The 144,179-nt window shown below is 34.0% G+C and overlaps 1 protein-coding gene across 6 annotated transcripts; it reads left to right on the top strand.

Annotated features, from left to right (window-relative positions):
- The first annotated feature begins 40,768 nt into the window (after positions 1-40,768).
- On the top strand, positions 40,769-133,034 carry LOC106715522 (F-actin-monooxygenase Mical). Of its 6 annotated transcripts, XM_045682255.1 has the most exons (17): positions 75,952-76,054; positions 76,570-76,771; positions 103,303-103,503; positions 109,855-109,994; positions 123,218-123,350; positions 123,557-125,212; positions 126,631-126,951; positions 127,288-127,623; positions 127,884-128,036; positions 129,131-129,187; positions 129,522-129,988; positions 130,413-130,551; positions 130,691-130,798; positions 131,014-131,291; positions 131,420-131,486; positions 131,792-131,919; positions 132,662-132,741. In XM_045682255.1, exons 2-16 carry the CDS (start codon positions 76,670-76,672, stop codon positions 131,879-131,881), a joined length of 4,248 nt encoding a protein of 1,415 aa, XP_045538211.1. In that variant the 5' UTR covers positions 75,952-76,054; positions 76,570-76,669; the 3' UTR covers positions 131,882-131,919; positions 132,662-132,741. The 6 variants fall into 6 exon arrangements, with proteins under 6 accessions (XP_045538209.1, XP_045538211.1, XP_045538213.1 ...); XM_045682253.1 differs by lacking the exons at positions 75,952-76,054; positions 131,420-131,486 and adding an exon at positions 40,769-40,787 and having other exon boundaries at positions 132,662-133,034; XM_045682257.1 differs by lacking the exon at positions 131,420-131,486 and having other exon boundaries at positions 123,557-125,026; positions 132,662-133,034.
- The last annotated feature ends 11,145 nt before the right edge of the window (positions 133,035-144,179 follow it).

Here is a 144,179-nt window from a genome sequence, read left to right as displayed (position 1 = left end):
ATAGAATTTTCATAATAAATAGTATTTTTTACTTCCTTTTAATATTAATAAAATATCAGTCGTATTATCTTCAACAGGCGCCTTATTTGGTCCTAACTTCATATAATTATTCTAGTTTTCTATAAGTTCGTTTCAGACTAAGCTGACAGTTATATAATGATATTGTTCATAATTTAAGTGTCTTAAACCATAGCTCGGGATCCTTCTTTACCTTTTTTTTTGGAGAACTTAATTCTTGCTCAAATTATAAATCAAACCTAAAACTGAAATACGCAAGATTATATTTGAAGGTGAAAATTAATTTAGGCACTGTAGCATTAAATTGCAGTTGAAATTCCTACAGGCGCTTTGGTTTCATAATTTTTTTTATTTATTTTTTATTTTAATTAGGTAAGAAACATTGGTTTATTAACTTTTAAATATACCTCATAATTTAATATACATATGAAGCAGTACATCACTTCACAATAAATGGTTATAGTCGAAGATTAATTGTAACATATTAGGAAATTCCGACTTGTCTGAGGAATTGGCAAAGCTATACTCGTAGAAGTCATATATCACAGAAGTTGAACTCCAGAGTCATAGTTTATCTAGGGTTGTCCCAAACAGAGAGGTGATACGATTATATACAACTAGATGTAAGTTTTGATTGGTGAAAGGATTAATTTATTCGTTACTGTTGCCTTATAAATTGTATTCTTTTAAATATAATATACATGCAAATTTATAAGTTATTTATATAACTACAATTGGATATAAATTCTAAAGATTTTAATATTTGGTAATCGAAATCTTTCCAAGCTATGCCTAAGTTAAAAATTTAAAAGACCATTTTGTGACAACCCTGAGCAGTGACGTCGTATTGCATACCACTGGGGTGAAGTTCATAGTTCACCACCCTGCCATGAGCGACTTTAAAGGATAAATCTTAGCTTATTAGCACCACACAAGTTATTGTCGACTTCTGATGATAATTTATTGATATGCAAGAAACAAATAGTTTTTTTAAATTTAATTTAAATTTGCTTTGCATTTTCTGTGCTATAAAAAAAATCAAGTCTTTTCAAACCACAATTTAAATAAGCTGGAAGTTTGTACTATGAATACAAAGAGATAGTCCACAACCTTAACAGTTAGGATGGCGCTCAAAATTTTTATTTTGTTATTGGTTAATTTATTTCATAATAATCAAACTTATTAATATTATAAATGCGAATGTTTAGATGGATTGATGTTTGTTTGAAGGTATCTCCGGAACGGCTCAATGGATCTGGATGAAAGGCACAGATGTATAACATAGTCCCGAACAACATGAGCTATTTATTAAGTTTTTTTTAATGCCGCGCGGAAAGAGTCGCCAGCGACAGCTAGTACATTTTAAATTGCATAAGACTACCAACCTTCACATATCGCAGCTTTGAAATAGTGCAACAATTTTAATTATATTCTAAAGATAACCTTCTCGACTAACTAATGCAAAATTCCTAATCTACATGCAAGTTGAACGGTCAATCAAAATGGCGGAATGCTACCAACGTCTAAAGATAGATGTGTCACCGTCAAAATTGTAAACTTTGTTGGTTTATAATCTCACTATTCTGATTGCAAATTAATAATATAACTAATTAAGTCCAACTTTGTGTTAATACTCTCATATTTAGAAATGCATTTAATTATTAGAATAGTTTTTAGTTAGAGAGAAAATTTTTAAGTAAACTTCCATTTTCAAAATATTGAAAAAAAAATATTTTTATTTATATATCAAACTAGCTTTTACCCGCGACTCCGTCCGCGCGGAATAAAAAAAAATACACACAAGATAAAAAAGTTCCTATGTCCGTCTCCTAGTTCTAAGCTACCTAATTTTCAGCTAAATCAGTTCGACCGATCTTGAGTTATAAATAGTGTAACTAACACGACTTTCTTTTATATATATATAGATTATCTCAATACGTTCGGTTCGCTGTTTTTCATCATTAATATAGCTAGTGAGATTATAAATTGGCGGTATTTACAAATTGTCTATAACAGATCGACTTTATTAATAACAAGTTCTATCTCGTCAAATCGCGTCCACTTTTTAGATCAATCGGCCGCGTATGTTGTAAGTCAGACATGAGATAAGATAAGGTATTGAATTCGCTACACGGTTTTATAAAAATAAGTTAACTATATTGCAGAGAAGCTATGCTTTAAGATTTCTCATTTAGTTCATTATTAAAGAAGGTACTTATTAAAGCTTTAGTCTTCATTCACACGAGCGCTTTTTTATCGCATTAAAAAGCGTTCAAATATAACAAATGCATTTCAATGTATCTGTTAAAATGGCAGCATGTTTAAAACGCGACGGTTTTTTAATCGCGCAATCGCGTATTTTGATCGCTGGACGAATGGAACAAGAGTGATTTAAAAGTGTTTCATGTTCGAGAGCCGCAAACACCGAGTTTTAACACAGCGTTTAAAACACCTGTACGAATGAGGACTTTAGCAGATAGGAAATTCCAAGATTATTAGAAGAAAACACAATTTTCAATGAATTTAGTTATAAGGTTGTTAAAGGTTGAACAACCGCCCAGGGCGCTGGACAGAAAGGGGTCGCAGAGGTATGCGAATTACACAGTCACACATAACCCTGGTAACCCCAAAAGAAAACCCGAAAGCATGGTAAAAAAGTGGGCTCCTTAGAAATCCGAACAGGACGCTATTAGAGAAAAAATTGTTTGTGATAAATATACAGAAAATATTGATAATTTTAAGCAGAGAAATATGTTTGATACGAATACTTAAACTATACATTTCATTGTATTAGACCTTACAAAGACACTGAAAGTCCAATAATATAATTACAAAGCTATTAATCTTGAATTCTTGTAGCGACAGTTTGAGATATTAATTGTAGAAAGTCAATTACCACTTTCCATTCCGCTAAAATATTGGTAACTAATTCTGAACAGAAATTTCCAACCCTATTGTCTTAAACCACTTTCAAAATTTTACTAATTTCATTGGACCCCCTTTTACATTTCTTATTTAACATGTGAACTCTCGATTTTATTTCTGGCCATGGTTCACCCCCATCTGGTATTTCGTGGTCCTCCGCCACTTTGGAAATCACTGTTCTAGACCATTAGGTCTATTTATCCCGAATTAAACGAACTTACATTCCGGTAATCAAGGACGACAAAGAGGTTACGTAATGTGGAACCCGTTTGCATTTCGTCGCGCTCTTCCCGACTGACTTCAGAGGTATTCCTGGCTGATGATGTCTGATTTTACTTATGAGAACATGGGATGAGATAAGAGCGGATTATCTTCTTTTTAACAAAGATGGTAAGCTATAAGATTGAATATTTTAGGCTACAAAGGAAGATAAAACTGAATAAAATATGGATGGATTGTCTGTAAGACATGCGTAAGAAGTAAGTGAATTAAGATAGCATAGCTGATAGAGATGTAAAGTTTAGATGTAAGATTAAGTAAGCACTGTATTGACACTCTATTGAATACTAATTTGAGTTTATTACAACAAAATAGCTCATCTCTAAGTTCTTATCATTCGTAATTTAGTTGCGTTGACATACGCTAACTCTTATGCCTTGTGTGGTACAAGTAACACCATAAATCAGTCGGATAGTCGACGAAATGTCCTTAATACGACACTCTAAGATAGAATTATGGTCATTACGCGACTATGCGAAGCTATCGTGATAAAACAAATGTAACAAACTGTGCTCTAGGATTTATTACTCGACAAATTAGTACGAAGTAAGCTCACCTATCGCTTCATACTAGTCCATTCAGTACGATATTTATAGACATTGCTCGTAGACGCTTTAATGTATAGAGAATTGATTAAGTTGGAAATGTAGTATTAAATTTATTACAATCAGCGGTCGCCCGCAATTTTGTCAGCGTAGAATTAAAAGTAGCTCTTAACATGCTCACGTGCATCAGCTACCCTTCCCCTCAAAGCCCCGTCAAAATCGGACTTACAGACTGACAAAAATTTTAAAAATTGGTTTTTCGTTTACAGCAACGCAAATACACAAAGTGCACAAAATATCAATATATTTTTCGATATTATATACCGACACTCTAATTTTAATCTATATATATAAAAGAAAGTCGTGTTAGTTACACTATTTATAACTCAAGATCGGTCGAACTGATTTAGCTGAAAATTGTTGGGCAGGTAGCTTAGAACCAGGAAACGGACATAGGATAATTTTTACCCCGTTTTCTATTTTTTTATTCCGCGCGGACGGAGTCGCAGGTAAAAGCTAGTCTATCTATATATATAAAAGAAAGTCGTGTTAGTTACACTATTTATAACTCAAGAACGGCTGAATCGATTTGACTGAAAATTGATGGGCAGGTAGCTTAGAACCAGGAAACGGACATAGGATAATTTTTACCACGTTTTCTATTTTTTATTCCGCGCGGACGGAGTCGCGGGTAAAAGCTAGTATTATATATAGATGTCATTACGAATAATAATTGTACGAAGTAGTATTTTCAAACATTTGATTATTTGGTATTTATTTACATTATTATCGTTGTCTTTGAATTTAAATCAAGTTTACAAAAAGCAGCGCGAACGTGATTAACAAACAAAATATGGTCACATTAAATGTGTCGAAGTTATCGTCTAGTATTGAGTCGTGGTATACAGTTTGATCATGTCCTAGATATATATGTTCCATTAAAATTATCACGGTTCAGTTGTAAGATTTCTCAGATTTCTACGTATCGTTATGATATAGTAAGCCGCGAGCTGCGAGCCGAGAGTCTAGGGCTTTCTTACAGACCACTCGTCACAGTTTCTCTCGGTGTCATTTTCATCTAGGAAGCAGATATGCGGCATTGTTAGTATGCAGATCACATATCTAGCTCTAATAACCAACTTTCTCTTAGTTATTTAACGTAACATTTCAACTGAATTATATTAAAGCTGAAAAACATACCATTATTTGTGAACTAAACATCTGTTGATATGACTCAGGGTGCTTTGATCACTGACGATTAAATAAAAAAAAACATAGTTAACAGTTTCAGATCAAGATAGTACTACTCATTACAGTATTCAAGTACTCGTAGATGTAATATTAATAAGTATGTAATCTTATTTCATTTGTCTGTTGACATCCGCAAAATTAAAAAGACTGGAGATAAAATGGTTTGTAATATCATTTATAGATAAACTAGCTGTCGACAGCAACTCCGTCCGCGCGGAATTAAGAAAAAACTTAATAAGTAGCCTATGTACTCTTCCTGATTATGTTTTACATCTATTCCAAATTTCATCAAGATCCGTTAAGCCGTTCCAGAGATTCAAACAAACATCCATCCATCTGAACATTCGCATTTATTTCAAGATTTGAATCTATATGTATAAAAGAAAGTCGTGTTAGTTACACTATTTATAACTCAAGAACGGCTAAATCGATTTGACTGAAAATTGGTGGACAGGTAGCTTAGAACCAGGAAACGGACATAGGATAATTTTCACCCCGTTTTCTATTTTTTATTCCGAGCGAACGGAGTCGCGGTTAAAAGCTAGTACATAATAAATCAAATCGCAATCAAGTTATGAAATAATTGTATCCAATTTTAGATAGATATAATTTAATTCTGAAGTGCGTTTGGCAATTTGTTCATCTCACATGTCACGAAAATTGATTCCTATAATAATTTGTAACAATGAATATTATTTATTAAATATTGCTACATTTAATTTAATAAAATTTACTAATAAACAATTACAATAAAAAAAACATAAATAAATTGATTAGATTAAAAATTTAATTCAGTAAATTAGAAATACAAAGTTAACGTAAAGTTTGAATTGTGAAATGAACTATACAAGTAATATTTTGAGAGAAACGGTATTACTTTTAGCTTAAATGTTTTTCAGTAGTGATTACTTTTTTTTATAAGAGAAGGGAGCAAACGTGCAGCGGGAACACCCAGGAGTTCATCAACGTCCATGGACATCTACAATACCAGAGGAATCGCATCGAATCATCGAATTTTATGTAACTTTCAGACTTTTTTTAAACAAGAAAAGATGCTTTAGTAACTTTAAAAAAGATTAAACCTTTTCTGTTTGTTAAAATCAAATTAATTAAAAAAAGGATGAATACAAAATGGGTGGTTGTTTTTTCGAAACCTAATGTCCGTATCGAAGCATTTATTCGTTAACTTTTACTTCTTGCGAAGGATGTAACTTATTTGCATATTTATTATTCTGGCTACCGTTTTCAACACTTTAATTTCATTTTAAAAGATTTAAATCGATGTTTCCAAGTTGGGTTATCAAAGGCTAATATTAAATATAAAATAAACTGCAATGTTAAGATAATAATTTTAAAGAAAATAAATATTAGTGATGTTAAATAACAAAAAATATTTACTTCTATGGTATATTTTTAATTGATTATTTTCGCGCATATAGAAGTACATAGATGTTAAAATTTCTGTAAGCTTTTAAAAGCAACATGTCTTATGTTTTTAGACGAATAATTTTTACATGTTTTATAGCGAAGCTAATTTGCAAATCTATATACAAGTATATTAATTAAATTCATTAATTAATGTCAACTTTATTTCATTTGTTGTCGGAATGCGGAACACAAGCAAGTCATAAAACATAATAATAGCTCGCGTTTCACGCAGCAAACAGTAAATACCCACACAACTCGTTACATTCTTTTATAATGGAACTTGTGATATTACTCTTTGTTACTTAGAAACCTATTGTTTTATGGTGATTGTAATTTTATACCAACGTTGTTAGTCATAAAACATACTAAATCGATGGTTCCTACGAATACGGGCCAATGTGCAAATTGACAACTTTTCAGGAGAGGCTCTCAAAGTTTCAACCATGTATTAAAATAGGATGCATAGATGATAGGAAGCTCTTTTACTTCAGCAATTTTGTTAACAAATCACTGAATGTCTTTTTTCTTTGTCGGTAAAGATCTATGGGTGAGAGTCACTATTTGTTTGTTTGTGCCACATCTTCAAATATCGCTTTCCTTGAATAAATCAGTTGTACTGTTAGAGACAAAAATCAACACTGTGCCGGTGTATCGGCGCAGCACTAGACATGTCAAATATCTAACAGACTGTTGAGGGTAGTCTCACAAAAGGTTTTATAAGGAAGCGTGCGCTGCTGCTCGAGGCAGTCTCTTTCCATCCGTCATTGCGGAACGTCTGACATTTTTGTTTACTTACGTTCGGTTAAAGTTTATACTACAGCGAGGATTATTATGAAGTAGAGTTAAATTCACTGTTTCGCTGTTAGTTTAATCCTTTTAAAATACTTTTGCATCAAATATCTAACATCAGAAGTGGGATAGGATCCGCGTGATTCTATCCACTTTGCTCACTCTGTGGTTGTGTTTGTATTTTCGTGAAAATAAAGGCTAAGAGAAAAATGTCAGAACGTTACCGTGATAATCGTTGTAGTCGCAGTAAGTTGAGTCGACATCAGAATCATACCAGTGTTCGCGAATCAAGGGTGCGCGGAATGCCAGACTCATTATCGATAAAAAAAAATCAAAGATAGCCTATGGGGCATATGTTTAGCCTCCGGGCGTATGTTTTGCCTATGGGGCGTATGATTGGTAATAATAATAAAACTTTTATTTCAGACACATGATCGATAAAAGAAAATCAAAGATTGCCTATGGGGCGTATGATTGGCACATGATCGATAAAAGAAAATCAAAGATTGCCTATGGGGCGTATGTCTAGCCTCCGGGCGTATATGTTGCCTCCGGGCGTATGTTTAGCCTCCGGGCGTATATGTTGCCTCCGGGCGTATGTTTAGCCTCCGGGCGTATATGTTGCCTCCGGGCGTATGTTTAGCCTCCGGGCGTATATGTTGCCTCCGGGCGTATGTTTAGCCTCCGGGCGTATATGTTGCCTCCGGGCGTATGTTTAGCCTCCGGGCGTATATGTTGCCTCCGGGCGTATGTTTAGCCTCCGGGCGTGTATGTTGCCTCCGGGCGTATGTTTAGCCTCCGGGCGTATGTTTTGCCTACGGGACGTATGTTTTATAACAATTATTATTAGTTTTATTTCAGATACATGGTTGATACAAAATGTGCTATAAGTTGTGCCTACGGGGCTATATGTTTGCCTACGGGGCTGTGTTTTGCCTACGGGGCTATATGTTTTGCCTACGGGGCTGATTTGCTTTTAGGTCCTTTTTCTTGGAGGTGTTCTGGCTCTTCATGGCGCTTGGGACAGCGTGTAAAACGATGCAGCAAGGATCAATACTCCTTCGAGGACGAAGGAAATGCAGGATGGCCGAACTGTTAGAGACAAAAATCAACACTGTGCCGGTGTATCGGCGCAGCACTAGACATGTCAAATATCTAACAGACTGTTGAGGGTAGTCTCACAAAAGGTTTTATAAGGAAGCGTGCGCTGCTGCTCGAGGCAGTCTCTTTCCATCCGTCATTGCGGAACGTCTGACATTTTTGTTTACTTACGTTCGGTTAAAGTTTATACTACAGCGAGGATTATTATGAAGTAGAGTTAAATTCACTGTTTCGCTGTTAGTTTAATTCTTTTAAAATACTTTTGCATCAAATATCTTACAGTACTAAACATAATATATTGGTATGAACGAATTGATATCCACATCGATAATAACCGTTCAGTACAGCACTAGTTGTGACTAATAAAAATAATATTCCAGTATTGCAAAATATATAAAATAAATAAGCGATCGCTGAATCACTGCGTGGGAGAGCCTCGCCTCATCTCTATGACATTTTAAATAAGTGGACATACGGATACCTTATATGGTTTAATTGAAGGAGTTACGCATTTATTTTATCAGCTACCGTTCCGCCATCTTTACTTAAAACCGGACATCATGTCGAAGCAGGACTCTAGTATTTGTTATTAAAACCCTCTGTTTCCATTGAAGAAAAATCTGTATTAAAATATGTTATTAACTACATCTTTCTTATACTATATAGCTGTCGCCTGCGACTCCATCTGCGTGGCATTTAAAAAAAGCTAGTAAGTAGACATAGCCATCCCAGACTATGTTCTATATAAACTACATATCGAGGTTTTAAGCGACATTTTTTGCGATAATGACTTTCTGATGCATATTGGTAAAGATTTCACATGCCTACGTTTAATAATATTTATATAACCATGTATTGTTAAAAATTCGCGCCGTGCGCTAAAATGTATTTGAAAAAGTTATTTGTAATAAGGTCCTAAGGTGCGCCAACTAACGTAAGTGGGATAAGGCTAGGGATGTAGTAATACATTCCTAACTTATATAGAAACGGCTAAATAATACATTCCATTTTTATTTACTAAACAATTCCTGACAAACCACATGAAAATAAGTATTCCGAAACGGTTTGCAAAATTATCGAAGTTTCTAGACGTTACGTAATCAGTTATTATGTTCAGTAGCATGTAATTATTTTAAAGAATACGGTCTTTACGGTATCTTATTCATATTATTCACAGTAATGGTCGTTCAATAGACTGTAATTATTTCAATTTATGTAACAGTTTTTGTTATGTTATAATTGATTTTATTTTTGCGAGAATAAGAAGTAACTATAAACTTTTTATTTAGATATAACTAGCTATCGCTCGCGACTCCCATCAGCGCGGAGTTAAAAAAACATAATAAGTAGCCTATGTATTTTTCCAGACTATGTTCTACATCTGTGCCAAATTTCATTTAGATCCGTTGAGCCTTTCCGGAGATACTTTCAAACAAACATCCATCCATCCATCTAAACATTTGCATTTATAATACATATTATTAAGATTACGTTCAATTAAACTTACACAATGTAATAAAAAAAAATTAAAGGTTAAAAGCTTCGTTAGCGCAGAATTAAGAAAGTTGCCTGTAATTTGCCCGAGTGCATCAGCTATTTTCCCTTCAAAGTCCCGACAAAATTTGTCCAGCCGTTGTAGAGATTACCCGGAACAAACTTGGCCTTGAAGACAGACATACATACAAACAAAAAAAAAGTTTTTTCGTTATCAATAACGTAAATATATAACGTTTACAAAATATGATTTTTTTCTCGACATTACACACAGACACTTCAACTTCACTTCACTTCACTTCAATATTATTAATATATATAGATTAAAATAAGTAAATATTCAGAATTATAACAAAGGAAAATAATTAAAACAAACAAAAAAAAATGGAAAAAATCATATCAATCATAAAATAATTAAATGTTGATTTTATAATAAAAAAATATTAAAGTCATTCATATTACATACTTATATAAACAGTACTAGTTAAATAAATAACACTAAAACCATAAACATATTAAACAAATGGTCGATATCAAATGAAAACATATGTATGAAATTATAATTATTTTTAATTCCATCAATTGCAAAACATTTTTCTTTTAAATCCTCCTGTAAATTAAATGATAAACTAGCAGTTGCCAGCGACTTCTTCTGTGTCATAATAAATATAGTCTACAATACCCGGGATAATGTAGCTTCTCTACGGTGACAGATTTTTTCAAAACGTTTCAGTAGTTTTGCGAAACAATTCAATGCAAACATACAAATCTTCCCTCTTTATAATATTAGTATAGAATTATAGATCAAGTATTTACTTTATTATGTACTAGCTGTCACCCAAGACTCCGTCCGCGCGGATTTAAAAAATACTTATTAAGTAGCCTATGCATTCCTCCAGACTATGTTCTACGTCTATGTCAAATTTCATCAAGATCTATTGAGTCGTTCCGGAGATACCTTCTAACAAACATCCATCCCTCTATACATCTAAACCAGGGATTCCCAAAGTGGTTGATATTGAACTTAAAGTATTGCTAATTCTCACTCTGTCTTCTTCTATTGACCTAAGTCAGAATGAAAAAAAAAATTGATCTTAAAATTAGGTATTTTGACCATGGGGGTCTGAGGTAACAGTGATCTAAACTTTCGTATTTATAATATTAGTAATATCGTGTTATATTCGTTAGCAAATCTTGTAGTGAGATAGTAAAATATTATTAACGATGATTACCATCTGACATTGTGAAATTGTATAATTAAAATGCTAGTGCAATAATTAAGATTTTAACCTGAAAATAAATTCTCTCCAATCTTAATTAAAAGTTTGCGCTACAAACCAAAGTAGCTATTTCCTTTTAACTATTGACAGATAAAGATTCCTATTAAAATTATCTAGGCTTAATTTAACTGCTCAAATAACAAGGTTTAAGTACTTATATAACTTTTCACATCCTGTCACGATCGTATCAAATGAGCCTCCGTGTTATTGACGTGTGACTACGTATAGACCGACAACGCCATCTGAACCGGTGGGCATAAGTGAAACTAAACTATGATAGCTCACTAGCGTCCTCCTGTCAACGTCAAGAAGTCCTTTTAAGAAGCTGTCAATTCATGTTTTTCTTTTATAATATTTTTAATATGCATGTTTAAACAATGGTAGATCCCGCAACAACAATATTTGTTGGGTGCACGAATTGGCCGGGTCGACCTGTGCAATACCACGACCACACAGAAGACAGGCGTGAAGTGAAAGCAATTCCGCGCTTCGTCTGATGAGTGTGGTACAGGCCTAAGACGCATAGGAAGGAGAAATATCCTCTTTCTGTGCGTCCCCTTCTCCGTTAATTAAAGGTATGCAACGCATCTGCATTTGCGGATGTCTATGGGCAACGGTCGCCTCGCTATTGCGGCGAATCCAGGTGGTCGTTTGCTGGTTTGCCACCTTATAATATAAAAAAAATGTAGGTTTTATATATAATCTGACAGAACTAACCGCTATAACAGCGCCTTTCTCACCTGGCCAGATGTTCAACACGGAACTAAATCATTCAGTTTCTACATCGTTCAGTTTACTTTAAGTATTAATCCATTTTTACCTGTGTCATATTAAAATTACATTAACTTTACCGAACTATGATGTCATAATAATAACATAGGGGTAGTTTTATTGCCACCGCAGAAATTTATTAGTTAAAGTAAATTGTACCAACTTAGCCAAGCACTATACGTTGTATGGATTATATTAAATGGCTTAAACACAAAAAGTATAATATGAGCATCGGTGGCTCATTGGTTAAGCATTTGACTTGCAATCTGCAAGTCCTGGGTTCGAATTCCCGCCATGTACCAGTGTTTTTCGATTTACATATGTACATTTATCCGACGTTCTTACGGTGAACTTCGTGATGCAACCTGCACATATCTGAGAAGAAATTCAATGATATGTGTGAAGTTAACCCGCACTTGGCCAGCATGGTTGACTATGGCCTAGTCACCCCTAACTAGGCGTAGGCTCCGAGCACCTCAGAGGGGACGTATAGTGAGAATAATATGAATAAATTTAAGCAAATTACACAAGTTGAGGATTTTCCGAAATCAGAATTGAGTAAAAATTATACGCTTTCACTGTTTGTTAATGTTTGATTAATGTTTTGTAATTATAAAAAAGCGTGAAGTAAGTAGGCTTCTGAGAATGTAACGAATTCGGCCCACTGAGGCTTCTCGAGAAAAGTAAACCGAAAAATCTGATCGTTTACTATTTTAAGTAAACGTACATTTCCACTGCATAAATATCTGTAAAAACACTCTGTAAAAAATAGTGACAATAGTAAATCAATGTTTTGTACACCTTCATCATCATAATCAGCTCACTGAGGGGTTCGAAGTCTACCCTAAGTAAGGGGTGATTATGCCATAGTCAACCACGCTGGCCAAGTGCGGGTTGGTTGACTTCACACATATCTTTGGATTTCTTCACAGATATGTGCAGGTTTCATCACGACGATTTCGTTCAACGTAAGAACGTCGGATAAATGTATACATATGAAATACGAAAATCGAAAAACACAAGTCAAGTACTTAACCCCTGAGCCACCGACGCTCTTGTACTATCTATTTTATAGGCTCTTGTACTACTTGTACACTTTGCAATAGCGAAAACCAACGTTAATAATTTCATATGTTACTTAACCGCATTACAAGACGAGTGTTGAGAAAATAAAATAAATGTTCATTAGAATATACCTAAGTTAGAGTTGCAGCTTAAGTTATTCAAGTTATTAGAATTGCAGTAGCATGCGGGCAAATGCGGGGCGCGACCAAATCGTAAATTATTATTACCCACTCGTCTCTTTATGTGTTCACACGCTAAATGACAAGTTAGTGGCGCTTGAATGAAATATAATAGTAGGAAAATTGTATTAAAACAGTGTAAATGGTCAACAGACCTTTTAGGGAAAATGAATAGACTGTTTCCCTAATTTAAAAAAAAGCAAAACTGCATTCAACTGGGTTAACGTTGAAGAAAAATATGAACAAAACATACATCTCCGTTAGGAAACTAGAAGGGTGACAACATGTTTCAGCAGTGAAAACCAAAAATAATACATGTAAAGAAACCTATGATATTTGCTATAAAATTCTTTGCACGTAATTACAGACTATTAATAACAAATAACATTCAAGGAATTTTAAAAGTGTTACAGCATACAAACAAATCAATAATATTATTAATGTTATAAATGCGAATGTTTGGATGTATGGAGGATGTATGGAGGCATGTTTGTTAAAAGGTATCCCCAGAACGATTGTATGGAATTAGATGAAATTTGGAATATATGTATAAGACAGCCTGGAAGAACACATATTTACTCGATAACCCAGCAACGGTTTCTAAAATTTGTCACAGATATAGAACATAGCCTAGAGTCTAGAGTAAAACATGAAATAATTTTCATCCCCTTTTTTTAAATCTGAACAGATGAAGTGGCGGGCGAAAACTAGTTTATTAATAAAGTTAAGGTCAGCATGCTGTTTGCGTTTAGTTATTTCAAGTACCATAGTTGTATTAAAATAAACGTTTAGGTTTTACTTATAGCGACCGCTCCTCTGAGCTGGCATGTAAGGTGTGCCGAAATGCCACAAGTTAACATGCGAAAATTAAAGAGTTTTAAACGACGAAAAGCAATTCTAAATTCGAATAATCACGACCGTTTTAGTAAACGAAAACTTAACGATAAACTTTATATTTATATTTTTACGTGCACAAAACGAAGAAATTTCTAAAATTTGAATTTGACAGACGATTCCCAATTACATCCGCCATATCGTATAAATGAAAAAATTAAAGAAAGCGCCATCTAGTGGAAATTATTTTTTCAAATAATTTTATCATGGAAATTGGATCAAAATCTCATCAGTGCCTTAAATTAGATTACTACAGTGCAACAGTTTTTGGTTACCACATTTGTTAAATCTCGTTGTATCAGTAGGTACCTACTGTACTCCCACAGAAGTGGTGGTCAGCATTCCGTCATATACCGTTCGTGGCCCAGTTATAACTGTTTGTCAGGACCACGACATTTATAATGCAACGGTTCACAGGAACAAAATGCTCTTAATGGCTTTTGTTTCATTTTAATTACTGTGAAAATTAAAAATATTATGTTTATTATAAATAATTTTTACGGCAAGTAATTCTTTCTTATTTCTGAAATATAAAATTAAACTGTTTTTGAGAATGTTATGTAACGTAGTCCATGAAAAGAGATTACAATTAACTGTACATCACAACTTCGCTTCAAAGTAAATATATTCGATAATAATTATACCTAAATACTTGTTGTTAGGTCTTAGCAACTGTCATCTAGATTCTGGATATTCAACTAAATACTGTATTAACCTAATGTACTAGGAATGCAGGCGTTACATAAGCTGGATGACCTTGCCGGTCAGTGGGCGGGATTGGTGCCAATAGCCAACAGTCTGTCGTTTATTTTATGCACTTATTTGACACACCGATCACTTACCGCGGCCTTTATTACGTCATCAAATCTATAGACTACTAGCTGTCGCCCGCGACACCGTCCGCGCGCAGTTAAAAAAAAATGAAAAATAGATGTTGGCCGATTCTCAGACCTACTGAATATGCTCACAAAATTTCATGAGAATCGGTCAAGCCGTTTCGGAGGAGTACGGGAACGAAAACTGTGACACGAGAATTTTATATATTAGATTAGGGTGAATGCACCATTTCTTGGCCATTAAATAGGATCGTATGTCTTATTACTTTTTTTGATGATTGTAATAACTATGATTGAAGAAGTTTTTTGAATTGTCCGAATAATCGTGGGTTTCTGAGACTATAAACTCCTTTTTTTATATATCATAAGGCGGCAAACGAGCAAACGACCACCTGGATTCGCCGCAATAGCGAGGCGACCGTTGCCCATAGACATCCGCAAATGCAGATGCGTTGCCTACCTTTAATAAACGGAAAAGGAGACGCACAGAAAGAGGATATTTCTCCTTCCTATGCGTCCCCTCTTCCGCCAAATCCACTTCCCCTTCCCATCCTTTCCTAAAAAGAAAAGGGTGGGAAGGGAAAGAGGACTAAAATTAGGCCTCCGGTGCCACACTCATCAGACGAAACGCGGAATTGCTTCCACTTGACGCCTGTCTTCTGTGTGGTCGTGGTATTTCACCGGTCGACCCGGCCATTTCGTGCACCCAACAAATATTGTTGTTGCGGGATCTACCACTGTCAAATAATACATAACGTTATCCCTGTCGTTATCTTTGTTGTTAACACATATTTTGATTTCAGAAACCCACCGTGAGATGGTAATGTTTTTTCGCTGGTATGTATATGTTTGTATGTATAAAGATTTCCTTATTTATGTGAACACTCGTAAGCCTAAATGGCTTCAATAATTTTGATGTATGAACTGTCATTCGAATAATATAGCCGCAATGTTAATTATCTAGGTGTTAAAAAACAAAATAATTGACTTTTCACTTAAACGTCATTTAAAAATATACTGCAAGTAATTTATTGCAATTTGTTGAGAAGGAGTTTTGTTACTGGTGACCTTAGCTCTCGCTGTCTTCGTAACTTAAATTCACAGATGTAAAATATAATTTATAGATAAAATTCATAATGTTATTGAATGCGATCGACCTTGTATGGTTATTAGAAGTGAAACAGTTGCTTGCGAACAATTTCGCAAATCTATGCAAATTCTGGTGAATAGCATAATGCACAATAAACAAGACGTTTCACAATTACTGGGCTATATTACAATAAACAATATTTAAACATCTCTATGGCTAAAAGTTTCTATTATTAACTAAAGTTGAAAAATCTAAACACTCGCATTTATTAATAAGACATTAAGATTAGGCGTTGTATGTATTTCGTGTGAGGTAATAAATGTTTTTTTTTCTTAATTTTCTTTCAAAATACAGTACCTAAAACAGAAACTTTTTTCAGTCTATTTTTCAAAATGGTAAACGGCCTCCTTAGATCGGGGAATTACCAGCTTATGTACTGAAGACCATTTCTTTTTCTATGCGTTCAGATATCTTCTCCGCATTTTACCTTTCTTTAATAAATCTAAATCTATTTAAGCAAAAATAAAATGGTGTAGTAGAAATATGAATAGAAATGATTAACGAAAATAGTCATTACTTTTTTTTATTCGTTTATATTTTCATTTTTTTTGTTCCATTCATAAGTTTGTATTGTAATCTAACACTATAAAAATAGTAAATAATACATTAAAAATATTTAAGAAACATTTCTTTCTATGAATTGAACGTATTTTGAGAGTGGGAGATGTGAGCGCAGTGACGAAGCCGTGCCTCGCCGCCCGCCGCCCGCGTCAGTCCGTCGCGAGCCGCCGCGTCGTAAACACGCTGGGTATATTATCTGTGCTCGGCATTGCACCGCATCATAGAACTATCTTGTGAAAACAACACGCCCGTATATAAAAAAAAACGTTTTGTGCGTTAAAGTGAACTGAGAACTCGTGCGTTAATGACAGTGTTAGAAAAAATATATCCCTCCACATAATCGCTTCTAAACATCTAAGTCGCGTGAGTATTCTAAAGTTATTTAACTGTACTTTCCTTCCATGGTTTGTCGTTTCTTCTTAGATGTGCGTATTCGCGGAAAAAAAACTCGTCGTCTCGATTGATTGGACACAGCGAACTGTTTTGTATAATGATAGAACTGCGCCTCGTTTCGATTTGTATTTCTAATATTTCTGAAGTGATTTAGAGCATATTTCATCAGGTCGGAACCATCTAGTTTTACATCTTTTCATATTTCATAGAAGTGATTATTCACGTTTTATTTTCACGAAGGCAGTGGTTAAAGATTGATTACGGCATCGCAGAAAGTTGTTTTCTTTTCGGGCAATTTGGAAGATTATCGCGCAAAACGTTTACCTGCGTTTGGGATGAGCCGACGTGGCGAGCTGTTTTTTTTTTCCAACCAAATTCATTCAAATACAATATAGGTATGGCGCACTCAGTCTTTAAATGGTTTAAGAAGACCCTTACCGTAGATTTTGTACACTAATCTACACTATTACCTTAGTGATAATTTAACGACTAGACTGTTAAGTGGCAGTATGACAAATAAAAACCAGTCTTGTTGGGATAAAAAACTAATTTCTAATGTAATAACAACAATAATTAATATTTGGTGACCTTGAAAATTTAGAATGATTTTTGGCTTCGGAGAGAGTAATTTTATTTACGATTAAATTAAAAAATAAAACTAGGTACTTGTAAGAAGTTTTTCTCCACTCACACTTCGCGTAAGAATTCGTTAATATCAGTAAGTAAAGACAATTAACATTATTACATCCATTAACAGTTTCTCACGAAGATAATGCATTGAACAATGAAATCAAGCAACTTCGTTGGAATAAAAACGAAAAAGTTGCACGTAATTCTACTGTATTCGTGTTACCTCATCTTTTGTAATAGTAGAAACATGAAACATAAATACATACATGATATCTTCAAACTTCATCAGTAAACTTCTTTCTGTGTTTAGGTATTGGAAGGATTGATGGTTAGTTTACAGTTTTCACTCCCGAACTATTTATACAACATAATATTGGCTGCTCTCTCATTCTTTTTGAAAAACTAAGAAAACAATGTGTTTGTTTTTTTAACAAAAAGCTACACACATACATACGTTCATAGGGTGATTTTTTTTCGAAATTTTGACACGGCGTCTATTTGTAAATCGTTAAATTTAAAATGGTCGGTTCGAAGTTATTCTATTATGCTAATAATTTATTGTTTAATAATAATTTGATAACAAACAATTATTTATTAGGAATATTATCGCGGTATCACTAATGGTACAAGAAATTGGGTAAGATGATAAACTTATATATGTTCTAATTCCCATCAATTTTGTTTTATTATTACTTAAAACTATTGCATACAAACCCGTAAAGATTTTATCATTGTGTGTTACTAGCTTAAGAATTTTCGATTCTATGAAATAATGTCGATCAGAGGTTTTTGTATTTCTAAAAAAAAAGATCGGTTTTAAATCTTAAAAAAGACGGCCTATAGACATTATCATTGTTGTATTAAAAAAATAAATTTTTTTGTACCTGGCAACATTGTTTTTTTCTCTCGAAATCTCCAATTAGTACGCAGTCTGCGTGTCAAACATGATCAAAGCGAGGAGTTTTCTTTTATGGCGGATCGGAAGGTGTCGCGTAATTTTTTTTGCGTAATTCGCGAATCAATTCTAACTCCGCCTTGACATACCGTTAGTTCACGTTTTGCAACTTTATCACCTTGCTAATTTACGTCCACGTTAGTTTCAAATAACAAAAGGCTAATAGCGTGGATTTCCACTGTTAAAATGCACATCACTAGTTTAAACTTAGTAAAGAGAAACATTATATTTTTTATATTTATATCATACTAATATTATAAATGTGAATGTTTAGATGGATGGAAGATTGTTTGAAGGTATCTCCGGAACGGCCCAACGGATCTTTATGAAATTTGACACAGATGTAAAACGTAGTCTGGGAGAATACATAGGATACTTATTAAGTTTTTTTTTAATTCCGCGCGGACGGAGTAGCTGGCAACAGCAAGTAAAAATATAATTTTCATAATTTTGAAACATCTCTATTGAAAATACCCAACGATTTTTTTTTATTTTTAGACTAAAATTTTATACTTTTTTTTTTATAAGATAATGGGGCAATCGAATAGCGAGATGCGTTGCCAATCTTTAAGAAAATTATAAGCTCGCTTCTTTCCTTGTGGTGTTTCTATTTCTTATATAAATAATTTTAAGTACAGTTATATGATTAAAATATTGTTGCACTTGGCCGATCGGTAGCCTATTAAATAACAACCAAGGGCAGAGCTATTTACCTTGCTATTAAGGTAACGACACAGAGCAAACAAATACAGTAGTACCATTAATTTTTTTTTCAATATATGTTAGAAATTATAAGAATAACACATCTTTGAGATTATTTCTTTGATAATAAATATTTACAAATTTAAGACTATAAACGAGTTTACTGGTTATATTATATTATATACTAGCTGTCGCCCGCGACTCCGTCCGCGCGCAGTTAAAAAAAATTTAATTGGGGTATGAAAAATAGATAAAAATAAATGTAACTTATATGACACGTTCGTAGATTTACCATAGCAGCGCCATCTATTGATTACTTACTCAACCCAGTCGAAAGGTATCGACATCTGTTAGAATCATTTGGAGTTAACAGATAATTGTGACTGCCAAATAATAACAGACAAATAATTAGCAATAAATTAAAATTGCGACTATAATTTGAGATTTAAACTATCCTATCTCTCAAGTTGGATCGAACTGCACATGGTGTGCGAATTTTATTATAATCGGTTAAGTGGTTTAGGAGTCCATTGAGGACAAACATTGTGACACGAGATTTATATATATTAAGATTATTTATTTAGCTATGTAGATACATCTTACATAAATTTTAAATTTTTTAAGTTAATTAATTAATTGTTGATTACATTTCTGAGATTTTTTTGGAATGATACTACTGTTAAACTTAGGCTGTGTTCCAAGTAATTGTTACAGACTTACTCGAAGGCTGTTTGTTAAGTAAATAGAAGGGACAGAGTGTATGGTCAGCATTATAATTCTATGTAATCAGATTATGACTGCACGTAACTTTTACATAAATACATGTTTTGCACATGTATTATTTCTTAGTACTTTTTAATATTACCTTTTTTAATTTGACCGCTGTATATGTTTCTAATGTCTTCTTTCGGAGGTATGTTAACATAGTATAAATGCTATGTTTTTTACATTTTACATATAAAATAATGACGATTCTGTCTTTTTCTTCTTACGAAAAATCATTAGTGTTGTTTTAGACCAATTTGAATCCTCGTAACCTTTCCATCCTTTTCTTGTAAGAAGTGGAAGTGTACTTTTCGATAGGGGAAATATTTTTTACTACATCCCCATCCGTCAGTAACCTTCTCACTTGTTGCTCATGTGTATAGACAGTGGTGATTTCGCTATTTTACCGAAATTGTGATATTTTGACTGTGTAGACTCGAATTTAGTATCACCAAGCCAGGTGTAATTCACGCTCGGTTGCTCTGGAACAGAACCTTTCTTGTTTCTGTTGTAACACGACTCTTCGTAATGTTTGGTGAACACGCCAGATGGCGCCCGAGTTGACCCTCTTTGTTTAACAAGGACATTATTAAGTTTATTTTGTTTTCACTTACAAACTACAGAAGTATTAATTTACAATATCGTATTAGAATAAATCGTACTTATTTATACTTTATTTATTTAATAGCTGTCGCCAGCAAATCCATCCGCGTGGAATAAAAAAAAAAATAAAAAAAATATATTAGCCTCTGTGGTCTTCCAGACTATATTTATGTTCTTCATCAAGATCTGTAGAGCCGTTCTGGAGATACCTTCTAACAAATATCCATCCATCTAAACATTCACATCTATCTATATATATAAAAGAAAGTCGTGTTAGTTACACTATTTATAACTCAAAAACGGCTGAATCGATTTGACTGAAAATTGGTGGGCAGATAGCTTAGACCCAGGAAACGGACATAGGATAATTTTTACCCCGTTTTCTTTTTTTTCTTTTTTTATTCCGCGCGGACGGAGTCACGGGTAAAAGCTAGTTTATAATATTAGTAAGATTTATTTATGTATATTGATGTATGGTACGGAATCTTATCTATTATGCAATTTTGTAAGGCCGTATTTATTATTTTGTTTCTATTCCTCGGTTTGATAAGAGGTGTCCGCTAATTTTATTATAGTATTTTATGGAATTGTTTTCTTTTCAATCATAACATTCAACTGTGTATTACAAGGGCGTCCATTTTTTCCATACCAAAGTTATTTATTTCTTTTGTCGTTTGTTTTTTGCGATCAGTATCTCAGTGCCGATGCCGGCTTGCGGCCGACCTTGCCTCGAACTTGGGACTTGAAAGGCGTTCGTAATCTGTTGGTCATTTATATGACAAGATCGTTGTAATTATATGACCGGTTTTGTTACCCAGGGGACAGACAATACAGTTGCTTTTGGTCTACAGATCACTGATTTTGTTTATCCAATAGTCAGAGGTATAACGATAGGAGTAGGCCTAAGAAGATATGGATTGCGTGAACTGGTGACATGAGAATGGAGTGACGAATGAAATGAATGACAGATTGATCTGATGAATGAGAACTTTTTTCGCCGACACTATATTTTGTGGGGTAAGGACTGAGAGATCATCACTATATATTATTAATTTATTTAATAGATTGTAATTCTCTATTGGTTATGAAAATGTTTGAAAATGGTACGGTAATTTTTTTAACTATATACAATTTATCACAAACATACAAAAGTACAAATATTTCTTGCATTTTTTAATTGAAATTCTGATCTTGTCGAACAATATTCTACAATCATGCACACAAAAAAATCCGGTCAAGTTCCAAATATAGATTCAAATGTATTTTAGACCTTACTGATCTGATTTCACTTGAAGTTTATGTTTAATTTTATTTAGCGACGTTGTATAGCCAAATCGCAAATCGTAACTTATCGCCATATTGTCTCAGATTTACATAAATTACCGCCAGAAACAATCTTTATTCTGTAAAAGCAATATATTGCCGCTTTCTCTGCCAAATGTCTCGTTTACATACAATTAAATTGTAATTCTTATACTCTTGGGTTCAGAGATTGAAGTAAAAAAATATGTTTAAGGAAAATACGAAACTGATCATCCCTTTAATAATGCATGGATATAAAAGTCTACGGTGAAGAAAAACATCTTGATGCTACCTGCACATATCTGAGAAGAAATTTAATGATATGTGTGAAGTCCACCAACCCGAACTGGGCCAGCGTGGTAGACTATGGCCTATTCACCCTTAATTTGGCATAGGTTCCGAGCCCCTCAGTGGGACGTATAGCTGATTATGAAAAGTCTAAATCTAATCTATGCCTACATCAAAATACTTAAAATAAAATTTAAATCAACATTGAGAAACGATCTTAAAGTTTAGTAAACAAACAGATTTACTTTTTACTTATAATTTACATACAGAGAACATCCCTACACTTATCGATAAATAACTGATGTTATCGACATCGATAGTTATGTTTCTCTCAATTCGGAGGCATGTTTACTGGCGTTGTCTGGTAATCTTTTTGTCGTCGGTAATACGGTTTTTGTTTTGTGTTTATTCAAATTGTCCGACTGTTTATTTATACTGTGGTTTCCGAAGGCGAATATCGGTCAATGTTTATGTTAGCTGCAAGAATTTCATTTTAATTTTCATTCGAACATACTTCCGCATTGATTTGTTTTTAGTATTATTAAGATAATGCTCTCTTTGTTCAATTGGGATAGACAGGGATAAATTATACTCACTCTTTCGTCTTTATAAGACGTACATACAACGTACTTTCATCATTCATTCATTCATCTCCTTGACCTTGTCCCACCTACGTAGATTCGGTGCACCAGGTTACCGTCCTCCAAATGAATCTGTCTGCCGTCATCTCCATTGTCACCCCCTTCTTGATCTCATCTTTCACGCAATCCATCCATCTTCCTAGGCCTACCTCTACAGGTGTACTCTTCCACAATCATACTTTTCTTTGCCACATGTGATTCTTCCCTCCTCATAACATGCCCATACAACGTACTCTCATCTTACTAAGAATGAGTGTGAAAGTTTAGATGGATGGATGAATGGATGTTTTTTTGAAGATATCTCCGGAACTGCTCAACGGATCCTGATAAAATTTGGCACAGATGTAGAACATAGTCTGGAAGAACATGTTGGCTACCAATTAAGTTTTTTTGTAATGCCGCGCGGATAGAACCGCGGGTGACAGCTAGTTAATACGAATATTATAAAAGCGAAAGTTTGGATGGATGTTTGTTTATTACATACTAGCGACCCGCCCCGGCTTCGCACGGGTGCAATGCAAAATATACCTACTATAGAATGTCCTTATACACAACGTTCACAGCGTTCACATTAGAAACCTTTAAATTTATCAGTGTTTCTCTACTATATTATGCATTTATTATACATACAAACCTTCCTTAAGAATCACTCTATCTATTAAAAAAAACCGCGTCAAAATCCGTTGCGTAGTTTTAAAGATCTAAGCATACATACGGACATACAGCGAAAGCGACTTTGTTTTATACTATGTATTGATATCCAAAACGGCTTAACAGATCTCAGTAAAAATTTACACAGATGTAGAACTGGAAGAACGTATAAGTTTTATTTTTAATTTCATGCAGACGAAGCCGCGGACAAAAGCTAGTATTTAAATGAACTTTGTTTAGATCGTCGGTCTATCTTGTTGAAGGTTATCTTATAAGTTAAAATGCAATTTAAGAATAAAAATTATGTTACCTACAGAATTATTGTTATTTTTTTAATATTTCTGACTCATGTTGTCACAGGAGTCGAGTTTACGGACATAATAATTAAATCTCTGACATCGATCCCCGATCCGACACGGCCTTTAAAACAGTTAAGTCAGACCTGGCCGATTAACATTACCCAAATTCGGCGGAACGGATACGCAATTCTGATATTTACCGACATAGTCTTTAGAGCGGAAATGCTATAAAGTGCTACGATAATTGAAAATTGTGCAAGGAGGTTTATTATGAACGGGAATAATAAATAAGTTTTCCGAGAATAAAATCGATATGTCTCGAATGATGTAAGAGCCGTGGGCGCCGAGTTGACAACGCGATGGAACAAAGAATCGGATTTAAAATATCGATAACCTTTATCGATAAATATATTCGAGTCAGAAATCGAATAGCACACATTTCGCTTTCGTCATGCATTCTGTTTAGGTATTGATAAATTTATTCAATTTACGAAACAAGTGACGCCTTGAAAGGTGGACTTTCTTAATAAACTGTTATTAATATGTTGGGATGACATTGTACATTTGTTGCGCGTTCGGACGGTGACAACTGGCAACCTGCAACTGGTAACCTATCAAGTGTTGCCACACTGCGCTGATCAACTATCTCTCGCCGCATTCTAAATATCACTTGTTATAAAACGCCTTTCGCTTAATTTTTCATTATAAGTACCAACCACTAATTTTATATAAGTTGATATTGCATATAGTTTTTATTATTCGGACTGTCATATAAGTGCAGTTGGGATGTATTAGTTTTTTTAATTAACTTGCTCCTTGAATGTGATTTTCTTTAGTACGCATTTTGTGACATCTGTTAATGTAAATTCTGAATATAGATGAAAGATTTAAAGACCAGTGGAGAGTTACGTTTACGAAGCAAGCTACTGTTTCTAGATAAAATTTCAAACAGAAATGTCATCTTAAATGGTAACCATTAGTATTGTACCGTCCTGAAATATAATACTTTCTCCTCAGACAATCGTACTTATGATTTCTAATAACAGATATTATAATTTTCTGATGATAAACTGTGATATCTATTGCTAAAACAATAGGCACTACTTTCGTTTGCTGTCATTGACAACAGGGTAGAATTATTATTGGCCCCGATTTGTTTATGATTTATGAACGGTAGATGGCGCTACTGGGTTATTATTATTGAATTGCAATGATATCTGTGAACCAATTAATAATATTCGCTTTATGGCTTCTAACTGAATTAACCATCATCAGCTCATATACATACCCACTAAAGGGCTCGGAGCTAGAGAGCGGAGATGACTAGGCCATAGTCAACCACGCTGATACAATGCGGGTTGGTTGACTTAACACATATCTTTGAATTTCTTTGGCGTTATGTCTGCACAACCTGCGTTGCATCAGGATTTTTCATATGAATTCTAAAATAGAAAAACACATTGGTACGTTGCTGGGATCGAATTAGGATCTGCAAATTAAAAGTTAATCGCTTACTTAATAACATTAAGTTTGATCAAGCATCAAGTCAGGAAGCGAGATAAAGACTTAAGTATGAACCGAAGCTTACAGGATGACGGTCGATGTGATAATTTTGAGGGATCGCTCTGTCATATTTACCGTTACCTTAGCCACATTTCCTCTGGTAGACATATCTGATTCTAAATTGATTTATATTGAAATTATCAACGCAGGATATTATAATTTCACACGGACTTTAATGCTGCAGAAATGTGTTTAAAAATTAAAAACCTACAGCTTTGCTTGTATCAAATTCATACGTTATATTACTTAATAGAATACTTAAGTAGTAGTATAACGTTTACTAAAGTTAAAAATTAACTCCAAGGAAAGACTTGAGTAAATACAAGTATAATAGTGATCTAGTAAATTATGCGTTTTGATAATCTAATATATAAAATTCTCGTGTCACAGTTTTCGTTCCCGTGCTCCTCCGAAACGGCTTGACCGATTCTCATGAAATTTTGTGAGCATATTCAGTAGGTCTGAGAATCGGCCAACATCTATTTTTCATAACCCCCCCCCCATTTTTTTTTAACTGCGCGCGGACGGAGTCGCGGGTGACAGCTAGTGCAACTATAAAATTAATCGCCGAATAACACATGACCTTCAATTTACCAATCATCAAATTATCTAAACCAAAACAATAACAATTGGTCATAACAAACAGTTGTAAAACCTAATCAAGCAGTAAATGTGAACGAAAGTGTAGAGATTTTGTAACAATGCAGCTATGAAGTTACGTAGTCATACAGTAATGTTACAAATGAAACTCTGTAACATGTGGGAAACGTGTTACAATAATTTTGTGGGGTTTTGATGGTTCTTAAATCAAATAATACACAATCGATCGTAAGCTCAATGTTGTGGAAATGTCATATAGTTAAAATGGCAAATTGCGTCATGATGACGTCATAGTACACTAAACAAATTTCATGACAAACTAGCTGTCTACGACTCCATCGTGTAATAAGTAGCCTATGTGTATCTCCCAGACTATGTTCTACATCTGTGCCAAATTTTTTGTGAAATCCATGCAGCCGTTCTGGAGATATATTCTAACAAAAATCCATCCATCTAAACATTCGCATTTATATTAGTGAAATCTCACACGAGACGCTTTAAGGTTCATTTAGACATAAGCCAGAATCATATGGACAGTTCTGTCCGGCGATGACGTCAGTAGCAGTATAGCGCTCTCATGTATTCCTTATGTTAGGCTTTTTACATGTCCCAAACGAGAGTGTACCTATTAATACTGTGACAAAATTCTAAATAATACAGGATGTCCGACCTTTCTACCCAAATGTCCGGCCAAACTAGCTGGTCTGTCCGGCTAGTAGGTTTGGTGGCTTGGCAACCCTAAATGTATTAAATGCGATAATGATTTAAGCCTTTTTAATTAAATTATTGTATTATTGCTATATAATTAATGGCTTATATTTAATTTAATTCACATAGCAAATGTATATAAAGCTGACATGGGCTCTGTTATTATGTACATGCAGTAATTAGATTATCTCAGACCGGTATCGATTGGCCTTCGATGTAATAACGTAATGACTTTGGTGGTATTTAACTGACATATTAACTTCTAAATACATAACAACTACGTGTATCATAGGTATATATCCATATTAATAATCTATATTCATGTATGTATTTTGTTTATATATTAGAAATTTATGTTCGTTATTTTTGGTTGTATTATACTAACTGACGTCCGCGACTCTGTCCGCGCGTATTTAAACAATAATTTAATAAGTAGACTGTTCTTTCAGACTCTTAGATACCTTCTAAAATACAATCCATCCGTCCATACATCTATAATCTAGCATTTATAATATCTTACTAATATTATAAATGCGAATGCTTAGATGGATGGATGGACGTTTGTTTAAAGGTATCTCCGAAATGGCTGAACGTATCTTGATGAAATTTGGCACAGATAGAAAACAAAGTCTGGAAGAACACATAGGTTACTTATAATCTTTTTTTTTTAATCTCGCGCGGACGAAGTCGCGGGCGACACTAAAAATCAGCTAGTTAGGATTGTACCTATTCAAATTAAATTTTATCCATAATTTAAAAAGATTAATTTAAACATTAAACATGTCCAACTATTGAATTTTAGTATGTCAATACAAGATTAACACGTGAATAATCTGAGCCAACAATCTAGCGTTTCTGAAAGATTTGTATTTGTGTTTGTTCGTTACTGATTAATGTCAACACACACTAACCTCGTTATCTGACAGCATTTAAAGTGTTAATTGTACGTAATGTTAAGTCAATATTTATTGCAAATTATTTATTTAAAGAACGTCTCTTGCCTTCAAAACACATTTATCATTCAGTTGTGTTTTTTATACTGAAGTTTTTTCAATCTGAAATGTTCCATTCATCTTTTTCTATGCGTACAAAGTTAAATCACGTTAAAACTAAACAGATTTCGGCCTCGGTGTTTAACCCTGTGCCCGCCAGGTGTATGTGGTTAAATTTAGCCCAAACCAGATGTGGCATTTCGGTAAACAAATTATGTTGAACTTCCTGCAACGGCGAACTAGCGAGCTATTCCGTTGATGTTACGAAACTTCGTCGTTTTATTGCGTCGTAAGGTTTGCTTTAAAAATACTGTCTATGTACAACGTCTCTTGATGTTCTGTGAGCATCCGCAGGTCTATTGGTTTTGTTGTTTATGATTGGCGACTAGACCGTCGTTAAAATAGAACGAGTTTAAAGTTGGATGCATTTTGTATCTGTACGTGTCTGAACGTATAAAAAATTGGTAGTCATTAAAAGCTTAAGAATGAATAATTTAAATGTTTCCGTGTAAACTGTAATTTGTTTGGTCGTCGCTTTAGACTGGGTCGTTCGTCCACGTCACACTTGGTCGCAAAGCTTGTCGCGTATGTAATCAAACGTCAAACGCGAACAGAACAAAGGTGGTTTAAATTGAACTCGGAGATTTATGAAATATTCGAAGAAGCCGATTTAATGAATGTTTATGTACTTAGAATTTTCATTTCAACTTTTCTTTAACTACGTTGAATTCACAGTATTAAAATATTTAATTATTGCTTTGAAATTTTTAACAACGAATATGTTATATATATTTATTTTCAAGTTTAAGAGATTGCTTTAGGTACTGTGTTTAAGGTGGGGGAGTGACAGAGTCCTCACCGAAACGAGCAAAGCTACAATTATGCAGAAATAATAAATAATAAAGAATTCCTTTCTATATTATTATAATTTAAGTCGAATAAAATCATGTGGAATAAAGGCATATATATAAATAAAACAAAAAACAACAAGAAAAAGCGACTTTATGCCAATTTAAAACAATGCATTGCTGCATTTATTATTCCTGTTTATTATCGTTAATTGAATGTAAAAGTGAACAATAAGTATAGTATAATTGCGAGCACTGTAGTGCTGTGTATAATACGATTCAAATTTAATAGCCGCTCGAGGTAAGCTGCCGCATGTCTTCACAGATGAATACAAAGTGAACACGTTCACGGGTATAACTGACTCCCCTCCTCCCGCGGCCGGTTACGTTGCGAACATTCCTAAAATAATGTTGTCCGCAGCATGTAATGCGAAATTTCGAGCAGCTATAAAGTTTGAATTACTCTGTACACGCAGTGAGAGGCGCGGTATGAATATGGCAAGGTCACACAATGATCTGTAACACGGATTTGCGCATCGACTAAGTTCTCCATGCGTTTGTTTTAAGTTGAGACTTTACTGATTGTTACCTGAATGACAGGAGGGTAAAGAATATGAGTATACCATTGTTATTACTGTACTGTACTGTGTGATCCGCATTTTCTGGAGAGTTTTCTTGGCGGCCCAAGGACATCGTCGCACTGCGCTTATGCCAAGTGCACATTCCGCTACGACCCGCTACATCAAAAATGGTATTCTGCGCACAGACACACGCGAAGTTAAGAGTCGGCAAGATATTTGAAAACATTTATAAATTATATTTATGCTATTTAGATTTTTATATAATTTTTTGTTAATTATAGAAGCTTGCAGTGGAAGCATATAGGGGTTTCAAAAGCGTTAGTATATTGTACTTTGAAAAAATGACATTGTTTTCGACACAAACTTAAAAGCTTTAAACTTTTAGTCACCCTACAGTCCACGCCCATTAACCAAGTCTCCAGTTATAATATAGGATTGTCCGTGTTTACAAACATTCTGTCGAATACAGTGAGGTTCTGTTAGTTTATAATCTGTTGGTTGTAAGGTCACGTGTGTTTTGGTTTCTTACTGCGTCGAATTGTTTTAAATCTTACTCATGTATTGAAAATAAACCACCATCTTCTTACAGCCAAAACAAATATTTCATGTCTGCTGTGTAAATACTTTTACTACGCTAATTTTAAAATCTTACTTTGCTTGTAACCGATGATGCTCTCTCATGTTAGTTTAAAAACAGTAATTCTGTATTTTTTTAGGCAGTGTAAACCCACTGCCAGCGAGGATATTGGCTTAGCGAATAGCTTAAACAACTGTGGTTGAAGTCCGGCATAAGAATGTGCTTTGTTCATCATCATCATCATCATCAGCTCACTATACGTCCCCACCGAGGGGCTCGGAGCCTACCCAAAGTTAGGTGTGTCTAGGCCATAGTCAACCACGCTGGCCAAGTGCGGGTTGGTTGACTTCACACATATCATTGAATTTCTTCTCAGATATGTGCAGGTTGCATCACGATGTTTTCCTTCACCGTAAGAACGTCGGATAAATGTACATATGTAAATCGAAAATCGAAAAACACATTGGTACATGGCGGGAGTCGAACCCAGGACCTGCAGATTGCCAATCAAGTGCTTAACCCCTGAGCCTCCGACGCTCTACGTGCGTCGTTCGTTTTCTCATAAAATTTTATCCAGAACTTGGAAGATACTCCGAGCACTTAGTATCAAGTCACCCGTTTACATCATGACAACAGTAGCACAGTTTCTGGATGACGTCATCACGTAATTGTAATTGGCACAGTAATTAAGATCCATGGAATGCGGGAGGAGGGAAAAAAATGTCCATTGTCTTCTGCGAATAGTTAGCTTCGCGTGCAGTAGAACAATGCAATTTTCATCACGCGTTCGTTTTCATGGAATATATTATTTTGATACTTACAAGAAGACATTTCGAGACGCGCGACAAACAAAATAGAAATACTGGTCCGATAACTGATCCGTTTAAAATGAGCCAACTTCGACCAAATTTACAATACCAACTCAATGTATACTCGCCATATGAAATAATTAACCATTCATAGATAAGCATTCATAGACAACTGTGATTGTCAGTTTTTTTTTTTAATTTAACAACAGCAAAGGGAACTTTCGAAAGAACAATTATTTATTTAGTAACAATTACTTAGAAAAGCAAATGACACTTCATTACCAAGAGTATACAGGAAGCCCTAATATGGACTAAAATAAAGCGAGATTGCTACACTAAGGGAATGACCATTTCGGTTCCATCCCGACTGACGTCGAGAGGGTCATTGGCATGATGGAGTTGTTTTGGACCTCGGGCAAAATCGAAAAGCGCTTGAATAACCCTAAATTTATATTATACAAAATATATTTTTCTATGTTATCTCTTCTTTTTTTTTAATTGCCTTAAATGACATAACTTAACAACAAAAAAAAGATATTGTGTTATTTCCCGGTGATATTGCGGGCTTCCTATTTTACCTACATATTTTACTAATATTATAAATGCGATGTATGGATGGATGTTTATTTGAAGGTATCTCCAGACTTAACGGATCTCGATGAAATTTGGCTTAAATGTAGATCATAGTCTGGAAGAACACATAGGTTACTTATTATTTTTTTTAATTCCGCGCGGATGGAGTCGCGGGCAACAGCTAGTCTCTACTTATTAATGAAATTCGAGTGTCTTTATGTAATATCGAAAAAAAAATTGTTCACATGATGTATTTGCATAGCTGTTAATGAAAAAACAATTTTTAAAATTATCACCTATCTGTATGTGTCCGTAAGGCCGCATTTGTTAAGGCTGGACCGATTTTATGACGGGGACGGGACTTTGACGGGAATGTAGCTGATGCACGCTGATATAGACTACGCTTTTGTTTAATTTCTGCGTTGACGAAGTCGTGGGCAATAGCTAGTAGAGAAGTAAAACTAAACATATTGAATGATATTCAAAATTCTTTTGTTCCTAAATTACACCACACTATACAGCTGTTCCCACAGGTTAGACGTAATCAAGTCTCAAGAATGGTCGACTCGCGTGATCTGATCGTCCAGTCTCAGTAGATCTCCTTACACAGTTACATCTTTTCAATGTCTGGAAGTTTGTACGTTATCTAGGTGTCAGGTCGACTGGTCAACGTAAGTCATTAGATCGATGAGCCGTGCCTTCCGTAAAGCATTGTACGATTTTTTTCTCACATTACCGATTGCTTAGATTGTAACTTTAATTAGATCGATAACGTACTTGTCCTAAAATACCTTATTCCAAATCTTTTTTTAAGGTATATTGATGTCTAACTGTTAAAGAGTCACTAAGGAATTCTTTAAGTGTAGATTTAGTCTTTTTAAATAATCGTTCGACTCTGTGTATGGCAAGATTCTAAGTTTTCGTTTCACTGATCTATGCTTTCTTCACTTTTTTCAACATTTCTAAACACGAACACCCTTTGACTTTCATTAAAAGGTCCCGAGTGCGACTCAGTCACGTAGAATTTTTTTTCCTTCACGTGAGTACAAATTATGAAACAAAAGCTTCATCCAGACAAAACAGCTTTTAGACACGTACTGACTCCTGAAGTTAATTTAAAAAGTGAAATTTTACACCACCTTCGGCTTTTGACATAAGGTTTATTATTGCAGTTAAGTTTAATTTCTTATTTTACATTGGATTTAAGACTTTCGGATAACGTGTTAAGGTTTATTTTTGCATGTACATGACGTTAAGGTAATATTTGCCTATAGCTGTGATTGTCTACGCAGTTTTTTTGTTATTCCGAGAAGGGGGCGCTGCGATGGCAGACTGTCTGGACTGTGAATTAAACATGGAGGATAGGGTTAGATAATTTCTATAGTTTTCCTTACACTAGGGGAATTCACAAGTTCTTTTATGCAAATATATTTTGTGGAGTCATACTAAGTCAATGTCCCTCTTGTGTCTTCGTAGAATAAATAAAAGCAAAGAATCTTCCTCAAGAATATGCACATTTGGAGGCGTGAAGCGAAACCTGTCGCATATTCCCAACATTGTTATTATGACAGATCTTCATCTTCAAACGAAAGACAATCGAAACTTTACAAACTTAAACGTGCACCTAACAAAATACACTATAACTCTTATTACTTTGGAATAAGATCTAATTTGAAATTAAAGACAATTAATTTTCAATTGTGTTCATTTGCATAATAGTTGAAAATATGAACCTTATTGTTATTGTTATAAGAGTGAGTGCGAATTTGCATGCGTCCTACAAGGACATTTTCGAGACGCGACGATGCCTGCATAATGATGGATTCGCGACTCGCATTGCTAATACGAGGTGCGTTATGCTTTCACATGAGGGCAGCACAGAACAGAACAGTAGACAGTGTTATTATGCTATTTTTACAGCTACATGTTTTTTTATATATTATGTGGTGGCAAATGAGCAAGCGGCTTGAATTCGCCGAAATGGCAAAGCGACCGCTGCCCATCAATCATCTCCAATTGCAGATGTGTTGCCTACCTTTAAACTACAGAGTAGGAGACGCACAGAAAGAAGGTACCTAATTCTCTTCCTACGCGTCCGCTTCTCCTTTAAATCCTACCCACCCCATCCGTCCTTATAAGATAAGGGTGGGAAGAGAAAGAAGACTAAAATTAAGCCTCCGGAATACTCATCAGACGAAACGCAGAATTACTTCTACTTCACGCCTTTCGAGCCGGCCCATGCGTACAACAGATGTTGTTCCTGGTATCTAAATCTGTCAACGTGTATCATACTTCACTGTCTACTGCTCTGTCTGACTGTTCCACCTTCGTGTATAATAGCGTTACGGCGACTGCGTTATTACGTGCCTTTTGTTGTAATATTGTGGTTATGTTGTAATGTTGTTGTCTTTTTGTTGTTTTGTGGTTTTGTTGATCTGCGACAATGGGCGGTGAAATAACGATCGGAGATTATTGATATTCCGCATGTCATCTAATATGTTAATATTAGTAAAAAGGTTAACCTATTTTGGTGTAGAATTAACACATGTAAATAAGACCTGTATTTTCTGGAAGCAATGAGTAATCTTTTCTAATTAATATCTGATGATAATATAATATTTTAGACTAGTTCAATAGTAGTAATAGTCTATGACCATGGTTAGTTACTATTTGTTGTACACTTCGTGTCTATCATAGACTTCTATGCGCTGTCGCTGCGCACGCGCACGGAATCCTGCGCCAAGTAACTGTGAGCTCCCAATTTGAAACAATACCCATTGATGTATGGATTGGTAATGAAAAAAATTCCACACAAAAACGTGTTGCAATGTAACCTTAATACTTCGCACTTACTCTATACAGTTTTGTTTTAAATCATAAACCATTCTTACAATGAAGGAAACATTTATGCAAAAATTTAAAGATCTGAAGTCAAATAATCCACATTAATTAGTGTGGTGGACTTGGATAGGTTAACCCCTCAGTGGGGAAAAAACTGACGACAAAATTTCATAAACTAAAGAATCTATCTAGGCATTCAATATATTTTTTCCCCAAATTATATTTTACTAAAAATTTTGGCAAGAAAAGTCGGGGCGTGTTGTGTAATTGAAGACATCATTCGTTTTTAAAAATGACATATACGCATACATATTGTATTTTAAGCGATTGACAATTCGACCGATGAGGCTCAAAGCCAACGTAAGGTCACAGACACGATTTGGCGACGACAAACAATAAACCCATCTTATTGCTGACAGCTGACATGTCTATATCTTTACATAGACTATAAAAAGCTACAGACAGTCGGATAGTTTTATTTTTATCTTACCAATAAATGTTATCTCATTTATTAAATTTTATTAAGCAGAATAAAAAAAGAAAAACAACTTAGCCCCGCCCGCGTGCATCACCTACCTTATCTTTAAAGACCAATCAAAATCGGTACAGCTGTACCTGATAATCTCCGGAAAGAGGAATAAAATTAGGCCTCAGACAGCACTCGTTGGACGAAACGCGGAATTGCTTCCACTTGACGCCTGTCTTCTGTTATTTCACCGGTAGACCCGGCCTATTCGTACACCCAAAAAATATTGTTGATACAGAATCTACCACTGTTAAGGTTAGATGAATTAAAATACACTTTATTAATAAACATTCTCACATTTCTCAAATTTGTTCCACAATTTAAAATAATTACAATTCAATTAACTCGTCCGTTACAAATATTAACCTTGTTTCGTGTACATTACTGTTTAATTACCCCAATGTATGTTTATTGTCGGTAGCCAACGCTTCGTTAACGGATGCAGTTGATCGGAGAAATGTAAAGTTATCGCTGTCACCTGCCTACCTAAATACTTATCTTTATATGGACAATAACTGTACTGTCTACCCTAAGTATGTTTTGATTTTTTCGTGATTTGTAAGTATGAATTTTTGTAAGTCGAAAAAAAAACTCAGAAACTACTGAACTGATTTAATTTTTTTTTTACAGGTAGTATAATAAGTTATAATTAGTTTTTTTTTCTCTTTAAGTTTTATTTTTTGTACTTCTAACAATTGTTTCTGATATTTTAATATTTGTTGTTAAAAAAAACTATTTTTATTAGTAAACTATCTATCTAAAAGAAAGTCGTGTTAGTTACACTGTCGGTCGAACTGATTTAGCTGAAAATTTATGGGGAGGTAGCTTAGAACTAGGAGTCGGACATAGGAACTTTTTTATCTTGGGTGCATTTTTTTTATTCCGCGCGGATGGAGTCGCGGGTAAAAGCTAGTTAATGATATAAAAAATACAGCATTTCTTTCGAAAGTATAAATATTTGTATTGTAATCTTGTAATGCATGTTTAAGGTGAAATTTTTTAATGTATATTAAAACAAAATTATAACGTTTTCGGCGTCGTAACCCAAAATCTTAATTTTATTGTTCTGACGATGCTTTTTCGCAAATACAAAACGCATATTGTATTAAAAAATTACGCAGATAATGAGGTTACGTGATTATAAATGCGAATGTTTAGATGTATGGATGTTTGTTATTAGATATTTGAAGAACGACTCAACGGATTGGACGGAACGGAAGAACACATAGGCTGCTAAAGATTTTTTTTAATACCGCGGCGGATGGAGTCGTGGGTGACAGCTAGTAGTTTAATATATAAAAATTCTGTCAGAAAATATGTTAAAACTAAGTGGACATAGGAAATAGCATAAAAGAAAAAAACATGACCGCTACAATACGCGTAAAAGGACCTTTTTGTTAACAGGATCATGATTTAGTTCGAATTATGCCCATCGGGTCAGATATCTTGTGAGTCTATATATACATACATGTATAATGTAATAAATAATAAATGTGTCGTCTAATTGGTGACTAAAATGCCTCGCGACAGATTTCAGTCTGAATCGACCTCATTGTATGTTTTAACTCATATGCCGTCATATGTTTTACAGTGCCAAGTAAATTACGTCAGTACAAATGAAACACAGTACTGTTTTACTAATCGAGATCCGTTGAACCGTTCTAGAGATACGTGTTAATAAATATTCATCCAAATATTCGCATTTATAATATTAGTAAGATTCGTAAGATACATTGTATAAATAAGGTTTAGTTAAGTATATTGTAAGTAATACAAATGTTCTAGATGTTTTATCTTAGCTCAGTTATTCCAGTATGTACAGACAGACGTTATATTGTAGTGTTTATTATTTTTTATGATATGATTCGACCGACTTTCGAATACCTTCGTGCGCTTGTCTTGCATATTAATATCAGTTGGTCGCATTCTTGTCTGATAACAGTTTTAAAGGACCTTTCTCAATTTATACTTCGTTTTTATGTAATATACGCTTCAGAAACATGACTTAAGGAAACCACGTTTTACTCACGTTATAAATTTACTAATCATTGGTTTCTGAGAAAAATCCTTCTATAAAACATATCTTTATCCCTCTCATTATCATTGACAAAACACAAATCTTTGAAATAACAATATATATGTATTTTATATAATAAGGTGACAAACAAGCGAGCGGTCACCTGAATTCGCTGAAATGGCGAAGCGACTGCTGCTCATACACATCTGCAATTGCAATTGCGTTGCCTACCTTTAAACGATGGAGGAGGAGATATTCCTCATCCTATACGTCCCCTCCTCCAACTAAACTCTTCCTCCTACCAATCCTTCTCTTATAAGGAAATTGTGGTAAGGGAAAAAGAACTCATATTAGGCTTCCGGAACACACACTTATCAGGCGAAACCAGGAATTGCTTCCATATGTTGCTAGCGTCGTTGTTAAAAAGTTTTATACAGGGAATATAATGGCAGTCAATCTATCCATACGTATGTTTCATGAATGTTAAAATCTTTATCGAAGTGCTATTGCATTTAAATTGCTCTGTATTTCTTAATGACCTAAATCTGAGTAATTAATTACATTAAAGTTACACCACAGACCAAGTTAACAGTTAACAACAACTAGTGACACAATAAGATGTCGTGACGCGGTCGCATAACGCCCGAATTTGTCTACCTACCCACATCACTCATACGCTCCTCGACTTAATGGCGGAGCTATTTTAGTGTGGCGCCACGCGTGGGCAGACTGTTAGCGGGATGTGACAAGCGATTTGTGATATGGTGACTATTTGCATCTGTGTATTTTTGTTGCAAGCCATGTGTAAGAGTTTTAAGAGATTCTATTAAAAATCGTTCCTAAAGTGCTGGATTTAAACAAAGAATACGAAGTCTTATGCGACTCTGATTTAATTAAGCGTTTTAAAAAATTATCTCACAAAATATGTTATTAAAACAAGAAGGTAGGCGTGAAGTGGAAGTAATTCCGCGTTTCGTCAGATGAGTGTGGTACCGGAGGACTAGTTTAAGTTCTCTCTCCCTTCCCACCCTTTTCTTAGAGGGTAAGGATGGGAGGTGGATTTGATGGAGGAGGAGATGCATAGGAAGGTCCAATATTCTCTTTTTGTGCGTCTCCTCCTTCATCGATTGAGTCTATGGGCAGCGGTCTCTGCGCCATTTCGGCGAATTCATGTGGCCGCTTGCTCGTTTGCCACCTTGTAATATAAAAAAAAACTTCATACAAATCAACTTCTTACTTGTAATTTAATGTGCATTTTTGAACATAAAACAAATTAACCAATATGAAAATTATTTTATATTAATTCCGCTACCCGCTATCACTCTACCCATACGTGCGTTCGTGTGGTGAAATTAGTCGCGCGGATTGACCCAGTGCGCGTGCCGAACACTTTTATAGCCGTCAGTTACATGGCCCCACTGCATATTGTGTACCGTAACATTGCTATGGTATTTCTGTATGTACTGTTAACATTTACACGCGGTTATTAACATACAAGTGTAAGGTATGGGGGACATTATTGTTACTATAAGTAATATCAGAACATATATGTAAGTCTCCACTCTCGGCGCTCAAGCATACCTAAAGTTAAGGATGACAAGTCAACTAGCGCAGTGTGTGTGTGATTGACTTCGCAGATGTGTCTAGGTTAAACCAAGACGTTTATGAAAGGCTACTCTCAGTGTTGTATGTAACAAATTTTAACAGAGAAGAATGTAGCAAATAAAAAACGAAAATCTTGAGGCAGATAAAAGTTTGTTTTCAATGTAAATGTCTAATGAATGACCTGGGCCATGAATGAAAAATCTGAATGCACGTATGAAAAAATATTCTGCTGAAATGTGAAGTCGTTAAATTTTTTTGTCGCCTCGCCCACTCTCGCCGTCGCTCCGGCGCGCGGCTGTCGTCAATATGGTGACTATCTTTTTAAATTTAATCGGACATGTACACAATGTTATTTTTTTTTTTACTATCGAAGAATGAAGTTTTGTTTATTTCAAATAATAATTCTTGTTGTTGTCTAGTTGTCTATTCGCTTAAGCAATGCCTCTTTGTTAGGTAAAATAAATGAAACAATTGAACTTTGAAAACTGAGTGTAAAGAAAATGTTGGATTCTTTTATAATTATCGTAGAGATGTGTGACCTTTACTGCGACTCAGTAACCAGTATTTAACTCGAATGAGGTAGGGTATAAATATTCATTTTTTTTCTGCTAACCATCTCATTATGGTTATGTAGTCTTGATAAGATCTCATTTATTGATTTACATGATGTCACTATAAATGTCCCTCGCTTTTCAGTAGCCATGGCGACACAGTGGCACACATAGCGCGTGCGAGCGAGCGTTTTTTTCACCGCCGCGGCGCTCGTAATTGGCTTAATAGTCGCGCGTTTGTGTCGCACGGCCGTTAGTGGACCGCCTCCCGGACGAACTAGTACGTGCCTGGAATAATCTAGAATATGATAAAGTTCCAGTATGCTGGTATGCTACGGGAATTGGTCACACTTACTGTAATGATGAGGTTTATTGACTCCGGATTTCAAACGTTTATGAATACGTTCTTAAATGCAACAAAACCAAAGATTCCCAAACTTTTTTTTCGTACAATCCTTCAAAAATCTTACTAGTTTCTGTAAAATGCATTGACACATTTTCTCCAACAGTTTGTCGGCATTATTTAAATTTAACAAAATCTTATACAGTATGAATAAAAAAACTATAATATAATTTTATGTACACACAGTTGAAGATAAAACAATAAACGTATATGAGTTATTTTGTCATGAAGTTAAGTAATGAATTGTTAAGACTTAGACCTTGTTCGAAAGGGAAACCTGTGAGAAAAACAAACCAAATTATAATGCACTGTGTTTAAAAGCCAAATAAAAAACTCGAATAAAATATAATCTGTGTGAACAAGCGTACATAAGCATTACGTAAACAAGGTCGGTAGTTTCCCACGGTTGCAATAATGTCTGCATTGATAACATCTTACATGCTACTTCTCTAATGTAAGTCAAACTTCAGTCAATTTATTTTTTTCAGTCAATTTACTAATAATAGACAACAATTCAACAAGGATCTTATGGCAGTCGGATAATCTGTGGACTAAAAATGTCATCTTGACAGCGTCATATTTTAACCAATGAGGGAGCAGCAGTTGCACGGTTTAATGTTGCCATTTTAATAATTTTAAAATTCCCTAAAAATATCACGCAAAATGTTATAATATATAGGTTATTTTGCTTATTAGTTTTGATGTATCAATTTAAATAGTAAAAAAATACTACGAGGACTCTGGTCATAATGTTACAAATCAATTGCTTTGAGTTACAACACGACTTTTGGGAGAAATTGGGAAATTTTTAGTCACTGGTAACCCTTAAAACTTGTAGGCCATGTCAATGTTTAAACACTGCTATAAGATACTTGTGGGAATACGTCTATGTGGGGTAGATGAAACAGTTTTTGGTGGATTTCTTCCAAATAAGATATTATCCTATCATTAGTCGTATCAGTCTTCACTTGTTTCTTGAACGAGTACCTTTTTTTTATAACTTTTGTGCACTAAGCATTTGAGAATATCTTTTTCTTAGGAGTATTTTTTTCAAGAACATTAAGGGTTAAAAAACTACAGTAGCAATTAATTTATGATAACCTGGTCACTGACTTGATTTCTAGTCAACTTCTATGGAAAGAACGCTACTGGAATTCCGTTTAATCTATCACTGACAAACTTTGCCAAATAGGTTTGTCTCTTTTTGTTATTTGACGTTTGAAAGAGAGCCGTAACGATCTGATTTCATGATATATGGCCGAGGACATTCAATCTTGTTATGTCAATTCATCTAAATTGATAACAAGAATTGAATAGTGTTGCGAACGCTGACATATAATTATCGATATTTTTATAAATTAAATAAGGCAAATAAGCTTCGAATTTTTTGCCTTTCCAAATAAATTCTTTTTTTCTTAACTAAGACTCGAATACTTCTTCTCCTTAAATATACATAGAACATGTTCGTTTTTAATATTAATTCTTATTTGTTCTTTTAAGTTTTATTTACATTCGTTATATCAAGTTTTTTTCTCAACACATAAAACGTAATTATCGACCCTTTGTGTATGTATCTGTCGATATCGACTATGTAGTATCACATCACTACTTAGCTAGGCTACTGAACTAGTGATGTGACACAGCTGACCCGCTCCCGTTCCATCGCAGTTTTTGCTCGTTATTGTAACTGTATGCGATCCGAGCCACTTAGCGCTTGCCTTTGACCGTAACCGCTTTCAACTTAATTAATTGTGTTTATTTTATTTCCAGGTATCGACTGATGAAGGGATTTTAGACGGTGAGTTAGACAAAAACTTTTGATATATACTCGCTTAGGAAAACATTAAAAAAAATATACAAATCTTACTAGGGTTGACAAATCTTACTAGGGTTGAGCAACGGTTCTATGTGAGCTTAGAAATCTAAAAATCTTCAAGATCTCAATTTTTTTTCATCTAGAAAATTTTCTTGCTACTCTAAACATTCGCTCATTTCAATTAATAGTATTATATAGATAATTATAAATCTGATGCATTTTTAATATCAAATATCCGTTACAGTTTTAACTACGTAATTAAACAAGAACGAAATATAAAACTGCCGAAACATGTATTAAAACATGATGTTATCTCCATTTAAAAATACAATGAGCGAGATAAAGATATCCCATTTTAAGAGCACGAGAGGGATAGCAAAAAGTTTTCATACAATATGTTTCGTCAGTGAAAACCCGTAGTAAGTGTGACAATGAACTTCTGTTAACGGTAACGGTCTAATATCGCGTCTAATTACTTGTAATTATTCAACACTCGATAATTTTCGAGGCCAGACTCGGTGCGAAGAAATTCTAAAGTAAGGTTGACTGAACACTGGTCAAGGGAAGGTTTAACTGTATGCATTCATAATTATATTGTTTATTGTTACCTTTTAATATAAATGTGCAAAAGAATTTTTATTATCTTCCAGATCTTTATATTCTAATATAATTTTTGTACGTTATAAATATACATATATTCTAAAATTAAGTAGAGTTTGGTATTCTTCCTACATATTTATATGTATACTAGCTGTCGGCCACGACTCCGTCTGCGCGGAATTAAAAACGTAACAAGTTGCCTATGTGTTTTTCCAGACTATGTTCTACATTTGTGCTAAATTTCATCAAAATGCGTTGAGTCTTTTCGGAGATACCTTCAAACAAACACATCCATCCATCCATCTAAACATTTGCATTTATAATATTAGTAAGATAGAGGAAGAAATCTAGGATACAATGAGAAGCATTTTGTCTCTTACCGTATAATTGTGTTTTTACTTGCTTTGAAATGACATGACATTTTATAAACATTAAAAATAATTACACTTGTTTGTAATTTTTACACAATTCCATCGTAAAATATACTTTTTGATGACATTTCATATTGTAGAAACGGTGTTAAGAGCGTCGAAATTTGTCGGTGACATTCTGTAAAAGTCTTTTTAATTCCTGATAAAAAAAAAAAATGCTACTACATTAATTAAAATATAACTAGTAACATATTGTTTTTAAATGAAGAATAGAATATGTTTTTTTATGCAAGTGTTTCAACAGTGTAAACCCACACATTAAGGTAGTCTCACATGGCACACTTTTAAAATTGCTGTGTGAAGATCAGAATGATTTGCGTGAATCGTACTGTCATTGAACATCATCATTATTTGGTGGTCAATATAATGGTGTTTCAATTGAACCCGGGACCGAGCGTATGCCATCACTGACATTATAAGTAAATTACCTTTATTGCATTCAATTCAACGGCCTCCTAAAGCCTGCGATGACGTAGCGATTCTGCTAATTTTATATGTGGAATAAATTTCCATTCAATGTCAATCGCGAAATTGTTATGAGGAAATTATTACTGTACCACCTTATTTTATAAGTCATTCCAAATCAATCCCAGATACTGTTGTAAAAAGATCATCATCATCAGCTTACTATACGTCCCCACCGAAGGGCTCGGAGCCTACCCTAACTTAGGGGTGACTAGGCCATAGTCAACCACGCTGGCCAAGTGGAAGTTGGTTGACTTCACACATATCATTGAATTTCTTCACAGATATGTGCAGGTTGCATCACGATATTTTCCTTCACCGTAAGAACGTCGGATAAATGTACATATGTAAATCGAAATCCGAAATATACATTACATGGCGGGATTCGAACCCATGACCTGCAGATTGCAAGTCAAGTGCTTAACCTTTGGGCCACCGACGCTCTTCTAGCCAACGATGACGACGTTTTAAAAGATACTTCAATGTAAATGCATTTTCAAGTAACGAAAAAATATAGAAAGAATAATTACCTTCTTCGTCAATAAGTAAAACCCAATATATTGTTCCAAATAAACAACTAGCTAAGTAAAACTAAACGATAAGTAGTCTTCAAAAATAAACTCAAAGTAACACTTGCTATTGGACTTATTGTTTATTTTTTAATTTATAATATTGCTGTGTGTTGTAATAAAGCTATCAAATTCCGCTGAACTAAAGGGAGACGACACGACAGTTCGCTGATCCAGCATGTTGCGTTTGCGCATGATCGTGCCAAACATCGTTAACAGTTTCGTATTTCTTCGCTATTTATTACGGTTTAAACTATGTCCAGAAGTGTATATCCCAAGTGAATAGCTCACAGCGATTTTAATAAATTACTTTGATATGTAATTTAAAATTCATCGAGTGGTCATGACAAACATTAATTTAATGAACACATTTTAACAATCATTAGAAATTGTGATTACAAGCAGTTTTTAATTAGTCATTTGGACATTGCTCACAGACTAACAATAATAACATCAGCCTGAACTATTATAAGACGTGTCCCAAAAAATACCCATATCCGTTTTATCAATCATATACTTCCTTAAGTTATTGTATTATAAAAATGTCAACGCACACAACGACAAAAAAGTTAATTAATAATCTGCCTCCCATACCCCGGGTAATACTATTTCATGGTCTGCCGCCCGCTACCGCTTATGACATATCCCGCGGTCAACACTGAGGAACGCGTGACGAGCGACGGCGACTGCATGACCTTGCGGAACGCTCTGGATATTGCACGTTCGTGTAACTTGCCGCTCGCTGCGTTTCCGTTACAATCGTGCAGTACAACAATTGAAGAATTAATGCTTTGTTGTCATACTGCCACTACTCACAAACCTACACCTTCCAAATTAACTATGAATACGTATTCAAGCATTGGCATCCAAATTTCAAAGCGGTTCAAATGCAGATGTGCAGGACACGATTTCAAGTTATCGGCGGGACATAAAGGTGATGCACACCCGTGGCAGTGACAACGGGCCCATCTTTTACGTCAGCAGACCTAACCTTACTGAGCCGCCATAAAGTTTGAATCTTAGAATACAGTCACAATTACAACCTACAAAAGTAACATGAAACTTGTCAAAACATTGTAATATTTTTAACAACGCTGTTAAACCTTACAGAGCTGTGTTAAGACCCTCAAAAGTGTCGTACGTGCTTCATACTTTATAACAGTACTTATGTATGCTTGAGTCTCGACTCCGAAATACCTCACAATACATCAAGGTATTTATTAAAGGCGTTTATTGTTCATAGGATTTTGTTTAGACAACTCTGAACTATCAATTAGAGTGTTTACACCCTTATAAAAGCGTAAGTGCCAACTTAAACTAAAGAACATAACTTAAACTAAGAACATAAACTAAATATGTAATAGATAGAGCTTTGTTCTTTTAATCCTCATTGTTGTTAATAGATACAACTGTTTCTAAATACACTGAGCTTGGTTAATCCTTTGATCTGCATTACACGGTTGCTTAAAAGTTGTCTTTGTAGTCGCTGTCAAATGTAATGAAAAAATATTTAAAATAAAAGAAATATGGTACCAATGTTAGAACGAATAAAAGGTATTGTGTTTGTTTCATTATAAACACGGGTTGTGAAACTATTATTACGTCGAAATAAAAGTACAGTTAAATCGCCTTGATATTTCTTGACTTAAGTTTACTGCATTTAATTATCTACTTCTAACAACAGAAATCTGGCGTAGAGAGTTGGGAAACGTTTTTCTTAACTTTATGTTATTCGTACTATATACTCACTAGCATTTGTCCGCGACTTCGTCTACGCAGAATAAAAAAGGTGAAATTTCCTCTCATGTGTTTTTCGAAATATGTTCTATATTTGTGCCAAATTCCAATATAATGTGTTTAATATTTGCGGAGTAAATGTGTGAATCAAACGTGCCCCACGGGATATATAGGTAGCCTAAGTGTTCTTCCAGACTGTGTTCTACATCTGTACAAAATTCCATCAAAAAAACATCCATCTATGCGTCCATACATTCATCCATTGGCATTTGTATTACAAGTAAGATTACATTTATAATATTCGAAACTAAATAATTAATTAAAGACGTAAAATTGTCTGAAAGTTCCAACTGACCATATCATATTATTTCTGTTCAAAAACTTATCCAGACGTTTTCCAGTTTGTCTGATATTTTTTTATAAACGGGTAAACATCGATGTACCAGTTATTTATTATGCCTTGAAGAAGTTATCATTAAAGTCCGCACCTTTGACAGCATGGAATCAATTACCTACGCACGCTGCATACAAAGTGTGATGCGATGTTCTAACAACTTAATCTACTTCAGATTTATGTTCCGTTTCCTTTATAAGTGTCTAATGAAGTTGATTGATTGGTGATCGATACCAGATATTTACTTAAGTTAAAAATAGAGATGACCACCACCCTTAGAAATAAAGAACGACTGGAGGACTATCGTTACATCTACTTGCCTTATTTTCTATAATAATACGAGTTTACGGAACGGAATCCAAATTAAGCTTACATCAAATAAGCTAAGAGGTTCTGCTAGTCATAAAATTTTAAGTTCTATCAGAACTGTAATAACTTCCGTACAGAATAAAATATAGCAAAAGCAGTTATTCGTAGTACAATTATTAATTCAAATAGACTTGTAAAAAACGCAAACGTTAACAATTACCGCGTACTGTACAGTTAGTCGGTACGTTTAGTGGGTAGCGTCTAACGCGAGCACAGAGCGAACTCTGTTCACCAGTTAACACGTAGGCGGTGCTAATGGCTATGTTTATAGGCTACCCATACCACCGACGCAATTCATTCTGTACCCATTCCACACGCAACCCATTTTTCCCAACATCGAAGGATAGAACCCAGCTTGGCCACAAATCTTCATGTTCAAACGATTATTAGTTCCGACAATTATTTTGGAGAGAGAGCATTGAACTTGTTCGTGTATAAACGAACACAGTTCCGTTGGTGAAGTAGTTTAAATATTATGTTTGCAAATATAAATAAATATTTTTCACTTTAAATTTTCATCAAAAACACGTTGTATCACTCGGAAACAACGCATCTAAAGTATTCCTAGTATCAGGTCAAGACTTCACAGGACGTAATGCTAATGAAAGATTACCATCGTCTAAAGGCAATACAGGATTTCCTAGAGTCCTTTCAACATCCAAATGATCATGCTAACTTACTGGGAACTAGTGTTCATTTTAACTCTTACGTTGAATTCTCGCAATTAACAAAGTAAAACGATAAAATGGTACACATCGCTTGTTACATCTCCCAATGGCTTTTAACAACATTTCTATTTGGGAGAATTCTTAACAGTAACCTTTAATTAGTCGGTATTTCATATGCAATGTCTGAATTATTTATTACGTATTAGAACAGAAGTCTTTGAAAAACAAAAAACAATCGCTCAATTTTAAGAACAATTTCTAATGTTTTCATTACATAATTATAATCCATGATAAGCATTTTAAGATTTTTCTTATTGCTGATTTACTAACGAAACAGAAAATCCATTAAGACAATTTAAAGAAATTCCCAAACCATCCACATTCACGTGTGTACATCCAATTAATGTGAATCGTTTAATTTTAGGCGGCGTCTGGTTGCGGAGCATCGCCCTTGAAAGTTTATTTACAAAACTTCCATACAAACCATACGCCTCGAAATGTACAAGTTTGTACAGGAATTTAACATGATGTTTGTGGGATAGCGGAAATGTTCTTTTAATAGTTCTTTTGTTCTTTCGTTTAATAGAAAGTGCTTCCGTAGTTATAAACTAAATTTTGAACTTAAAATAAAATTAAAGAGACACATATCCTCGACTTAAGTTTTTTTTTTACATCTGAATAACTTAAACAGCGACAGTACTGTATCGTTATTAACGGAGTTTTATAATTTTTTTAACATTTTAAACGATATTAGTATCTGAAAAATAAACTAGATGGCGCTAGTGATAGTTTAACACACGATGTTGAAGTGTGTACCCTCACCCTCAGTTTTATCTTCGTCCAATCATATCACATTCCGCATTACCTCGATTAGGTTGAAAGGTTGTAATATAGAAAGTTCTAGTATCAAGGAGTGGAAAGTAGATATTCGATAGGTGTCAGTTGAGATACTGGGAGCTGTCGAGTGTTGATCGATAGTCTACGTCATTGCACGACTTTACTGCAGAGATAACAGTTGTATCTACATGGATTCCTGATACTGATATAGAAAAATAGATATCTATACCTATGGAGTATTTAAAGGCAAATATGCGAGTCACATTTTAAATTTTGTTGTTGAAAAATCTCATGAGTGCAAAGAAGTCCGCTGAAAACCATCGTAGATATGGTTTTAGAAGCAGTTTTAGCTCTACAAGCACCCTGGTTGTGGTGTTACCATTTCTGTACAAAGTTCTCGTATTATTTCCAATACTTTTTGTGGTGTTACCATTTACCATGCGGCTGTGGAACAGGGTTATGTGAGACTGTGTATTTCGCAGACTTGTGACGCTCCTTCTGCCCTGGGCAGTCGTCAAACCGTGCCCTACTCTAATGCCGGCCCTGTAAGGTTTAGTTCGTCCCTATAATTGCTGATCTGGCTATCCTTTATCATACTTTCGGCGTTTTGATGTTTTAAAAAAGTGTCCTGTTTTTCTTTTTTGATGACTTTAAGTATTTTTCTTTTTTACAACATCTATCAACGTCTGTAACAATAAGTTAAGAAAGAATAAATACTTCCTTGAAAACACTACTATAAACTAAGATAATGCAATTTACATATAACATAGACAATCTTATCATATTAATGTTTATTTTAATTTCTCTTATCACAATTAACCGGGTTGTGTGTGCATGTTCTTTTTGCAGGTACATTGACCTACGAATAGCTGATAACTTGCCTCTTTTACATACGTATGTATGTATTTTGAATGAGTCATAGTATTATATGGTAGAGCTATTCATTTATTGAATAATTTAACATCTTATGACTATTTTATTTTGGAAAGAATAAAATAAGTAAAGAAATAAAACAGTGTAGCAATCTTCAAGAGAAGAAAGTATATTGAAAACAGATTGATTTTAGGGTAAGAAAAAAGGAACAAAAATTCGCATGTACAAAGAAGTCCTTTTGCATTGACATATTCTATCTATTTATTTTATTTTATTTGAATTCTACATTTCACGTTCATTTGCTTAGTTTGAATAACACAAGTTTAGTGAAATTCGATTTATGTCTGGTTTTTTTAGGCATCAAAAAAAACTTTTTTAACTATACTTCTATTTATCAATGAAGCCTTATCCTTAATAAAATTACCTCCTTACAGCATCAGACTTATTTTACATATGAGCAGCAGATGAATAAGGGAGTTACTACTAAACCACTCTGTGGCATTTATATCTGCTGATTTTTAATATACCTTTTATAATACACTAGCGACCCGCCCCGGCTTCGCACGGGTGCAATGCAAAATATACCTACTACAGAATAAATGCACAATTTATTTAAGGTACTTAAATGGATAAGGATGAATGCTGTATTGTTTAAAATCACTTCGTAAAAGAATAAAAATGGTTATGCTGGGTTATCCCTAAGAGATAGACATATACCATCGCGGACTTTTTTGTTGAACTTTTTAAGGTGAACAATACTGTAGTACATTATTTTGGTCTATCTCGTAGGGTTCAGCCAGCGTTTGCAATATAAGCGCAAAAAAACGTGCTTATTTACGACATCACATTAGAAAACTTTAAATTTATCAGTGTTTCTCTACTATATTATGCATTTATTATACATACAAACCTTCCTTAAGAATCACTCTATCTATTAAAAAAAACCGCGTCAAAATCCGTTGCGTAGTTTTAAAGATCTAAGCATACATACGGACATACAGCGAAAGCGACTTTGTTTTATACTATGTATTGATTAAATAATATACAGTGAAACTTGGTTAAGTGGGACCTGGATAAGTGAGAAACCTCCATAACTGGAACTCATGCCAACACTTTGGCACTGAATTACCTCTGTTAGTGGGACGAGGTAAACCTCTATATCTGGGATTTGTTCTTTCGATTTATCATCATAGTTACCTCTATAACTGAGACAGCGAGTAAATTTTATATGCATAAACCTCTGTAACTGAGATAACATTGTTTGTTTACTCATTCTTATTCTACCCACAAATTCCACACGTAATTCCAAGTACGTAAGTACAAATTTTGAGCTTCAATTACCTTCAGTTTTAGTTTCGCTTTACTATCATACAGATGTTTATTTGAAAAATGTCAAACTGAAATAACTGAAATAACCTGTATTCTCACCTCTATTAATGGAACCCTCTGTAAATGAGACAGATATTTATTTATAACTGTATATCTGAGACAATGGGTAAGTGGAATACCTCTATAAGTGAAACGACATTGCAGGTCCCTTGATGTCTCACTTAACCAGGTTTCACTGTTTTATGGTTTAAATTTTGGTTGTACATATCAGGAGTAAATCATTCGACCTTAAACCTTACAATGGTATCAAATGCCGTTCCGCCTCCTGCGAACCACCACCGTGACCGCATTGTACTTTCGCTATGTACAATCACAATGAATATGTTTCATGTTATGAATGATGAATAAGTTAACTGTGTACTTTTTAACGATCCGTAGATTAAAATTACGTCCTGTGATACCTAATTTTTAAATAAAATATTTGCAAATTTCGAATCACAACACCTCACTCGACAAATTCCATTCAGCTATTGAGATCACAAAGGTCACAATTGAATTGACAAAAAATAATTACATATCTGTGATAAATATTACCCATATTAGGGAGTCGGGTAAAACAGTAACCGTGAGTTCCAGAGCCCAAAACCTCTGTATAAAACATATCGTCGTCCTCATCATTATCTTTGATAAATAAGATATAACAATATGTTTTAAAAAGATGATTTCGGTCTTAGAAATCCAAGGTAAATTAGATAAAACAATTACGTTTTAACATTTGTTGTGAACTAAATCAAATACACACAATGATAAGAACATTCTTTACAATGAGGCTACATGAAAATTGGGACGTGGAAATTTTTAGGATAAAACTTTGAATGATCATGAAATTTAATCAGATTAACTAAACAAAAACTTCATATTTATATGTATGAAATGTTGTGTTAGTTTATTCAATTTAAAACATTTCTCGTCTGAAAAACGTATGAGGAACATTGACATAAAAAATCGTGTCGTAATCTACTGTATGCAATAAAATAAGCATACAGCTGTATAGCAGGAAGTCAAGGACTGCATCAGCTGGGGGAAAGCGAATCGATTATTGTGCGTGTTCTGTTACACCCTGGATAATGTTATGCAACATTCCCTACGACATATGACAATCGCAAACGCACGTATTTGTTTTTCTGCTTGATGCTGTGTTGACACATCCAAGGAAGTTACCACTTACCTGTGGGCCTAGCACGATTATTTGTGACAATCGCCTTTGTATCGTCATCGTCAATTATGTCGAAATTAGTCGCTACACAAAATTTGTTGATGATACGATGGTGATCTTCACAAACATTCGTGCTAGACCCCTAGTTCGTATTTCGTCAATTCCATAGAGTAAATAATACGTTTTATTTTTAAACCTCTGTTCCATCTAATATTAAGTGAAAAGTATGCAAAACTGTTCTTCAGCAGACAACTGTATTAAGCCACATTTTCTTCTTCCACTTTCGCGGCTCGACTTCTTGACAAAAGACAGTCACGGGCGATTCGCGTTTAGTGGAAACAGACACTTATAGCAGACGTCATTCTGCCGCTACTTCAGTGGTACGTACATTAACAACCGGTACATCGATATGTAACAAATGAATTACGCATTTCATTTGCTATCATTAATACTCTTATCGGATATTTTTCGAGTGCTTGAAGTGCAAAAGATAAACCATTGCACAAAATTCTGTACAAAGTTCTTGTATTACTTCCAATACTGTTAAATATTATAACTAATACAATAACATTTCAAAAGCATTTAATACTTAATGGATACTTAATACTTAACTAACTTCAAAACATTATCTCTGTAATTAGACGAAAATTCTACATCATCATCAGCTTACTTTACGTCCCCACTGAGGGGCTCGGAGCCTACCCCAGTTAGAGGTGACTAGGCCATAGTCAACTACACTTGCCCAGTACGGGTTGACACACATATCTTTTGTATTCTTCTAGATATGTGCATCACGATGTTTTCCTTCACCGTAATAACGTCGGATAAATGTACATATGTAAATCGAAAGTCGAAAAACACATTGGTACATGGTAGGATTCAAACCCAGGACTAGCAGATTACAAGAGCCACCAACGTTCTGTGATAAATCAAACCGAAAATTCTACATGACTATAATAAATCAAATTAGTTTCAAATCTCGTAGAAACTAATTTTGATTACCGAAGAGTACAGGATTAGATGATGAGATACCATTAATAATACGTACAGAAATAACTATTAAAATTACTAGTTAGAACTCAGTAGCTAGGGCGTCTAAAATTAAGTAATCCTAGATAATTCATAGTGATTTACCTCGAAGTAAATTGGTATATTTAGTACAAGCGCAGAGTTCGATTACCAGTTTTGTCTACAATATAACTGCAATATACAACATAACTTATATTTATTTACAAAATTTTAAATTATACCATAAATGTTCCTTTGCAAAACTTGAAATGTCAAAGATTCTTGAACGACTTTCGACTATCATTCACAATTCTATAGAAAAAAGAAACACAGATGTAATGTTTTAATTCTCCCAAGTAGGGTTGGCTACAGGCAGGCGGACAGCTGTAAAAAAATAAGCCAAAAGGTTTAAGGTTTTTAAAACCTTGTTTACCGACCTTACGTGAATGTGGTAAGTCCAAGAAGATGATAATAATGTTTTATGTTCTAACACACAACTCACGTCTGTAACCCAGAGGGGTAGGCAGAGATCACGAACCTCCATTTGGTGTGGTCAAATGAACCTCCGCAATCCACTTTTCGCCATTTCGGGAGACGGAACGTGACGGGTGGCGAGTCGCGTCGACATATTGTTCGATTGATAACACACTTGAGGCAGATTAGATAGATTATTACTCGCCATTTGGTCGAAACTGGACCATAATTTAAAACCATTTTTTTAAATAGCTTTTCTGTGTTAAATTCCAAGTTCTATTTCCTTAAACAAGTGAAAGAATATTTTCAATTCAAATGATTAATACATTATTAAAAATAGCTTTTATATCTAAACTCCAGTCTAAATGTCGAAGGTTAACTTTGTTTCAACAACGCCCCATTACCTGGAATCTTATCACATTGTAAGGAAATATTGCACCTATTATTTTAACTTGACGTAATAATAGGTTGTGGTCGCAAACAGTCGAAATCAAACGGGTCAATGGACCTTTCGAACCACTTTTCGCTTGTCTGTGCTCGAATTAAGGCTCTTGTTTATTTGAACATTGAGAAATGATCTTACTTTTATCGGATAATGATTTAAATAACCTTTTACATCTTTCAACGTATCATTATAAATAATTTTTACCAACCAATTGAAAATACAACAATGATGCGACTGAAAACAATATTGGGTCATCTTTGGCGTATAAATTAAAAACAGCAGCATGGCAGCCAAAAATGCTTTTATTTCGTTGTTAAACACTTAACATAAACATTTCAATCAAACTTTAATATCTACTACATCTTGTTAACTTCCCGCGCGATTCTCATTTTTTTCGTGTATCTTTTTCTTAACCAAAAAAGGCAAAGGTCTTGGCCATTATGCCACCTCTTTGGCAGAATGTTTAATACTGCACACAACATTTGGTTGTCACTACTACTCCTGTACAAGAACATCGTGTTGTCTCTTTTTTTGGCAATGATAACGAAAGAGATGTCCATGTATTTTTACGAGTATTTGGCAATTGGAAATAGACTGTTCTGAGTATCTTTTGTTACGTTTTTTTTTTAAATAATAAAACCAACGATTAAATAAAAAATAACCTTCGGATGATGACCGCGAAGATAAAGCGGGTAGGTAGCTAAATACTTCTAACTGGGTCACTCACTTCACGCGAATTGCAACAGACCAACTTACATACTATTGTACGTAATCGCAGCTATTAAATATTATATGTTATTACTTAACCGTTTAGTACTTTAATGTCGCTTTTAAAGTTTAAACTTAAGTCTTTAGATAATAACTTTGTTGTATTTGTATACTAGCTTTTTCCCGCGACTCCGTCCGTGCGGAATAAAATATAGAAAACGGGGTAAAAATTATCCTATGTCCGTTTCCTGGTTCTAAGCTACCTGCCCACCAATTTTCAGTCAAATCGATTCAGCCGTTTTTGAGTTATAAATAGTGTAACTAACACGACTTTCTTTTATTTATATAGATGTAGGTGTATTGATAGTTTTTCATGAACTTCAAAGTAACCCACATAAAATATTGTTTCAAAGACGTGTTACAATAATTTAAAAATTTAGTTTTACTTGACTTTTGGTTTAAAAAATTGTGTCAAGTAATTTCGCTTTTAAGATGAAAAATAGATCGAAAGAAAGTCGTCTTCATAAAATTTGTTTTTATACGAGTATGTTTATTATTTTACATAATTTTAAATGAAACTTGTCTAATTTTGATCTTCTTCCCTTCCCTCTTGTTAGGAGGTCGGTTTAGGTATGGAGGAAAGCATAAGGTGAAAAATCCTCTTTCAGTGCGTTCTTTCTTTTGTCGTTTAAAAATTAGCAACGCATCTTCAAATGCGGTAAGGATCTATAGACAGCGGTCGCTACGTTATTTAAGCGAATTTAGGTAGCCGTTTACCATTTTAAACATCTTCTAGTACTATCCGAAATTTCAAACTAAATTCCTCAAAAAGCTATACCAAAGTTAATTCTAGTGTGCTCGGAACGAACGGCTTAGACGTAATTATTTTAAGATGTTCGGGTATAATGTCGGTCGGATAAACCTGGCTTACCCGTCTTCTGACGAGGCCAGGATGATGTTTAAGTTGACCGACATGTGTTTAAGAAACAATGTAGATAACTAGATGTAAGGTGTATTTATTGGAAGGCTTATGGGGCGATATGGTCGCATTGCGACAAAGCCTCTTAAATTACTAAATAAATAAAAAAGTTAATTCTCAGATAAATAGGAAGACAAAATTGAATAACATCGAAATAGTTGCAATACACGATGGTATTGATATGATACCTTATCAGTGAAATGTTTATCCGCATGTAGAGATATCAGATTACATTTTACCTATATGATATACAAATATAATGTCTCCCATTGTTCTATTGTTACTTAAGTAATGTAATTCATTAAATAATACTGTTTATACAAACATTAAAAGATAAATATTAAACATTAGTACGTAGCTAAGATTTGTTTTGTGTACATATCTCCGTATTCGCGTGATTCCGGTAACTTACTACGGATACTGAAACCGCTATCAAAAAAGTCAAATAAATTAGACAATGGTTAAGTGAAAAAATCATTAAATTGTACAAAAAGTACCAACTGTAAGATGTAAGTTTCATCGATGAACTTGTACAAAAACGTAATACTTACTCTTTTCTTATCAAGCAATGAGTGGGATAGCATTTTGTTTCTAAGCACTGTGAACTTACGCTATACAATTATTAGCAAATGCAAGTCTATATCTATATATATAAAAGAAAGTCGTGTTAGTTACACTATTTATAACTCAAGAACGGCTGAATCGATTTGACTGAAAATTGGTGGGCAGGTAGCTTAGAACCAGGAAACGGACATAGGATAATTTTTACCCCGTTTTCTATTTTTTATTCCGCGCGGACGGAGTCGCGGGTAAAAGCTAGTTATTTATAAGATAAATAATAGTTAGAAAGGACAATAACATTGCAGAACAGTTACCTGATTGCCAGACGCTAGCGTGTCAAGTGGAAGCATATTCTGTCTTCTAATATCTTTCACTAAATATATTCCTTATGCTTTAATATTGTGTACAAACCTTTAAAAATGTTAAATCTAAGCAACATCTTTGTGAAAAATTAAGTAACACTAGCTTTTGTCCGCGACTTCGCTACAGACAAACTTCTGTACTTTTGTCAAATTTTAGCGAGATCCGTAGAGTCGTTAGTCGGTAGAGTCGAAACTTACTAACAAACATACAATTTTACATGTAGGACAGATCTAAAGTATTGATTATCGCACTGTCATCTTTGTACAAGTTGTTATGTCACCAGAGCTACAATAATGACGAAACTGCAATCATAGTACATCACTCGCATGTCTCAGATTGACATTACGTGTCAGATAGTTCCGTAAAGTGATTACAGGCTTTATGTCTTGAGCCATAAAGACCATATTTCTCAAGTAATAGCGCCTATCGCTCTCTCAGGATCGACTTACAGATATTTGACACCGTTTTCATTTCCTATATTATTCAACCTGTTTGTTCTTTTTGGATATGGTTCAATTATTTGCTTTTGATATCTTCTTGTCTTTTGTGTTTTTTTCATTTTATCATCAGCAATTTAGTCATTTTATTTTCAATTATGTGTCTAAAGATAAGGTACTTTTTATTATCTAGCAATGTACCATAACGATGTAAATCTTTATAATATTCTTGAAATTATCAGTCTAAGTTGTATACTCTAATATTCTATTATGCAGGAAGTTTATGAAGCACAACTCTATTTTTAGGCGATCGAAAGAGACTATCAAAAAATTCGTTATTTTTTTCACACTACAACGTTGCCATCTTCGAAACATAATAGACAATTGCATCAAAATATGAACTAATTTTATTTACAAAGTGTTGCAACATTATCAGATGATCAAATAATTTATTACTGATTGCAACTTGTATGAGCAACATCAATTATATGTTGTACAATCTTAATAACATAGTGCAGATGGAAATATGTTATATGTTTTATATGTATAAAACACACAGCGCCATATTCTATAACGATAACTGAAAAAGACAAAAGTTAATCGTGAAACTTTTTACACATTATTGCCATCTTTGTTATAGATGTCGCCACTATCTTTACGACCTGCAGATGGAATATTTTGATGGTCAGATTAAAGACATCATGACACTTTTTAGTAATTAAATAACCTAAAAACCCAGCTTGTGATGAGACACAAGGGAAGAAAACAAATCAAATGACATTTACTCGTCAAAATTGGTTCAGTTCAAGCTACAAATGGTCACACATTGGAACACACTTTTATACGCGTAAAAAACATTACCCTCTTTGTAGTGTTTGTGTCTATGGAATAGATACAATTCACTGTCTCATGTACCACACTGGAAGGCACAGCTGTCTCTGGGTAGTTGAGTGACGAACGCGGTACGAAGCGGACGTGCGCCTGCGCTCCAGTGTGGTAGTGGTGAGCCAGTGTCTGTCCTTAATCATCTTTAGGGACCCTATGGTCCTACAAATGGCGACGAGGTGAAAAAAAAAAACAAAATAGAAAATTGGTAACTATGTCCGTATTTTGCGCCCTAAGTAGTAAAATACTTGTGTGTAAATTAAAACATTGCAATCAAGATATTTCATTTTATGCCTAAAAGTGGTGTACAATTATTATAGATTTCATAATAGAAGAAAGATGGAAAGATATGATATGGGGAACATTAGTTTACAGTATTATCCGATTTTATAAGTTGTATACGTGTAAAATAGTAATGATGATTTATTGCAAGCATGCGATATCACTTCCGCCGTCGTTATCTATTTATTATTATGAGTAGGAATATTTGTCTATTAAAGTTTAGTTCACAAAAATTTTAATTGTCAATAATATTTACAAATTATTACAGCTAACTGTAAAAAATTAATTGTAAAAAAAAGCGATTGAAATTATTGTAAATTATTATACCTTCGAGTACTTACAATATCAATCTTCATAAGTGTAAGGAACGTCAATAAAAGGCGGGGTCAACGGGTGGCCTGATTTATTTGTAAAGATGTTTTAAATCTGTTATATTAATCTACTCACTATTAGGTCATCAAATATTCTCTGTAACGAGACACATCAAATGCTACAATAAGTATCAACTGACATATTTATTTTGTTCAGAAATAATTATATTTCTGGCAAAGGTATTTGTGAATCTTCTTCAACGAACCGTTCTAGGATCTAAGACAGTGTCATACGAAATATGGGTCTATTATCTATTAACTGCAACTAAGTATTTCACGTAAAATGACAGGTACAGGCCGTATTTTGAAAATCGGCTATCATTTTAACTAAAACTAGCTTTTACCCGCGACTTTGTCCACGCGGAATAAAAGGATAGAAAACGGGGTAGAGGTAGTCCTATGTCCGTTTCCTGGTTCTGAGCTGCCTGCCCACCAATTTTCGGTCAAATCGATTCGGCCGTTCTTGGGTTGTAGATGGTGTAACTGATACGGCTTTCTTTTATATATATAGATAATACAGATATGTAGTGCTCTGGATTTCCATTAAATTGGAGATATATCTTCGTCTATTTTGGATATCCATTAAATTGGATATATGAATGCGTAAATAGGTAAACCTAATAAGGTACCTTCGGAGTATTGAAAAGTATACATTTATAATTTGGGTTTCTATTAAATTAGAGATATTCTAAACTATTTTATTACATTGTACAAAATGAAATTCATTAGATTGAATTTAATGTGTCTCGGACTTCTTCTAAATAAGAAGTATTAGTAAAAACAAAAGAACTTTCATTAAATTGAAGGTATTTTAGATTTTAGATTTAAATCGAACATTTTCAGTAGGAAGCAGCTGATATTGCAACGACTGCTAAAAAGAGAGGTACATTATTACAATAGCGAAGATAATTTGTTTGTTTACAACAAAAAATATACGCTAAAACGAGAAAAAATGAAGAAAGAGATAGAATAATTGTGTTAGTGTAATTATGATTTTTGCGTATATTGAAAGATTGTTTTAAAATAAATCGAATGTCGTTGAAAATAAGTCAAAACATATTCTTACTAACTGACTATAACGATTTTATAGGTGATAAGAAAGATAGAAGACATCACCCGCAATCGGTTGTTTTCGTTATGTCGTGGTCATGTGACGTACACTCTGTACACTGAGAGCAATTTAACTTTATTTAACATATAACATTAGATCCGACGATATATCATTAGATGCTAGAAGTTATCGATGGCATCTCAGTTGTATAGTTTGATGCGTTGAGATGTATCACTGGATTGGTTATATAGTTTATTTATCAATGTTACAATAAGTTCCCTCTGATGTTAAGAAGTTTTATTGATAAACCTATGTTAATAAATAAAAAAGTAGTTAATACTAAAGTCTGTTCGTGGGTCCTTAGCAAATATATATATATATATATTACCAAATTATACGTAAAATTAAATGTTCAATTGTGGGAGCATGAGCAAATGAATATACGGGTGCAAATAGTAACAGATACATGTAAATACTGCACAACAGTTTTGATTATTTTCTTTTGAATATTACCAGGTCTCACAGTTTAATAGAAAATTTGTGTTGTCTAAATTTAGTTAGATCTCTAATTCCGTGATGCCGGAATGTCGATAAAAAAAAATGACTGAAAAGGTAATTTGTCCATCATTGTCAGTGTAGTATACAAGTGTGTGTAACTAGTGCACGCTGTCATGTGTATTGTACAGGTACAGTTTTATTTGAATTTAAAATATAACTAAACTATAGATAGGTTTAGCGTTCGTCCGTGATTTCGTAAGCGCGGAAAAAATATAGCCTAGGTTCTATTGATAGTCTCGACAAAATCGGTCCATGCGATTCGGAGATTATTCATATGGCCATTTGCCTGATTGTCCCTTATAATATAAACAAAAATTAACTTTAACTTGCGTTAAATTTTCATTAATTAAAGGCTTTAACGAATAACGAAGTTACATTTTTATTTAACGAATTAAAGATTAATGAAGTTAACTTTTGATTAACTGTGCCCACCTGTGACCAGGACCATAACAGGTTCACAAATTATTAACATCCTGAAGGAACTCTTTAGTCGACTGGGCTATCCACATTCAATCACTGCAGATAATGGCCAGCAGTTTGTAAATGAAGAGTTTAAAACTTTTGGTGAAGATTGCAACATTAAACTTTTAGTACTGTTCCATATTGGCCGCAAATGAATGGGGAAGTCGAGCTTCAAAATAGGGATATCTTAAAGTGCCTTAGAATAAGTGCAAGCGAAAAAAGAGACACGAATATAAGAGAAACATTATATTAGTATTTTATGATGTATAACTGTACTCCTCACTCAGTAACAGGAAAGACCCCTTCAGAACTTTTCTTTAAACGAAAGAATAGGAATAAGATTCGATGCTACATGATATAATTATTATTCGGTTTAGTTTCGACATACAACATTTTTCAATTATTTAATTCAATACTTAATTTTGACATTAAGCTTGAGTGTTGTTGATACGCCGGCTTGATAATACATCATGGCGTCGGTCGGAACGCTGAGTGATTAGTGAATTGATACATACTTAAACCAATGATCTTATGACTTATGATAATATTGATACTTAGTAAAGCAACAACTGCAATTTTTTTAAAGAAAAAAAAAAAAGGGAAATGGATTAGCTAAGTGTGCATTTGAATAACACATAATTATCGTGATTAAATAGTAAATACTTTATTGGCATAGTCGTTTGGTTTATATGAAATTTATGCATAATAATGAAAAATTTAGATTTCAACTTAATTTAAGGTTAATCTATATACTTTTCTTCGTACTATTCATGGCGATCATAGTATATCTTCGAGGGGAGTTCATTGCAGCCACTGATAGTGACAATGACTCACACTTTTGTTGTTTTGTATTTTCTGTTCTACAAAATATATCTAAATTATACGTAAAATGTTTGTTAGCAACAAGACCTACCGTTCTCCTATATCAGTTGTTAATTATTGCAGATATCCATTAAGTTGGTTGTACAGTAACATGCACGGAAATGTAAACATTGTTCTTGTTATGACGACATGACTTCTGATGGCGTTGTTCGATGAGTACATCATTTAATCAGATGATGTAAATTTCTTTTAATTTAATTAATTTTTATGACTACCATTAGGTTTAGGTTTAAAGATCTTTATTTCTCATTAAAAAAACACAATGCTTCACTTACAATGAAAAAAAAAAAAAAAAAAAAAAAAAAAAGGAGTAGATATGGTCGGAACCGTACCGCCGTGCGTAAACAACTTCTGTAAATCCGTGCTCGTAATTTTATTTTAAAAAATAGTTATGAGTAATTGAACTTATCTAAAGTAATAGTTATAGTTTTTCTGTGCGTTATAAGGAAGGTTTAAAGTGATGGCTATAAACAAATGTTTTGTGAAGTTTTTAAATGTTATTAAACTATGCTGAACAATTATTGATATACCCGAAAAATAAATATGTATATTATACAGGCTTGCGGGTTAATTCGTAATATAGATACAGAATACAGGATCAATATAAAGCAAAATAAACCTTAACACAACTATCTTACTCTCCTTAGAATCTAACTTGACAGAAATGACAAAGTTATATATGTAGATAATATTGAGAGATTATTACAGTTCAGCGATGATATATGATTTAAGTTTATTTTTGAAAGCGTTACAATTCTTTATCTCGTCTGACAGTTGTTAAACATTTGAACGCCTTCGAACGAAATAGTTTTATTCCATAGATAGTTCGCGGAGTAAAAGATTTTAATTTGTGTTTGTTACGACAGTTATGTTTGTTATCTCTTTTTTCGAGTTTAATGTTAGACTTAATGTTTTTATTTGTTATGTTCATTATGAGAGTACAAGTCCTAAATTTAAACATTTGAGTGACATTAAGTAATTTTGTTTGTTATAAAGTTCATTAGTTGGAGTTCGGTAATCAAAAAATTAAATTGGTGGTAATGATTTTCAGTAGATGTGAATACATTAAATTGGATTAATACAGTGTCAATGAACACAGAGAATTCCATTCAATTGGAATTGAGGTTACCATTAAATTGGAAACACTTAGGTCACCATTAAATTGGAAACACTTAGGTTACCATTAAATTGGAAACACTTAGATTACCATTTAATTGGAAACAGTTAGGTTACCATTAAATTGGAAACACTTAGATTACCATTAAATTGGAAACAGTTAGGTTACCATTAAATTGGAAACACTTAGATTACCATTAAATTGGAAACACTTAGATTACCATTAAATTGGAAACACTTAGATTACCATTTAATTGGAAACACTTAGATTACCATTAAATTGGAAACAGTTAGGTAACCATTAAATTGGAAACACTTAGATTACCATTAAATTGGAAACACTTAGATTACCATTAAATTGGAAACACTTAGATTACCATTTAATTGGAAACAGTTAGGTTACCATTAAATTGGAAACAGTTAGGTTACCATTAAATTGGAAACACTTAGGTTACCATTAAATTGGAAACACTTAGATTACCATTAAATTGGAAACACTTCGGTTACCATTAAATTGGAAACACTTCGGTTACCATTAAATTGGAAACACTTCGGTTACCATTAAATTGGAAACACTTCGGTTACCATTAAATTGGAAACACTTCGGTTACCATTAAATTGGAAACACTTCGGTTACCATTAAATTGGAAACACTTCGGTTACCATTAAATTGGAAACACTTCGGTTACCATTAAATTGGAAACACTTCGGTTACCATTAAATTGGAAACACTTCGGTTACCATTAAATTGGAAACACTTCGGTTACCATTAAATTGGAAACACTTCGGTTACCATTAAATTGGAAACACTTCGGTTACCATTAAATTGGAAACACTTCGGTTACCATTAAATTGGAAACACTTCGGTTACCATTAAATTGGAAACACTTCGGTTACCATTAAATTGGAAACACTTAGGTTACCATTAAATTGGAAACACTTCGGTTACCATTAAATTGGAACACTTCTATTGCTGACTACAGAGAATTCCATTCAATTGGAATTGAGGTTGCCCCAGAGGACTCGAAATTTATGTTAAAGAATTAGATAGGACAAACAAACTTGCAAGTACATTTATCTCTACGCCTCATGTAGTCGGAAAAACTACATGTCACGGTAAGGAATGAAGAAACTGGACAAATACTAAGAATGAACGTTACACATCTAAAAAGAGTGGAAGGGGAATGGAAATGTAATGGAAATTTAAATGAAGATACATCAAACATTAATGAATGAAACAATCTGGTTGGAAATTATTAATTTATAATTACAGTAAAAAAATATATATAAGATGTTGACTGAGTTGAAAATAATAATAAAATAAAACTTGTTAACAAGGAAGGGATGTAGTGTTTGTGTCTATGGAATAGATACAATTCACTGTCTCATGTACCACACTGGAAGGCACAGCTGTCTCTGGGTAGTTGAGTGACGAACGCGGTACGAAGCGGACGTGCGCCTGCGCTCCAGTGTGGTAGTGGTGAGCCAGTGTCTGTCCTTAATCATCTTTAGGGACCCTATGGTCCTACACTCTTGATTCAAGATAACAAATATATGCAACGCATTGCGCAGAATTCCATCTGAAAACCAATTAGCCTGAATGTACCTCTATAACACTCCAAGAAAGAAACAAAGATTTGACGAATTCACTTGAATGGTATAGAAATGCAACGTTTGCTTGTTTGTCAGTTTGTTTTAGGGTGCATATAAAACAGCGCATAACATCAAGTACTCTTATGATTCAAGTTCTACTAAGTCTAGAGTTGCAGCGCTTGTTTGTGTTTTTGTTTGGATTGAATTGTTTACAGTATAAAATTGAAACTTTAAACACTGTAGGTACCCATCTGCTAACATGCATTTACATAAGTTATGTACTCATTCTCTTATTTATAAATTTAGTTTTAATCTATGTCAGGAATATCCTAGACTTTTAAAAACTTATTACAAAGGAATGATAAATGCTGTATATCAAATTTTAACACCAAATATTTCTTTAATAAGTCAAGCATAATAATGACCATGATTCCATTTCATCGTTATCTTACACTGTAATAAACAATTCTAAAGCTGAATCTTACTGCATCTCTTCACGACAAATCTGATGATAAAATCATCATTATCAGCTCACTATACGTCCCCATTGAGGAGCTCGGAGCCTACCCCAAGTTAGAGGTGAATAGGCCATAGTCAACCACGCTGGCCAAGTGTAGGTTGACTACACACATACCATTGATTCTCAGATATGTGCAGATTTCATCACGACGTTTTCCTTCACCGTAAGAACGTCGGACAAATGTACATATGTAAATCTAAAATCGAAAAATATATTAGTATGGCGGGATTCGAACCCAGGATCTGCAGATTGCAAGTCAAGTGCTTAACCTCTGAGCCACCGACATGATTGATGATAAAATATTGATCCTTTATCTATTCAAAACGTATGTCTATCTTACTTTCAAATACAATATCCTCAGCATTACAATACTTAATTGACGTCGTTATATTTCAAAAAATTACTTACGAACATTCCTTAGATCGGACATACACGGACAGCTTTACACAGTCGGTCTGCAACAAGCATTTCAAACGTAATCTGTTGCCGTTGCTAGTCTACTATCGACTGTTGAGAATTTGAGTAGTCCGTGTGTGTTAGCCCTTAGTGCGACTTTGAACATAAAATCTGCATCTTATTTTCTGGCCATTCGTTCGTCTCCTAAAGTCCATATTTGCGTGCCCGATGTAATGCAATCAAATCAATTTCTCCCACACATAGCCATACAAGAATACGTAAAGAGATAGCGGGTTAATAGCATTACCAATAGAAGAAGTCATGATGCGGTTTCAATTTGCGATAAATTCAATAATAAATTTTGATCTTGATGATTCGAAAGGAATAGCTTAAGATGCATACATGATATTAAATATAAAATAGATATCTCTGACTATAATTTTGGAATTACGGTTTGCTTTTACTAATTCAGTTCAGAACAGTAAAGTTAACGAATAGTTGCAAAGATTATTTAAACAGATTGTCATTGACTAAAAAAACTTGGTATCAGTCTACTTTGAATTTACTAATACATGTCTCTAGAATTGTTTTCTAAACCAAGCTCTACTGTTAAATAGGAAATATCTAAGTTATGTAGATTTTTAGCTTAACACTGGACTTAATCAGATCTTAAGTTCTAGTCCGAAATATCACCGGCAATAATAATTTGGCTTTATGTCAATCGTGGCATAGTTAGTAGTGAAAGTAGTGTACCACTAAAACCTAAAGTTTTAAAACATAGAACGACAAACGATCAAAAAATTTTGCATTTGTATACTTCAAAGTGTTAATTGTTTTTAAATGTGAAATCTGATTGAACCTAATAAATAAAAACCTCGTGTTACAAAAAATATTAAATAATCTTTATAAAAGAAGCCAGTATTCAAATAAAGCATTTTTTAAAACAAACGAATCACAGACGTTCCACAAGGTCGCTTTCTGAGACCTCATTTTTATTCTTATCACGCTCCGAGCTATAAATTCCGTAGAAGTGATCCAATCCAAAGAGGTTATCTAAGGTCACCCAGCTATAAACAACAATAATCACCATATATTGAATTTCTCGTTATTAAATCAATAAAAATAATTTTCAAGTGCTGATGGTTCTTTTCCTTAATCATAATGATTAAAATTTAAAACAAGGAACAAAATTTGACTTTAAAAAAATTAGAGATGAATCACCAATTGCATAGACAATTAGAGTAATCGTTATACTTTCCCATAAATTCGAAGATGCAAATAAAAAGGTAGTGATGCGTTTCAAACGTGGAAATACACATAAATAGAAGGCTTTTGTTGTTTATGGTCATGCTCTGTTAATCAAGTCATAGTCATAGACCATAGAGTATGGTCAAATATGGCCGGCGAGGGCAACGAACTGAAGCGAACCTCTCGCAATAAAAATTAACATTCTCTATGCTTGTTCTATGGACATTAATGGAACACATTAATTCAAATCGTATGATGTTGATTTGTTTTATTCCAACACTTGGAAATATGAAATACTTCTAATTTTTATACTAACCATAATCTATGCTTTCCACTTTATACTACCTTTTTAATTTAACAGGGTCATAATCTAGTTATAAGGCTTTGATCGTGTTTTGTTTAAATAACTGCATCTACTTATCTTTCGATAGAAATTTGCTAGTACAAACTATTCACAATCATAATGTGCAATATACTATATAACCTACCCTACAATAATTTGCACGCTGACCTTTGCACAACCTTTCCACCACAATTCGCTAATGATGACTATCCATCGAGATTACTTGTCTGCCAACGCAACACCAATTACGAATACCAAGTGTATTTGACACAGCCCGATCAATTTACTGTAGGGCTCTCTAAAAACCAACTCGATCCATACTATCTACAACTGGATATACTAGCTGTCTTATTACCTACAGCAGAAGAGTTATTTTGCCTCCACATGATAAATCTAGCTTAATTTAGCACGCTTGACAAGGTATAATCATGATGCATTGTGTACAGGTAACTTACAATTTTAATCCCACAAAAAATACGGCCGGTCCGTTATGAAACTGCTACCTTAATGACTAGTCGACTCTGAATTTTGAGACAACCGTAATTATGCTGATTCTTACTTCAAGAAGACTCTTATTTCTTGGTATTTAATACGATAAGAGATCTTTTGGCGAAATTCGACGGCGACGCAAATAGTTATAATACAACTCCATTTTTGAGTATCTAAATAACAGAAGTGTATGTTAGGATTAAATTGTATTTATAACCTCAAAATGGTGAAGTAAAATAAGCGAAGGAGCTATCAAACTTATTTGTAGTTCCCCTGAAATATTTTTAACTGCTAGTTTTCCATGTATTCAAATATATCCAATTTTAGTATTTGCACTACTGAGGCAATTATTTTCTCATTTAACACTCTTAATGCAATGAACCTGTCAAACTACTCGACTTAAGGTCACACGTAACCCTTACGCAACTTCCTCCAAATTTAATTCCTTACAAAACAACGTAAATCCATGAAATATTCAACATAGCGGCACCTTTGTTCAATTCGTATTCAGGCTGCGGCGTATCAGTGTATAAAAGATGTCGCAAGTTGTGGCAAATTGCCACCAGGTGACATAAGCTATGAGCCAGTTTGTTTAGACCTTATTTGATGTTGATCTAACTCGTGCAATGCATAGTTTAAGATAAGAAGCAAACTAACACTAATTGTCACACACAGACGCATTCAGCATTAAGGATCACCTCTAGTGTACACATATTTTGACATATTAGGACACAATCTACAATACACTGTTTCTATTTGTTTGGATCGAAATTTTGGTTGGAAGTTGATTTTTTTACTAAATTCCCAATGACAGGGATAGAGTGGCGTTAGATGTATAAGTATACTCCGTCTGCGCGCATTTAAAAAAAACTTAATAGGAGTATGAAAAATAGATAGTAGCCGATTCTCAGACCTACTGAATACGCATATAAAATTTGGTAAAGCCGTTTCGGAGGAATACGGTAACTAATATTGTGACATGGAAATTTTATATATTAGATATATATTTAGACCATACCTGATGATGATGATGATGATGTAATCCCGGCCGATATCGGCCACGGCGACTGTCTTCAACTCCGGTTTTGACGTTGATGTGCTCGCATGTGGCTATACATAGTCTTGTTATGTTACGCTTATTAATTTTAGTGAGTGCTTAGCTTTTTTATTTGATACATACTGAGTTCTATATTTAGTTGGTGCAAAATAATCTGGTAAAAGGATTTAATGGGTCAAGTTAATTGAAATGCGGCCATTTCATTTGAACGCAACTCCGGCCGTCCCAATTTGTTCGGCATCAGTTACCCTTGTACAATTGTATCAGTTTTCATAGTGTAAATAGGCTAATGCGTTTTGTTTAGGGTGTGTTCAGATAAACACTAGGTTATTACTAACAGAACAAACAATTAGTTTTGTATAAAAAATATAATAGAATATTCTTTTGGAAAGATTGACAGTGGAACGATCAGTGCTACTAAAAATGATGTACGTATAAGTAAGATACCTTCTTACACAGAAGGTATCTACGGAACGGCTCAACGGATCTTGTGTTGAATATAGTCATGAAGATAACAGTCTACTTATTATTATTTTTATTTAATTCCACGCGGACAGAGTCGCAGGCGACGGCTAATGTGTTATAGATAATACATTGAAATTCTTAGAGCAGTTTAATAGTTATAGTGTCATGTGACCTAAGTCTAAGATATGACGAAGTCGCGATTGTAGTTCATTAGAGCGTATTGTTCATGGCTATTTATTGGCCATTCCATAACATTGTTTGGATTCGCTTTATTGTCCTTTATTATGCCGCAGCCGTCTTGATTACTTATTACTGAATCGAATTGGTTTAAATCTACTCATGAACTAATGATCTTATAACTTCGTCTACCAAAATTGAATGATAAAAAACGGCGTCGCGACTCTTCACCCGTCACTTTCCGTCTCCTGAAATTGCGAAAAGTGGATTGCGGACGTTCATTTGGTCATACCAAATGGAGGTCTGTGATCTCTGCTTACCACTCTGGGTTACAGGCGTGACTTGAGTTGTGTTTTTAAAAGCTTTACGTATCTAAATACAGATATGTAAAAACCGTCAAACTGCCAGTTTCTCACAACTTTAGACTAATCTTTTAAAATTGTTGATCCCTTTCAAGTACCACTTTGAAGAGTGCTTGTGAAAAATGAGTCGTTTAACTTTTCAAGTCAATTTAAACCAACAACCATTTATTATTTTAACTACTTTGATATGGATTTCTATGTATACTGAGAACTGTTATTAGCGAAATGTTATCTAACTAAACATCGACATGTGGAAGCACTTGTCCGCCCTAACCGTGTACCCATTTGACTAGCATATCTATATTGCGGATATATCGATTATTTAAAATATCGATACACATCGTGCGAAGGAAACTTGTATCGAGTAGAAATCGATTTAACGAATCGATTTATTTAGTGAGACAGAGCACTTAAGGAGAAATAACCCGAAGTACTTTTCTGGATTTCACCTAATCATTTTAGAACATATTGAGAGTAAATTGTCGTAATCAAAAACCAATAGTTGTTAACTTAAGTCTTCGATTAGTGTAGATTTCTTAGTTTAATTACCAATCGACGACTTTAAAAGTAATACTACAATAAAGATTGTAAAATTGAATGGATAGATACAATGAAATGAAAGCAGTTAATTTTATGTTTCATTATCAATACATATCCTCACATACACAAGAATCTGAAACTGTTAATACAAAGGCATTGCGGGGGAACTACAAAAATCTCCGATGGAAAAAATACAATCCATCAAAACAAGCCGGAGTGGTATCAAAACATAACCGGCTCCATTCCGACGTAGGAGCAACAGCCGAAGCGTGGCCTACACAGTACAAGGTCGGTCGGGTACCGCTTTACAATCGTATTCTTTTTGTAACCACCTTTCTTCCTTCCAGCAAATCAAACGACCCAAATGTAACTCAACTTCTCAGGAATATAGTCCTTAATCCTAGTACATTTAGTGATAGTATTCCCATGAGATTGATTGGAATTTTAAAGGTCGTCGAGGCCATATGTTTTCTTTTTTGCGAATGTTTTTACCACATTCGGATGATAGCTTACAGATCAAGCTTTTGGGGTCCTTCAGTTTGTTTCTGGATAAGATTTCGCGATAGATATAATTCAAAAGATTTCTTTACTAGATCCTGTTCAACCTTTTATTCTTTGCAATTATGAGCGTTTATTTTTTTAACATTTTGCTATATATTCTATAAATTATTACAAAGGAATGAAGCTTCGCCGGTTTTATATCTAGTAACATTTAAACCAATGTATAAGAAGTAAAAAAAACATGTAAAATGCATTTTTTCGCTACTTGTTATGGACAAATATAAAGTGATTTCATCACCAATTTGTTCCTTTTTCTTGGTGCATTCAGTTCGTATTAATAAAATTGGATTGTCCGTGTGAGTACCGAAAAAAAATCACATAGTGTATTTTCCTAGTTGATAATGAAAATCTTTTTGTCTGTCTGTATGTCCACTGTGATTTTGATTTTCACAGGAAGGTAGCTGATGCATGGCTATCTTAGGCTACTTATTTTAAATCGCTGGTGACCCCTAGTATATAATAAAATGTCCAGGACCATCGATTTTTAATCCTAAAACTTATTATTACTTACATTTAAACTAATTAGCATCAATTTTCGGAGTTGAGCCAATCATTACCGGAGTAAAGATTAACTATTCCAAAACATATTTGTTCTTAATTTTCCATTTTTCGCTAACATTAGCCGGAAAATTTCACAAAAATTTGATCGTTTATCGGGCGTTTTACTTCTCTAAAAAAATTAAGCCGGTTTCGTTATTCACTAATAGATTACAGGTGCTCCAACTAGCCCGGACAACATGTGCGTATTAAATAAGGACCACAGAATATATCTAGGGTCCCTTTATGGTTCGGAATTACTGGAATTTAGCTACACTATATTTGGTCCTATCCTAACCTGCCCTTGTTGAATGTAAAAAGTTTTTTTTTAAATCTTATTTTGTCCTGGTTTCTGGTTTCATGATTAGTTACTGTGTGATTTAGTTTTTAGTTTATTTCACTTCAATTCGATGGTGATTACTAAGGTATGCAAGTCGTATTTTCTGATTAATATTGCTTAATTTCGTAGCTAATTACGTTCGATGTTACCTTATTTTAGAGTGAGTACCTACAAGTTAGCAATATATAAAATGCACCTTAGTCTGACTATTACCATCGTATAGAGCATCCTACAAAAATAATAAATTCTGTTCAAGTATTTATTAAAGTTAAAATTATATACCACAATTTTATAAATTCATATTTTTATATGTTGTCTAAATATACTCAAGAAAAAAATCAAAAAAGTCAATTCGTTCTCCGATAAAACACCTTGTAGCGTCATAAAATTGATTCCGGCTTCCAATTAAGGGCCAGAAAATCGAAAGTTGTCACAAAATTGGCCTCCAAGCTTGTTTTTATTTAAATAATATTTCGACTCGAGTTTCTTTTAGCGTCGCGGTCGGACTTTGACGAATGCGTTGGGAGCGAAAGTGGTATTTCGGGATCCATCAGAATATCTGATAGTCACGACCTCTCTTGATTTGTTTACTCTTTATAATCATTTCATTTTAAAGTTATAAGAACGAAAGTTTAAAACCCGCCTCAGTTTTTCTAAACTTCGGATTACTACAATACACAGTATCGTCTCTTAAATATATCCATCGAAATGCATTTTTTTTTTGCAAAAATAATAAAGTGATCAAAGTTATAAAAAACTAGAAATATGCGGATGCTTGTTGTTTATTGTGAACATCTTCAATCATTGAAAATATTTATGACTTGTTCTGTATTCTTCTTAAACTTAAATACATATAAATGTAAGATTTGTATAATTTGCCCTTTGGAGACGTCAGCTCAATGCCGTAGTCTGACTTCTTGTATCCGTAGTGCAAGTGACATTAAAACATCCTTCATTAAAATTCTTTCATTTTGCATCGTTCTTGTTAATTATTTTATCAACTCACTTCCTACTAGAATAAATCCTTATTGTTTTTTTTTTTCTTTTTTAATGCTGAATAAGACAAAAGCTTACGGCTACTCTGCAACTTAACTTTGTCCTTACGGGGGTCGGCATAGTATGTACTACTCTTCTATATACCTATATATACATCTCTATCAGCCGTCATACCTAAATTCACTCCCTTCTTACGCATATCCTTTTTCACACAATCCATCCATACTTTTTTTACTTTCCAAGAGCTTACTGCTACTATTTTATAACATTACTAACTATCGCCCGCGAATCTGCGAAAACTTAATAAGCCTATGCGTTCTTCCAGACTATGTTCTACATTTGTGCCAAATTTCATCAAAATCCGTTGAGCCGTTCCGGAGATATCTTTTAACAAACATCCAACCATCTAAACTTTCGCATTTATAATATTACTAGCTGTCGCCCGCGACTTTGTCCGCGCGCAGTTAAAAAAAACTTAATAGCGGTATGAAAAATAGATAGTAGCCGATTCTCAGACCTACTGAATATGAATACATATAAAATTTCATAACAATCGGTCAAGTCGTTTCGGAGGAGTACGGTAACTAACATTGTGACATGGAATTTTTTTTTATATAAGTCTAAGATTATTACCGTCTACTTATTAGGAAATTATTGCATTTCGTTTGTAAAATTTATAACAATGTTTGTCCACTTTTAATTCCTAAATTACTGGACAGTGTTTTTTAAAACTTTGGTAGGATGTTCTTAAGACGCTACACAAGGTTTATGCCTCAAAATATAAAAAAAATCATTACTAAATGTTTTTATTGTTCTTATTTTTTTAGATCTCATTGATGTTGTAAATCATGAATTAAAATGAAAAATCAATTTCGCATCTCAAACATAAAAACAAACTCAAACATAAGTTGAAAGAAAGCAATCAATTTGTATCTTTATGATTCATCTGACCTTAACTTTCGACGGACGTTACGTTAATATTATTCCGATTGGTTGTTTGTAAAATATTCGATATATTACCCTGCTTACCCTTTTCACCTAAACAGGTGTTATGTTTAGAATAAACATGATTATTATCAACTTAAGAAATTTGCATAATCTGATTAAAGTCATAAACATCAATTGCACAAAATCTTTATTTGTTGTTTGTTTTAAAATTTTTATAACTTTTTTTTAAAGTTAGAAGTAGAATTATGTTTGGTTTAAATGCATTTGTGGGTATTTGATGGAGGAGGGGAAGCTTAAGAAAGGGTAATATTCTCTATTGCTGATGTTTATGGGCATCAGTCGCTTCGCAATTTCGGCGAATTCAGGTGCCACCATATAAAAAATATATATTTGTGTACTACAGTTATCATTTCGTAACTGTCGATACTATTTCAAGAGCATAATTTTTGGGCCAAAGGCGTGGCCGGAAGTTCACTCGAATATTGCCATAGCTTCACTTCCGCTCCACTGATTTATTTCGGCGCTTTTATATCTCGGAACGATGTCAATGATCTTTTAGTAATAAATGATACCAGAAATCCTACAGCTACGGAAGATTTATACTATAACAGTCCATGTAAACCTTACTGTTATGAAATGTACTATTTTGAGATAGGAAGTACATTTTTGTACAAGTCTTTCACCATTGAAAACAGTACACAACCGTTAGTATCCTAACGTTGTATAGCGTTCAGTGTACACTCGTTCAGTTAAATTAATACTGTTACTGTTTACCTTGAAGGTAACATTAGTCATGTGAATGTTCCGCATTCATGACAATTCATAACTTGTTAGTAATAATAATTACTATTTATTCATTTACTAACAATGTATACTGTACATTACATTTTTATCCCGAATTGACTATATTTATTTACTAGCTGTCGCCCGCGAATCCGTCTGCGCGGAGTTAAAAAAAACTTAATAAGTAGGTAGACTATGTGTTCTTCCAGACTATGTTCTACATCTGTGCCAAATTCGATTAAGATCTGTTCAGCTGTTCCGGAGATAACTTCAAACAAACATCCATCCATCCATCTAAACATTGGCATTTATAATATTAGTAAGAAGTAAGATTATGTTTTTTTTTTTTCTTCTTAATTATACAAATCACAGAGCATTGAAGTCTATGCGTGTCGCCCTAGGTCCTCTAGGGAGGGTTTTCTCTATTTCTTAAAGTATTCCTTTTCTTCAAAAGTATCGGTACGGGAAACCCAACTGAGAGTATATTACAGTCGCAGATGATTTTATTCCTTTTTACTCAACTGTTTTCTAGCATTTTCTTATGCTCGTATTGAAAAGAACACGTAATGAAATTTAACCAAGTATTCCATTCAGCGTAATATCAATTGGCACTACGCCTATCTGTGATGTAGTGTAGGTTCATTCCCTTAGTATACTGCGCAATTATTTTACTGTACTGAAACACAGTGACTTATGTCTTGTCTATGTATGATGAGCAATATAAATAGTCATCTCAAAGAATTGTAGTTGATGATTAACTTGTAGTTACATTGTTATTATGTGATTATAAAAATGTGGGGAGTTCCATTGATATATGTTGTTCTTACACATAGTTCTGTTACGTATACGAGTTTCCACTACCGAAAGACATGTCTTAAAACGTAATGTCATCCCTTTTATTCTCTGAGAAAATAGATATCGTATATCTTTCGTTGCGGATGTCCATGGGCGTCGATGATTACTTTGGTGTTCCCGCCGCTCGTTTGCTCTTATAAAAAAAAATAGAGAAACAATGTGTTGTGCATTTGTCAGTGAAAATTATGTCTTGTCGGTAAACTAAAATAAGCAATTAAACATCTATTATGAAGTCATTTATTGATAAGAATGACGATAAGACAGACCTCATCTATAATTTTTTCTGCAACTATGCAACGCGACAGGGGGAGCTAATGTGCTAAGTCACTGTTATTTGTACGTATCGGGTCAAATAAGTTAGTCTGACTATAGTTTAATTAAAGAAACGTATCGTAGTTGAAACGTAGTCGTGTCGTAGTTGCAGCGATCTATCTCTTCGCGCAAGGCGTAACGGCGTCGCATACCGTCCCCGGTCACGTAGCCCGTTACATTCGCTCGCCATACGGAACTGCTCCATTTATTATATTGTTATACTGTATATAAACTACTCTACACTTTAACGCAATGCATAATACAAAAGAATATTTCTTTGAATATTGTTTAAAAAATAATTAATTCCCTCTTGCTTCACTCTTTTTTAGATCTACCATTCTCTTAAAAGGTTGGTAACAACTGCGAAATTCGTAACTTTCTTGGTTGTTCTTAAATGAGTCAAAGAATAGACGAAACTCTTAATTAGTTTAATTTTTTTAGTATAAATTAATAAAACTTCTTTATAATAGTTTCGACTTAAAATATAAATCTATTAGAATATCAATTCGAAATTCAAACTAGAAGAACCTATTTAGGAATAGTCCAACATCATCCGCTCTTGAAACGACAATCAAATGATAAACCGCGCTCTAATTGCCAATTTGCAGTCTACCGTCTTTTCGTATCAGCCTCAATAGTAACTCAATATTAAAGCGATACCTAAATTATCATATCGTAGGCACGCTCTGAATCATACGATACCTTTGACTATAGAGAAACGGACTAGGCAAACAGCCAACTTTGTACTAAATAAGTTCTGACACTTTCCACGGTAAATTAAAATGACAATCTAATATGTGTGTGCATATGTTCCTCACGCATTTTAATTCAATAATTTGCTGACACATAACGAGCACACAAGCAAGCGCAAGTGTAACTTATTGTTCATTTTTACTTCACAGAGAAGAATGTCGAGAATGACAGATCCTATCAGTTAAAAGTCAAAGGCACTGAAGGCCGATTTCACCCATTAGCACAGTTTATCCTTAACAATAAGCAATAAATCCTGCATCAATTCTGGACCTTATTGCTAAGAAATAGGCGCTCCAGTTTTTAATCAAAGCCGGTATGAACAACTCCTGAGATTGGTCGCATAGAAAGTGTTCCAGCAAGGGTGACCATTGTTTATTCAACTTTAGAAACTTCTGTCAAAAAAAAAATCCTTCTAATTTAAAAACGTAGAAAAACGTGATTTTGTTTTCGTTTTATTTTAGAGCATTTTTATAGCTCAAAGAGAAATCACGGTTACGTTAAAAATTAATTCAAATGAGCTTGTGCCAAGTCTTTTTTTAATCAGATTGAACAGCAATTGCTGGGTTTTAATGGATTTCAGTTATCATTAAAATAATTGGTTTAGGCAAAGAATTGCACTATTAAAATTCTTAAGATCTTCAATGTTAAACATTACTACATTTTAAATAATTCAGCAGTGAATTTTATTTTGGTATTTTTTTTTTCGTGTAAGTTATTAATTCATAATGAAATTTAGCATAGATACAAACGATATAAAAATAAAAAAGCTTATATTTACAATTATGTTTATTTCCTAGAATGCTATAAACTTAAAATATCTAGAACTTTCCCGGTTTAGGTTAATTACATAGTTACCCTAGCGCAATAGCAGTGTCCATGCTATGTTGCCAGGCGGCTGTACCATTGTCAGCAGTCCCTGTACATAGTAAACTCGTGCCCACAAATTGACTGCAAGCAACAATGTGACGCAGTGGTTACTATAGACTTCCATTCAGATCCTGATTCGATTCCCGTCATGTATCAATGTGTTTTATCGATTTTCATACGTGTATTTAGAGACGATATCTAAAATTCTGGTCAGCGTTATTGTGCGAAATTGTAAACTGCTGTAAGTTTGGATAGGACTATACTTTTAACTACGTTTATTTTCTTAAATCGTGTTTATTCTGTGTTAAGATGATTTGTTCATATTAATAAACAGTAATTATAGTTAGCTTGTGTTATTGACATTGTTTATGTGGAATTACTTTAACAACAAGTTGTTTCGTTCGTTACACGAAACGGATATTAAAGTTGCAGTTTCCTCTTGCTTCAGGTTAAACCCTAATTCACATTTAAATACGTTGTTTACGTGATAGATAATTTTTTAATTACAGTAACAAATTTTGATCGGTTTCAGAACTTTATTTTTTAACATTACCACAGTTTGATAAAAAAAATCTATAGCTAAATTATAGAATATCAAAACATAAAAAATATTGCTTTTATTACAGAAGATTGTAAAAAAACTAGATTGTATTAATCTCTTTATTGTACGAATATAAATCTCATTTAAATACTAGAAATCAGTTCCGATCTCCTAAAACCAATCAAGTTACGATGGCACGGTTTAAGTAAATCAACCTGATAATAACCGAACAAACCGATTTAGCCAAAAAAAAGTTCATCGATAAAGTTTTATATATACTAGTAGAACGCATTGCGTAATGTTGCAATAGATAAAAAATATAACTAGATATCGATTAAGAAATTTTTATCGCTCGATTGTCCCTCACTAGCTGGCCAGTCTCGATCGCCGCGCCGTACGCGACGGACGTGCGTACTGCGCTTAAATAACTTAACATTCGCCCGCGTGATTTAATTAGCGTTCTATTTTTAAACGAGTTATTTGCTATTTTTATCTGGTAATTGTGTTTTAAATTATTTATGTTTTTTTTTATCTTGTGTGCGTGTATTCTGTGATATCAGTTTGCGGTCTTGTGATTTGAATGATAAAATAAATAAACTCCGTACATAGCCTCATTTGCTAAAGCCTTTTACGACACGCAGCTAGTGTCGTGTCTAATCTCATCGCGATCTCTTGTCAACAGTTTGTGTTGTTTTATCTTTTGAGCGAGCGACTTGTGACTTCACGGAAACTTGTGCACTGTTAAGTGAATTGTCACTGATTGCGTCTAGCGAAATAACATTTCACTTTTTATCGTTTTTAAGTATTATTATTCAATAAATTTATTATTATTAGAAATTCGGCGAATAAGTTTTTTTTCGTTGTCTGCCTGGGTAATATTCTCGACTAAATTTTTAAGACTTAAAGAATATAAAAGTAAAAACGAAAAAGCGAACCGACAACTTAGCTTTTATGTACGTAATTTCGATGTGTTGAAGAATTGTAAAGATTATATTGGACCTTTGTTTTCAGGTAATCATAAGATGAACAGTTGGTGTGTGGTGGGACAGTGAAGTGGTAGTGTAGTGCGTGAGGGTCTGGACGTCTGTCGCTGGTGATGAGGATGTGAGCAATGCCCTCGGACAGCGGAGCCGCGTGGGCGCCGCCCGCCGCGGGCGAGCGTCGGCTCAGCAATTCCTCTGATGGCAGTGCCGGCAGCGGATACTCCAAAACTGTAAGTGATAATGATAAGCTTACCATCATCATCATCTTCATCAATCTGTATCAGTATGTCATAGGCTTTCCCCAATGCCTTACACAGTAGCAGACAGAGTGCAAAGTCGAAAATAAAACTTAATGAAAAAGGGCTCTAGCAAGCTGGAAGTTACGAATTTCACTTGTTCGTAATATTGTTATATTCAGATTATAGGGCGTCCAAACATATTAAATACTCTGAATTTTACGACCTATAAAATACTCTGACAATATTAGGAATATTCTTTAATTTTGATATTATTCAGTATTTAAAAATATACAAATATTAATGATATGGAATCGTACAAGTATCAAGATCGTTAGGATAAGCAATGTAAAGTACAATTGTTACAGATAACATGTTGACTTTGATAACTTAAACCTGTGAACATCGTGTTTAATACTTCGTATTTTATCTTATATATAATCTTATATATAAAATTTCCATGTCACAATGTTAGTTACCGTACTCCTCCGAAACGGCTTTACCTATTTTTACCAAATTTTATATTCATATTCAGTAGGTCTGAGAATCGGCTACTATCTATTTTTCATATCGCTATTAAGTTTTTATTAAATGCGCGCGGACGGAGTCGCGGGCGACAGCTAGTCACTTATAAATTGTATTACTAATTTTGTTGATAAATCAATGATTAATTTAATTTCAAGAATAAACAAAAAAAAGTAAAAAGCTATGTCAATTTGATCATTGATTTATTTATCGTATTTTTTATTACGATTTGATTACAAATACCTAATAATAAATAGTACGATTTGAAACCGTTAAATTGCCATACATTTTTGCTCTATATTTCTTATTGGTCAAGTTGGTTCTGTTTTGCATTCCGTGAGAATTAACCCATAGTTTAATTGCTATGTAGTAACACAGCCTTGGTTTTTATCGATTGTTCGAAATTGTTGCGAATCGACGTGAAATCAACGTCGTGTCGTATTTATTGACAATACAAGAAGCTATTAACGACACGTGATAGCAGTTTTATTATTGTTAGTTATGACATCGTTAACGATATTCATTCACGTCATTAGCATGTTTGAAATTAACCGTTTGTTTGTTTTTAAAAATATTCGTAAATATTACGAACTTATGAAAATATTGTAAAAAAAAAACATCCTTTGTTTACATTACTAAAGTTATACATACCTGAAGATTTTTCTCCAAAAAAAAACATACTTTATATATATATATATACAGTCAAAATCTGTTATAACGACATCGAAGGGACTACTCATATTGAGTCGTAAAAACCGATAGTTGTAACAACCGGTGACAGGTATTAATAGGAAAGATATGTAATAACATTCAGCCAGGACCATTGATTTTGGTCAATTTAACCGGTATGTTGTTCTAAACGATGTCGCTATAAACGGTTTTGACTGTATATATATATATATATTTTTTTTTTGATGAAAGAGAAGTCAACATGTTTTTGTAGATTTAAAAATACATAGTGTTTTATAGTTACAACATAAATATATTGTCAAATTTTCAACAGATCTCACACGTAGTTCCATTCGATTTATTTCCAATCCCCCTTTATATTTCTAATTTCGACGTTCAGTCGGAAACGGACTTCCTAACTTTAGGAAAGCATTAAAAACACCATGTATATAACCAAGTAAGTTCATTCGCAAGGATGTAACATATTAATAATAATTTGCATATCCTTTCTCACGTTACATTTACAAATCAAATCATACCTTATTTATAACAGTATAAAACATAAATTCCAGTAATCATTTTATACCAAGTAGTTCAGTTTGCAAATCTCTGAGGTCGACTGGTTTGTAACCTACGCGATGACAAACAACTTTTTTTATTTTATTTGTCGTATGTCAAGGCCTTTACCATTGTTGGTTATATTTAAATTAGAAATAAGCATTCTTGTTTTTTCATAGTCAACCATAAGTTGGTATTTTTAATGTGAATCTACTGATTTGATTAAATCTTTAAGATTAGTTGGGAATTTTAATTGAGAAGACATGTTTATCTTCTAAATATTTATTAAATGAAACTACTGATATTTTTGGTTCCATTCTAAAAAAGATATAATAACAAAGTCTTTAAAAATTAAAATAACAATTTGATCACCTATTAATTAAAAAAATACAGTCGAATTGATAACCTCCTTCTTTTTAAGTCGGCAAAAAATTACTCAATTATGCTGGGTTTATTTCAATATTAAACAAAATCATGTCTTGTATTAAACTGTAGTACGATTACTATACACAAATTATAATTGCATTAAATTGCGTCATTTAATGAATCTTTACGTCGCCATTTAATGATTGCGGTTACTTGCAACAATCATTAACTAGAGATCTAAAATAATTCTGACTACACTCTTTAAAGTTCAATGAATACAATTACACAACTTTATGTATATAAATACGTTGTATACATATACATGAATACTTGCACTTGAATCATATAATTTCTAGCATACTAACTCTCACCCGCGTCTCCGTCCGCGCGGAATTAGTAGCCTATGTTCTTTCAAACTATGTTCTACATCTATGCCAAATTTCATCATCCGTTGAGGCGTTAATCCATCCATACATCTAAACTTTGGTATTTATAATAATTTAAGTGATAATTTAGAGTAATAAATATAGATAATGAAAATATATGCGTAATGTTGCAACACGCAGTTGCATGAACGATCTTTGTTCGCATTGCAACTACGCATTGTTTTGTATGACTTATTGCAGTTCGACATTCCTTCATTATCAATTAGTTGTGATAAGTATACACTTATAACCTTCACTAGAATGTGGATACTAATATTATTTGTAATAAACTAAAGTAACTGGGATTACTATCAAATGGCGATGGCGTTAAAACATTTGTAAAAAAGGCGATAAAACTAGTATCAACTCTTTTTACCGTTGGTTTCTAAGACCAAAATTTCCTTTTAAAACGTTTTGTTATCTATGTTTTGTCAAAGATAATGACTGGGATGAAAATAGGGACATGGGACATAAATAGATTTAAGGTCTTAGAAACCAACGGTTATTTACTATTTTTTATGTTATATACAAGTTAATCTTAAGTAAAATCTATTTTGATAACGAGAAATAAGTATTATTGGTGTAAAATTGCAATATAATCAATCTATTTAATTGACTTACATTAAAACTGTCAAATTAATTTTAATGTAAAGTTTAAATTAACATTTTTGTCACAGTTCCAAAAATTATAGTTAAAGATTGAAATAATTAATTACTTGTATTTTCGTCTTGCACAATTGTATGTAGGAAGATAGAAGTGAAGTATACTTCCCCATACAAAGCCGCACCTGTCTGGCATTTGCGCCGTAACTTGACCTTCGGATTACACCGTCCATTATAAATGTCAGAGGTCAAGATATAAAAGTCATGGAATCTATTATCTTAAATCAGTATGATAGCTTTCCATTGTTTATTGTCCAATTTATTTGTTTAAACTATCTATTGATAAGTGACGTCATAGATTAATGCATCGCCTTTATTTGGTGTATTGCATACAATAAAAAAACAAAGGTCTTTTCTTTAATTAACCATTGTTGTACGTATTGTGATCTCTTTTACTCCTTTTGTCAAAGTAGAGACAACGATATGATAAATTGTCACTGCAGATGGAGACAGATATTGTATTATGATTTAAATTAAATAAAAAACATCGTAAGCTGACAAAAAAAATGTTAAAGTATGCAAAATAGTTACGCAGTGTATAAAAACCGGTAGTCAATAAAACGTGGGGACATTTTAAAAAGTTGTTCCCACTTCCCACCCCAGATGGTACGCGGTGAAAGGTCTCCGTCACTGGACAACCTTGGTTTTCATACATTATGTACGTTATATATTTACTTATGTTAATAAATAATCAATTTACCTTATTTGTTTTTCAATTACGTAGGTGGATTTAAAACTTTAATGATCTGATCAGATCTGAAGTTTCACAAATAATCCGCTATCAATAATTCTAGTTTAATTTTAATTTGGCGTCGTGAATTAACTCGCATCTCAACATTATAGATAGCGTTACCAGGCGTCCGGATAAAGCCGGACACAGGTAGTCTTATTAATTGAGTGTCCGGCCAAAATAATCGGTGTCCGAGTTGTCCGGCTTTTGTTAGGATTTTTACATTTCCCAAACGAAATTGTATTTACCTATTAATACTGAGACAAAATTCTAAATAATATAGGGTGTCCTTTCTACCCAAATGTCCGGCCACTGGCTGGTCTCTCCGGCTAGTAGGTTTGGCGACCTGGCAACCTTAATTATAGATGTATCTGCTAGGTTATTTTATACGATCCGTCATCAAACCACTATCTTCTTTAGCGTTTCTTTAAGTTACTCAAAAGCGGATTCTAAGTAGTTATATTGTGAACCGACTCTAATGTCTTTGAGCTACGTAAATGTCGGATTTCCGTTTTTTTGTGCCATAATGAGGGAAAAGAAAGTGTATTGCGGTGTTACTGAGTTACGTAACGACAAAGTGAGACATTATGTACCTGAGGGGCTTGATTGACAGCAGCGTTGGTCAATGCTGTTTTATCTAAATTTAAAAAATATATGTAAAATGGTTGTGCAAGATTAATATCTGCAAATTGTATACGTTTGCACTTATCAAATGAAATAATTTAATGCTTATCAGTGGATCATCATCATCATCATCAGCTCACTATACGTCCCCACCGAGGGGCTCGGAGCCTACCCCAAGCTAGGGGTGACTAGGCTATAGTCAACCACGCTGGCCAAGTGCGGGTTGGTCGACTTCACACATATCATTGAATTTCTTCTCAGATATGTGCAGGTTGCATCACGATGTTTTCCTTCACCGTAAGAACGTCGGATAAATGTACATATGTAAATCGATAATCGAAAAAAACACATTGGTACATGGCGGGATTTGAACCCAGGACCTGCAGATTGCAAGTCAAGTGCTTAAACCCTGAGCCACCGACGCTCCATCTATCATCTATCAGTGGATATGAACACTCAATATGACAATGTAAGTGTATAGTCAAACAAGAAAACCTGGCTCGTTGAAGAAAATATATGTAAAACCTAATTAATCAAAGACAATAGCATAGAAAAAAACATGACATGACAGATACAAAAAAGGACGTTGTGATTTTTGGACATTGTCTGGGGGGCGCTAGTGAACTATAAAAATTTATTTTGACTTCACCGAGTCAGATCATTGATGAGCTGAAGTCTTCGATAGCATTTGATGTTAAAAGTATATTAAAAACAAAGAACTTTTTTTTGTGATGAAAATGCTTACTATGACACGAAGAAAAAAAAGAGATATATATGTATGAAATAGGTTGCGCACTCCGAGGCCGGTGTTGCCGCAACACATATCCTTGCCTCGCAACTGTTGCCCGTGGAAACGCACACAACTCCGTACTCTATCCGTTAAGTAGAAATGGGATCTTAAGATTAAATTCCAAGTACGAAAGAGACCGAATCAAATCCAGGAAGTACAATGACAGTCGCTCTTGACCTCGCAGTTAATCCAATCTAATTTGCATTCAATCAAATATAGAAAGCTCTTATTGCGTGCGTATAAAGATTATATTCAGTGCAACTAAATCAATTTGAATAAACTATGCCTTTGTAAATTAAACCTTATTTTTATATGTATAAGGGTGATCATTTTAAATGAGGTTAAATCTGTCACCGTTACAATAGGGTAGATCGAGAGTAAATTGATAGGGTATTTATCAAACTAGTCGCATGACACAGTTACAATGGTCATGAACTTCATATGTGCCCATATGACATGCTTTAGTTATTTATAATCCGAATCCAGATTTGCAAGTCTTATATTCTTATATTATGTTACATTTAAATTATTAATGTAGACATTATAATAAATGTCTAATTAGGTTGACCGTAACATATAAAAATTACAATTTGTGAACAACAAACTGTGGGCAAAATTTTCTTTAAGCTTTGTTTTTATTTTTAATTGCAAAAGAAGCTATTAAGATAAGTAAATGTGACCTATTTAATTCTTCATATAGTCTGCCTTTCCTCGCGGACTATTTGGGCCGCAATGAATAAAACATGAGATTAACTGGAGCGTTCCACTTACATTGTTGCTTTGCTTCGCGCGTATCAACAACGCTATACGAAAGGAGTAATGGAGATAGAACAACACGATAAGCTACGTTTCTAAAAAACGTACTTACATATTCAGGAGGTGACTATTGGAAGGTGTTCTTATCCGTCAATTTGTTAAAATAAATTCCTAAAATATTAATTTACAAACTCGCTACAAGTCATGATTGCAATGTACTTTAGTATTTACGGATTTCGATACCCAATAAAAAAAAAGCTTAAACCTGTTTTAATTTTATAATGCCTTTATTTAACTCGTTAATAAGTTCATTAACTCTAAATTCAAGGGTGGAATCGAGCTGTAAACCTTGGTATTAGCTTAACATATACCGACATAAGTACATCGTAATGTAAGGTTTCACGGGAAGGTTTTTTTAGAAGCCAATTGTAGTACTGCTTGTATGACTTCTTCTATGTTGTTTCCTGATACTAATCTGTTTCCTTTTGTTATATGAAAGGTTTAATTATATTAAAAAAACAGTCGATTTTAGCTTAGTTCGGCGTTTTAATATTTGATTTATATTTGTACATTAAATCAGCTAAATTCGCTTCCTTAGCGAATTTATTACAGTAAATTATCATTATTAAAATAAAATCAATTGACTTGGCATTGCATTGGATTCAGCTACTATTTTGAATACGAAGGTATTATTCATATTGCATTATAGTTATACTTGCCCGTCGAAAACCACGACCTAGATTTGTAAAACATTTTCCATGTCTCAAAGATTCATGTTCACAATATGTACGTAACATTCGTAATTTTTGTGATATAATTTAATATTATTACATTGACCGAGTGGTTTACGTGTAACTTGTTTCTACGTGATTTTGTTGTTATCCTTAGGTCACGTACTATTACAAAATCTGTAACTCTTATCGCGACTGAATAAAGTTCAAATTGTATCAAAAACATCGAAAAAATTACATGTACAAAAATTTAGTTCACGCTGTCACAATATTATTTCTCAATCAAAGAAATGTAAGAAGTGATTTGTATAAATTGTTCGTCCAATTTAGACATTCTGTTTTATCGTGAAATAGTAATTGCCAAAAAAACTGGTTGGGTTAGAATTTAATTATAAGAACTACACTAATTAAAAACACGAGAATCGATTCGTTAAATTCCTCGCTACTGAGATTTATACAGAACTAATTTTGTTAATAGGTTTGTATGTGATTTAAAATAAAAAAAAACTTTTAGAATTTAACAATGTTTTACTTGATAAGGTCTAAGTAAAAAAGGTAAGGTTATGAAATGCATAAATTCTACACGACAATCGCCAAGACAAAGGTAACACGAATATGACAATCGCCTTCATATCATCGTCAATTAAGTCAATATCAGTACAAGATTGGTGTACTTTAAGCCCGATAGGGGGCGCTGTACAAATTTTTATACAAATTTTGTCGAAAACGATACGTTGGAGATTGTCACAAATATTTGTATTATGCTCACAGATACGTTTAAATATTTTTAATCTATGTAAGTTCTTTGGAAGTATAATTAAACTTTAATTATTTATAATCTATACTGTATTCTTCATATGTTTGTATGAATAGCGTAGTGTATAAAACGTGAGCATCAATCAAACTAATTTATCATGACTACCGAGTAATCGATATTTGTATTTAAATCGATATTTGCATACATCGATTACGTGCAATTAAAACAGTCTATCTCGATTCTAATTATACATGTCGTTATTTTATCGGAAGACGATTAAAATTTATGTTTCTGTTGATCGCAAAACTGCTATCACTGACAATAACAGTAGTTGTTTTATAGTAATTGTTTGTTATTAGTAAAGATACAGTTAATATTTATATCTTTAAAGAGATATTTTAAAATAAGTCGAGTATATTTTCCCGCGACTTCATCAGCGCAGATAAAAAATATAGCCCAAGTTACTCCCGCACATAGCTACTTGCTCCAATAAAAGCAATGTTAAAATTGATTGAGCCGTTTCTGAGGTTATTTGGAACATTAGGATTTGCTGACACACGGACAGAAATGTTTTCTGAGACCAGAAATCTCCGTTTAAAAAACATATCGTTATCACTGCTTTGTTAAAGATGTTAAAGGTGACAGTGATGATACATTATAGGAATGGTCTGTCCTCGGCGGTATTTCCAAACCGCTACGACTTAGGGTCCTTCAAGAAGCGAGCGTATCACCTTCTCAAAGGCCGGCAACGCATCTGCGATTCCTCTGGTATTGCAGATGTCCATGGGCGTCGATGAACACCTTGGTGTTCCCGCTGCTCGTTTGCCCCCTTCTCTTATAAAAAAAAAATAGAGGTTTTGGTCTCAGAAACCCACGGTTACTTGCACAAAGTAAATTTAAATTATTACTTTTATTTTATTTGGTATTCTATGAGATTTTCAAACTTTACATTATCCTACTAAAAATCAGTGTTAACTTTTTTTTTTTCGTTTTTGTAACTTGTGACATATCGCATTACTGGATATGGAGTTCGAGGTCGGCGTTTGTTAAAAATGGCGATAATTAACTGAGTCACCGACACCATCTTAACGTCGAGTTGATAAATAACTGAATTATCTCCATCTTGAAGTTAGAGAAAATGCTTTATTAATGATAAACTCTATCTGTCTATGCTCATCTGTATTTTGCATATTATTCTATTTGATAAAGTTGCGTTTTCATTTCTTAAAGAAAATTTTCTTCAATTTGTTTTGAATCTAACACAATTATCTATCGCTAAAAGATTATCTTTTAAGTAGACTGTTTTTTTTAATTTTATCTAGATACAATATTTAATAACCTTGGTTTATATGAAGTACATAGATGTCTCATTCGAGTGGGAATAGCTTGAATCACAACTGACTCATTAACACCTCGTATGTGTTTGTGTACAATGCCACCTGTCGGCGAGTAATTGCACTTTAATTGCTACATACATTGTACTTAATTGTCACAATATCTATGCTTATTACTATTATTGTCACTTTATTTAACCGTATGTCTTCTGGAATGCGTTTTCTTACTCTTAATGTTTGCTGTAACTAAGTTTTATTATTTTTAATATTATAAAAAACAGTTTTAAAATATATTAGGACGTGTAAATTATTGGAAACAGGCGCAACTAATAAGGGTTTATATTTTTTTGTATTGACTTGCCTTTTGGTGCTACAAAAGCTACTGCCTTCCGCAACGATCCCAGCCAACGATTGGTCATGTACCATTGAAGATTACTCTTTAACTTATATTCGTCAGACAACAGGATAAGTTAAAGCTTCTCGAATCTCGAAAAAAAAATCGAAAATATCTATTTGATGTATGAAGTTTCGAAAGACCAATACAAGAATATAGAGGTGGTAAAAATGAAAATACCACTGAAGTATATATGAAGCTAGCGACAAAAGCTTAGTTTTGTTCTACTTATAATATTTTTACTCAGTTTTATAGTGTTTTTTTAGAAGCAATTTTGAATTATCTTTTAAATTAGCTATTTATCTGTAATTATTTAGTTTATGTTATGTTTTATTTTAAGATATACCTCCCAAGTAGGGTTGGCGACAGGCATACGGCCGGCCGTAAAAAATAAGCCAAAACTTTAAGGTTTATAAAACCTTGTGTGCCGACCCTACGTGAGTGGGAAAAGGCCAGGGAGATGATGATGAATACTCAATATTTTTAAGTCTATTATTATTATTGTTTTCTTTCCTTTCTTTTTAGTTACTGTAGTTGTGAACAACGATGTTGGGTACATAATTACATTGTATCTGTTATATTTATATATATCTATATATATAAAAGAAAGTTGTGTTAGTTACACCATTTATAACTCAAGAACGGCTGAATCGATTTGATTGAAAATTGGTGGGCAGGTAGCTTAGAAGCTTAGAACCAGGAATAGGACATAGGATAATTTTTACCCCGTTTTCTTTTTTTTTTATTCTGCGCGGACGGAGTCGCGGGAAAAAGCTAGTGATAGATATACCTATTATGTATTCGTTAGTTGTTCCAAATAAGTAAAAAAAAAAAAATATTTGTAAATAAGTGGTCAAGTGATGCTTTAATAATAAAAAAAGGTTTGTTTCCCAGTTTTATTAATTTGTTATATGAAAATCATATCTCTTATACAAGATGTACTTATAACAAAAAATTAAATAGTTTTTTAAATGTTTGTCTGTCTAGACTGAAACACAGCTTTGTAGGAGGGTTGTTAGTCAAACTCGCCCCCACTCCGTAAATTCGCCCTCACCCTCATTAAACGGCACGGCAATGTTTGCTTCAGCATTCAGTTGCAAAGCATTAGGAATGTTTGATTGCGAGGGAACTCTCACAACTGAATCCAGCTATTGATCCACTTGATTGGATTGATCCAGTTTCGTTCAATTTAAAAATTAGGCAAAATCAATAATCATAAGTAAATCCTAGTGAAGTATGAATCATTTTGCAGTACTGAGTCGATGAAACATTCATTCATTTGGAATCCTTCCTAAATAGAAGTTATAGTGTGAAATAAAAAAAATTGTTTGTGTTGTAATAACTTCGTCTTGGCTCGTGTCACGCTTGTCTGAACTTTTGACCCGTTGATCTTGCATCTGTTATTAGCTATCAATTACTTTGTTGCATGAAATTAATGACATAAAGTATTGGCGACACGAGTTCATGTGCCAAGGACTGAATAATAACTCATATTTTGCAATACAAATTAATAAAAGCGCCATCTATCGACATCAATGTTTAATTAGTTTTCATGTAACCTTACCGTTTTTTTTATTCTGGATGTATACTTCGTTTTTACGTAATTTTAACTCTTTTGATTAATTTGATTTATGATGTTTATGATTAAGTAGCATTTGAAGGAAAATAGGTGAAGGTTTTTAGTTGCCACTTGATTTACAAACTTTGTGTGTTGAAATTTTCCGGTATTTTTGTGTTGAAAAAAAAAATATTTAAGATCTTCTGATTTCCGATTCAAGCTACCAGTGTCATGACATGTTGTAATCTAATATATAAAATTCTCGTGGCACAGTTTTCGTTGCCGTACTCCTCCGAAACGGCTTGACCGATTCTCATGAAATTTTGTGAGCATATTCAGTAGGTCTGAGAATCGGCAACATCTATTTTTCATTTTTTTTTAACTGCGCGCGGACGGAGTCGCGGGCGACAGCTAGTACTTTATAAAATTTTCTTATGTAGTAAAATTGTTTGCATTATACAGTATGGTGTGTTACTTTTGTATGATGTTTTTATACAAAATATTTTTCATTTATTATATTAATTTCCATTTCTCTTATTTATATATTAATTTTACTAATATTATAAATGTAAATGTTTAGATGGATGTTTCTTTGAAGGTATATTCGGAATGGCTCAACGGATCTTGATGAAATTTGGCACAGACGTAGAACATAGTTTGGAAGAACACATAAGCTACTTATTAAGTTTTTTTTTACTTCCGCGCGGACAGAGTCGCGGGTGTCAACTAGTATAATAATACTTTTGATTTAACCTTTCTTTGTTATACCATTCATTTATTACCTAGTACGTGTAATGAGTGACAATTAAACATGTAGAGGTCGCCACTAGCGGAAGGCGGCAATTGCCTCCATTGCACTCAATTGTGCAAGAAGATCAGCTGATGTCGTTTTCTTTCTTCATTTACAACATGTACATACCAGCCAGTATTTGTTATTTTTATAAATACGAAAACTGATTTTTTGTGGCCAATAAACTAAACAACTTTTAGAAATAGTTGTTAAATCTCAAAGTTTCTTACTTATTATCTTTTATAATATTTCTCATTTAAATAAACAAACCTAATATAACATTACTTAATTTATTTTCATACATTGACCTTATTTTAAATAACTATAAAATTACCATGAAATGTATCTTCGATTTAAAAACAACACGTACAAAACGCGAACAACCTGTAAAACCATTACGTTTTGCTGTGCTCTGATTGCAATGAAATAATTCAATTTAATTCGAATAATGGAGTTAAATTCGTATCTATTGATGTTCCTGAGACCTAAATGTATTAATAGATTTTGTATGTAATTGTAAAACGGTCGATTGGATTGTGGCGCAATCATTTTGAAAAGATGTTTTTGTCTTCGCAAGCAATTTGTTAAGTTCCTTATTTAAACATTTTCAATCGTGTAAGAGGGCTAATTTTAGTCAAAATTCCCTTCCAATATTTTTCTTTTAAGATAATGATGGAATGGGGAAGTAGATTTGATGGAGGAGAAGGGGAAATATAATCTTTTTGTGTTCCTCCGTCGATTAAAGGTAGGCAACGCAGTTGCAATTGCAGATATCTACGGACAGTGGTCGCTTCACGGTGAATAAACGTGACCGCTTCCTCGTTTCCTACCTTATAATATAAAAAAAACTTCACCTATTATGTATGTATCGTTGTAAGTCCCTGTATGTGACTATTTTAACTCCATAAACGTGTTGTTAAGAAACGAGATGATTCACCTGTTAATAATTCCTCAGCACTCGCGACCTTCACATTTTGACTTTATACGACAAACATGACGTATTCAGTAGACGACATCTTATTTATTCATTTAAATTATAATGTACTTGCGAAACTATAGACCACTGTATATAGAGTTTCAATATCGAATGACAAAAAAGGTACTTAAAGCCATTAAGAATTGTTTGGTCAACTAAGCATTTTCTTCCGTACACACAGTCGTAAAGCAGTAATAAAAGGACTGGTAGTAGACGGTTTTTTTTAAAATAATGATTTAATTGTTTAACCGTGGGTTTCTGAGACCATAACCATTTAAAACATATCTATTACTATCTCTGTTTTGTCAAATATAATGACAGGAGTAACAATATGTTTAAAACATGGATTTTGGTCTCGAAAACCCATGGTTAGTGTGCTTCCGAATTCGTCTGCGCAGAGTTTAAAAAAAGCTTTAAAATATCTCATGTGTTATTCTAAACTGTGTTCAATAAGATGTGTTTAACCGTTTTGGAGTTGTCGACTAAATATGAGAATGAAACTTATCCCGCGGGAAACGTATACATTTCGGGGATCCTAAGTAGCAAATGTCTTCTTATAAACTGCTATATCTAAGGCAAATTTTACCGAGAACCGTTAAGCCGTTCTTAAGATTTATTCCAACAAACATCCACACATCCATCTAAACATTCGCATTTATAATATTAGTAAGATATTATATGATATACCAAGTTGTCATTGTGTGACAAGTCATAGTGACATTACATAAACATAACTCTAAAATAAATTTACATATAAATTAAATCGGCTTTATTAAGCTTCATAATTAAGTTCATTAAAATACAAAAAGAAGTGACAAAGATGAGTGGGTGAACATTATCAATGGTAGTGTAGGTGTAAGGACCTACTCGTCTTTGGAGACTGAGTTTAGATAAATCCTAATAAATACATATTAAGTAGTTTTATAGATAACTTTAACAGTAATAGACGCCAGCAACAACAACATCAGTTGCACGAATTGGCCGGCTCGTCCGGTAGAATACCATGACCACACAAAAGACAGACTTGAAGTGGAAGTAATTCCGCGTTTCGTCTGATGAGTGTGGTGCCGGAGGCCTCATTTTAGTCCTCTTTCCCTTCCCACCCCTTTTCTTATAAGGAAAGGATGGGAAGTGGAGGTGGATTTGATGGAGGAGGAGATGTATAGGAAGGTGAAATATTCTCTTTTTGTGCGTCTCCTCTTTCATCGATTGAGGGTAGGCAACGCATCTGCAATTGCGAATGTCTATGAGCAGCTGTCGCTTCGTCATTTCGGCGAATTCATGTGGCCGTTTGCTCGTTTGCCACTTTTTAATATTAAAAAAACTAGTAAGTTTCCCGCGAAAACGCCCGCGCGGGTTTGACAGTGTAGCTTCTCAACAGGTTAAGAGTTTTTCGAATCACTTCAGCAGCTTCGAAATGCTAAAGTTACTTGGATGAACTTGTTCAATAACTATGCCTATTAAATGGCATAATAGGACTAGACAAATGTAATTTTTGTCATGTAAATACTCTTGTATTCAAATAAAACTTTCTATATTAATTTAATAAAGGCTCATTCAACCAAGTAAAGACTTTAATCTGAAAGAAATAAAACAATTAAATAAGTTAGTGTCAATTTGTATGATATATAAACATTTATTGTTATGTACATATACCTATACCAACAATTCTATTACTTATCTAGACAACATTGTTGTGAATTGTAAATTGCACACAATCTTGTACCGCTAGAATCTGTTCCTATTTACTGGTCTTTGATTTTTAAGAGACAGGACTTGACAAGCGCGCATAATCCTTTCCGTCAAAAAAAACGAAAAGTTTTCAACTTGTTTAGGTCGTTTGTGTGTTCTTTTGAACCAGTATGAATTCATAAAGTTTTTTTTTTTAATTTTTACACAGTGTGATATGATTATATGTGATTTTTTCCATTTTTAAATCCCCCAGTGACAGAGAAATGTTTAGTACAACGTCGATTCTTTACCTAGTCCATTTCTCTGTAGTCAAAGTTACTGGTTCAAGAGATATCTTATCTATATTTGCGTGTCTCCAATTTGGAGCAAACTTTCTCCAAACCGCTTGTTGTCTTGATATATTACTAAATGACAATTACAAATGTAAAGGTCAATGTCCGCAACATTTGCCAAGACCCGGTTTTGTTTACGAACACGTAATTTTTCGTCTTTTATTTCTAGAATGTTTTAGATCATTTTGAATTAATCTAAATGTTTAATCTTGTTTACAGTGATGACTTTTTTAGGTTAAGTTTACATTGGAATTTTTTCAAGTTGAATGATGTTTAATTGTCCTCGAATATAAGCATACTGTACCGATAAAGACATAAAATCAAAGCCTTCTACAAATTTTTGTACCAGACAAAATGTTACTACAAAACACCGCATTATAGTTGAAAATAAACGTTATATATTTGACTGCTTTTATATAAATATAAACAATTAGCTTTTACCTGCAACTCGAAAAAAAAACTTAGTACCTAGTAGCCTATGTGTTTTTCCAGACTATGTTTTTCATCTGTCATCATACCAAATTTCAGCGAGATGCGTTAAGCCGTTTTGGATACTTAGTAACAAACATCCATCCATCTAAACATTCGCATTTGTTATATTACTAGTTGTTGCCTGTGACTTCATCCTCACATAATAATAATAATAATAAAGAGCTTCTGTATTCTTCCATACTATGTTATGTGTCTACATCTAAGCTAAATTTTACCAAGACCCGTCAAACCGTTCTAGAAATACCTACTAACAAACATCCATCTAAACATTCGCATCTTCTATATATATATATAAAAGAAAGTCGTGTTAGTTACACTATTTATAACTCAAGAACGGTCGAAATGATTTAGCTGAAAAATGGTGGGCAGATAGCTTAGAACTAGGAGACGGACATAGGAACTTTTTTATCTTGTGTGTATTTTTTTATACCGCGCGGACGGAGTCGCGGGTAAAAGCTAGTTTATAATATTAATCAGATATAGTATGATCGTAAACTTAATTAAATTAGAAGTTGCCTATTAATGGATGTTGGTGTTGATATTTACCTAAGACAGATCTAAACTACGTAGTATAGACATTCCATATTAACATTTTTCTGATTTAATACAACTAAATAATAGATGACACACTAACGATTTTTCATTAGGAATATTTTAACATAGTTTAGATATTAAATTTTATTATACTAGAGCTTTTTAAACTAATTTACAACAAAATGTCATTAGCAGGAGATATTCATCACAGAATTTTTGCGTAATTTTTACTGTCATGTTAACGACAGTATCCCGCCATTTTTTATACGCGATCCCCCTTATTTTCCCCCCAACTCAGCAACCAGACGGCGGATATCCGTTCCCATCAAATTGCGTGTCAAATCTTATATTAATGTCACTCTCAATTCGTTGACATCAAGCCATTGTATTATTTAATGACAGCCGACAAGTTATAATGAAGAAAAATGGTATTGTCTGAACAAATTACTAATTACTTACTTATTATTACCTCACAAATGTATTTTTCTTATTTGTACAAACGATTTACTATTGAAATAATCTCAAAAATCGTTAAAACTGGGACTAAATCCACACATGTTGGCGTGTTTTAATAGAATTTTGACTTAACTATTTCAGATTTTTACTAGTTACGTTTTATAAATATTTATACATATTTTATCATTTATTTGAGATAAAGTTATAATTATTTAAATTTGTATTAATTATATACTAATTTTCATAATTCATTCTGAGTCAATACATCACTAATAAGTGAATTATTGTGAAATGCAGCGCAATATCTACGGAATTCCGATGTGGTGAGACGTCGATAAAGGTCAAGATCGCGTGCAACGTGCGACTTGATAAATTATTACAATAATTTTACACGATTTTGATAATATTTTATATTTTTTCCGATAATACAGATTGTGATTTTATTTTTTTACATAAATTTTATAAAAAAAAATATATAAATTGTAGAAAAAAATTCAAAATGTTACGAATTTCAAAATGCTTAGTAATGTTACTTCTTACTGCGAATTTGCGATTGTTATCTCTGGAACGGTTCAAAGGATCTTGATGAAATTTGGCACTGATGTAGAACATAGTCTGGAATATCACATAGGCTACTTATTAAGTTTTTTTTTTAATGCCGCGTAGACGGAGTCCCGGGCGACAGCTAGTAAGCCACATATTAAGCACACCACTCAGTCGTTTGGTTACTTAGTTTATATGACATATTAAATGTGAGGAAGTCTCTTAGCGAAATGAAAGCTATATTATTTGAAAATTGAATGAATAACCGATTAGTTACATAGTTCATTGTCAATTCATTCAACAGGTCACGTAGGGACGTTCCGTTTTACGCTTTAGTCGATGAATATTGATTATTTTAGCCAGGGGTGTTCAACTTAATACCCGTTATATTATTTTTTTAAGTAAGTTACATAATCATTCGCAAAGTAAAACGAAAAAATAGTACAAAATAGTGTTTTGTATCGAAAAATCATAGTTATTTTAACGCTAACCTTAACAATTTTACGATTTAAAATATTACTTATATATGTTCTCTTATTATTTTTATCTACTCTTTATATTTATCTACTTCCAAAAGAATAAAACGCGACAGATTCTCTATAGTTTTCTATATTAATTATAAGAACTAGTAGTCTTTGTACCATACCTTAACCTATGCGGGCCACAAATTTGACAACCCTAACTAAACGCTAACCATCTGCCACAAATGACAGATGCAAAGGATAAAGTACTAGTGAACCAGATCTAGGTCAAGAGGTCTGTTTGTACAAGTGGTCGCAATGATTATCAACATATTAATGATCGACCTTAAGGTACATTGTTATGGAATCGAGATTTAAGACCTTATGAAGATTAATTGTAATAATTATGTGTATACTAGCTGTCGCCAGCGACTCGGTCGGATAAATAAAAAACTTTATAAGTAGCTTATGTGTTCCTCCATACTATGTTCTACATCTTCGACAGCGAGATAAGTTGAGCCGTTTCGGTGATATCTTCTAACAAACATACATACATCCATCTAAACTTTTGCATTTATAATATTAGTAAGATTGTAATTATTAGAGGTTCATAGGGTTTTTCATTTGTTAAAGACAAGGCTAAGTATTTAACTATACTCTATAATGGCAAGAATAGTCTAGAATAATAGTCTTTCATAATTATTTTCTAACTGTGTTTTTATTAGTCAGTAGAGCAACCACCAGAAGCAAATAGTCACTTCACATACGGACGTGTTAAACCACTAATTACTCAGTGGTAAAAAGAATTATAGTTCCACCTTTAAAATAAAATGTTGAATGTCTGCTTTCATGTGATATTCATTTAGTACAATGAAAGTTTAGTAAGTCTAGACTAGAAATAGTTTGATGAGTGATAAGTTATTGTTACAATAAACTAGGGGGCGGGTTAAAGTTGGCGACTTTCTCCCTCCAAGGTCGCGGGTTGTGTGCCGCATTGTACATTGTATTATTGTGTGTATGGGAATTCTACAGTCAATGCTTTGTTCATTTGTGCTAACTTAATGAGTAGCTTGATGTAAAAAACGCACACTATATTTTCCATAATTATGGCCCTACAAGAAGTACCGATTCATGGATTTGTTTCCATCCCTTTCCTTCTGTTTGTAAAAAATTAAGACAAAAATATGCATTCGTACATGTCTTCATACAATGGAAATACAAGGTTAGGTATCATCCTGTCTTTATCCCACTGAAATAGGGAAAATGCACCAGTTTTCGTCTTTCAGATCGATTAATTCCGTCATCTTAGTCGTCACTCCCTTCATGTCATCTTTCACGCAATTCATCCTTTTTCTAAGTTAGAGTAATAAAGTTAATATTATTGTTATTAGTAAATATTTATTTGAATAAATGCATTTTAAAACCGGCTTCGCCGTCGAGGTTAGTATTGCAAAGTCTCTCCTTGACCGAATGTAATGATGTTCACTTGTAAATCTCTAAATCCTTATAAATGCTCTAATGTTGTAATTGGATATTGGTAACTCTGCGCTGACCACTGACATGTGACATCATAGCTAAGAGTTCTGCTCGTAAACGTTTGGTGTTTGCTACAAACAGCAACAATTACCAAACACGTGCCAAACACCAAACACAAACATACAAATGCTTGTTTATTCCGATTTAGCAAGATCAATATTCAATATACTTCGATTTGTATAGAAAAACCGACCCCTATGCTGATCAATGACACAACCAGTAAACACTAAACAAGAACAGGCAAAAACCTATCCACACGTTCATGTTTGTTGTTTGGTATTTGCTATTCGCTGTTGTTTGCCAAACGTGAGAGTCCAGCTTAACGTCGGTTAAAAGACAGCTGCAGAGACAGCTAAAGATTACTTATACAGTCCCTAAGTATAGATTTCTGATCCTAAATCTTAACTGAGGGACTTCTTAAAAAATGCTATACAGTCCCACTTGGAGTTAGTCCCAACGGACGAACTCCATAAGCGAGAAACTCGGGTAAGAGAGAAACCTCTAACAGCGAGAAAAATATGTTCGACTGTTTTTCATTAGACCGCCAGAATTATTAACCTCAAATACTGAATGTAGTTTATTTTAAAATTAACATGGTTGAAATTTCTCCATCCCTTTCTGTACACATGAAATGTTGTTTACATCCTAACGTTTTGCTATCAAAGTAAACAAAGTCCCCACGCAGTGACCGATACGCGGGGTCATTGACCACATGACCCGCGCCCACATCACAATGCACCGCTATAGGGAACTTACATAATACACATAACAATACGAGACGAACTGTGAATAACTGAGATATCTAGTGCATTGGTATCTGTACCATCAAATATTTGTTTTTCGATGCCATCTCCTATCGAATGTTGGTGACTATAATAACAAATAGAACCTTTCAATGATATATTTAAATATGCTTTATGCATTAGTAAAAGAGTTTACAATTAAACATTGTAAACTCTTATTCTCTTTCATAAAAATAGCAATGTTTTTATGCAGTGGCTTTTCACTGTAAGGACCTTTATCAAATCCACTTCCCCTTCCCATCATTTTCTTATAAGAAAACAATGTGAAGGGCAAGAAGACTACAATTAGGCCTCAGGTACTACGCTTATCAGACGAAACGCGGATTTACTTATAAAACTTACTTCACCCCTATCTTCTGTGACGAGCTGACCAATTCGTGCATCACAAGTTGTGGTTGCTGACGTCTACTGTTACTGTTAAGAAAAGACTACTAAGTCTGAATGATTCCAGATACCGAGTATTTGAGGGTTGAGGAGAGGAACGGCATTTTTTATTGAGGATTACGATTTAAAAAAGTACGAGTTATAAAGATTCCACTGCAGTATTATTTTAATAAATACTTCATTTGAATAACCTACATTTCATTTTCCTTACAATTGTCTTTATTTCATTTAAATACGAACAAAATCCTCCATAATAATGCATCCTGTTTTTGCGGTCAATAATGTTCCAGAACGTTCTTACATAAATGTGTGTTCAAGTAGGTTCGGCCTCACTTACCATACGTCTTTTATCTAAATTTAAATGTCTGATTTTTTTTTATTTACATATCCTTACGTATACTTTTAGATGGATAACGGTGATGAGCGATCAATCGGATAACCATTTGCAACAAGAGAATAAGTCGCAGATGCGTTGCCTGTCGCTATTAGACAGGGAGGACAAACAGAAAAAGCAAATGCTCTTTCACTATCCATCCTCACACCCATCATCTTGCCTTTCCCTTCCCATACCTTCTTTAGTCTTCAAACGAAACGCGAAAAAAAATGTTTGTTCACCTTTTACACCTTTGTCTACCCTTATACCATTCTATTTATAGTCATTGTTAGCGTTGCCAGGCGTCCGGATAAAGCCGGACATAGGTAGGCTTTTTGATTGCATATCCAGCCAGAATAAACGGTGTCCGGGTTGTCCGGCTTTTGTTAGGCTTTTTACATTTCGCATACGAGAGTGGACAATAATGTAGGGTGTCCGGCCATTCTACCCAAATTTCCGGCCAAACTAGCTGGTCTGTCCGGCTATTAGGTTTGGCGACCTGGCAACCCTAGTCGTTGTGGATAATATTAGCCCACTTTTCCCAGCTGCTTGCGCCCCTCTACCACAATGTTTTCTAATCTCACTATCAAGTATAATCTCTGAAGCGCGCCGATGAATGAGCTTCGTATGTGCCTGGCGTACATTGTAGTGATGTACGGTTGTCGTCTTGGTCTCGGTCCGGATCGGTGAAATTATATTTGTGGTCTTTTAGGAAACGTGTTCCACGATATTACGTAATTCTAAATCAGCTATTTGTGTATTTTTAAGTCAATGTTCTATGATGCTTATTATATAGCAAGTGAAGATAATTAAGAAAATTGTGAATTAACATTTATTTATTTATCCATCAATTTTTAATCTTCCCTAAGAGATAAATATCTTTTGTTGGACATGCTTATGGATACCTAAAACTTTTCATTGAAAAACAAAAGCATGATATAAATTATAGTCAATAATATTTTATCGATATGTACCACGAAGATCTGACACGAACATCACTATTAAAAGCACCTCTTGTCTTCACTGAGCAAACAAAGCTGCTTTCAAAGCGGGGACGCACATCGTACCGCCACTAAAGTGTCATCAAGTTAATAACTTAATGTGACTTAATCACATCATATAAAAATTAGAAACTAACTTAGCTTACTTTGAAATTAACACGTGTGAAGTATGAGTACATACAATTTATACTCAGACTAATAAATAATAGAGACTGTGACAGTAATTGCTAAAATACCAAAACTAATCTTGAAGCTTCAATCACGACAAACATTTGATCAAACATTGGAACCAATAATTACACAATGTAGTTGTGTAATGCATGTCACTTGGTGCCTGCGTACTGCATGGTAATGCTCTACTCCTCAAAACCCTCACGTTTTATGTGAAAGCCTCTCTACGGCGTTGAATACTAGCCTCAGTCCGTGTGTAAACTTCGTGCAGTAAAGTCCTTACTAAAGATTAAAAAAGATTTATTAAAACCGTAGTCTAAGTATTGTTTAATACTATTAAACTTCGACCTTGTCACGTCTATCTGTTGGTATGTAATTTTTTGTATTTATTTTAAACTAGCTGTCTAGGCGACTCCGTCTGTGTGGCATTAAAAAAACGTTGGAAGTAACCTATGTGTTCTTCCAGATTATGTTCTACATCTGTGCTAAATTTCATCAAGATCCGTTGAGTCGTTCCGGAGATACCTTCAAACATCCATCTATCTAAACATTCGTATTTATAATATTAGTATGATATATTCTTTATGGGTATTTGTCGCTCGTGCTATTATTTGATTATGTTACTTGTTGTATTGTTGTGTTCTTTAATTCTAAGTTACAAAACTTTCTTTATAAACTTTATAGTGATTGAGTCACGATTTTCGCATACTCTGCCTGCCCCATTAGCCGAAATGTCGCTGCGTATCATTATATTTAATAGCTTACTATCTATCATCTCACACTTTCCATCGTATTTATGTCTAGCAGTAGCCCGCGACCTCGTCTAGAGTCTAGTAATAAATGTAAACAAAGCCTATTTCAACCTAGAATAGAGCTTCCCAATAGGGAAAGAATTTTTAAGATATGTTCAATAGTTTCGAAGCTTATTAAATGCCAATAAACAATCAAATCTTTTTTTTTTTTTACATAATATGAGTATAGACAATTTTTTTTTTTTTTTAATTAAACTACTTCATTAAAAACCACTTAAAAATTAAGTCTTTAGTATATCCATTTATTTTTATTCAAAAAACAAAATCAGTTTCTTATAAAAATTAGTAGGTTTTCATTACCCATGGGTTCCCACTGCCTGAAAACTTGTACAAAAACATATTATTACTGCTGCTTTTTCAATGATGAAGCGATGGTAATATGTTCTTATACAAAATTCAATTACAGCAACTTTAATCATAAAAAAAAGGAAACATTATGCTTCATTATCAATTTCATGTTGGACAATTCTGTTGCACATAAAAGTGCCAAGTGTCGTGTTAAATATTTTATAGCAACGTACATATTACGTAAGTCTACAATCGGACCACTTGCAAAAAACTATATGAAAACGTATACTAACAAAATTATGGTTAACTGTCCGTTACTTCGCTGTCTTTTATTAAATGTTGTTAAGTAGATACGATTATATGTTTTAGGGTTAAACAATAGTAAATGAACAATGGGTTTATTTTAAGACTTCTGGACTAAGCAAATTCAATGGGAACTAAGTAAGCAAAGATTCAAAATTTAGTATTTAATTTTTAAGATAAGTAATAATTGTCTTTAGTATAGGTCTCATATCTAAAGCCTAGGCTTAGAAGATTAAGACCGCATTCATTAGATATATATCATGTCCTAGATTCGATTTAAAATTAGCGTTTACTAATTCACTAAGACGCTACTTCTAATCACTTTCCCTCTCATTAAGACTTTAAAATAGCTGTCCGTTACGCTTCTTCGCCTCGTGTCCGTTATAACTACCTATATAAAAGCCGTAATGGATCAAACACGTTGCAACGACACGAGTATCGATCGCAAATCTATGCGGCTGCACGATTTGTGCAAATAATGTTATGTTAACACGCAGCTGAAGGACGTGGATGGAATTTTTAATGTGAAAACAATATCAAAATGGTTCAGTACATTCAATATAAATTTCTACTTACTCACGGGGCTCAGAGCCCAAAGCTGATAAGTGTAGATTGCATAATGATATTTTCCTTCACCCTACGATTGTCGGAGAAATGTACTCGTACATATTAAATTACGAAAATCGAAAAACACATCGGTACGTTGGCGGTGTTTAAACCTGGACACGTGTAGTTTTTGGTCCGATCCTGTCAAGCGCTTAACTCCGCCTCCGACGCTCTTGCAAGATTATATTAAGTGCGTCCACATATTTTAATGTAACTACTGTTCTAAGAGTAATTTAGAGATCACTAAAAATATTCTAAAAAAAATCACCATCTACTAATTACCTTATCAAGTAAAAATTAAGTGTGGCAGTTAGTTGAATAACTTAATAACTATTAGTTTAACATAACCGCCTAACGGAACACTTTCGGCGCCACGAATCAATTAATACGTTAGTGTTTTTGCATTTTAAAAATATTAAATACCACTTTCCCCAGTTGGTGGTGGAAAAGCGCGAAAGTTAGTTGTCGTCCGGGGGCCGTGGTGAGCGGTTGCGTAACGCCGTACAAATAGAATTAGCTAGCCCTATAACTGTTAACCGGGAGTCTTAATATAAACGCATGCCGAGCGATGTGGAGCGAACGTGGACGAATATAGCCACTGCACTCGGTTGCAATCGTCTGTCTGTTTGTATGTGTATTAATGAGTCATCACATTTGTGTCGCGGCCGGATTTATAACTGAACACTTCCGGTGGTAAAATTTATTACTTTTAATAATTTTAAGTCAATGTTTTTGATATTGTTAAGTTTAATTTCAACGAATTCGATAAAAGTCTTAATTAAAATGATTCACCTTGACATTGCTAATGATTGTGGTAGTTTGCAGGTTGATAAAGATCGGTTTCGGACTTTCTTTAAATTATACTTTTACTAGCTGTCGCCCGAGACTCCGTCCGCGTGGAATTAAAAAAAAAACTTTATAAGTAGCCTTAGTAGTGACAAATTTTACCGAGACCCGTTGAGCCGTTCCGGAGATACCTTCCAACAAACATACATCCATCCATCTATCTATTCATACATCTTCCTAAACTGTCGAATTTATAATATTAGTAAGATATCTAATTAGTAAGCTTTCACATTTTTGCAGTTTTAAATCGCTGTCTATACATTATTCCTGTAATTATAGAAAAATTTGCAATGAATAACATGCAAGGCGTTTTCACGTTTCAAACAGAAAAAAAAACACAAGATAATGAAGCTACTCACATTTATTTCCTACGCGGTTAGTGAAAGTGTGTGTTTATGTGTAGAGGCATTTGTATACGTGCTTCGTTCAATTTTCGACAGCTTTCTCGAGGTGAGAACATTGGAGATGCGTCTTGTATTGCCACGCATATGCGAGCTGAGCCACATAACATAGCTTGCATAATGCGGTCTACATAATGTTGGCGCACTTTTGTATTTATCTTGAATAACAATTGTCTTGCGTTTCGATAACACTTTTAATATTCTTAAATAATACATTATAGGGTTTTGTTTTCACCTTTAAGTTTAAAAGATTTGTGTTGTAATAAATTTCAAATTACTTTATATGACGCGCTTAATCTTAGATACCAATATTATAAATGCGAATGTTTAGATGGATGTTTGTTTAAAGTTATCTCTGGAACAACTCAACGGATCTTGATGAAATTTTGCACAGATGTAGAACATAGTCTGTAAGAACACATAGGCTTATTCCGGTCTTTTTATTCCTTGCGGACGGCGGCGCGGGCGACAGCTAATCTAATCGAAAAAATAAATAACATGAATTGACCCCGTTATTACTAAATACAGCATAGAGTCACCAATTACTAGAAAAAGTTAGGTATATACTTTTTTGTACTAAACAAGCATCTTAAAATTTAATTTTGGTCCTCCGGAACAAAGGTGTATCCGGTGTACGGATGTTAAGACGGATACACGTGCGTAAGGGATGTCATTATAATATTTGTGTGTTTACGACCCTATTTAAAAATCTATAAAATTAACCATAGTATAAAATCTAAAGGCATTACCATTTTAAGTTATTTCTAATCTGTTGTACATCTGTATAAGGTAACTATTACTTGTACTCGTTAACTTTTATATCAAACTGTCTTAAAAACAATAGAATATAACATATGTTGATGTTTTCAATCATATATGTGAAAGAAAAGTTTCTCTAATCTTCTATTTCTTTAAACTAAAGTAATTTTTACTAGCTATCGCCCGCAACTCAGTCAGCGTCGAATAAAAAAAAACAATTAGTAGCCTATCTGTTCTTCTAGGCTATGTTCTACATGTATGTCAAATTTCAACGAGATCCAAGCAGCTGTTCTGGAGATAACTGTTCATACATCCATCCATACATACAAAATATAAGCATTTATAATATTAGTAAGATTTAAAAATAAAACATAAATGTACATCGATTGTTGAGGAAGTAATGTGTAAGTTTAATGACATTTCAAATTACTAGAATTAAATGTCTAGACATTAAGATTTAAGAATAAGTGAAAGCAAGTTGTGCAATAATAGCTAAAGTGAATATGCACTACTGTTTTAACTGCACTGTGTTCCAGTTAGGCAATAGAATAGGACAATTGCTACAATTAGTTTTTGGTTATGTTTCAGATAAGCTGTTATGTAATGCTCGAAAATGTACTGCGGATTAAAATCAATTCGTCAGTATTAAATATTTAATTTTCTTTTGAATGTGTGCATAGGAATACTTTATACAATTTTTGTTTATGCTCCATTGAATTATAACATAACAATAAGTTACTAAATTATCCTTACTAATTCGTTTTAATACTCGCTGTCGCCCGTGACTCTGACCGCGCGGAATTATAAAAAACGTAATAAGTAGCCTATGTGTTCTTCCAGACTATGTTCTACATCTGTGCCAAATTTCATCAAGATCCGTTGAGCCGTTCCGGAGATACCAAACATCCATCCATCCATCTAAACATTCGCATTTAAATATTAGTAAGAAGTAAGTTTAACTTCATAACATAAAAAACAAGGCAGTAAAATCTATATTGTATCTACAATATACTTGCCGTATAAATACTTCAAAACACATTTTACTTATCTAAAACTGTGTTACTTAATTGTGTTGTTTATTTTCAGACGACAGACAGCGCGGACTTCCTGGCGGTTCGTCCGCACACAGCTTCGGTACTGCCGGGCAAGCCCGCGGCCAATCCGCTACAATTCATCAAGGTCGGGCCCGCGGACCTCGGCAGCCGCGCGCGGGAACAGCTGCGTAGAGCGCAGGCCGCCAAGCGTGTTGAACCCGCCGCGCTAGAGAGGCAGGAGGACTGGCAGTCGGTGAGTAACAATACTGACAACTTAACATTGTTATATTGGCATGGTATGGCGTGGCATCCACACGTTAATGACACGCAGAGGTACCATTAACTACGACCTTCAAAAAATGAAAGACCTATCAACGATATTGAGATTGAAGACTGAAGAAAGTATTCGTAGATTGTGTAATAAAGTATATACGCAATAAGGGAATGAATTCAGTACGGTAATAGAGATTTATGGGAGAGTAGTGCTTATCATTTGTAGGGAAAATAACATTCTGGTGATTAAATTTAAGACAAATATATACGCAGCGAAAAGATTTTCAGTCAATATCGAGACGAATTTACAAATGTATAGAGATGTAAAATAACCAGTTGTATTTAATTCCAGTGAAACTACTACGAGTATATAATATTGTAATCATAATTATCACGTACTATTTGTTCTCGAACATTTCTCGCGTGATCTATCGGACGTGAGTTGTGCGTGCTGTGTGTGCGTGCCGCTTGCCTCAATGAACAGCTACTTGTTTATCTTGTCTATCATATATCAATACAACAATTAATTAAAACGATTTAATAATTTGTACAGTGCCAGTGTAATTCACATTTTTACAATAGAAAATATATAAATTTAAGAACCAGGTACATTCTTTGCGAAAAATTCAATTATTAGATTTCTTTCATTACGTTTTTCTTAGTTTTTGTACGAGCATTTCAGTGAAACAACAAGCTACATATTATCAACTGTTTAAAGCTTGCAGTATCCGTAAGCAATAAATCTTGCCAGTTGCCTTCAGTCCATGTGGATGCCATAAACATAATCCAGAATGCTCCCTGCTTTATAAATAGATCCAACACCGACATTGCACTACTGCGACATTGCAACTAATTGCACAATTAAGACTCGTTTTAACTTTTTGTCGTAACGTCTTTAACAACGGAGACGGGCCGCCGGAAGTATCTCGCATTCTTATACTTCGAATGTGCCTCGTTTCCGCCGATCGAGCCTTAGAGAATGATAAACAGACAACATTAAAAATTCCATCTTACTTTGTTTATTTTTATAACTCAGTAAACACCATTTTTAGATGTCGGCATTCTTGTCCTATGTTGAACGTCAGGCCAGTTTTTGTCTTGAACATACTTGTCAAGTTTACTGTTTTTTAACACCACGAATAGTATATAGAGCCTACGTTGATGTATTCCTCCAGACTATGTTCTACATCTATGCCAAATTTCAGCGAGATCCACGCAGCCGTTCTAGAGATACGTTCTAAAAAACATCCATCCGTCTAAACATTCGCATTTATAAAATTAGGAAGGAGATTTTTACAGCGTGCTCTTTCTGTATTCTCATAAGTCTGTACTCGACTTGTTTGTAAGTTTCATTATTTATCCTAGGGCAATGCAATGCTAGAAGATTTAACAAGACAATATATCAAGATGATTTATACATTAGGAATTGTAATATTTATTTTGTATTTACTTGCTTCAAGACATTATTCATATCATTCGTGTATAACAGCTTACTAATAAATTAGTTTCACTTGTACAATCTCGTTGTTTACTTTGTTTATAGTTGAATACAATAAAGGAGCGTCGGAACAAAAACAGATTCTTTGAATGTTGTTTTTCATGAAAAAAAGGAAAAAATATGGCCAAATTATTCACAACCAATTAAAATAAACTAATAAATCACATTTTGACATTTTTTATGACGACAATTCTACTGATATTTAATTCTTTAGTATGAATTTAATGTTACTATTATGAATGCGAATGTTTAGATGGATGGATGAATGTATGTTGTATGTTTGAAGGTATCTCCGTGTCTGCTCAACGGATCTTGATGAAATTAGGCACATATGTAGAACATAATCTGTAAGGATACATAGGGTACTTAAGTTTTTTTTTAATTTCGCGCGGACGGAGTCGCGGGCGACAGCTAGTTAATTATAACTTTACATGAATCATTCATCTCCCTATCATCATCTCACTTTATGTAGCAGCTTTGTATCTGATCTTACTCCCCTTTTGAATACATTAAAACTTGCACATCTAACACCTAAAATATATCTATAAGCTATCTAATAAATAGACACGTCAGTATTTTATACGCGTAGCTAAACACCGTGTCTAAATTTACACAATGTCTATGGGATGCTTTATGCATATAGTTGGTATGAATTTATGCGTCGACATTTGGGACGATAATGAGGACTTAAAGCCCAAGAGACGCCTTGTTAACTCGCGACCATGTAAATTGGTCGCATAATAATAAGGATATGTTTACACAAGTAACGTTAATTATTATAACAAGAAAGAAAGAAGAAGAAGAAATACTGTCTCTTCTCAAATTGTATACAAATAGTTGTCATTTTGTATTTATAAGTTACTAGCTGTCGCCCGCGACTCCATGCATGTGGTATTAAAAAAAAAACTTATTAAGTAGCCTATGTGTTCTACCAGAGTATGTTCTACATCTGTGCCAAATTTCATCAAGATCCGTTGAGCCATTCCGAATATACCTTCAAACAAACATCCATCCATCTAAACATTCGCATTAATAATATTATTAAGATGTTTGTTATACAAGTGACCAAAGTAAAATGGACATTATCCTTAAAGAACTTTAGTATTTTGTTACAATATAAATAAGTTCGCAACTTTAGTATGACTCACTGAGATGAAGTAATTTTATGGTATTACTAATTTATTTAAATTGTTAAACAACTCACTCCATTCTATACATTTTAATGACTATATTAAACATTAAATTAACATACCTTTTGTATAATATGCTTTTCTATATATCTTAGTTGTAAGAAAACTTTTTAATTCGTTATTACGAAGAATATAATGCGTAACAAAACGATTTCTGTACACATTAATGTACTTTATTAATTACTCTACAATGAAATGAGATAGATGTCCAGAACTATCGGTTATAAAAAATATCCAATGATTACCTTCCCTTTTTTATATGACTACTAGCTGTCGCCCGCGACTCCGTCCGCGCGGAATAAAAAAAAATAGAAAACGGGGTAAAAATTATCCTATGTCCGTTTCCTGGTTCTAAGCTACCTGCTCACCAATTTTCAGTCAAATCGATTCAGCCGTTCTTGAGTTATAAATGGTGTAACTAACACGACTTTCTTTTATATATATATAGATAGATATATTAGGGTGGCCCAAAAAAATAAAATTTTTGTTTTTTTCGATTCTCGTGTGAAAATATGTGAGTTTACTATGTTTTAAGAACCTCCACCAAAGGACAGGTTAAAAAAAAATTCTTAAAAGGTCGCTCAGAATTTTTGAAAAATTCCAAAAGCCAAAAATCAGATTTTTTTTTGTTTTAATTTTTTTTTCGTCATGTCATCTTTTTAAGTGTAAAATAATATAAAGATTCTGAAAATTTGACGTCAAAATTTTATTTTCTAAAGGTCGCTCCGAATTTTTATAAATTTCCAAGGTAAATTCTTTATAATATAAAGTATTTAGTATTTAGTAATTTTCAGAATCTTTATATTATTTTACACTTAAAAAGATGACATGGCGAGAAAAAAAAATTAAAACAAAAAAAATCTGATTTTCGGCAATTTTGGAATTTTTCAAAAATTCTTAGCGACCTTTTAAGAATTTTTTTTTAACCTGTCCTTTGGTGGAGGTTCTTAAAACATAGTAAACTCACATATTTTCACACGAGAATCGAAAAAAACAAAAATTTTATTTTTTTGGGCCACCCTAATATATATAGATAGATATTTTTTGAATCCATGATTTTACATTAATAATAGAGTATTCTAGGTGTCCCCGGATACCAGCTAAAGACAGATTTAAAGCAAGCATTGTACGAGAAATAAGTTGACGAGTATAATGCGTGGTAAAGGATATACACACAAAGAATGCGGGCTAACGACGTTATCGAACGCGGATACTACGACACTCTTGCACAGAAACCTCTCGCACCCCGCATGCGGTCGCTAACGACTAGTGTATGAAAAAATTGCGCCATCACTTCTGTAAGTTCTAAAGCAAATGGTTATAATTTTTTTGCATTACAACAACGCCATTACTAAGAATCGTTATAAAAGTGCCGGATGGTGTGGCAATGCTTGTGCAAGACACTTCGCTATAAAAATATCCGAGACCATTCGAGACGGCGTATTGTACTGTTCTAAGTATTATTGATGTGGTCCAAGTTAACAGCTAAGCAAATAAACATGAACATATTTATGACCTATGTGCATAAATAGAAGTAAACTCTAGACAAAAATCTCCTCTTAAAATAATTGTAATCCAATAGAAACACGCAGCTTGTTTCTAGAAAGATCTATATTGTTTTGAGCTTAACAGACATTTTTTTAAATTAACTTATTGATATTTGAGTCACATGTATAAGATACTAGCTTTCTTTCTATGTTGTATTTTTTAATTTTTCGTTGTCCAATAATCGCTTTATATTTCATATTGGACCATACATGGCAAAAGAAGAAAGGTAGCAACATTAGTCGGCGAGGGAAATTAGGATAAAAACAGTTTGAATGCACTCAACACGCCGATTGCCGACTGACTGTCCACATTGACAAACGTTATTATAATAAAACTAGCTACTACTAGTAAACACACGGAATCATATAATTTTATTACAAACTTGCTTTTGCTGCGACTTTGTCCGCGCGGAATAAAAAATCTGATAATAAATATAGCCTATGTCACTCATTGATACTGTAGCTATTTAATGGCAAAAGCATTTCGAAGTCAGTTCAGTAGTTTTTGAGTTTATTCGTAACATACAAATATTTCCTCTTTCAATATTAGTATAGACTGTAAAACGTGACTCCGTAAAGAGTGGTGTTAAAACTAGGGAGCTTATTTCTTTTTTTCAGACTGGAATTATATCTGATCCAAATTTCATCCAGATCCTTTCAGCAAATCTGGAGTTAAAGTAACAAAAATACAAGCGAATTTTTACATCTATATTATTATATATATAAAAAAAAGTCGTGTTAGTTACACTATTTATAACTCAAGAACGGCTGAATCGATTTGACTGAAAATGTGTGTGCAGGTAGCTTAGAACCAGGAAACGGACATAGGATAATTTTTACCCCGTTTTCTATTTTTTATTCCGCGCGGACGGAGTCGCGGGTAAAAGCTAGTTTATAATATTTGTAAGATAAATATAAATGATATTTAATATTTCTAAAGATTCAAACACCGTTCGAAAGTAACTATCGATGATTCATTAAAGTGATCTGTACATTTTTTTTAAATTACGTAATAATATTGAATGTAATAGGATTTTAAAAGTAAATGTTAGAACGTAACAAATAAATAAACAGCGGAACGATTTCTTGTTGAATTACGGAAGAATTATATTCAATCGAAACAGTGACGAAAAAACGTTGTTTTTTATAAGTATACACGCGATTTGTCATGACGATATAAAAGGTGTTGGCTTTTACCTAATTAATAGCAGCCTTATTGTTGTACCGGCACATGCAGACTGTAAATTAACTGAAACTATTTACTCTATAATTTTCATACAAAATATTAAGGGAGAAAAATTATTCCTTTACAAAATTTATTAAAATATTAGTATTTCTTCTGGCCAATATAGTACAGCATGTGCATGTGAAGATTCTTTTAGTACTAAATATATAATTTGTTTAAATTAAATCTGTAATATTTGTTAGCTGTAGATTTTCATAAATTCCTTAAAACAAGATCAAATAGTAAGCAATCCATTGCGTAGCGAGTGGGAGTTTCGCAACAGTTGCCCAACACTCCGGCAACTATTTTAATATCCGCCGCGCAATGTACGATGTTTATCGTTCAATCATCGCTGGCTCTAATCCGATGCTATTGCCTTGCAAGGCTTGCATTGTGCTTCCGGTATGGCGTGGGACATGTTCAATTTCAAACTACATTTTAAAACGAAATGGATTTTATAACTAGGTAACTTCATTTACTGTCGTGACTAACAGGTTTGTTTATGAAATTATCTTACCATTTTGCTCAATGTATAGACCATGCTTTAAACACTCCATTACCTCAGTAGTCTGATAAAGAAATGCGTTGTTATTCGAAGAAATAATTATTGAAAACATACTTGTTACTAGACTTAAAGATTACGCCATCAAGTACATCAGACAATTTCTCGTTTCATCAGATGTTTTTGAACAAAGTTGTTATTTTGTTTATAGTTTATAGACAAAGGTCTAGGCTAGTGCTAGGATATGTTTCACGACATTCGAATCTATGGAAGGAGGCATTCGAACCCACGACCACAAGATCGGATGTACTCTTAACAAATAAACTATTGGCGCTTGTCAAGTATTACATTGTTGCGTGTTTGTTTTAGAACCTGGACAATTGGAAGTCGTCGCGGCGGAAGCGCGTTGAGCATATAATCGAGCGGTGCGTTGAGGTACGCCGTATGGAGTGCGAGCCCAGCCAGCCGCGCGCCAAGAGCAAGACATTCAACGAGATGTTGGAAGAAAGGTCAGTATATAGTACAAGATTCAAACTTTATCGAGGCCAGTATTTAGTTAAGTGGTTTAAAGAGCATCGTTTCATCTGAAATTTCGAGCCGCCATAAAGTTTGATGAAAACTATACACATCTGGAGCATACGACTCACACATAGACAATCTAAAGCGTAAATTGATATGTCTTTGGTCTAGAATTTTAACCAAATCTATCAGCTGAGTCAAAATTCCCTTATCAATGTTATCGTATCATATATGTTATTGATTTCGGTTGTATACAACAGCCGTCATTATGTACTAAATCTTCAGGTTTAATACATAATATGATTAAATTATAGACACAATTTTAATAAATGCGTTTCTAAATCAAAGAACTTTGTAACTCAAATAACAAAAAAGATCATATAGTTGAAAAGAAAATGTCTCGTGCCTATATTCCATGACGGAGGAAGGTGTGGGAAGTATCCCGTATCTGTGACGTCACGGCTGGGTTGTTACATAAATTCGAACTGGACACTAGGAAGCTTTCGTCGGGCAGTATCGGTTACTGAACCCCTACCCCGCCTTTATCCGCGCTAGTATTGTGTTACATGGCATGAGCCTTGCTTAATACCCCGGATTTATAGCTACTGTTGAGAATACATAATATATTTGACCTCTACTGTTTATTTCGTTTTATGCTTAAAAATTAAGCTGCTTTTATATAGTCTTTGAATATTTGAATGTTAGTAAATTTAGACTCAGAAGTATGTACTGTATAGGAGACGGGTCTACGGTCGCGCGTTAGGGGACAGATTTATCTTGTCATTAATTACCTAGCTTGTCGTCGCGAGGATCAATGTATGGAGGTTAATGGAGATTTAATGTTAGCCTGATTCTATCTGAACAAACTATGCTGCGAATTTATTACCTACTCTTGTTTAGAATAAAAGCTTTGATTGCTATTAAAGGACGTGTAATCATAGCTTAAGATATTTACTTCCAAACTTTCTAGATTTAAAAAAAATATGGTTTTTATATCTTACTAGCTGTCGCCCGCGACTCCGTCAGCGCCGAATTTAAAAGAAAACTAATTAGTGGTCTATGCCTTCTAGACTATGTTCTATATCCATGCCAAATTGAGGTTCCAAATCCGTTGAGGCGTTCTGGAGATACCTTCAAATATCCATCCATCCATCTAAACATTCACATTTATAATATTAGTAAGATATTTGTCTCAAAACATTTCATTGAACATCCCTTGTTTGTGTTCCTTCTTACAAATTGTGTGAATCTTTTAATTTAACTAAGAATAACTGGACTAATTAAGCTTTTTGTAAATCACTTATGCAGCAGCTTCTGATGTCTGTTTAGTTGTAAATAGTAATCTGTTTATTGTTAATTACGGATGTTTTGGCGGGAGTTCGTCGAACGTCGTTTGAACGTTTTACGTAAAGGAAATTGCGTGGTACATGCCGCTATTGAAATAACGCTCGTTTTAGACGCATTACGTTAGGCGTCTAACATCCGTTTGTTTATAAAATACCAGTTCTTACTTCGTCAATAAATAACATGTCAATGTATTGAAAGATGTAAATTACGCATGATATAACCTTGACTTGTTGTAATGGTAAGGTAATTAAATTCCTCATTATTGTTCAAGGACATAATTGAACACATAAAGTACAATTTTCTGCAATTTAAAATGTTCACAGTTTTAAAATTTAGTTATAATTTTCTTTTTATGTTCTAATTTATTACATACTTTCTTAATATTTTTATTTTATATTATAAGATGGCAAACGAGTAAGTATGCCACATAAATTCGACGAAACGGCGAAGCGATCTTTACCCATAGACATTCACAATTACAGATGCATTGCCTACCTTTAATCTATGAAGGAGTAGACGTAGAGAAAGACAATATTTCCCCTTCATGTGAATCCCCATATTTTATATGAAAATCTTGACATAGCCAAATTATATATTATTACATATTGTAAAAATTAATTAATTAAAACATGATATGTACGATTATAATTATATGAAATGTGTAGTAACTGTGCAATGTCCATTCCGCAATAAATCTCAATTGACACAATTATAGTTCCCATTATCTCTGATTACCCGTTTTCAACAGAGAGCCGCAATGCTGGCTGCATTAAAGTGGTTGAGTAAACTTGCGACACATTTATAATATTATGTTATTAAATGTCACTTGTAAAATACTAAATTAGATTAATTTAATTTTAATAAGTAATTTATGTAATTTCGTCATTTGAACTTCATAAAGTAATTCAATAACTGTGACTAATGTTCACCACATTCCTTACAATAATGAAAATAATTAGTTGTTAACGGTACTTTCTGCTACACGGTGACGATTTAATAACTATAATCTACACCAGGGATTCCCAAAGGGATATTTTACTTAAAGCATTCCTAATTCTCACTCTATCTTCTATTGACCTAAGTCAGAATGAAAAAAAAATTATAACAGATCTTAAAAGTAGGTAATTTGGCCATGTGGTGGTCTGAGGTAACAGTTCATTTTGGAAAAGGTGTCTCTAGTATATAATAGTTTGGGGATTCCTGATCTACTAAGGGGCTCCCTTAGTAATCATTGAACGTTTCTGCGTGTCAATTAATGTAATTCGTAAAAGATTCGTGAATTTCAGTCATCCACAATATCTATTTTTTGCAACAATACTTTAAGAGTTACGAACACATTTGTTATAAGTTTTAAATGTGACTATTCGTAATTTATAGCTACGAATCTTTTAAATACAAACATCCATCCATCCATCCATCCATCTAAACGTTCGCATTTATAATATTTGTAAGATAAGTTGGATATAAGATTCTTAATTAATTACTTTATTTAATTAGTTTTCCCAACGTGTCATTAACCTAAGAAACACGATAGTGTCAGAGCTCACATCCTCTAACGAATTTGTCGTTGGGTGTCGTGTCGTGTCCGCACCGTGCGCGCCGCGTCTCGTCTCGTCTGACAACCGCAACGGGGACATGGTGTCGTTTACCGGTGTAATACGCCCTGTATTAGGGTTGGCAATCATATCAATTACTAAACTCAAATTGATAGGAAGCGAACGAATTTTTTATAACCCGATCCTGGTATAAATCTAGTTTATCATGCATTAATATATTTAAATATAAATTAATTTTAAATGACAAAAATGCTTGTTAAACATTAAGTAAATAAGCAGTACATAACCAAAACCAAATTAAATACATGTTTATAAAATAACATAGTGACGTATTAATAACGAAAAAAATAAGTTTACGAAGTACTAGCAGTTGTCCGCAACCGGCGCGGAATTAAACAAAAAAATCTGGTAACAAATATAACCTACTAGCTGCAACCCGCGACTCTATCCGCGCGGCGTTTAAATTAATAGCCTATGTGTTCTTCCAGACTATGTCCTACATCTGTGCCAAATTTCATTAAGATCCGTTGGGCCGTTCCGGAGATACATTCAAACGTCCATCCATCCATCTAAACATTCGCATTTATAATATTAGTAAGATGTCGCCCTGGGATAGTGTAGCTTCCCAACAATGAAAGAATTTTTCAAATCGGTTTATTAATTTCTAAACCTATTCAATGCAAACAAATAAAATTTTTCTCTTAAAATAAAACTTTTTAAAATAGATCAAAGATACTTTTTTTATTTTTTTTATTTAGTAATTTAAGATCAAAGATACTTGGAATAACAATTTCTTTGAGTGATATGCATTAAATAATTTCCGCTCTGTTAATTCATTACGTTTTTTTAATCTGTAACACTTACAATGCTGCTCTAACTCTTCTCAACTCGGATAAAGAATTGCGAATGCGATGACGTAACGCAATGTAATCGAATATCTTATAACAATCTTTGTTGTGAAGTTTTTAATTGTAACGTATTCTTTGTTTTCTTACTGTCAGGTTATCGCCTCCGTCTTACAATTTCGTAATCCGAGTTATTTTTAATCATTGAGTGAAAAAAGGTTAAATAATATTTAATATTTAAAATATAATAAAATGACTTTATTTCATTAATTAGTGTTTACATCTGCAAAACATGTTGTTGTACAATATTATCATTGCAAACTAAATTGCCTAACTAATATTTCTTATATTTTATGCACCATACTTCGTAAAGTAGTAAGTTGAAGTTTCGAGCAATAACAAGTTCTCTAATAAGGTTAAAGGCTAGAAACGAGGCTATTTACCTGAATGGACACTTCGTTTATCTTAGATAACTCAATTATGTAAATCGCGGCATTTAACCCCGAACTATTGAACTTTCGCGGAGTCAGCTTACTTAGTTTTCAATCGTATAATTGGAATAGAAAGCTATAATACAAGAAATTCAATCAAGTCGGTTTAATATATTGAAATAACAGATAGATACGACCTTTACTTACATTTCAGTGTTATCCTAACAATTAACATTATAAGAAGAAGCAGTTTTATTTTTCATTGCAATAACTCTAAAATTATTTAAAAAGCCATAGTAAAAAAAAGTGTCGTATGAAATGATCAAAGTGTAATCATGTTTTAAACAATCTCCTTTATTCTATTCAATATAACCTTAAAATTCTATTTACCTACTAGCTGTCGCCCGCGACTCCGTCCGCGCGCAGTTAAAAAAAACTTAATAGCGGTATGAAGTTTTTCTCGCCTTTTAAACCTTCCCTAGACCTCCACGAACATTTCAAGACTAAGATAAGATAAATCCGTTCAGCCGTTCTCGAGTTTTAGTGAGACTAACGAACAGCAATTCATTTTTATATATATAGATTTTAATTGACAGGTTCACAAGTCCTACATAAATGTTTTTGCATTTAAAAGTCATTTCAGCATAGAATGTCAATAAAATATCATAACTTATATAAATTGAAAGATATTTCCTGTGAACGTTTATCTTAACATTTCAATACTGTCAAATTGACAAGATAAACCTCGGTTGTGTACATTTCCCGCATGAAACACCTCCCGAGATCACTTTCTATTTACCACTATCATTACGCCGCACGCCCTGGGGTAGGCAGGCCAGTAATTGTCAGCCAAGGCGACTTTGCACATACTTTCACTCGCTAAAGCCCTTTTAGGTACACAGATCCTATTTAAATTGTCCAATACTGTCAAGAATCAAGTTTGAAAATCTAAAGATTTGTGTTTGGTATTCAATCGGCTTTATTACAATTCATATTCTTGAAAATAAGGTCAAATAGAAACATTTTTGATCATAATCCGACTCGAAGGACCAAAAAACAAATTAAACGAGCATTGTTTAAAAACTCTATTTTTACTTAATTTTTTTATTTTCAAAGCATCATTTAACATATAAACGAAAAGAGAACAAAATATACCGTTATGTAAGAATGTGGTACATAAGAAAATGTTAGGATTATAGATGAAATAAATTCTTGCAGATAGCCGGACCATAACAGTTGCAACATTGGATCGCCGGCCCCACTATAGCGTTATGATAGTTGACCATAAAAGGGTACACTTTGAACCGTGTTTTGTTTGGTAATTGATAGACCGACCAATTTATAAGCGGAAGCGATTGAACTCTAGAGTTATTAAGTGATCCCCTTAGCGAAGGTTTAGCCAAATTCAGCCTAAGCAATTAGTGGCAAATAAGCATCAAACATAGAATATACTGCTATAGCTGTAGAGGTATCGTAAAAGTTATGTTTTATTAAATTCAACGTCAGCAAAGGTGTTTTATACGTAAGCTATTTTAGAGATATGTACTTACTTTTTTTTTGTCTGTTCATTCTTGTATTATGTCAGTTCAATTGACAAAGATATAATCTTAAAAATAATTTTCTTTGTACCACGATATGATTGGTTCTATAAGTAGTCAGTATCGAGTGGTATCAGACGACATGGCGGATCAGAGATTTATCTCATAATGATTGCGAGCGCGTCCGACGTTTTGCTAACATCCACTTCTGCTTAGACTTTTAAATGAAATTGTCCAGTCTAGTGCTAAAGCAACTAGTGATGGGACGTGGAGATAAATAAAATATTTTATCTAAGTATAACTTGTGTTCATTTTTTCTACGAATATTTTATGATATATGACTACGCCCAGTATCCTATTAGTAATTATATTAGTATTTCATAAGTGTTTTATCTTCTTAACACAATTTTAATCATACATTTGAAAATTTAAAAAATTAAAGAGTCAAGTCCTCAACCTAAAAGTAGAGAGTACCCTAGTAGTATATCCTCTCGGATCATTCAAATTCTTTCTCCGCACGAATGCTCGTCGACTACAGACGCTCCTGACACGGCTTACATACTTATTCAATTTGCCAAATAGTCAATTAATTATATACCTGTCATAAAATTAATCGATTGGGTAACAGGGATAATTGCAGGACATCACTATCAGTGCAGTGCTTTTTAATTTCTTCGTTGAGGCAGGTTGCAAGGCTATTTTCTCGGAAGGCGAGTCGACAGTTGCTTTGGCCTGTATTACGTAGCACGCGCTATCTAGGGATAGTGCAGTGCAATACAAGGGAATGCGGTAGCTAGTAATTCGCCAATCGCTTACCTAGCTAGCTAACATCGCATATCGAATAGGTTTTATTTAATATTTAATACAATTTAGATTCTTCTTACTGAATTTCCTAACCGATATGATTCATCTTGGTCTTTAGCAAAATGTAAAATCCATAAAACCCCACGTCGTTTGCACTCTGACGATAAAAACGTTGTCCTTGCGAGTATTACTCAAATGAGTCGGGTGTCATTGCAAAACAAAGGTACGTGTGGAAACGTCCGCCTACACACAAGACTTATTTTATATAATTGTTGAAAAACCTACACAAGTTTTGGTGCTAATTAAACAAGGACATTATTTAATGGTAAGGTATCAGAAACAATATTATTAATTTTAATTCTTACTAATATTATAAATATGAATGAAAATTAGCAGGTAACTATAATGGCTGCATGTATCTGAATGAAATTTGTCATAGATATAGAACATAGTCTGAAAGAACACAAGATGTTTTACCAGACAGATTTATGTCTGTTGTAACCGAGATTCAAATTAAATCAAAGAGCTTCTGACATTTAAAGGTTGCGTTATAGTGACTGACTTAATACAACTTATAAGTGCATGATAAGATGATTGGCACCTACATATAATTGACACAAAATATTTGCGAGTTACATATTACTTTAACTACTTCAGTACAGTTCAAATACACTCCCGTTAAACTATAAACCTTCAGTAATTCAGGTAAAAATCTTAATCAATCTCTTACCTTGTTGCGGATGAAAGTTGTTTATAATTTCACTCAATTAGCTACTTCTTCAGTTACAAAGAGTCTACGTTTACGTGTAATGGGAGGAGGTGATATCACGTGACATCCCCCCTCACATCACCTTCCTCCGCGTCAGCTGGCGACCTGCTTACACCCGACACCGAGTGAACTTGCACAATGCACTACCACGCTGCGACACTCTTGCTGACAGTACCTACATGAATATATGAAGTTAGAGAATTTACTTCGTTTCCCATTTAGGTTCAAATATCCAGTAAAAAAAACTGTCAACAGAACTATAATTTGTCATATGTGTTGCCATAATAGTTTTTAATTTCAATTAAAAATATAAATTATTAACCTTGCTTTCTAAATACGACTTAAAATAAATATTACTTAATGTAATTGATGTTTACGGAAATTTAAAAAACACTTTCATATTTTCTTTAATACGTAAATGATCTAACAAATGTCATTATTTATTTTCACAGCAAAATTGAAGGACTATTTTTCAGATATTATTCTTTAATTAGATTTCTTCGCTCAGTGACTAAAACATTGAATTTACACAATCATTATGTTGATGTAAAATAATCTAATATATAAAATTCATAACCCCCCCCCCCCCATTTAGTGTTTTTTTTTAACTGCGCGCGGACGGAGTCGCAGGCGACAGCTGGTCTTATATATAAAATTCTCGTGTCACAATGTTCGTTCCCGTACTCCTACGAAACGGCTTGACCGATTCTCATGAAATTTTGTGAGCATATTGAGTAGGTCTGAGAATCGGCCAACATCTATTTTTCATACCCCTATTAAGTTTTTTTTTTATTGCGCGCGGACAGAGTCGCGGGCGACAGCTAGTAATTTAAAAAATTATAACAAAGTCTAACATAACCTAGAAGACATTGACTATGCATGTCTGGGACATGTACAGATTTGCTATAAAAAGTTGTTAACAAGATAAAGCTTCGTTGCAATTGTGATTAAGGCGCCATGTAAGCTGGGAAGCTTAAATGGGAGCTTTTTGTGTAATCGTACCTTGAAAGCGGAACGGGTTTGTGCCGGTGTTTGTTACAATGCGGAAGATATCTAGACTTGTCCACTTATCAATACGTGTTTACAAGTAGCCGTCACTGCAGAAAAGGTTAATCATATACCACTAAATACATTGAAACGGACATATTTTAAAGTTCTTGTATATTTTGCATAATTATTTTATATAATTTATACATTGTTTATGTGTTATGTCGAGAAAAAAATCACATTAAATATACGAGATGTATTTGAGATGTTGGGAACGAAAAACTGTTTTTTTTTGTCTGTCGACAAGGACGCGGTTGTTCTGGGTAATCTCCGAAACGGCTGAACCGATATTGACGGGACTTTGACGAGAAGGTAGCTGATGCACGCGGGCATGATATAGGTTACTTTTGTTTCTTGGTTTCCCGCAGACGAAGTCGCGGGCGACTGCTAGTATTATCTAAAATATTATTTAAAAATTTGCATAACTGGGTATCGATAACCTTTTCGTCGTAATACCGAAACTATGTTGTACATTAAGTATAACGCCATCTAGTGAACACTTTCAATTTTTTTTAAGTTTCTAAACAGCTCCTTTATAACAAACGTAAAGTAAAAAGCGAGATACGTATAAGGTAACGCCCCCCTATAGGGCATGTTAAAATGCTAGATCGTCTTCCCACAGTTTCCTGTAACTACTACTTGTGTCGGAACAGATTGGAAAGCGGTATGGCGCGTGGCTTATGGCTTCACACAACTTGCCCTTAATTCGTTACGTAGCGAAATGGGGACAAGTTTAACGTTATTAACGTGATTGTATTTGTACATTGTTTTAAAACTTGCTCTACTTTCTAGCGCACTGATTTTTACATTCTAATTATTTTACATTAGGGAAAGTGGATATTTATTATTATTTACTTCTGTCTAGGGACTTCTTTATCTAAAAAAAAGTTTTTCTATTGCTGGTCGACTACGTATCATTCAGTTAATACTGTTATTATATTTCCAGAAGTTCCAATCTTCTTCCTATAGCCTTGTGTTTCCTATTCAATTATTAGGTATACATTATGCTGGTGTTACACACTTTTTTTTCAAGTCTAAACTACTGTATATCTTTGATTAAATAACAAATAAATGTCATGTCTCCCAAACCGTTAAACAACGATGTGAGCGGCGTGTAATTTGTAAGCGCGTGCGGACACGCAGCGATGACAAAGAGCCATATAATGACCGCCGGCCGCGCCGCGCCGTGCAGCCGCGTGACGCGTCCTACACACTAGCAGATTAAAAAACGCGCGTTTTAAAAACTTCACGCGTTAGTTACACTCGTGGCCATTTCTTTCCTAACTATTTCCTTGAAATGTCTGATGTAATTTTTTTTATTGTAAGAAAAAAATAAATACAAATTTTATTATTTATTTATACGTGTTAAATTTTAAACTATCACCATAATGTAGCTCTTACAGTGATTGTTAGGTTTTATTCGATCTTGACTGGAAAACAGATTTTATTAGTTTTTACGTACATTAACGTCTCATGTGTATCCGCTGTATCTCCCTATCCCGCACACGCCGCGCCCTGGTGGCGATTCCACCGCTAATCGTGGAATTACCTGCAAAAAACAAACATTTCGCGATTTTAACTTGGACACGTATAATACATTAACTGGTAGCGATTTTGTTTTTTGCTAAATTTTTATTACAAAAAGGTTTACCTACGGTTTAATAAAAAATCAAAACTGTTGACTTTTAAACTCAGTAACAATTCAACAATAGTTTTGTAAGATACGACAATTTGTATTAAAATTATAACAGTAGTGGAGTTGCTAATCGCTTCATCTTTTAACTCAGACCAACTGGCGGATGTGAAGAATGCGCTGTCCTGGCTTTTCGTGCAAAAATCCACGAATGTTGGACAAGACAATCGTGCGGCCGCGCGAGGAATCGACGATAATATCACGTGTTGTCATGACTGATGGCTTGCCTCACATTACATGATTTTTTGCTCTTATTAGTAAACGTCTCGAAATTATTTATACGTCTGTATGCTTGAAGTATGTTCAAGTGTATATTATCTGACAATTTGCTATGATTTTAAAGTCTAAATAAAAATGTAGAGATCTATTAATATGTAATTATTATTCTTACCAAGAACATCTTTTTATCAAATTTCAAAGGTTTTAAATCATTCAAATAGGTAATTATTAAAGTTAATTTATGTAAAATTTTATAATTGTTAGATAAAACCTATGTTAAATACATTCGTGTACCGGAGACACGAGCGCGCGTGATCTCCGGCTCGGATCCCGGCGCGTGAGTCCCGCACTCGATCCTGAGGGAAATTGCTCAAGTGCTGGGAACGCCACGCTTGAATGTTTAGTTCCATTTCTATGTGCTGAGTTGCAGTTTGTGATCATGAGGTTTGACCGCTTGGCTAATTGTTACGTATATAAATTTCTTATTTAAATTGATAATATTATTCGAGACGCGAACCTTTTATTTCCATGATTTTCAAATAAGTAGCAGTTATTTTTAAAATGTTGGTTAAATATAAAAATAATTAAATTATCGTAAGAATAAGCACATTTCCAATAGTGTAAGTATCGTCAAACCATTATAATGTGAATAATTCGCGGATTTTTTATAACTCAAATACTATGGTCTTTATTATCAACTAGCTAAGGCCCTTGACTCCATCCGCGCGGAGTTAAAAAAACTTAATTAGTAGCCTATGTGTTCTTCCAAACTATGTTTTACATCTACACCAAATTAATATGTTTATTTACGAGCTTAAACTATTTTTGATAGAATGATGAAAAGTGTAAAATAACAAAATTGATCGTAATGAGAAAACTAAACTAATTTACATAGGTCATAGGGTAAAAAGTAATTTAACATAGGTCAATAAATAATATTCGTTTAATTCCTTCAAAGTCCACTTCATTTAAATACTAGTGGCAAAACATTTAAGTTTCACTGATTGGGCAAACTGGGGGGTCACAATTGCCTATGACCCAAGCTCGTGACCCCGGCCCGTGAACCCAGTACAAGTGTAATGCCTCACGAACATTGCATCACGATTGTAACGAAATCAAATAGTAGTACATAGTACTACGCATGGGGTCATACTAAATAACATTGTGAGTAAAAAATTAAAAAAAAAACATCAATGTTGCCATAATGGGACAAATCATATTTTGGAATTATCTTCTTCTAACCTTCTTATTGATATTATAAAGGCGAATATTTAGATGGATGGATGGATAGATGGATGTTTGTTAGAAGGTATCTACGGACCCGCTCTACGGATGTCGATGAAATTTGTAGAACAGGCACAGGTGTAGAATATAATCTGGAAGAACACATAGGCTGCTTATAAAGTTTTTTTTTTAATTTCGTGCGGACGGAGTCGCGGGCGACAGTTATATTGGATAAATGGAGAAATAATTTAATCAAGTAACGATATTCGATAAATAAAATTGGTAGATGAATGGAATTATGTATTAATGTATGAGATGCCCATAAACTGTGAAAACAGTTTGCTTTTTACAAAACTTCGTTCACGTTTGTGTCACTTATTAATTATTGTTGACGTACAGAAGAAAAAAATCTATTATAGAGGCAAGCGGTGTGATAACCGCGCGGGCTTTCTATTCAAATGTACAGAAGTGTGGCGGCGAAAGTGCGCGTGCACAGCTCCCCTCTCCCCAGTGTCCCCCGCCAGCCGACGCAGTGTTTAGCGCTCATACTGTGTTTTCACTTTTCTTCCGGCTTCCTAGGGTTATCACAGCTGTACAGCACTTAGAAGTAAAAACCATCAAGAGTATTCAAACAGTAATATGTTATTTACTAACTACATTAACTTAACTGCAGAGCTATTTATTTTGTATTTTTTACTTTTTTGTACTGCCCTAATGCTTTCGAAGTCTATCATAAATCAAGCAAACTGATCTCATAAGTAAACCATTAACAACATAAACTATCGCTTTAATTAAACTAAACTTTTATAACAAATTACATAGTCTGTTGCTGAAAAAAAAACATAAAAATGAATTGTTACAACCCTAACAACTTATCATTTGTAAATTTCGCCTATAGTATGATTATATCAGCATACGCGTATTTCCGTAAAGTTGACATTCGCCTTGAGCCGGCGGTGAACGAACGGTACCCAATCAGCAGACCTGTTCAAACAAATGTACCAATGAACTTTCCATTTTTACATAACATGCTATTTTGGTTAAAAAGTATCAAGGCCGATTTAATTTTTTAGATGTTAGGTGGCGCTAGCATACAACTGTTACAAATAGATTACTCAAATCTATATATTATTTTTAAAAATTACATTCATACATCTAAATATATAAAAAAAGCATCTTATTTCGTCACGAAAATTATTCGGAGCGAGACTCACTGTCATGAAATCCGCTAAATGTAAACAAGCCCAGTCATAGACCACACCTGTGTTTTTCCTTCAAGTCTGGGCTAGGCTCCCTTTAGCTCAACATGTTTGTCACAGCGTAAACATTAAGCATGCTATCTTCCGCAGCCACAGATAGCCACGTGAGTCAAGTCCAGGCTCGCGGTGACGCAACGCTGACATTACTATCCCCTGCTAATTATACAGCAGCTCTTTACGTATTGTGACTCAACGCACACACGATATCTTTAAACGTATTTGCCCTGGTAAAGTTTGGTTAGGTACATTTCCTATCGAGGTAAATATTCCTAGATTGTGAAAATTTAATTCCATGAAATAATTGTTTTTCTACTGTCCTGTTCCCATTAAAAAAAAGGTTTTTCATCAGTTTTATAAACATTTTTGATCATTATGACTAATGCTAACTATGATAAACTACGACAATAATTCAGATTGTGGATGATACTCAGTCTTATGTACTGTACAAAGTTTAACAGAGTGGTTATTGTATTTTTTGCAGAGCGGGTCGCAGAAGGAGGAATCCGCTAGCGCTGTATACGGAGGACGACGGGCACGACCTGAGCGACCTTGGCATCGGCACCTCCAGCACCAAGAGCAGCCTCAGCGAGGACTGCGACACTCACAGTCTCGCCGTAAGTCCTCTCTACCTCAACTAAATAGCTAAATAGAATCAGAGATCGAAAGAATTCACTTTCGGGAAGTATGGTGCGACATTTCTACTATATGAACAAGAAAATATAATAATTTTTGAAATATAGTGTAATGTAATAACTTAGTAAATGGCTAAATTAAATCTTATCATTGTAGTTTTTGTAAAAGTTTCAACTTACATTTTCAGAGCGATGGCATGGACCTCGATAAAAACCACTCGGACGTGGATAATATGTCCAATTGCGGAAACAACCGCAAGCTCGGTTCGAGTGCCAACGAATACGATACCTGCACGACCACCACGATCAGCTCGCCCGAGCCCGAGGAGTACACCTACGAAGGCGCCATTGAGGGCTACAAGTCCAGAATCATTTCACAGACAAACAGCAGTATGGTTAAGACGGTAGTCAACAATAATTGTAAAGAAAAATCGCCAGATAAATCTAACGCAGACTACAATAGAATCAGAACATCTGTGAATAACAAAATAGAAGAAAAACTCTCGTCCTTAAAACAGGAACGAATCACTGATATGAAAAATAATAACAAGAAAGATTTGCCAAAAGTGGACATCCATAAGCGTAGAGAGCAATTCGAAAGAGAAAATTCTCAAGAATTACAATTGAATAAGCCAAAATTACCCGAAATTACTAATAAAAAATCTATCAAAGATAGACTATCAAGCTTAGAAAAGTTCACAGAAGAAATACACATACAAAAATCGACTAGTGACCTGACTAAGTTGCCGTCTGAAGTTAAACCATTGAAAGAACGGTTATCGTCGTTAGAAAAAATAAAGACATCGGAACCAGAGAAATTCAAAAGGTTATCGAATGGAGAGTTGAATACAACAAAGTCTCTGAAAGAACGCTTGAATAGCCTTAAGTCTCAAGTTTCAGAAGAAGAAATGAGAGTCGCAAAAACTGATATGAAACAAGTTTCTATGAGTTTAAAAGAACGGCTTTCGTGCCTCGATGCTGCCAAAAATAAGGAAATTCCTAAAATATCGGTTGAAGACGAGATAGTTAATAATGAAAATAGTGCGATTAAAACTTGTGATAATTCTAAAGAAAAATCGCCCGAGGCGTCTTTAACGTGTAATTTGTCCGGCATAGAAAATCAAATGCAGAGCTTCTGTAGATCTCTCGACAGTTTAGATATAAACGGTCAGTCTTCGCCTAATTCATTCGAAAGAGTGCAGAGTCTCGAAGACTTTGACAGTGTCGAAATGCAAAACAATACCGTCCCTAGTGACATCGAGACGGAAGATAGTGGGATACACACCGCTAGGGACTCCTGCGCACCACCAGACGACATCGCTGATCTAACTCAAGTAGCTTCTCCTATCGGAGAACCTATGGTCGAAGTATCCGAATACGAATCTTCTAATGAAGATAACATGATCGGCTTAGAATCTACTAATATTGAAGAAAATCACCTTGAAAGCAACAAAAGATCCGATCCAATAGTAGAAAGCGATATTAGGGTGGAAGAAGCGGACGAACAAGATAGAACTGAGAGTACCGACAGTGGGAGCAATTACATTCAAGCGCTGTCTCAACCTGAAGAATTAAGTGTCACCGAAGATATCACAGAAATTCAACTGGACAAAGAGGATGAAGACACATTGAAAAGTTTGGAGAATCAAGACTCCAGTGTAAGTTTAAATGATCCCGTGTCGACTGCATCGGAAGGCGATACCGTGGTCTTTCAAGGGAAAATGACTATACATTTAAACTTGGATGAAATTTGCAACGGTCTTAACGCTGGTCAAGGGAACAATCTTAATAATAATGAAAATAACCTCACTAACAATTCTACTAACAGCAAAAGCATGCCAATGGTAACTGTCTCTAACATTTCTACTACTACTAACATTTCACCAAAGAATTCCATTAAAACGCTAAAAATAACTAACGATAATCATAAAACGCTTACCGATAATGTATCACCTATTCGTCAGAGCTCAGATCAAGTAAGTTTAAACGAGTCTGTTTCACACAATTCAACTAACCATATTGTTAAAGAACAAAGTGAGAAAGTTAGCACAAACAATGATACGAATTCCACATCCAATGATACGCAAGATTCTAATCCGTTTTGGCAAAAACGTACAAAACGTTGTCTCGAGCCTAACAGAAGGAAAACTATTTTATTTATTAATAACAAGTCTACAAACACAAGCGCTCAGTGCCAAAAATAATAAGTAAGGCCTAAAAAGACTTTGATATAATTATATTCCTATTCCATTTCTCATAATTGCGTTTAGCAAGAGAGATGAGAAAAGAAGATATAGGCAATAATTTTTCTAGAACTTTTATGATCTCTTATTTTTTTTGTCTAAGGTCTTCCACTGATCACGTTTTACTAGGTATCCGCCATTATTTAGATTCACTTTAGTCAAACTAATTACACCATTTAACAGTATACGATATCATTTGTAGATTATATCTAGTTTCACGTCACATATTTCTTTGTGCTAAAACATTAATCATAAATTGACCATAAAAAATAATCATCTATAATCGTAGTTTTTAAACAGGGTTTTGTGTAGCCTTCAAATGCGTAAAAACAATCAAATTTTAGATATAGTCGAATATCTCATCCATTAGAAATGTTCTTCAACGTGATATTTGTAAAATCATTATCGAAAATATATGTTGCACTGTTACGTATGGGTTTTATTTATATAATTTCTGGTAATCCTCAAAAGAAACAAAACATTAGAGAAGTTTTTTTGACTATTCTTAGAGGAATCGTTATATACTATGAGTTACGACAAGAATGTTATCTATGCGTGGCATATCTTAATCAAACATGGCCATATCTTCTGATTGTGGCTTAGTAGGCTCAGTGTGTCTGTTAAACGCTCACTGTGATGCTCTCATAAATTTATTTCATCTTAAAGTTTTTTCATTAGGATATCTTACATCAGCTTTTGGTGATGGGTTAACTCGAGGTAAGATCAGTTTGTGGTGCGAGCTTGATTCTAACATTTTTCATTTTACGCTGCATTATGAGTTTCATAGCTAATATTGTAATCCTGCTTGATTAGCATGCATCCTTTTTATTATATTTTTTACATGATTTACTAATGTTCCTTTTTTCTAGAGTTTAAAAAATTTATAACCTCCAAATAGCTTATATAGTTTTAAGAATTTTTTTATTTTGTTAACATTGTTTTATTTTAGCTTTGTTCTAAAAAGTAGCCTTTTTTAAAATCCATTGGTGAATATTAACATTACAATACACAATTTCCAGGTAATCGATGCTTTAGAATTAGCTTTTAAAGAGCTTGATTCAGAAGACAGTGCAGCTAGTGACAGCAAAATGGAGGACGAAATAAAAACAGAAGAAAACAAAGTCGAAGTAAAAACTGATAAGGTTTTACTTGATTTTGATATAGAAAACAAAGTGTCAGTGACGCCTTTGTATGAAAACATCGATATATTCTACCAAAATACAGTAGATACTTCGAATGCGTTTCCACTTGACTTACCCACTAATGTTCTGGAGCCTCCTAAAGAGAAACCTCCCCCACCCCCTACAGAAGATGCTGTAGAAGATGAACTTCTGGGAAATGTATGTATTTTAATGATTGTACTCGTTAAAAGAGTTAACTTCACTAAGATTATCACTAACTAAAATGAAATCATAGGAGGTAATGACACTGTTAAATCTAAACTTTCAATAATATAAAATATTCCACCCGGAAGATAATTCTGAAATTTATCTAACATAAAAATTCATATTTTGTAACTACTAGTACCAGTGCGTAATTACTCACCTTACAAGCAATATTTGATCACCGATAAGCCGATAACTGTACACTTATGACTTAATTCTTTTGATGTTATAAATTATAGTAACAAATCTGATGTTGTACTAGTTTAGGGTTAAACATTTTACTAATTTTAGGGTAATTTCAAGCACACAAGTTCCGCTCGACGTATCAAGAAGGAAATCCGTAACAAGCGAACTTCTTTCCTCGGTATCGAAGGTCAAGTTGATGATAGTTACTTAGACGCTGATTTGACATTAGCACCACGTCCTGATATCACTTCCTTCTTGCAAGAGGAGACCAAAATCGAAAAGCTGTTATACAAGAAGACACTGTCGCATGATATGGATGCTAAATTAAGAGACAGTAGGGACTCCGGCGTTGATATAGATAGAGGACCTTCAGCCGAAGCTTGGTATAAAGGACAATCGTCGCCTGAGACCTCTAATCCACATAGCAGACAAAATAGTGAGGTAATGTAGAACTTACTTTTATGAACTGAACTTATTTTTAGCCGACTTCGACGAAAAGAAGGAGGTTATCAATTCGACTGATTTTTTTTTAATGTTGTGTGATGGATGAGATCCTTTAGCCTTTTCTTAGGAGAAATAGATTTAACGCATATCTACTTCAGTCCCGCAGTCTTTAAATTGTAGTCTTCTAGTCTTGCACCAGGCTAGTTGAGACAAAATTACTGCTACTATATTATATTATTACACCATTAAATTTACAGCCCTTTACCCATGTAACTGTAACATCAGATGAGGAAGAGACTGCAAAAAAATCAGAAATCTTCACCGAAAATCTAACAACTAAACTCACTTCACTGACCACAGATAATGAAACCAAAATCGAAAGCTTGGATAAAAAATTACAACAGCAACAGGTGAGAACTAACTAAACTAACAACTTTTTGATACGTTTTGGATACTTTAAAATATCGCACAAATATTTAGAAGAGCTAATCTTGTAGACGTGGTGTACCGCAAGGTAGTATTTTTGGTCCTCTATCCTTTATCTATATAGAATCTTTCTATTGTAATGCATCTTCAGTTCGTTTTAATTTTGAAACGTTTACTTGAAGATCGCTGAATTTTAAGTTTGTTGTTTTGTATAATTCTTTATAAAGTTATAAATATTAGTTTTTTTCTAGAATTTTTTTCTTTTACATTTCAGATAAATGGTATTTTGGATAGGTTTTTTTTATTTTGTATTATATTTGATTGTTAGTACTTTGGAATTATATTTATAGGTTTCTGAGAATGCCATTTTTATTAACATAATATAGTAGAATAACGTTATATTATTATTTATAAGATATACTGTATATATATTGGTGTTGGGAGCTTTCCCCATCAATTGTTTGAGTCTATGGTTTTGTATGCAGCAGTAAAATTTTAGTTATTATTTTAGTTTAATATAGAATTTAATAATTCTTTATTTTTTAATAACTATTTTGTATTGCTTTATACAAAATCGATTAACTTGGTTTCGGTTAATTTAATATTGTTAAATAATATACAACTGCTAAAATAACACCGCACCGCTTTTTAACGTCTTCAATAATTACATCAGATTTAAATTTTTATATTGTTAAGTTTGAAAAGTGATATATTATTTAGAATTTTCGTTTTATTCATATCAAGTAGTATCTTAAAGCTTGTACTGCATCTGTAGAATTTCCTTGCATCAATAAAAATATTTATATCACATTATTACAATGACTTTTATTTGCTCCTATTTCATACACCGATCAATGCATGGCTATTTCTATGAACTTTTTATATAAAATAACGCTACAATTGCAGTAATTATTAATAATTATTAAAATTTCATTTATCTGTTTCAACAAAAATAACGCACACAATGCTTTTTATAATTTGTGTGACGATTTATTTAAAAAAAATTAATGCTCTGTCATCATCCACCATTTTGTGTAAATAACATTAAACAAGATGGCCGCCGTGGCGTACATTGCAGGCGGCCGGCACTAACGACGACTGGCCTGACGGGCACTTTGACGATACTCATACCAAGGTGACTGACATGTTTTACACTAATCTTCCAAGATTTTAACTTCAATCCATTAATAACGTTATAAAAATTATCAACAATAAACAAATACTAAAAGATAACAATAAAATCAAACCAATTAATAATATATTACGTTATTTTTGGATGTTGCTTTATAAATGTGACAATTTTCGGTGATACAACAAAACTAATTTCACATAACCTCAACCGAAAACTGTACCACCATTGCTCATCATACATTCAACCACGCTGGCTTGTTGCACGTAACCCAGTTGCTACTAAACAGTTAACTGACCAGCTAATACGAAATAACATACTAATGCGAGACACCTAATAGGAAGTGCTGCGATTCGAAAGAGAACTACTGCAACTGGAGCAAGAAGAATTAAGAAGACAGAGAGAGAATCTACTCAGAGATCAGAATAGAATAATCCAGAAGTCCGTGCAAGATATATCTAGTGTCACCCACACGACAGAAAAGACGCCTATCGGTAGAATAAAGAAACCAAATCAAAACTACAGGCATTCGATGCCGAATTTATTGATAAACGAGAGCTACACTCCCGCGCCGGAGTTATCTAAGGTGCCAGAAAGATCTGTCTACGATGAGAACATGAAACGCAAACCATTCGTGTCAGAGGAACATATTCAGAGTCACTTCGGTGTGGAGGAAAGCAGGAAATTACTGTATGAGGACAAGGCCAAGTTCCCGGAGAGAAGGACCGCGGTCAGCGCTCCGCGGCAGCCCGTTCTGCCTCCTAAACCGAAGAGCAGGGAGTCAATTGAAAGGGAAATTACTATGAGGTTTGTACTTAATTACTAAAAAATATAATTTAATATAGATTTTTCATACAAAACATTAGAAGACAACGTAACATCTTTATTCAACAAAATAGTCAAAAGTATGACAAGGTGATGATGGATTATATTTATCAATGCAAAAAGCATCAAGATCTCAGATATAATCTCTGGTTATCTAATACAATGACGTCATACCATCATAACAAGACAAAATAAAACCAAGTGTTGTTCATGATCTTAGTAAGGGCAATTTGACCTTGTTTTAAATTACCGCTTTAATTGGGTCGGTAGATAATAAAAACTTCTAATAATAAAATAGCATGTAGGTGACATCTTAGAATAGGTTTTACACCTCAATATTTAAAAGTTATCAAATACCAACGTAAATTATGATAATGACGGGAATCTTCACTTGTCACTCTTTTAGGAGTAGCCGTGTTCCTTCAGCTGTGGAGTACGTCAATGTACAGATGCGGCACAAGCAGACGTCCAACGGCAACATCAACGGCAATGTAAACGGCAACAGCAATGGACAGTACCATCCTATGACCAGGCATACGTTGCAGGTAAGTCTTTCTTTTACTACACAAATATCTTTGACTTAGTAAGAACTACCAAAAAATTATTGTTTAATATTAAAACTTATTCACAAGTAAGCAAAAATTAGTCACAATATGTAAATATTTTATGGTTTGTATCGCGCAGGCGCTGAGCGCGGCGCCGACTCCCAAACTGATCTCCAACACGGAGTGGCTCCAGGCCCGCAGCAGACACCCCGCCAACTACAACTACCACCAGCACTGGCTCATACAGGTCCAGAACAATCGTTTAGTGTTATTAAATAATTAAATTTGCTAGTTAAAAAACCAAAGTGTTACATTAAGACTCAGAGGAAGTATACAATCGAATGATATAACTCTTCGTTCAGTCGTTTCGGTCTTTATTACAGGACTTTACAGTGAAATTTACATACAATATAGTCATTTTTAAAGAGGTGTTTATTTTATCTATCAATCTATAAATTCCAGGAGGCAGAACATCGCCGGATTGAGGAGCATAAGAATAAAATGCGCGCCAAACAGCGTCACTCCTACCACGACGGTCATAGCGTGTCCCACGTGCCCCACACCGTGCCCCACGTGCCCCAAGTGCCCCACACCATGCCCCAAGTGCCCCACAGTCAGCCGATCTTGCCCCAAAGCCCACCCTACAACATGCCCCCGAGCAAGCCGCATGCGCATCACAACGGCCCACAAAATGGAGCATACAATCAAACTCCGCGCCATTTGCAAACAAATACAACCAGGTAACATTATTTATTACCAACCAAATTATCTATAGTTTACAACTTATTTGTGGTAAGAATCTCAAATGTTACCAATTTTACTTTGTACCTTTTCGAGTACTAAGAAATTTCGTTTTTCACATTTATAGACCCCCAGTCCCTGAGAAAAGTTTAAAAGTTCAAACGGCATTGCGGATATATAGGCAAAATATGAGCGTGAGCGAAATTTGCTGCATTCAGTAGAGAGATTGAGCTAGTTGTGACCAGCTTTATACATACATATTTATAACTATCCATTCATACACAGTAGATAGTATCACATCTGGATATTCCGTAATTAACCACAAACCATGCTTTATTTAACGGTGGTCTGGTCATACAGAAACATCCATTCTTTTTCAGTTATAGTGTAGTTCCCCAGACCCTCGAAATATACAAACATATTTAGCTAGACATCATTTTTATTTTTTAGTTAAATTGTGTTATAATAAAGAGCTTTAATGAAATATTAATGGATTCAGCCAACAACAGTTGCCGCACGAGTTCAGGGGAGTGCGGGAGACAAGGGAGGGACGCGAGGGGAGGGACGACAAGCAAGTCCTCAGTGTTAGTGGCAAGAGGAAGTGCTCCCACTGCGGAGAGGAACTCGGTAAGTTAAGTTAGAATAAGTGCTGTTAGGTTACGTTATGAACTTTATAACGTTTGGATCGTAAAAGATTGTAGTTATTTAGGTATTAACAGTTTTCAGTCAATCAATCGTTAAAATGAGGGAGACCATAAAAGTAGATCTACACAGAAAGATCTACATTTTATCTAAGAAGACTGAACAACTCGCAATATTGTAAAGAGGTTTAACAGTGGTAGATCGGGTGGACGGGTCGCCCGGTGCAATACCACGACCACACAGAAGACAGGCATGAAGTGGAAGCTATTCCGCGTTTCGTCTGATGAGTGTGGTACCGGAGGCCTAATTTTAGTCTCTTTCCCTTCCCATCCTTTTCTTAATATGAAAGGATGGGAAAGAGAAGTGGATTTTGCGGAAGAGGGGACGCATAGGAAGGAAAAAATCCTATTTCTGTGCGTCCCCTTCTCCGTTGATTAAAGGTAGGCAACGCATCTGCATTTGCGGATGTCTATGGACAACGGTCGCCTCGCTATTGCGGCGAATCCAGGTGGCCGTTTGCTCGTTTGCTACCTTATGATATAAAAAAAAAGGAAAAGACTTGATTGTTTCCCTTTGAATAGGTTCTGAAACTACTGAACCAATTTGAAAATTTCTTTCACTGTTACGAAGCTATACTACATCCGGATGACATAGGCTATATTTATTATTAGGTTTCTAATTCCGGGCAACTGCTAGCATTATTAATACAATATTTATGTACGTGTAGGTCGCGGCGCGGCGATGATAATAGAGTCTCTATCGCTGTGTTACCACGTGTGGTGTTTCTCGTGCGCGGTGTGCGGCGCAAGGCTCGGCGACGGCCGCAATGGCGCAGACGTGCGCGTGCGCGCCGGCCGCCTGCACTGCCACCACTGCTACTCCGCAGATGACGGCTCCAAGTACTCCTGCGTCTGACTCACACTCCTCACTCTCAATCCTGTCTGTCTCCTCTCTATCTCACCTAGTGGCGGCAGTTTCCTGCCATCGCCTGAAGCGTCGATCAAATTAACAGAGCAGAGGTCAATATTCTTGTAACTTGAGCAGGAATTATGGAAAAGTGAAGTCTCACATTTATAAAAATTCGATGAAATTTAAATTATTTTGGGCTTAATTTTTATTAATGAATACAGATTGAGTCTTAGTTTGTTCGACTGTCCTTACCTTTGGGACTTATATCCAACTTATAAAATGATTACGTAAATTCAATATATTTTTAATAATACGTTAACATCGTGTATCTAAACTACTAACATTTTTTTTTCAAACTACCCCCACGTGTTGTTCATTGTAATATTCACGAAGACTAAAAACTACGGTAGTTTTAAATAAATTTCTAATACTTAATTAATAATATTAAATGTGATTTGTATGATTTTAAATGTTTAATTTAGTTGTCCGATATAACTTTATGTAAAATGATAAAATAACGTTTGTTAAATAATTCCACCTTAATACGTTATATGTTCAATTTATATATAATTTACATAATTGAACCATATAGAAACATATTAAAAAGTTATTTTTTTTTATATGACATATTACTAAGATCTTAATATTGAATATTCAGATTGTTATATTTTTGAGAGGATTTTCAATAAAACCCTACTTTAATGGCAAAGGGAACAAAAATAATTCCCGTATATTCCGAGCTAGGTGAATAACCTGGAAGTTGTAACAGATGACGTCATCTATGTGACGTCAGTACACTCCCCCCCCCCTCGCACCAAAACGTCAGTGCGACTCAGCGAGACCTGAGTCCACCAATGCACGCTTTTGTACCACAAATCACCCTCACTAATACATCCCTCCTATAAATATTGAATTCTATGGAACTCGACGAGTTTCTTAGAACTCACGATTACCGAGAAACTTACCAATTCCGTGAAATTTTAATTATAATTTTGTCAAAATATTAATAAAATTGGACTGTATTTTTTCGAAAAAAATGAACTTTTTTATTTTTAAATTAAAATAGCATTTAAATTGCATAAATTTATTTTTAATTCCATATATTTTTTTTTTACTTTTTTTCTGAGATACAATTTAAAATGCTCTAATTTCATAGAACTGATGTTTTCTAAGTTACACTTTTTGTTCGTTATATTGCAGTTTGAATTTCGAACGATATTGTGTGACTTTAAATTTAAATCCATACATTTTCCATCGTGCCATGCCGTAGTTCCCTTCAAATTTTACTTACCGTTAATTTCTAAGACTAAAATCTCTGTTTAAAACAAGCATATGTTTTAAATGGAGATTCCAGTCTCAGAAATCCACGATAAATCAATTTTAACGATAATTTTAACTTCGGCAATTAACAGTAATATAGTTCGAGGTACATAGATAAGGTGTTTTGTATAATTTTTGTATATAAAATTAATTTATATGTTACTATAAGCTTTAATAGTATACGTTAGTTAAAAGGGAACATTAATCCAAATATTGTTTGTCGTTTAATATTTTTGTATAGTTTTTTGTATAACGTGGCTCCCACCCCCCATGTCCCCCCATATCCCCCCACACCTCCAGCGGATTCCGCGTCGTCTGTAATTTTAAACAACTTGTACATTATCTGTGTCAGATCCAAACTGTATATCATTAAATAAATATTAAATATATTATTAGTTTTATTTCAATTACAAGAAATCCTAAATTAAGTGACAAATAAGTTGCCATTTGTTAAATAATATATTTTGCACGTGGTATGGTAAATAATAATACATAAGGAGAGGAACTTGAGCTGGAAAAGATCTTGAAGAAAGTATGATATTATATAGTTAAAGTAATATATCGTCTGAGCGAAATTAAAAAATGAAAAGTAGCCTATGTGTTCTTACAGACTGTGCTCTACTTCCAAACCAAATTTCATCGAGATCTATGCAGCCGTTCTGGAGATACCTTCAAACAAACATTCATCCATATAAAAATTCCCATTTACAATATTAGTAAGATTATTATTAACACAGTTGACAGAGCTGGGCATTAACTCGTTAATCCGTTAATCGTTAATTAACGAAGTTAACATTTTGCTTAACGGATTAACTTTTAAGTTAACTTCAAAAAGTGTTAACGCTTTTGTTAACTTCCGTTAAACTCAACTTCCGTTAATAAAAGTCCGTTAATCGTTAAATTAGAAACTTGGAGACGTGCTGTCATTTTGTTTAAATTACGCGCCACGCCAGGTTCGTAAATTCAGCTATGTTAGGAGACTGTCGGCGACTCAAATGGTGAACTGATAATTGATATGTGAGGTTCACGTGCAAGTGTGATGCATCAGAACGTCCGTGAAAGACGTGACCAACAGGACAAAATCAAAAGAAGGTTCGAAATAGTATATTTCATTACGAGACGTCCACAATTCCCCGCTAACTCGCTCTGTCTTGGGCTCCGCGTTTGGTTTCGGGCCAAGTCAGCCCGATTGTATTAATGTCGGCCGCCACACAAACAAACATGACACATGATGACATGACACACAAACAAACATGGCGGCGTTCAGCCACTGAACGCCGCCATGTCTGTTTAGAACAGCCACGTCTTCTTGTTTGACTTGCTAATGTGACTAGGATCTCGACTATGCGTGTGACCTATCCATAAACAATTTCGAGGTCTTTTTTGCTGTCCAATTGGTTGCTCTTTGTCAGGAGTTCTTCTTTGTTTCTAGCCAGAAGATTCCTAGGATTTGTTGGATTACAAACTATTTGGTTAAAAGATAAAGGAATTAATTAAAACCACGACATTTTTGAGATCATTAGGATAATAACACCTAGATATAAACAACATCGACAGAAATTATTTACACCGTACCACAGTCGTATCCACGCAAAAAAAAATTCTAAGGATGGATATGTTTTTGAACGAGTTTTTTTTGCAGTGTTACGGTTAGATACACGTGTGGCTAAAGCAAAACAGGTTGGCAGTGATTATAAGGAATCATCTAATGTCCACAATTGACTGTTTCCGGCGACGTTTACCCAGACCAGTTAGTTTGCATGTGACGTCATCGCAGCCTTGATCAAGAACTACACTTGAACTGTTTGATAGACCCCAATGACACAATGGGTGTTAGTTTAGGTTGTAATAAATTCACACCTTTCAGATTTCAGTTCAATATCTATAGTACTACTAGCTGTCGCCCGCGACTCCGTCCGCGCATAGTTAAATAAAACTTAATAAGGGTATGAAAAATAGATGTTGGCCGATTCTCAGACCTACTCAATATGCTCACAATTTCATGAGAATTGGCCAAGCCGTTTCGGAGGAGTACGGGAACGAACATTGTGACACGAGAATTTTATATATAATACTAGCTGTCGGCCGCGACTCCGTCCGCGCGCAGTTAAAAAATGGGGGGGGGGGTTATGAAAAATAGATGTTGGCCGATTCTCAGACCTACTGAATATGCTCACAACAAAATTTCATGAGAATCGGTCAAGCCGTTTCGGAGGAGTACGGGAACGAAAACTGTGACACGAGAATTTTATATATTAGATTCACTGGCCGAAGATGCGATATATGTTTTATTTCTATCTTCCCGTTTCTCTAGAAAAAGGAAGTTATTGTTACATATTTCCTGTAATTAAATACAAGTAATTGTTTTCATAATATCTTCGCTTTTATATATAATTACACTAAGAAGAAGTTTATATTAACGTTGGTATGGCAATGGAATATCGGGAATGGGCGAATGTGCAGATTGTAAATTAAACACGCTCTGGCATCTTGCAACGATTTATAATCATAATAAATGTGAAAATGCTTTACATTAATTAAGATTATTATTATTATATAAGATTAGAAAAATCACATTTTATAACTTACATGTTCAATGCTAAGGAAAGTGACAGACGACATATTTGACGGACACAGACAGTGTTAATAACTTTGACATTAGATGAAGCTAATGTCTTTTAGATTATACAGATTATACAATATAAATTATTAATAATAATGGAATGAATAGAATAGAATAAATAATATTTCTATCACTTCCCCTTATTCATTACATTCTTTAAACAAAAGAAAAAATGATAAGGACGTCACAGTTTTAAACAGAAAACAAAACTACATGCACATACATATCATAGTCTGTAAACGGTCTCTACATCTTTAACATTTATCCCATTTATAAAATTTTTATGCTTCATGGAACTTAAAGGCTTAGTTAATATATCTGCCACCATTTCTTGTGTTGATAAATACTTAACAGCAGCAAATCTTGTATTTATTAAGTCTTTTATATAATGGTATCTTAAATCAATGTGTTTTGTTCGTTTGTGGCAATACTCTTTACATTCCAACAGCTTTTGTGCACTTTGATTATCGTTATACACTACAATAGAAGGTGATTTATCAATTATTTCATTCAGAAAATTTTTAACAAAACGCAAATCTTTACACACATCACAAATTGCTAAATATTCGGCCTCTGTGCTTGATAGAGCCACACATTTTTGCTTACGGGCTTCCCAATTAATTATATTATTTCCTAGTTTTATCAGAAACCCTGTGTATGACTTTCTGTCGACAATATCGTTAGCCCAGTCGGCGTCAGTATATGCAGTTATATTTAAGTTACCAGTCTTATAAAAACATAAACCGTAACTTAAGGTTCCCGCTAAATACCTTAAAACACGTTTAGCCGCAAGCCAATGTGACATATTGAAGCCACAACAGAACTGACTCAGCTGACTACATACAAAAGCAATGTCAGGCCGAGTACATACAGCTAGGTACATTAGACTTCCAATTAATTCCCTATATGGGTATACATTTTCATCTAGACAATCACCATTTGGTTTATCTAATTTATTGTTAAGCATCATGGGAGTTGAGACTGGATTACATTTTTCCATTCCAAAACGCAACAAAAGTTTCTCTATATAACCTTTTTGATTCAGAGTTAAAATACCTTTAGATTTGTTACGAAAGACATTAATACCTAAACAGGTTTTCAGAATGCCCAGATCTTTAACAATAAATTCCTGTTGCAACAATTTTAACAATTTATTTTTAATTATAGAGCAATTTCCTAGAACATAGAAGTCATCTACATATAAGGCTATTATGGTTAAACTTTTATCACTCTTATTTATATAGACGCAAGGTTCACATTTGCTCTGTTTAAAACCATTATTAGATAACAGCTGATGTACTTTTTGATTCCACATGCGACTAGCTTGCTTAAGACCATATATACTTTTTAATAGGTAACATACTTTATTATCATCTGAATTAAAACCTTCCGGTAGTTCCATGAAGATATGCTCGTTTAGATCACTATTTAGAAACGCGGTCTCTACATCAAAATGACTGATATCTAAATCATATTCATTAGCTAAAGCAAACAAAGTTCTAAGTGTACTGTGTCTAACGACAGGTGAAAAGGTATCACTGTAGTCGATGCCTTGCTTCTGAGAAAACCCACGCGCTACTAAACGAGCTCTAAATCTATCCTTACCTTCGCAATTTTGTCTGATCTTGTAGACCCACTTACATTTTATTACATTTTTATTCTGTGGTCGATCTACAAGTTTCCAGACAGCATTTTTGAGGAGAGCATTATACTCCTTCTCCATTGCACGTCGCCATTCTTCCTTGTCTGGCGACGACATAGCCTCTTTATAAGAGAGAGGCTCTATCTCGTTGTGAACCAGCAGAGAGAGATCCCATGAAAGATCATAATCTCCATACCTGAGTGGTGGCTTTCCACGAGTACTACGTACAGGGCGCGCAGCATCAGTTACCGAACCAGGATCCTGAAGGCCAGCACTAGACATCGCTTCCCCTCGACGTGACGACGGGTCATGCTTTGACGAGTTGCAGTCCAAGTCAGCATGACTTGGACTAGCAGCGGTCTCTGCTCCCTCGTCTCCAGTACAGTACTCCGAGTCAGCACCTGAGAGTATAGTAGTATTAATATCATTCTGACTTGATTCACTATTATCATTATCATTTAAGCTAATATCACAGTCAATTGCATCATTATTTAAAATATTATTATCATCTATTTCATTATTTTGTACAATTGTATTATTTAAGTTAGAATTCTGACTAGATACATCAACAAAGTGATCAGCAATGTTTTTATTTTTACAATGAACACAAGGATTATCATCCATGTCCTTCAAAAACTTGTGCTCGAGAAATGTCACATTCCTAGCATAAAAAATTCGCCTTGGATTTTGTGGATCTGTCAATCTATAACCTTTAGTTGAATCACTGTAGCCAACAAAAATATATCTTTTAGATTTAGGGTCTAATTTAGAACGTTTCTGCTCAGGAATTAATGAGTAAGCAATGCAGCCAAAAACTCTAAGGTGACTAAGGTCTATATCTGAACCAGTCCACACTTGTTCAGGTATCAGTCCAGCAAGGGCAACTGTAGGGCTTCTATTCTTTAAGTAAACGGCCGTCATGACCGCTTCACCCCAATATTCCCGGCTAAGACCAGATTCCTGCAGCATGCATCTTGCTTTCTCTAACAAAGTCCTATTTAGCCTTTCAGATACTCCATTCTGCTGAGGGCAATATGGAACTGTTATTTGATGAATAATTCCTTGAGACTTAAGAAAAGATTTGAAGCGATCATTACAATATTCACCGCCTCCATCAGTTCTTAGACATTTTATGTTGGCTCCGGTCTGTTTCTCAACAAGGTTTTTAAAATCAATAAAACGGGACATTACCTGATTTTTCTCTTGTAGAAGGTACACCCAACTCTTCCTACTGTAGTCATCTGTCAAGGTTAGCATGTACTTCGCACCGCCCCAACTTTTAATCGGCATCGGTCCACAGATGTCGGAGTGAATGAGCTCCAATCGACTAGTGGCACGCTTGGCTTCACCAGAGGGATAAGCTTTTGAAACTTGCTTGCCCTCCAAACAAGCCACGCACCCAGAAAGCTTGTGTTCTTCATCCTGAAATATAAGAGCTTTCTTTTGTCGTAACATGCACATACCTCCATAACTCATGTGTCCCAGCCTCTTGTGCCAGAGTTCCGCTGACACTAACATTGCACTCTGTTTCTCCTGAACTCTATTCTTCAGGAGACCTGAAGAGCACCCAATTGGCTGCGAAGTATTACCTGCAGGTGTGATGCTATCCAGCTTGTAAACACCATTGATATCAACTGCATGACCACATACTATACCTGTCACCTTACAGTCCCTGTCTTTATAAAAATGACACCCTTTCTTGTCAAAAACAAGTACATAACCAGATTTAATTAGCCTACTAACGGAAAGTAAATTGGTAGCTAATTTAGGAACGAGCATAGCTTCTATTTCTATATTAGAACAAGGAATAATAAATTTACCTGATCCCTCACTATCGAGGTATGTATTATTAGCAATACAAACATGACTCTTCTTATTATTAAAATTATGAAACATATTCTTATTATTTATCATATGACTGCTACACCCACTATCAACTAAGAAGTCAGTCTGTGTCACTGAATAGGCACAATCAGTCGCAATAGTAGCTTTCTCAGTCTTCTCTCTCTCAGCCTTATCTTTCTTCTGTTTCTTGAGTTTAAAGCATCTGTTACGAACATGTCCACTTTTTCCACAGAAACTACAAATTACTTTCTTTTTGGCAAAATAAGCATTATCTGTTGAAGATGTATGTTCATTGCCATTTTTCCGCATTTCTTCTTGCAGTAGGCGTGTTCTAACAAGCTCGCTTGAAAGAGATGTAGTACTGATACATGCAGTTTCCAGATTGCTGACCAAAACATCGTATTCACTTGGAAGACCAGATAGTAAAATCTCCGCTACCTCGCCGTCTTCGATGCTCCGTCCTATATCTGCTAACTGTGACACTAGGGTCATAACAGTATTGATATATTCTTGCATATTAGAATAATTTTTGTATTCTATATGGTGAAGTTGCCGGAGTAAGAGTACTCTCCTGTATAGTCCACGATCCTCGAATACCTTGGCTAAGTTGTTCCAAGCCTCACTGGCAGTTTTGGCGTCGCGAACATACTGGTACAAGGCAGGCTCCACACTAAGACAAATCCTTGCTAATGCTCTCTGGTCACGTTGAGTGTCTGTAGTAGCTGATTGACTCGTCGATTCCACACAATTCCAAATATTTTCTAATATTAATAGCATACGCATTGAGAATTTCCAAGATACATAGTTTGACGAACCACGTAATCTCTCAATTGATATAGGGCCGGCGCCGTTGCCCGGTTGAGGGGCCGGCTGCTCAGCACCACATGACAATGACGTCGGCATTTTGTCAATAGCGTAACAATCCGCACATTCTCTTCCTCTGCCCTTTGTTCCGATTGTATTCTTCTTGAAAAAAATCTATTTGATATTCTATGTTATAATATTATATACTCACTGGGCCCATAACCTATTAACGTTGGTATGGCAATGGAATATCGGGAATGGGCGAATGTGCAGATTGTAAATTAAACACGCTCTGGCATCTTGCAACGATTTATAATCATAATAAATGTGAAAATGCTTTACATTAATTAAGATTATTATTATTATATAAGATTAGAAAAATCACATTTTATAACTTACATGTTCAATGCTAAGGAAAGTGACAGACGACATATTTGACGGACACAGACAGTGTTAATAACTTTGACATTAGATGAAGCTAATGTCTTTTAGATTATACAGATTATACAATATAAATTATTAATAATAATGGAATGAATAGAATAGAATAAATAATATTTCTATCAGTTTACTGTTAGTCTGTCTGTCTGTTCCTGTTTTGTTAATGAGAAGATTCAGAGGAGTAACAATATGCAGAACAAATTAAATATGTATACAGTGGTATGTACTTATATTAAATGTGTGACCTGAAGTCTGAATCTGCCATAGCACATTGTGGTATTGTAATGCGCTGCTCCCATGACCTTGATACTATTCGCTGATCAATTCGCTACACAATCGGTTACGAATATATTAAATCGTGGTTCCGGTAAGTCATTACAATGTCTTTTTTTTATTAATATAAAAAAAAGACGGTACGAAAACTGAAAGTCAAAATAATGTCAAAAAATAATAAAAATTATTTGTTATTCTAACATTCAGTCTGTGTTTAGATAGACATGTAAACTTTCCAACAAAATAAAGTAGCAGAGTTTTAGTACCGTTTTATTTTATAATATGATCTTTTGAATTAAAACCATTTTATAGATTACATTTTAAATAGGAAAGTACACAATAAAGGTTTCTACAGCAGCTTTCTAAAATATCATAGTTTCTTCTTAATGTATTAAGAATGAAAATATAAGCCAAAATTGAGAAACAAAACATACGTACGTATTGAAAAGAACAATGAACATATTGATATAGTTTTATGGCAGAAAGTACAATGCTTTATTATGTCTTTATAAACTATGAAAAATTTGTCTTTCGTTAGAACAATGCGTTAATGTTCTTCACACTTTTTCAATTACATAAAAAAGTCAACCTTCAATCTTGATTAGAGGTTATTTTTCGTATTTTATAATTGCAACATGATGTTTTATTGACAGACGACGTATATGTATTTAAATAGGTCATTATAAAGTCGTTTAATCTTTTCCCACTGTAGGACCATAGGGTCCCTAAAGATGATTAAGGACAGACACTGGCTCACCACTACCACACTGGAGCTCAGGCGCACGTCCGCTTCGTACCGCGTTCGTCACTCAACTACTCAGGGACAGCTGTCCCCTCCAGTGTGGTACATGAGACAGTGAATTGTATCTATTCCATAGACACAAACACTACATCCCTTCCTTGTTAACAAGTTTTATTTTATTATTATTTTCAACTCAATCAACATCTTATTTATATTTTTTACTGTAATTATAAATTAATAATTTTTAACCAGATTGTTTCATTCATTAATGTTTGATGTATCTTCATTTAAATTTCCATTAGATTCCATTCCCCTTCCACTCTTTTTAGATGTGTAACGTTCATTCTTAGTATTTGTCCAGTTTCTTCATTCCTTACCGTGACATGTAGTTTTTCCGACTACATGAGGCGTAGAGATAAATGTACTTGCAAGTTTGTTTGTCCTATCTAATTCTTTAACATAAATTTCGAGTCCTTTGGGGCAACCTCAATTCCAATTGAATGGAATTCTCTGTAGTCAGCCGGAATTAATAGAAGTGTTTCCAATTTAATGGTAACCGAGTGTTTCCAATTTAATGGTAACCTAAGTGTTTCCAATTTAATGGTAACCGAGTGTTTCCAATTTAATGGTAACCTAAGTGTTTCCAATTTAATGGTAACCGAGTGTTTCCAATTTAATGGTAACCTAAGTGTTTCCAATTTAATGGTAACCTAAGTGTTTCCAATTTAATGGTAACCTAAGTGTTTCCAATTTAATGGTAACCTAACTGTTTCCAATTAAATGGTAATCTAAGTGTTTCCAATTTAATGGTAATCTAAGTGTTTCCAATTAAATGGTAATCTAAGTGTTTCCAATTAAATGGTAACCTAAGTGTTTCCAATTTAATGGTAATCTAAGTGTTTCCAATTAAATGGTAATCTAAGTGTTTCCAATTTAATGGTAATCTAAGTGTTTCCAATTTAATGGTAATCTAAGTGTTTCCAATTTAATGGTAATCTAACTGTTTCCAATTTAATGGTAATCTAACTGTTTCCAATTTAATGGTAACCTAAGTGTTTCCAATTTAATGGTAACCTAAGTGTTTCCAATTTAATGGTAATCCAACTGTTTCCAATTTAATGGTAACCTAAGTGTTTCCAATTTAATGGTAATCTAAGTGTTTCCAATTTAATGGTAATCTAAGTGTTTCCAATTTAATGGTAACCTAAGTGTTTCCAATTTAATGGTAATCTAACTGCTTCCAATTTAATGGTAACCTAAGTGTTTCCAATTTAATGGTAATCTAAGTGTTTCCAATTTAATGGTAATCTAACTGTTTCCAATTTAATGGTAACCTAAGTGTTTCCAATTTAATGGTAACCTAAGTGTTTCCAATTTAATGGTAACCTCAATTCCAATTGAATGGAATTCTCTGTGTTCATTGACACTGTATTAATCCAATTTAAAGTATTCACATCTACTGAAAATCATTACCACCAATTTAATTTTTTGATTACCGAACTCCAACTAATGAACTTTATAACAAACAAAATTCATAATGAACATAACAAATAAAAACATTAAGTCTAACATTAAACTCGAAAAAAGAGATAACAAACATAACTGACGTAACAAACACAAATTAAATCTATTACTCCGCGAACTAT

Source organism: Papilio machaon, chromosome 18 (genome assembly GCF_912999745.1).
Source record: "Papilio machaon chromosome 18, ilPapMach1.1, whole genome shotgun sequence".
NCBI lineage: Eukaryota > Metazoa > Arthropoda > Insecta > Lepidoptera > Papilionidae > Papilio > Papilio machaon.
This window is presented reverse-complemented; position numbering and strand designations above follow the sequence as displayed.

What these genes read in the sequence shown, in the direction of transcription:
- LOC106715522 (XM_045682253.1), top strand. Translation starts at nt 76,670, where the DNA reads ATGCCCTCGGACAGCGGAGCCGCGTGGGCGCCGCCCGCCGCGGGCGAG. An exon ending in AACGAGATGTTGGAAGAAAG is followed by an intron (nt 109,995 to 123,217) that starts GTCAGTATATAG and finishes TATTTTTTGCAG; the next exon opens with AGCGGGTCGCAGAAGGAGGA. An exon ending in ACAGCAAAAGCATGCCAATG is followed by an intron (nt 125,213 to 126,630) that starts GTAACTGTCTCT and finishes CACAATTTCCAG; the next exon opens with GTAATCGATGCTTTAGAATT.